This window comes from Halichoerus grypus, chromosome 1 (assembly GCF_964656455.1).
Source record: "Halichoerus grypus chromosome 1, mHalGry1.hap1.1, whole genome shotgun sequence".
Lineage (NCBI taxonomy): Eukaryota > Metazoa > Chordata > Mammalia > Carnivora > Phocidae > Halichoerus > Halichoerus grypus.
The window spans coordinates 159,549,560-159,669,780 of NC_135712.1; the positions used below are offsets into that span (position 1 = coordinate 159,549,560).

Here is a 120,221-nt window from a genome sequence, read left to right on the forward strand (position 1 = left end):
AGAGGGGCCAAGGAAAAGTCTCAGGGTGCAGAGGAAGAGGAGGGAGGGTGGGATGGTTGCCTAGAGAAGCCATTTGTAAACACCTACTTGGGCTCCTGAAATGAGCTGGCTTCCCTGCAGGCTTTATGGAAGCAGATGGCTAGGGCAGAATCTCTAACATGGTGAGCTCTGAACTGTGGTGGGAGGAGGTGAGTGCTCATCTGCCATGGGCCTGCCTCCACCTCTGCTCTCACACCGTTCTGCAGCCTGGCGCGCCCTCCCCTCCGAGCCCATTCACTCACCATCCACCCTGTAATGCCTGCTCAGCTCAGAGGCCCAGTGGGGAACCTTCCCTGCTCTCCCTTCCATCTTGGGGGGGGGGCGGGTTCCGTCTCTTTATCGCTGGCCTCCTGTAGTTCCCTCAATCACTGCACTTCTAATACCGTATTGGAGTTGCTGAATTTCTTAACGTCTTCATCTATAAGATAGGATTAATAACAGTACTTACCTCAAAGGTTTGCTGTGCAGACTAAATGGATAAAAGGCATATAAAGAGTTTAGAAAAGTACTCTAGTTAGTAATGCCTCCTTGTTAGGATAGCTACTAAGTAATTGCTTTTATTGCTAACCACATATCCGTATCCCTGCACAAGTCCGAGTCTTGCTTACGGTGTACGAGAAAGCAAATGTTCATACAACGACAATGATGACCCCAGAAGCAGATGGTCAAGTCTAGTCCAAACTCGCAGGATTCCCGGCCTAGCTACTGGCAGCAGGGGCTGGTGTGCTGGGCGCTGCTCAGGCATCATCTCTATTGATCCCCATGACAACCAAATCGGGGCTGGGCCAGAGGGGAGCGGAGGGATGCTTTGGTGAGGCTGCCTGGAGAGCCCTGGGCTGTGTGCCGGGTCTTGAATGGCCAGAGCTTGGCCTCTTCTGCCCACCTCTAGCCCTGGGCCCCCAGCCCCAGCTAAAAAGGCAGGCAGGAGCCCTGATGTCCTATGTGCAGCCACAAAGACTCATCTTGTGCCTGGCTCTGATGCTCTAAGCGGAGGGGGGACTGAAACCTCCCCGAGGGCTAAGCAGCTGGAACCACGGTGCTGCCAGGCCCCAGTGCCTGGCAAATGGCTCCAGGCCCTCTAATCTCCCACTCCTAGAATCTGGCCATTAACTCCCTCCAGGCACAGAAGGGGGAGCTGCACCCTCCCCGCCTGCCTTTTAGTCCAACACAATTAGGACCCATTATTTCTGTCGTGTTGATTCTTGAAAAATCATTTTAAATTGTCGCCCCTTTTTTATGCTTTGGAAGAGGAAAGAGCCAAAGAAGATGAAAACAGAAAAGCATGCCCGCATCCCCCGCCTGGCTCCTAGTCCCCCCCTCGATCCCCCCATTTCTCCTGACCTGTTCCCTTGGCAACCATCAACTCGCTCCTGCAATATTCAAAGGGAATCTCACAACCGCACATCAAATGGGACACAGGGGGTGTTTTCAGTTGCCTGAGACCCACTGTCGGACAGACACACAGACAGACACCCAGGGAAGACATGGACATAGAGAGACAGAGATGGACAGAGAGGGACAGAAACAGAGAGAGACAAGGAGAAAGACCCAGCACAAAGAGACAAAGACCCCCTGACAGCACGGAAACCAGAGATACCCGAGCTTACAGGCAGAATGAGACAGAGACAGACAGACAGACTCTCAGAGGGACAGAGCGAGAGAAACAGATGTAGGAAGAGATGGGTCCAGAGAGACAGAGAGAAAAGGGGGACCCCTGTGAGATGGGAAGGAGGCAGAAAGGAGACAGAGAGGCAGGGCTGGGTGGGGGCAGGGGTAGAAAGAGAGAGAAAAGAGGGGCCCAGGGACAGAAGGAAAAGAGGGGCCAGGAGGACAGTGGTGGAGGCTGAAGAAGGTGCTGGAAGCGCTAGGTCCTAAGCACAGTGGCCTGCCCCCACCCCATCCCTCACAGCATGTCCACCCTCCTCTCTCCCTCTCCTCTGTTCCTGCTTGTCTCCTGATCGGCCTCCTCACCTCAGCCTCAGCCCCACTGGCTCCCACGCACCCTCTGCCCCTCTCATCTTTGTCAATGCTGCCTCACAACCTGGCCTGGGGCCAGGGATGGGACACACCCCTGTCAGTGTCTTCCCTGCCCCTCCCTGGCTCCGGTACACCTTCCTAAAAGTGACCAGGAGTTTGCTATAGATGCTGATGGTGGAATTCTAGACACTCTGGCAGACCGTAGGGAGGAGGGTCCCAAAAACACCCCTCAAAGCACATGGTGGGGGCCCCTGCAGGCCACACAGGGGGACTCTGAGGAGGGTCCCAGGAATTCTCCCTTAGGGGTAAAGATTGGGGGTAAGCACATGAGCTCCCTCAGCAGTCACCTAGAGGGGGAAGGGGGGAGGGAGGGAGGGAGGGTGTGAGGGAGGATGCCTCGGCCAGCAGCTCTGCCCTTGTGCCCTTTATCCAACACTTGACCCCCTCACCTCTGCTCAGGCCCCTGCTCCCTTCCTCACCTGGCCCAAGACCCCATGGCCCTCAACATGTGGCACGAGCACAGACGCAGGAGGGTTGTCAACCACAAGGCCAGAAGAAGGGACCAGAGAAGTAAGGATGCTGCGGTCAGAAGTCAGGGGGCAGAGCTGGGGTCCCCTCGAAGGGAGCACTACAGACAAATCTAGATCAAACACCAGTTGGCCACTGACCAGTGGACCACTATGGGCCAGTTATTTAACCGAGCCTCAGTTTCCCCATCTATCAAATGGGTAAATGACCCAGAGAGATCACAGAGTGAGGCATCAAGAACATATATGTGTAACGAGCTCTGATTAAAACTAGCACAATAACCATAAGCAATAACCATAAGACAGAAACGTAGCTGGAAACGGCTGGGCTCCACAGGCTCAGAGGCCTACCAGGGCCGGCAGCAGAGGGCATGAGAAGCAAGGTGGGAAGGCGGGGCGGCGGGCCAGGATGGTGGAGGTTAGGGGCCTGTCTACCACATGGCCCAGCACTGCCAACTCTGCCAAGTTTTCAGAAGGAGCCAGAAATAGGGATTTTTTTAATACCAAATCTTTGAGTGTTACATATTGGTCACCAATTCCATCTGTAAAGCATTCTGTGGGGGCCAAATAAAGCCTCCCTGAGCTAAATTGGTGGTGAGCCCTTGCGTTGCCCCACCACACAGTTAACTGCACAACTACTCGGTGCAGGAGCCCAATCCACCCGCAGGGGGCGCTTTGGTTGGGGCTGCTGGTAGCTCCTCCCCAGGGCTGAGGAGAGCAGGCCCAATCTGCAAATGTGCATGCCTTAGGGGCCTGGGGAGGCTGCGCCCAGACCAAACCGCAGGCCCCAGGCCCGGCAGGTCCTGATGGGGCACACAGGGCCCAGGGCCTCAGTGGGGCAGCTGGGAGCTTGCAGCACAGAGAAGGGCAAGCCCTCCCCACAGAGTCACAGAGAGAAGGCCCCAAAGACTGGGGCTCAGGAGGTGGGCTCTGGGAGAGGGAGGGTCAAGATCACAGTTCTCCCGTTGGGCAGGAGGATCTTCACCCTGCAGTACTTGATTCAAGTTCAGCCTCTTGGGGCCTGGCCCTGGAGAGTATGGTTTGGTGGGTCTGGGTGGGCCTGGAATGAGCATTTTAAGAAGCATCGCAGGGGATTCCAATAGATGCACTGGGCTGGGGTGATGTTGGTGTCCTGCCCGCTCTGGGCCAGCCCCATGGCCCTGAGGAGCTGCTGTGTTCCCCCACCAGAGACCTGCCCCCACCACCACCACAGCCGGCCAGCAAGAAGCCCACCACCCCCAGGACCCCCATGCTGCTGAATCTGAAGAGAATGCATCCCCTGTTGCTTGATGACTCACAGGGAGGCCTATGCCTGAACCAGCCCTCATAAAGGTTTCCAGAGATCCCTTCCCTCTGTAGGACCCCCAAAGAGCAAGGGGGGCTTTTCCTGGGGAAGCGGCCAGGGGCTGCACTTGAGGCCAGCTGGGAAGTGTTGGTCTCTTGCTTCTGCATGGTAAATACCAGTAGACTCTAGCAGTGCCTTCTCTGGACCCACCCAGTCCTCGGGGGCGCACTCTCAACACCCACCCAGCCGGTCTCAGAACCCGACGCCATAGCCACAGCTGCTGGGACGCACCCAGTCCCCGCGGAGAGCACGTCACTCCCCGCAGATGGCGGAAGCCGTGGGCAGGTATGAGGGCTGCCCCGCAGCCTTCCTGCAGTTACAGGACAAGCCCCTGTGCCCTCACCGTCAATTCCCCCTTTGCCTACGCGAGTTGGCTTTCTGTCACTTGCAACCAAATATATCACCCAAACCTACTGACTCAGAAGTTTTGTATTTTTAACAAGGTCCCAGGTGATTCACGGGCCGAGCTGTACTTGAGAACCCCTGATGTACAGCACTGCCAATGAGGCTGCCGGTGTTCTGGGGACCGGGCCGGTGCCTCCACGCCAGAATCTGTCCGCTCCAATTCAAACCTGCCCTCCCCTATGCCAACATCTGCACTTCAAACGCCTGTTGTAGAATCCTGCGCGGCGGGGGGGGGGGGGGGGGGCGGGGTCTGGGCCTCGGCGCCCAATCACTGAGCAGCCTGGAACGAGGGAAGCCCCCAGAGGGAGAGCCCCCAGAGGCCTTCTCTGGAGATCATAAAAGATGTTGAATGTGGGGGAAGGTGCTTTCTCTCACAAAGGCTTTACCAGAGGAGAACAAAGGGAGGGAGTCCATGATGAGTTTTATTCACCTGTTCAACAAATCTTTCCGGTGTGCTACCTACCATCTGCCAGACAGTGTGTGAGGCATGGGGGCTCAAAGGTGAGCAAGGCAGGGCTCCCCTGTTCTCCAGAAGACTTCCACTTGGGGGAGAAGTTATGGGTTCATCAGGTCACCACTAAATGAGCAAATGATTCGAGCTGTGCAGGGAAAGAATAGGGTCTTGGCACACATTGTTTCTGAGCCCCAACACATGTTCTCTCCTTTCTCCACTGGGTACATGGCCATCGTGATACGTTCCCCAGCCTCTGCAGCTGTGTGTGGCCACATGATGATGTTCTTACCGGGGGGGTGTGCACAGAAGTGTGTGAATTCCTTAGGATTCTTGTGTCTTGTGGTTGGAGAGATGAACCTCCCTTTGCTCTTTCTCCCTTGTTCTCATTGGAAAGGGGGTGTGTGATGGCCGGTGCTGGAGCAGCCTCCTTGGTCTATGAGGGGTCTGCTATACGTCAAGAACCATGGAACAAGCCAGAAGAAGCCCAATTTCCTGAGAATTGTGGAGCCACCACAGAAGTCCAGAGCTGCTCACCTCTAGGCCTCATTTCTGAGAGAGAAAGAAAGCTTTCTCTTAGGCAGCCACAGCAGCCCCAATACAATGGTGCTCTGAGAAATCATTATAACAGGGGGACTCATTTACATGGGGGAAAGGCCTCTTTGAGGAAATCTCTTTGACCCAAAAGATGGATAAGAGTTGGCTGAGGAGAGCGAAAGGGGAGAAGCTCTCAAGTTGCGAGAAGGGCAGGTACTCAGGAACCCAGTGGAGGTCACAGAGGCTGGCATGGAAAGAAAGGAGAAGGGGTTGGCAGGGGCAGGCCATGTGGAGCCTGTGGGTCCAAGTGAGGGGTCTGGTCTGGGAGCACTGGGAAGGGTTTTCAAGCAGGGAAACAACACAGACAGGTTTTCAATTGTAAACATCCCCTTCCCCTCAAACTGGGATCACCATAGACCACCTCCCCCCACCCAGTTCTGTTCAATACATCAGTGGGCACCATAGTCCCCTTTTACAGATGAAGAATTGGGGAGGTGAAGTAACAGGGCAATTCAGTTCGCATGAGTCACAGCAGGGATTTGAGCCCATATCCACCTGCCTCTCAGACCCTGAGCTTTCCCCTGTATTACGGTCTTAACCACTCCCAGCCCAAACCCTTATCTCCCAGGTGACCAGATTTCTGGTGGGACAGCCGGATCCCCCAGTAGAAGGACAGGCCCCCTCAGTCCTGGCTCCAAGCACAGAGATCACTGATCCCAAGCACACAATGCACACAGACAGGGGGACAGAAGCCCTGGGAGAGGCCAGGCTTGGCCAAGACTATCTGTGCAGACCAAGGGTGGGGACAGGTCATGCTGTTTCTCAGGACAGGCCAGCAGGGGCTAGGGAGTTAGTCTGTAAAATTGTCTCCTTGTTTAAACCCAGATAGCTGGCCCTGGCTTCCCACAGACAAGCATCATCCTTACCCAGACCCCACAGGGTTACCTTAACATCCAGTGTCCCTTCTCCCCTCACTTCCATCATCCCAGAATCATACAGCCAAACTCAGATTTGCAGAAGATGCCATTACCTAGGAGAGAACAAGAGGGGCTGAACTCTCTCTTCGTTGCACACCTAGTAGGGCTCACCAGCATTGCTTACTGAACACCTGTGAATAGGAACCCCTAAGAGAGGAAATGAGGGTTCAGCTGTCCCTCCTTGTCCACTCTCCTGGCAGTAGGGAAAATATATCCACAGCAAATTGTAAACTAGAAAATGTTCTGCTAATATGGAGACTGGATATAATTAGGTATAGCAAGAGTTGGTTCCTTCATGCTTTGAATATAGAAGATGTTCTCTGTCCCCCTCCCACATATCTTATCCGTGACAGAATTCATATCATTATCAAGTCATCCCTTCAATTAGAGTATTGTGCATTTTGAATCTCTTTTGGGAAATGCAAATCCTTGTTAAGAACAATAAAACATTATCTAACTAGTTGTTTACACTTTAGTATAAATAAGTTTTTGCCTACCCTTTCTCTGAAGGGGAGGCTTCAGCAGGAAAGGGAGGTTTATTAGAGAAAAGATGACGAGAAGGGATAATTATGGGACAAAGGACAGATTTGCTGGGATTTCGCTTCCAGAAGGTGTGATTAGCCTGTACACAGCTGAGAGCATTGGCCTCTTAAGGCCTGGGAGTAGAGGAAGACCAAGGAGGCACCCAGAGGAGGAGCTTGGCTGCCTAGTGATGATATAGCCTTTCTTTACTCTCTCTCCCCTCCACTACCTCACAACCTGCAAATACACTCAAGATTCTCCCACCCAGAAAAGTCTCACTACCCCTCTTTCTATGTCCCTGCACATCCAAAAAGACAGAATGAGGGTTTTAGAACCAGATAGTCTTGAGTTCCATGCTTGACTCTGCCATTTCCCCTCAAAATGGCTGCAAAAAGCCAGTTTTATTTATCTCTGTACCTCCAGATTAAAGCCAGAGCTTGGCACAAAAAAGCAGTCTCCAAAAATATTTTTGAGCTGGAATTTCTGAGCCTCAGTATCCTCACTTGCTTTTCACCAAGGAAAAGCACTGTAAAAATTATTTATTTATACTAAAGTGTAAGTGACTGATAAGATTTTGCATTTTAAAGAGGGGCATGCAAATAAGCATCTGAAAGATACACAGCATCATTAGTCAAAAGGACCAATGATAAGCCTTTCTTCACAAGGCAATGATAAGGACTAAATGAGATCATTTACCCATTAATATAGTAAATATATAGTGAGCATTTAATGTGTGCCAGACACTGTTCTAGGCACCGAGGATAAAGCAATGAACAACAAAAAAAGTCCCTGCCTTCATTTAGTCTCTCCTGACATTTAGGGTGGAGGACAGAATAAACTAACAAATAAATAATAGCTCAAAATGTATTATAAAGTCAATTGTGATCAGTCCCTTGAAGAAGATTAAAATGGAGTAAGGGGGGACACCTGGGTGTCTCAGTTGGTTAAGCGCCTGCCTTCAGCTCAGGTCATGATCTCAGGGTTCTGGGATCAAGTCCCGCATCAGGCTCCTTGCTCTGCAGGGAGCCTGCTTCTCCCTCTGCCTGCCGCTCCCACTGCTTATGCTCTCTCTGTCTCTCTTTGACAAATAAATAAAATCTTTTGTTAAAAATGGAGTAAGGGAACGGTGCATGATGGGGGATTATCATTTTAAATAAGGTGGTCTGGAAAGACCTCTCTGAGGAGGTGACATTTGAACAGAGACATGAATGAAAATGAGCTTTGTGAATATCTGGGAAAAGGAGAATCTAAGAGAATAACCTCATTACCTAGGGACAGGCAAAGGTGGCTTGGACAATTACACAGAAATGCTTCCAACATAAAGAACATAATTGGCAACTTGGACCACGTTAAAAAAAAAGACTTTCTGTCCATCAGAAGGCAACATCAAGAGACAGAAAATGCAAGCCACCGAGTAAGAGAGGATATCCACAATATGTACATCTGTCAAATGACCCATATCCAAAATAGAAAAAAAAAAAATTATAAAGCAATAAGCAACAGACACAGCACTCAGTGCAAAAATGGGTAAGACTTGGGACAGAACTTCAAACACAGAATAGCTCAATGGCCAGTAAACACATGAAAAGATGCTTGACTTCATTAATCATCAGAGAAATGCAAGTTAAAACCTCATTGAATTACTACCACAAACCTTTCCTAATGATTATAATGAAAATGACAGAAATACCATGCATTGAAAATATTGACACACCTTTACACTACTGGTGGGGTGGGGGGTAGATTGGCACAACCACTTTGGAACATAGATTTGTAGTTCTTACTAAAGCTGAACACATGCCCACCCTATGACCAAGAAGTTCCATCCCCAGGTCTATTCCTGATTAAAAGGCATCCACATGTTCACCAAAAGAAGTATCAAGAATGTTCACAGCAGTATTATTTGTGAGAACCAACAAGAGACTATCAAATGTCTAGTGATATTAGAATAGGTGAATGTGAAATAGGGAAGGTTAGGGCAAGCAGGAAACCACAGGAAGAATGCACCCTGTGTTCCTCTCTCACCACCTCCCAGCCTTTGAATTTGTTGTTGGGGTGAGCTAGCCCAAGAGTTGGAGAAGCTGATAAACTTGACTGATATATCATCTAATGGGGAGAGGGAAGAGTTATTAAAATCAAAAGTGACTATAGCCACTTCTGCTTTCCAAGCTAGGTGGCACAATCCAAAATAGTGAGGAAATAAATATTTTTTCTGTGCCCTGAAAAGTTCATTAAAGAATGAGGGTCTGGAAAAGGTGGCCCTTGTTTAGCATAACACATAACGGGTCTCTGAATATGCAAATGAGGGCCTCTACTGAGATGAGAGGGAAACCAAATGCACCTGCCTAATTTAGGGAAATGAAGTTGGGGGGGTCTGAGGGAAGGGGTCCCAGAAAAGAAAGATGTGGCCAGTCTATGGGGGAGGGAGAGTGTAGGCACCATTGTGGGGGCCCTCCAAGGGAAGGCCAAAGGCATCTTGAGGACAGAGGGTGTCTCCTGTTTACTTTTGTGTTATTTGCTGGGAGATGCTGTGACATCTCTCTCTTCAATCTTCTTAAATCTTCAGCCAATTTTGTAACACATCCATCTGCCTGGTGTACAGAAAAGAGAATGTGTCATACATCAGAAGCAATAGAAAGCAGAACAGAGACAGCCCATATGGGGGAGAAAGACAATCCAAAAATGGAACCATTTCAGCTGCAACAGAAGTCAGAGCTGAGAGTGAAGTGGGAAAGTGTATACTACCTCCTCCAGAACACTCAGAGAGTCTGGGACGGAACCATGTTACCTAAGCTATTTCAGAACACAAGAATCAAGAGAACTTGCTCAACCTCATTCTGTAATACTTGACAAAACACACACCTGCGACTAACGTTTACTTTATTTTATAAAGTACAAAAATCCTGAATAACATATTAGCAGAATGAATCTAGTAGGCTAAGAAGAGAATTATACACCAATACAATGCAAGAATATAAGAATGCAAGGCTGGTTCAATATTAGTAGATCTATTGGTGTTATTTACAACATTAATAGGCTAAAAGAGAGAAGATTTGGTTATGCCCATGAGTACACTAACCAGGAATTTAATAATTTCAATATCCATTCCTGATTTTTTTAAAAAGCTTTCAATAAACAAAGTATAAAAGGAAATTTTTTTTCCTTTGATAGGGTATTTATCAGAAACCAAATAGCAGCTCTTGGAGCAAGATGGCGGAGGAGTAGGAGACCTGGGTTTTGTCTGGTCTCAGGAATTCAGCTAGATAGGGATCAAACCATTCTGAACACCTACAAACTCAACAGGAGATCGAAGAAAAGAAGAGCAGCAACTCTCTGAACAGAAAAGCGACCACTTTCTGGAAGGTAGGACGTGGGGAGAAGTGAATCCGAGGCGATCTTCGGGAGGATAGATGGCGGGGGAGGGGCCTCTGTCGGCTGCTTCTGGCCACGGAGCACAAAATCGGAACTTTTAGAAGTCTGCTCTGCTGAGGGACGTCACTCCGGTGGCTAAGTGGGGGGTGGAACCCTCGCTGGGACAGTGTGGTCTCAGGACCCTCGGGGTCACAGGAAGACCAGGGGTGCCTGAGTGTGGCAGAGCGCCCAAGTATCAGAGCGGGGAAGCCGGCTACAGAGACAGAGCCGAGGCACGGGCTCTCAGCTCGGGGTTGCCATAAACTGTGATCCGCGGCACAGTCAGGCCACTGCTCCTCCAGCAGAGACCCAACAAGCGGCAGATCCGGGAAGACTCCCCTTCCTCCCCGGGGAGGAGCAGCGTGGGAGCGCACCGCAGGGATCTGCTGGGTTTGGAGACTCCACACAGGGTCGGGTGCCAGAGATAGAAACGCTCGGGCACAGGCCAGGTGAGCACAGAGTGCGGCCAGAGACCAGGAGACGGGAGTGACTTGCAGGGAAAAAGGCTCCTGAGAGTAAACCCCAGCAGATTACTTAGCCCTGACCGGCAAGGGCGGGGCAATTCCACTTCCCACAAAGACATTTGGGAACCACGGCAACAGGCCCCTCCCCCAGAAGATCAGCGAGAACAGCCAGCCAAGACCAGATTTACCCATCGATGAGAACGCCAGAACTCCAGGGCTAGGGGAATACTGCACATAGAGTCCATGGTTTTTTACCATGATTCTTTAGTCTTTCAAAGTTAATTTTTTTTAACTGTTTTTTTTTTTAATTTTTCTTTTTCCCTTTTTCAACCAACATCTTATCAATCCCTTTTTTAAAAAACATTTTTATTTTTCATTTTTAGAGTCATATTCTATCCCTTCATAGTAGTTACCCTTATTTTTGGCATATATATATATAAGTTGTTCTCTCTTTAAAATTTTGAGATAGTTTCTTCTAACAGATCAAAATATACCCTAAATCTCTAGTGTATGGTTTTTTTCTACTCTCCTGCCTGATCACATTCTCTCCCTTTTATTTCTTTTTTTTTTTAAACCTCTTCTTTCTTTTTTCAAACAACTTCTTATCAATTCCTTTTATAAAATTTTTTATAATTTTCATCATTACAGTCATATTCCATCCCTTCATCATATCAACCCTTATTTTTGTACATATATAAGTTTTTCTTTCTTTAAAATTTTGGGAGGCACTTTCTTCTAACAGACCAAAATACACCCAAAATCTAGTGTGGGGCACTGATCTATGCACCAGCCTGATCATATTTGATCATATTCTCGTTTTTTTTTGTTTTGTTCTGTTTTTGTTTTTATCTTTTTCTTTTTCTTTTTTTTTTTTTCTTTTTCTTTTTTCTTTCTTTCCCTTTCTTTTCCCCCGGCTTCAGGTCCTTTCTGATTTGTTTAGAGTATATTTTCTGGGGACGTTTTACCCTGTTAGCATTTTGTTCTCTCATTAATCTATTCTCCTCTGGACAAAATGACAAAACGGAAAAAATCACCTCAAAGAAAAGAACAAGAGGTAGTACCAACTGCCAGGGACCTACTCAATACGGACATTAGTACGATGTCGGATCTAGAGTTCAGAATCATCACTTTAAAGATACTAGCTGGGCTTGAAAAAAACATGGAAATTATTAGAGAAACCTTTCTGGAGAAATAAAAGAACTAAAATCTAACCAAGTCGAAATCAAAGAAGCTATTAATGAGGTGCAACCAAAAATGGGGGCGCTAACCACTAGGATAAATGAGGCAGAAGAGAGAATCAGTGATATAGAAGACCAAATGATGGAAAATAAAGAAGCTGAGACAAAGAGAGATAAACAACTACTGGATCACGAGGGCAGAATTCGAGATATAAGTGATACCATAAGACAAAACAACATTAGAATAATTGGGATCCCAGAAGAAGAAGAAAGAGAGAGGAGGGCAGAAAGTATATTGGAGCAAATGATAGCAGAGAACTTCCCTAATTTGGGGAAGGAAACAGGCATCAAAATCCAGGAAGCACAGAGAACCCCTCTCAAAATCAATAAAAATAGGTCAACACCCCGACATCTAATAGTAAAACTTACGAGTCTCAGAGACAAAGAGAAAATCCTGAAAGCAGCTCGGGAGAAGAGATATGTAACCTACAATGGTAGAAACATTAGATTGGCAACAGACCTATCCACAGAGACCTGGCAGGCCAGAAAGGACTGGCATGATATATTCAGAGCACTAAATGAGAAAAATATGCAGCCAAGAATACTATATCTAGCCAGGCTGTCATTGAAAATAGAAGGAGAGATAAAAAGCTTCCAGGACAAACAAAAACTAAAGGAATTTGCAAACACGAAACCAGCCCTACAAGAAATCTTGAAAGGGGTCCTCTAAGCAAAGAGAGAGCCTAAAAGCAACATAGACCAGAAAGGAACACAGACAATATACAGTAACAGTCACTTTATAGGCAATACAATGGCACTAAATTCATATCTTTCAATAGTTACCCTGAATGTAAATGGGCTAAATGTCCCAACCAAGGACACAGGCTATCAGATTGGATTAAAAAACAAGACCCATCGATATGCTGTCTGCAAGAGACTCATTTTAGACCCAAAGACACGCCCAGATTGAAAGTAAGGGGGTGGAAAACCATTTACCATGCTAATGGACACCAAAAGAAAGCTGGGGTGGCAATCCTTATATCAGACAAAGTAGATTTTAAACCAAAGACTGTAATAAGAGATGAGGAAGGACACTATACCCTACTTAAAGGGTCTATCCAACAAGAAGATCTAACAATTGTAAGTATCTATGCCCCTAACATGGGAGCAGCCACTTATATAAGCCAATTAATAACAAAAGCAAAAAAACACATGGACAACAATATAATAATAGTGGGCGACTTTAACACCCCCCTCACTGAAATGGACAGATCATCTAAGCAAAAGATCAACAAGGAAATAAAGACTTTAAATGACACACTGGACCAAATGGACTTCACAGACATATTCAGAACATTCCATCCCAAAGCAACAGAATATACATTCTTCTCTAGTGCCCATGGAACATCTCCAGAATCGATCACATCCTAGGTCATAAATCAGGTCTCAACCGGTACCAAAAGATTGGGATCATTCCCTGCCTATTTTCAGACCACAGTGCTTTGAAACTAGAACTCAATCACAAGAGGAAAGTCGGAAAGAACTCAAATACATGGAGGCTAAAGAGCATCCTACTAAAGAATGAAGGGGTCAACCAGGAAATTAAAGAAGAATTAAAAAAATTCGTGGAAACCAATGAAAATGAAAGCACAACTGTTCCAAATCTTTGGGATGCAGCAAAGGCAGTCCTAAGAGGAAAGTATATAGCAATACAAGCCTTTCTCAAGGAACAAGAAAGGTCTCAAGTACACAACCTAACCCTACACCTCAAGGAGCTGGAGAAAGAACAGCAAATAAAGCCTAAACCCAGCAGGAGAAGAGAAATAATAAAGATCAGAGCAGAAATCAATGAAATAGAAACCAAAAGAACAGTAGAACAGATCAACGAAACTAGGAGCTGGTTCTTTGAAAGAATTAACAAGATTGATAAACCCCTGGCCAGACTTATCAAAAAGAAAAGAGAAATGACCCAAATCAACAAAATCATGAATGAAAGAGGAGAGATCACAACCAACACCAAAGAAATACAAACAATTATAAGAACATATTATGAGCAACTTTATGCCAGCAAATTAGATAACCTGGAAGAAATGGATGCATTCCTAGAGATGTATCAACTACCAAAACTGAACCAGGAAGAAATAGAAAACCTGAACAGACCCATAACCACTAAGGAAATTGAAGCAGTCATCAAAAATCTCCCAACAAACAAAAGCCCAGGGCCAGATGGCTTCCCAAGGGAATTCTACCAAACATTTCAAGAAGAATTAATACCTATTCTTCTGAAACTGTTCCAAAAAATAGAAATGGAAGGAAAACTTCCAAACTCGTTTTATGAGGCCACCATTACCTTGATCCCAAAACCAGACAAAGACCCCATTAAAAAGGAGAATTACAGACCAATATCCCTGATGAACATGGATGCAAAAATTCTCACTAAAATACTAGCCAATAGGATCCCACAGTACATTAAAAGGATTATTCACCATGACCAAGTGGGATTTATCCCTGGGCTGCAAGGTTGGTTCAACATCCGCAAACCAATCAACGTGATACAATACATTAACAAAAGAAAGAACAAGAATCATATGATCCTCTCAATAGATGCAGAAAAAGCATTTGACAAAGGACAGCATCCTTTCTTGATCAAAACTCTTCAGAGTATAGGCATAGAGGGTACATACCTCAATATCATAAAAGCCATCTATGAAAAACCTACAGCGAATATCATTCTCAATGGGGAAAAACTGAGAGCTTTCCCCCTAAGGTCAGGAACACGGCAGGGATGTCCACTATCACCACTGCTATTCCACATAGTATTAGAAGTCCTCGCCACAGCAATCAGACAACAAAAAGAAATAAAAGGCATCCAAATCGGCAAAGAAGAAGTCAAACTCTCACTCTTTGCAGATGATATGATATTTTATGTGGAAAACCCCAAAGACTCCACCCCAAAACTGCTAGAACTCATACAGGAATTCAGTAAAGTGGCAGGATATAAAATCAATGCACAGAAATCAGTGGCATTCCTATACACCAACAACAAGACAGAAGAAAGAGAAATTAACAGGCACCTGGGTGGCTCAGTTGATTAAGCGACTGCCTTCGGCTCAGGTCATGATCCTGGAGTCCCTGGATCGAGTCCCGCATCGGGCTCCCTGCTCGGCAGGGAGTCTGCTTCTCCCTCTGACCCTCCCCCCTCTCATGTGCTCTCTCTCATTCTCTCTCTCAAATAAATAAATAAAATCTTTAAAAAAAAAAAAAAAAAAGAAAGAGAAATTAAGGAGTCGATCCCATTTACAACTGCACCCAAAACCATAAGATACCTAGGAATAAATCTAACCAAAGAGGCAAAGGATCTGTACTCAGAAAACTATAAAATACTCATGAAAGAAATTGAGGAAGACACAAAGAAATGGAGAAATGTTCCATGCTCATGGATTGGAAGAACAAATATTGTGAAGATGTCAATGCTACCTAGAGCAATCTACATATTCAATGCAATCCCCATCAAAACACCATCCACTTTTTTCAAAGAAATGGAACAAATAATCCTAAAATTTGTATGGAACCAGAAAAGACCCCGCATAGCCAGAGGAATGTTGAAAAAGAAAAGCAAAGCTGGCAGCATCACAATTCCAGACTTCAAGCTCTATTACAAAGCTGTCATCATCAAGACAGTATGGTACTGGCACAAAAACAGACACATCGATCAATGGAACAGAATAGAGAGCCCAGAAATGGACCCTCAACTCTATGGTCAACTAATCTTTGACATAGCAGGAAAGACTGTCCAATGGAAAAAAGACAGTCTCTTCAACAAATGGTGTTGGGAAAATTGGATAGCCACATGCAGAAGAATGAAACTGGACCATTTCCTTACACCACACACAAAAATAGACTCCAAATGGTTGAAAGACCTCAATGTGAGACAGGAGTCCATCAAAATCCTAAAGGAGAACACAGGCAGCAACCTCTTCGACCTCAGCCGCAGCAACTTCTTCCTAGAAACATCGCCAAAGGCAAGGGAAGCAAGGGCAAAAATGAACTATTGGGACTTCATCAAGATAAAAAGCTTTTGCACAGCAAAAGAAACAGTCAACAAAACCAAAAGACAACCGACAGAATGGGAGAAGATATTTGCAAATGACATATCAGATAAAGGGCTAGTATCCAAAATCTATAAAGAACTTATCAAACTCAACACCCAAAGAACAAAGAATCCAATCAAGAAATGGGCAGAAGACATGAACAGACATTTTTCCAAAGAAGACATCCAAATGGCTAACAGACACATGAAAAAGTGCTCAACATCGCTCGGCATCAGGGAAATCCAAATCAAAACCTCAATGAGATACCACCTCACACCAGTCAGAATGGCTAAAATTAATAAGTCAGGAAACGACAGATATTGGTGGGGATGTGGAGAAAGGGGACCCCTCCTACACTGTTGGTGGGAATGCAAGCTGGTGCAGCCACTCTGGAAAACAGTATGGAGGTTCCTCAAAAAGTTGAAAATAGAGCTACCATATGATCCAGCAATTGCACTACTGGGTATTTACCCCAAAGATACAAATGTAGGGATCCGAAGGGGTACGTGCACCCCGATGTTTATAGCAGCAATGTCCACAATAGCCAAACTGTGGAAAGAGCCAAGATGTCCATCAACAGATGAATGGCTAAAGAAGATGTGAGATATATATATAATGGAATATTATGCAGCCATCAAAAGGAATGAGATCTTGCCATTTGCAATGACGTGGATGGAACTGGAGGTTGTTATGCTGAGCGAAATAAGTCAATCAGAGAAAGACATGTATCATATGACCTCACTGATATGAGGAATTCTTAATCTCAGGAAACAAACTGAGGGTAGCTGGAGTGGAGGGTGTGGTGGGAGGGATTGGGTGGCTGGGTGATAGACACTGGGGAGAGTATGTGCTATGGTGAGCACTGTGAATTGTGCAAGACTGTTGAATCACAGATCTGTACCTCTGAAACCAATAATGCAATATATGTTAAGGAAAAAAAAAGAAGAAGATAGCAGGAGGGGAAGAATGAAGGGGGGGAAATCGGAGGGGGAGATGAACCATGAGAGACGATGGACTTTGAAAAACAAACTGGGGTTGCTAGAGGGGAGCGGGGTGGGAGGATGGGTTAGCCTGGTGATGGGTATTAAAGAGGGCACGTTCTGCATGGAGCACTGGGTGTTATGCACAAACAATGAATCATGGAACACTACATCAAAAACTAGTGATGTAATGTATGGTGATTAACATAACAATAAAAAAAAAGAAACCAAATAGCAAGGATCAGATTTCATGGTGAAAGACAAAGAGTGTTCTATTGGGGAAGTTCTTCAGGGAAGACTTCTCTTGCTCTCCAGGGTACAGCTAAGTCTGGTTTCTTTGGTATACACTTTCACTCCTCTCCTATTTCTCTTTAAAACCTTCTGATGCACTTGGTCACATCTATGTTTCCAGGGCCCAGAGCAGTTTCTGCCACACAGCAAATGTTGAATAAATAATGAGTGAATGAAAAACAGAAATCAAAGATGCCCACTATTAACATTATTATTCAACATTATCCTGGGGATTATTAGACACAGTAAAAAATAGGAAAAAGACATGAGGTATAAATATTGGAAAGAAAAAGAGAAAGCTACAAGTCTTTGCATCTGATATAAAATTTTTCTTGAAACATTTCAAGAAAAGAATTCAGAATATATTCAGATGATGAGGTGTAAAACTACTATACAATGAGAGATGGTCCATGATGATGGAATAAGGAGACCCTCAATTCACCTCCTTCCATGGACACACCAAATCAGCAGCCACAGATAGCAAAATTGCAGCTGAAAAATAAACTAAAAACTAGCTGAATAGCTCCCTCCACAACAAGGAATAAAAGGACCACATGCAGATGGGTAGGAGATATAGAGACATAGTCTCACCAAAAACCCCACCTCAGTATAGCAACACATAGAAGAAGGGATCTCATAGATCCAGAATTTCCCCCTAAGGAGTGAGGGGTTTGTACCCCAGATGGGGCATCCCAACGCTTGGGACCTGCACCACAGAGATGAGACTCCAAAAATGTCTGGCTTTGGAAGCCAATAAGGCATACATCCAGGGACCCTGGGGAGCCATGGGGACCTGAGATACTCTTTTTGAGGAGTTTGTATATGAACTCCCTTGCCCTGGAACCCATTGTAAAAGCAGCAGTTTGAAAGGTGACTGGGTTGGGTCCCTGGGTGGCTCAGCAGTCAAGCATCTGCCTTCAGCTCAGGTCATGATCCCAGGGTCCTGGGATGAAGCCCCGCATCAGCTCCCTGCTCAGCAGGAAGCCTGCTTCTCCCTCTCCCTCTGCTGCTCCCCCTGCTTGTGCTCTCTCTCTGTCCAATAAATAAATAAAATCTTTAAAAAAATTTTTTAAAAAAAGAAAGAAAAGAAAGGTGACTGGGTTATATGTGAGAGAGATTCATATGCTAAAATTAAAGTGTCTGCTGGAAGGGCAGGGGCCAGTAGGGACTTTCTTCAGGGATGGAGGCACTGGTGAGCTGCATTTTTACACTTTCCATCTACCTTGGTAACAGAGGTGGGTGCACATGGACACAGCCTCACTAAGCCATGGGCATGTCCTTCCACCTGCACTCTTCCCCTGCTGTCCTAAAGTTGTGGACATGCCCTATGCTTAACACACTCCTGCAGACTGGCTATAGCCAGTGGATGTGTGTAGTCCACTTTTGATCACCTGGCTCTGGTGGCCAAAGGGGCTTACATTCCTGGGCCCCATGGGGCTATAACAATCAGACAGTTCTGAGCAGGTTACCACACCATGGCTACTACACAGACAGGAAACTCAAACACACCCCAGTTTGCTGTGACAAAGGCCCTTTCCTGGTCCCAGAGTTTCAACATGAAAGACAGGCTTCAGTTTTGCCACATATCTAGAGACTACAGAGGCACTCTCGGGGACATATGCTGAGAGACACCATCTTTGTGCCCTCCCTTGGCCTCGCCACAGCTCACTGGTGTGTCCCAGAAAGGGGCTTATACACTTGATTGAATCCTTAATTCTTACAACTGTCTCCTAGGGGAAATGTCCAGATCTCCTGGTCTGGAGGTCAGCAGGCCTCAACTGTGGCCTCATAGGGTTATATATATCTGCATACTTTAAAAGCTGCTGCTGGAGAACCTGGCTTGCAATCAGCCTGAAACCAGGTGCCGAATGAGATCATCCTTTGGGAACACTGACATGTCTTGGCACACCCTCAACAAGAATAAATCAGAGACCTATCAAGAATAAATCAGGCTCCTTAGACAATCACAGAGGCTTGAGAGACAACCAAGAGCTGAGCAAGTTTGAACAATGAGATTCATCTCCTACACAAGGCCATTTCTTCAGGACTGGGAAATATAGCTCTTTCACATAATACATGGAAAAAACACAGCGTATCAAGCATAATGAGGAAACAGAGGAATATGCTACAAATGAAAGAACAAAATAAAACCTCAGAAAAAGACCTTAATAAATGGAGATAAGTAGTGTACTTGATAAAAAGTTTGAAGTAATGGTCATAAAGATGTTTACCAAACTCTGGAAAAGAATAGATCAACACAGTAGAATTTCAATAGAGATTAAAAATATATAAGCAAGTACCAAACACAAGTCACAGAGCTGAAGAATACAATAACTGAATTTAAAAATACACTAAAGAGGTTCAGTAGCAGATTAGATGAGGCAGAATGAATCAGTAACCTGGAAGACAGGCCAGTGGAACTCACCCAAACAGAACAGCAAAAAGAAAAAATAAATAAAAAGTGAAAATAGCTTAAGAGACCTATGGACATTAAGCATACTAACACTCACATTATAGGGTTCCCAGAAGGAGAAGAGAGAGAGAAGGAGGCAGAAAACTTCCCAAGCCTAGAGAAGGAAACAGACATCCAGGTCTAGGAAACACAGAGTTCCAAATAAGATGAACCCAGAGAGACCCACACCAAGACACATTATAATTAAAATGTCAAAAGTTAAAGATAAAGGGAGAATCTTAACGGGGCAAGAGAAAAACAACTTGTTGAGTACAAGGGAAACCCCATAAGGCTATGTGCTGACTTTTCAGCAGAAACGTTGCAGATCAGAAGAGAGTGGCATGATATATTTAAAGTGCTGAAAGGGAAAACCTTCTGACCCAAAATACTCTTTCTAGCAAGGCTGTCATTCAGAATTGAAGGAGAGATTGTCTGCTTTCCCAGAGAAGCAAAAGCTAAAGGAGTTCATTGCTACTAAACTGCCTTATAAGAAATGTTAAAGGGACTTCTTTAAGCTGAAAAAAAAGGGTACGAACTAATAACAAGAAAACATATGAAAGTAAAAATCTCACTGCTAAAGGTAAATGTATAGTAAAAGTAGTGGATTAACCATTTATAAAGCTAGTATGGCAGTTAAAAGACAAAGGTAGTAAAATTAACTATAACTACAATAATTAGTTAAGGGATACACAAGATAAAAAGATGTAATATATGACATCAAAAATGGAAAATGTATGAGGGGAGGAGTAAAAATGTACAAGTTTTAGAATGCCATCAAATTTAAGTTATCGGGTGCCTGGGTGGCTCAGTCAGTTAAGCGTCTGACTTTGGCTAAGGTCATGATCTCAGGGTCCTGAGATCAAGCCCTGCACCAGGCTCTATGTTCAGCAGGGAGCCTGCTTCTCCTTCTCCCTCTGCCTTTCCCCCTCCTTGTGCTCTCTCTGTCAAATAAATATATAAAATCTTTTTTAAAAATTTAAGTTGTTATCAACCTAAAATAAATCGTTATATATATAGGTCATTATATGTGAACCTCATAGTAACCACAAAGCAAAACCCTGGAGTAGATACACAAAGGATAATAAGAATGGAATCTAAACAAAACACTAAAGAAAATCATTAACCCACAAAGGAAGAGAGCAAGAGAAGAAATACAAAGGACCATAAGAAACAGCTGTGAACAATTATATACCAACAAACTGGGCAACCTAGAAGAAATGGATAAATTTCTAAAGACTGAATCATGAAGAAATAGAAAATCTGAGTAGACCATCTACTAGTAAGAAGATTAAATCAGTAATCAAAAACCTTACAACAAACAAAAGTCCAAGACCAGATGGTTTCACTGGTGAATTCCACCAAACATTCAAAGAATATTTAACATATGTCCTCCTCAAACTCTTCCAAAAAATTGAAGAGGAGGGAACATTTGCAAACTCATTTTACAAGGCCAGCATTACCCTGATACCCAAACCAGACAAAAACACCACAAGAAAGAAAACTACAGGCCAATATCCCTGATGAACATAGATGCAAAATCCTCAACAAAGTATTAGCAAACCAATTTAACAAAACATTAAAAAGATCATATACCATGATCAAGTGGGATTTTCTCCAGGGAAGCAAGGATGGTTCAACATCCATGAATCTAACAATATGATACACCACATTAACAAAATGAAGAGTAAAAATTGTATGATCATCTCAATCGATACAGAAAAATCATTTGACAAAATTCAACATTCATTTATGATAAAAACTCTCAACAACGTGGGTATAGTGGGAACATACCTCAACATTATAAAGGCCAATATGACAAACCCACACCTAACATCGTACTCAACTGTGAAGAGAGGAAAAGCTTTTCCCTTAAGATCAGGAATAAGACAAGGATGTCCACTCTCACCACTATTATTCAACCTAGTACTGAAAGTCCTAGCCACAGCAATTATGCAAAAAAAGAAATAAAAGGCATCTAAGTTGGAAAGGAAGAAGTAAAACTGTCACTATTTGCAGTTGACATGATACTATATAGAGAAAGCCCTAAAGAGTCCACCAAAAAACAAAACAAAACCCTGTTAAAACTAATAAATGAGTTCATGAGACTTGCAGGATGCAAAGTCAATATACAGAAATCTGTTGTGTTTCTATACACTAATAATGAAATATCAAAAAGATAAATTAAGAAAAAAAAATCCCTCTTACAGTTGCAGCAAAAAGAATAGAATACTTTGGAATAAATTTACCAAGGGGGTAGAAGTCCTGTACACTGAAAACTGTATGACACGGATGAAATAATTTGAAGAAGACACAAACAAAAGGGAAGATATTTCATGCTCAAGGATTAAGAGAATCAATATTGTTAACATTCCCATACTACCCAAAGCTATAGATTTACAAATTCAATGAAATCCCTATTGAAATTCCAATGGCATTTTTCACAGAAGTAGAACAAATAATTCTAAGATTTGTAAGGGCTCACAAAAGACACCAAATAGCCAAAGCAATCTTGAGAAAGAACAAAGCTGAAGGTATCACACTCCCTGATTTCAACCTATACTACAAAGTTATAGTAATCAAACGAGTATGGTACTGGCATAAAAGCAGACACAGATCAATGGAACAAAATAATGAGCCCAGAAATAAACCCACTCATATATGGTCAACTAATTTATGACTATGGAGCCAAGAATAGACAGTGGAGCAAGACAGTCTCTTTCAATAAATGGTGTTGGAAAAACTGGACAGCCACATGCAAAGAAATAAAACTAGACCACTATTTTATGCCATACACAAAAACTACCTCAAAATAGATTCAAGACTTGAATGTAAGACCTGAAATCATAAGATTCCTAGAAGAGAAAACACAGGTGGTAAACTCCTTGACATTGGTCTTGGCATTGAATTTTTGGATCTAACTCCAAAAGTAAAGACAACAAAAGCAAAAATAAACAAATGGGACTACATTAAACTAAAAATTCTATACAGCATTTGTTGAAAACATCAACAAAATGAAAAGGCAACCAACTAAGTGGGAGAAAATATTTGCAAATCATATACCTGGTAAGGGGTTAATATTCAAAATATATAAGGAACTCAAACAACTCAAGAGCAAAAAAAATAAACAATCTGATTTTAAAATGGGCAGAGGATCTAGATAGACATTTTTCCAAAGAAGACATATAGATGGCCAATAGGCACACAAAAAGATGTTCAACATCACTAATTTTCAGAGAAATGCAAATCAAAACCACAGTGAGATATCACCTCACACCTGTTAGAATGGCTACCATCATCAAAAAGACAAGCAATAACAAGTGTTGGAGAGAGTTGAGGAAAGGGAACCCTCATGCACTGTTGGTGGGATAGCAAATTGGTGCAATCACTGTGGCAAACAGTATGGAGGTTCCTCAAAATTAAAAATAGGTGTACTAAATGATCCAGCTATTCCACTTCTGGGCATTTCTCTATAGAAAACAAAAACACTAAGTGTCCACCAATGGATGAATGGATAAAGAAAATGTGGTGCTGATGTATAATGGAATATCAGTCATAAAAAAGAAGGAAATCCATGCCATTTGTGACATGGATGGACCTTAAGGGCAACATGCTAAGCGAAATAAGTTAGACAGAGAAAGGCAAATACTATGATTTCTTTCATATATGGAATCTAAAAAAAATGAACAAACAAAACTCATAGATACAGAGAACAGATTGGTGGTTATCAGAAGGAAAGGGAGTGGAGAATGGGCAAAAAGAGTGAAACAGATCGGTTATATGGCGATAGATGGTAACTAAACTGATTGTGGTTATCACTTTGTAGTGTATACAAATATCACATTATTATGTTGTGTACCTGAAACAAATAAAATGTTACATACCAATTTTTCCTCAATAAAAAGAGAGAGAGAGAGAGAGAGATCTTTAGCGTTCCTTGGAATACACTTTGAGAACTGCTGCTATAGATTATTGCTATTTAACTTTTATCATTTTTCTTTATGATCAACAGGTATTGATCATTATGAAATGCATATTCGGAGTCTATTAAAATAAACATGTAATTTTTTTCCTGTACTGATACAGTGAATTACAAAGATAAATTTTTCTGATGTTTCTAAATCCTCATGATTAAAAAAAATTACAACATGACTTTCAAAGATCCTATATAAGTCAGGATGATACTGGTCACAAGGGTTACCCAACTCAGAATGGTTTTTTTCTCACTAACTAGACAGGCTGTATATGGTTTTATCTTTAGCACAGCTACCTCCAGGGCCCCCAATGATACCAAAACATCTTTTCATTTTTCTGTCCATCTGCATCTGTCCCTGTCTGGCTCCATTCTCCAGACAGGAGTTTTATAAGTATCAGGAAAAATGGCCACTGGCAGTGCCAGACACACAATCCTGGCAAAAAAAGTGCTTCTCTCTCACCTTGTTCACATATTATTTCTAGAGAGAATTGTTGGTGGCCCATGTTGGGTTGCATTCCAAATGCTGGATGAGTCGTAGGTTGCCATTAGCAGTACAGCCAGGGTCACGTGACTGTCCCAGTAACTGTGTGTGTGGCACTGGGGGGAGGAGGTGGACCTTAACTGGCAAGTTCATGAGAACCACACGGAATGGGGGAAGAACTCCCAAGGCAGGAGGTGCTATTACCACCAAGAAAAGAGAGGCAATAAGCATTCTGGAAAGGATGGGAAAACAGAGCTGCAGTAGCCCACTACAATCCACCCCTTGGCTGCTCAGAAGAGAAATGCATGTTTCTCACCATGCATAAAATCTTAAACTGTCCCTTGCTTAAATTATGCTCTCCTCCCACCTAATTCCAAAGTACAGTCCTCTCCCCAGTAGGAGACAACCCAAAGTCACATCTAGGTATTGCCTGCTGCTCCAAATCCCAGATCTCCCAGCGATACGGATGTGTAACCATGAATTGAACCTTCCCAACACATCCTGTCTAGAAGGCTTATTAATGCATTCAGAAAAGGAAAATATCCAGCAACCTTTCCTTCCTTCTTGCCATCTCTTCAGTGCTGCCACGAGCGTATTCTTCAGTTCAGTCTTCCTGTTCATGAAGTGACCTTCGGACGTGTCCACTCACCATTCAGCCTATCTACTGAACTTTAAACCCAATGATTATATTTCCAAGATCTATAACTGGCTCTTTTTCATATCATTATGATTCTATCCTGATCCTTTGGAAGATAGTAATTCCATTTTTCTAAGCTCTTCTCTTTGCCCTGTTAACTGCGTCCCCTTGAGTGTTTGTTCTCCAGCTGTTGAATGCCTTGCTCTCTGTTATGATGAAAGCTTCCCTCATGGCCTTGGTGATTCTTGGATGGATGCTCACATTTGGATGCAAGATGCCTGATTTGCCCAGCTGGTAGATGATGCTTCTGTGGCAAAGGGGTGCAGGGCTGGTGACCTACTGGGTTTCCCAAGGGCTTGTCCCCCATTTCTCTTGCACACCCATCATCTGGGTGCTCTCAAATGGCCATTCTGCTTCTCCAACCTGAGATGAACTTCCATGCCCGCCCCCCCCCCCTTTTTGACCTGTGTTAGGGCAAGAAGAGCTTCTACCAATCACTCAGATCCTGGTTCTGCAACCAGGCACCTCAAGAATGTTATCAGGCCCCCCAACTCCTATGTCCATCACCCTTGGGGTTAGGAGACCCCAGGACACTTGCACCTCAGGTAGCCCACGTTAAGGGTCCTTCATCAATCCAATCCTCTCTGCATTTCATTTCTAGGAACTCCCCAAAATCTCTGCTCCATTTATGACACTTTTTGTCATTGTTTTCTAGAGCTGTTCTAGATTCATGAGAGAGAAAAAAAGACAGAGAATGAGAGACACAAAGAGAAAGATATGTTCTGTCATTTTCAGGGATTTGAAGCAGGAAGAGGAGAGGGGGGAGTGTGTGCTTAACCCGCCATCTGTAGCTTTTCCTCTTTTATCCCCCTATTAAAAATACGTTATAACAGCAGATAATAAAGGATATGTATAGAATAAGATTAAAATAGAAATAGAAAGTCAGGACTGACAAAAGGAACAGGGGCACATATTTCAACCCTGAAGGTTACAGAGTTGCAGCCTAGTGGCCAGAGTAAAAAGCGAAACTAGACCGTGAATTCCTGGAGGGCAAAGAGGGTGTTTCAGCCACGGCGGTATTTTCAGCACTGGGCCCAAACCCAACCCAGGCTGTTCTTCAATAAACAGTTGGTGAATGAATGCACTTATTCATTTGGTTCTTTATTAAACAACACAGTCTTTGCTGTCTGGAAAGAAGGCATAAAATCTCATTGGCAATAATATTATTTTTCCTGTCAGTAAATTAAAAGCTATTTCTCATGTGTATCCCAGAACCGATAGCGCCTTTGACGCTGTTTTATGGAAAGCATGAAGTTTCATGTGATCGGTTTTCAGATGACCTTTGGCAAAGCCTGAGCCTAACCTTCAGACAAACCCCGGGGAAGGCAATTCTTGACCCTACTGTCCTGGGTCCTGGAGCCCCAGGACTGTCCTCCCTAGTCTAGTCTGGGCAGGGGAGTGGGGCTGGGAGCAGATTGTCCTGGCCACACCTCTCCACCCTGGGCTCTGATGAAGGGTGATTCTCTCACGCTGCCCTTTTCATGACCTGAGGTGTTCCATTTCATGACCCACCTGCCCGACTCCCGGAAACAGCACAAATGTTTGGGAGGCCAAGCCTGCATCGTCCTGCCTCCTGGGTCCCCGGCATGACCCCTTGGTCTTGATAAGTGCTGAGCTGGATCTAGTCGAAAGAAAGCCCCTTCTAGCTGCTGCTTTGAGCCCTGGTTGGGAGTCTAGGGCCCTGAGTCCAAGTCCTGGGCCCTGTATGAGCTCTCATGCATTCATTCTTTACTCATTTCTCATTCATGCACTTAAGAAGGTTGGTGCAGCCCCTCCTGGTGCAGCCTGAGCTGGGCATGGGACACACAAAGACCAGTGAGACACTCTCTACTCTCAAGACCCACAGTCTGACAAAGGAGGTGACTCACATCTAAGGCTCCTTGCCTGTGAAGGAGGGTTATAATGCCTGTTTTCTGGAACTGTCAGAGAGGTTAAAGCTATAAATACTCTACAGCACATCTCATGCACAGAATCATGATGGTGGTAGTGGTGGTGGTGGTGGTGGTGGTGGTGGTGGTGGTGGGTCCAGGAGGCACCCAGCCTTCAGCCCCTAAGTCTCCATGAGGGCAGTGATTGGATCCTGTTCCCCACTCCCCTCAGCCTCCCCAGACCAAGGAGGAGGGAGTGAATTGAGAAAGCAGATTCCAGCCCCAGCAGGGGGATTCCCGGGAGTTTTGCTTTATAAGATAAATGCTCTTTATTAGCCTGCAGTTAAGTTGTCTCTTTGTCTGAAGATTAAGTAGAAGTTTCCTCCCTTAGTGAGGGGAGGTGGAGAAAAGAAGGATGCTAATTAGTTGATTCCCCTTCAGGCCAAGGGTCCATTTTATACCCTGCCTACCAGAGCCAGGCTGTGGGGCTTTGCTGGAGGCAGTCCCACACAGTGGGAAGCCCTTGGGGCAGGCCCAGGTGGGCTTCTCAGCTCTGTCTCTTGCTCTGGACCTGACTTGGTCTCAATTTCCCCATCTGTAAAATGGATATCAAGGTTTCTGTGCCTTGGGTATGTCAGATGTGCAAATCACAAGCCGCCCGCCCCCCCACCGACAGCCCCCAAATGAACGTGTCTACTCACTGTCCTCTGCTCGTCTCCAGGAGAGGCTTCATGGGGCCACGTCACCCAGACCTGCTGAACTGACCAGTTGCAGAGACAAGGAGCTGGTGGAGAAGGCTGGTCGGGTGCTCAGGGAGTTAGCACGCCTTCCACAGGCAAATCCTGGGAGGATCTGTAGCAATAGTTTCTCGCTACCTATGTATTCGTGTTACCTGAGGAGCTTACAGGAAATGGCCAATTAAAAAAACAGATTATAGAGAGAGAGACTCCATACATATATATGTAGAAACCTCTATATAGAGAACATCTATATATATACATACTTGTGTGTGTGTATATATATATATACACATTATACTGTTTTAATTTGAAGCATTAGGGAAAAAATGCCCAAAGATTCATTTAAAAGCTTGCAGAGCCACGTAAATGGCAACATGGAAATGATCCGAACCTCCATCAACACATGAGTGGGTAAATACAAGGCAGGATATCCATGCAGTAGAATATTATTCAGCCATAAAGAGAAATGAGGCACTGTTGCACGCTACATGGATGAACCTTGAAAACGGCATGGTTGGTGAAGGAAGCCCATCACGGGGCCCCGCAAATTGCATGAAATGGACTCCATTTATAGGAAATGTCCAGAATGGCAAATCCATGGAGACAGAAAGCAGACTGGTGGTTGCCAGGGGCTGGGAGGAAAAGGGGGTGGGGTGCGGAATGACTGCTCAGAGGCCCAGGGTTCCTTTTGCAGGGGTGACCGAACATTCTGGGATTAGATATTGGCAGTAGTTGCAAAAAGCCACTGAATTACATGCTTTAAAATGTGGATTTTATGGTATGTGAGTTCTATATCAATGAAGGTGTTATAAATGTGCCTGTGAGGCAGGAGCCCAATATCGTCGGGTTGTCCTCAAATTGGTAAAAGATTCACGTGGAGGATCTTTTCTCTGTAGGAGCTGACTTTGTCTCTGACAGAAATTTCTCCTCTGTACTATGGAAATAGAGCACCAAGACTATTTAACTCGTTAAATATCCAGCAGCATATTAATAAATCTGTCACTATATTTCTCAGTGTACAAAAAAAAAAACAAAGGTGGCCTGGGGCAGCCCCACATAGGCTGTCAAGAGTCCTGACTGCTTGAGTGTCTTATCCATTCAGCTGATATTCCAGACTCCTGTCTGTGCCTCCTCTGTTCAGGATTCCTGCCCCTTGAGTGCCAAGGCATGGGGGGTCCTCCGAAGTGTCTGGCCCTGCATCATCACTGGCTCACTGTGGCGTCTACCAGGCTGTCTCCAGGCCCTGGTCCCAGGGGACCCTGTGTCCTCCTCACCCCACCTCCTGGATCCAGCCCCTCTCCCCACGCCAAGGGAAGGTGGAAAGAACTTGCTGCCTTTAGCTGCCTTGAGTCTGCCATGGAAGGAGGCTGGGCTAGGCTCTTTGAGCGCCAGCCTTCTGGACCTCTCAGCAAAGATCCAGACATGTGGGTGAGGCTGTTGTAGGTGACCCAACCCCAGTTGAGCCAGCAAAGACCAGAAGAAACATCCAGGCAAGCCACAGAACAATGAGAAATAATAAATTGTACTGACTTAAGCCACTGAGTTTGGGGATGGTTTGTTATGTAACAAAAGCTAACTGATACACTCATTTCTATGTCTTCTGCAGCCTGGGAACTGTCCCCGCTAGGGAGACAGAAACTATCTGGCTCACCCTTCACACTTTCAAATCTACCCTGAAGCTCTGAGGCCCTCGAGGCTTCCGACAGGTGGCATACAGGCTCTTGCAAATGGAAAGCATTGGCTTCTGAAATGAAAAAACCAAGAGTGTAACTCTTGTTCACCTGCTGTAACTTCCCTCCATGTGACATGATGCCTCATGGTCCACTTTTAATAGGGGAAGAGCTACAGGTGAAAGAGGAATTAGGATGAACCAAAAAATAATCGTTAACATGTCAAAATATGATGTCATCACATATTTATTGAGTGTCTACTGGAGTCAACACCTTGCTAGGTACTAAGGACACAATGATGAGCAAAACAGACCCAAACCCAGGTCTCATAGATCTTACAGGCTGGCCTGGGACCCTGATATCAATCAAATCATCACACAAATGATGACCCATTCATTCACTCATGTGACGAGTATTTATGTCACATGTGTCAGTAACTCGAGGAGGCGTGGAGCACACAGTAGTGAACACACCGAGTTTTGTCTGTCCCTGGAAGTCAGGGGCAGGGAGTGGGGAGCGGGGGCGGGGGGCGCGGGGGGTGTGGTGACAGCCGAGGCCCAAAGCTGATCCCATGTGTGGCTGAGAAGTCTTCTCTGAGTGGGTCTGGTTGAAACTCAAACCCAAAGGATAAGACACAATTAAATGGGCATGGACACAGGGGTGGGGCTTGAGGGATGGCAGGGAGAACATTCTAGACAGAGGGCACAGGAAGTGCACGGTCCCAGCTGTGGCCAGGAGGAGCTGAGAAAAAGCCAGTGTCAGGAGACACAGAATGTGGGGGGAGCCCTGGTGGGGGGCTAGGGTGCCAGACTAACTTGAATGGTATCTTTAGACCCCAAAAGTCTCCGAAGGGGGACTGGCCCAGGTGGTCATTGCCCATCCCACTGGGCACCACCTGGCCCAGATGTTGAAGGCACCCTGTCAGCAACCTCACCTCCCACCTCTGAGACCCACCCTGCTCCAGGGCCTCCTGTCCTGTGGCCCCGCCCTTGCTGAGAGAGTCATCCTAAAAAGGCATCTCAGACTCCACCCCTCCAGAAGCTTTCCCTAAATTTCACCCCCCACACACAGGGTTGTGACACCCCCGGGACAGGGATTGCACACTCATGTGTCTGGCTTGGGATCCACACTGGTCACAGCGGTAGCTCCAGGATGCCACATAGAGATGTGGGACTGGAGTGGGGGGGGGCTTTGAGGAGCGATGGCAGTTCTGGGTCTAAAGCAGTTCTGGGTCCAGGCACTGTTTGGCGCCAGGCAGTGGGGGACCAGCCAGTGCCGCACGCTGTCTTCGGGTGATCGGTGGGGCACACAGGCGTGCATGCCAGGACCCCTGCTAAGGCTGTTATGAGGAAAGACCACAAGGATGCTCATCCAGAATGCAGCTGGGACATGGTAAGTGCTCGGGGAGTGTGTGATGCTATTTCTGTGATTATTGTCTCAGTGTGAATGGTGACTCAGAGCCCCAGGGTCACGTCCGGGGTCTCCTGGGTGTTGGACAGTCAGCAAACATGCAGGCGCTAGAGGATGTCACTCTCTGCCACAGACAAGGGCCCCAGGGGCCTGGAGAGACAGTGTGCCCAAGGCGCGCTGGAGCTGAGCCAGGCCAGCGGTAAAGGGAGGAGACCCAGCCCCGGGTTCATCCGCACCAGCCCAGGGAGGTCTAGACCAGACCTGGGGCAGGGACCAAATCCAGGCACAGTGGATTTGGAAGCAGGCCGAGGTCTGGGGTGAGAGAACCACGTTGTGGGCCCCATGGGCGAGGCCATGAGGAAGACCCACGGGAGAGCGCATGCCGCTCCCAGCACAGGCGGGGGCTCCACAACAGGGCGGCCACTTCCTGCAGAGCAGGACTCAGACACAGGCAGCAAAAGGCTTTCAGAATTGGGGAGCTTCACAGAAACTGGATCTTATTTAGTCATTTATTTAACAAATAGTTACTAAGCTCCCACCATGTGACAAGCGCTGTGTCCTACTTACAGGTCAAGGTGCTTAACCCCTATGGTGGACACAGGAAGGTACCCCCAGACCCCTTCCTTGAAGGATGTGCTGCCCCAGCTTCTGGGGACTGTCAGCGGGTGCCCTCAGTATCATCCCTTGCTGTGGATGCCACCCCCACAGCCCTGCCCTCCCCAGGCCCATGTCCCGTCACTGACCCACATGGGCCGCTCCAGGTCCCAAGGGGTCACCCCAGCTGTCCTCCCCCTCTGCCCACTCCTGCTTCCTCCCTTCCTGCCACAGGCCTGGCTGGGGCCCTCCTGAGGAGACTGCTGCGTGTTCCATGGAGGCACCCATCCAGCCGGACGCCCACGGGGCTGACAATTAGGGGACAAGGCCAACGAAACACCAAGTGAAGGACACCTTCCTGCACTGAGGGCTGTGGGGGACAGGACCGGGGTGTCGGGGCCCAAAAACTAGGTGATGTGTGAAAGGCAGCCCAGGGTGGGCAGAGGACGCTCCCTGGAGAAAACGGGTAAATGGACACCCAGAGGCTCTAGAACAGATAGCCCTCCTACTATGACAGCCTGGGAGAACATGAGGAGAGAGCGCTGCAAAGGCCGAGGCCCGAAGCTGCAAGAACTGAAGGTCGGCCAGGGTGCCTGGATGGCACCTGGACGGTACCTGAAAAGTACCTGAGGGGTATCTGGAGGCTTCCCTGAAGACTTATCTGCAGGGTACCCGGAGGGTACCTGAAAGGGTATCTGGAAGGTACTTGGAAGGTTATCTAGAAGGGTACCCAGAGGGTGCCGGGAGGATGATCTGGAAAGTTACCTGGAAGGTATCTAGAGGGTAATCTGGAGGGTGTCTGGAGGGCAATCTGGAAAGTACCTGGAGGGTTATCTGGAGGGTACTGGAGGTTTCTCTGGAAAGGGAGTGTGGAGGGAGTGTGGAGGGAGCTGGCTGGCCGGGAGGGCTAGGCGACCCCTGAGGGAGAGAGCCTCTGCCGCAGCCACGCCTGTGGGAGGAGCAGAGAAGAGCCCGTGGGGCTGGGCCACCCTCCCTACCCTCCAGCTGCCTCGATTCTGCTGAGGGAGCGGAGGCTGGGCTCCTGGGCGGGGGCCGCCAAGGACAGCAACTGCTCTAAAATCACCCAGTCAGCCATTTCACCCACGGAAGCCTCCGCTTCGGGCCTTTGCATGCAAAGCGATGCGCAGCCGGCTTCCTGCAGCGGAGGCTCAATCTGCTGGCCGGGCTGCGGGGCTGGGACAATTAATTAAAGATCCCAGGGAGCGGCCGGCTCTCATTAAATCCCGCGTGGGGGGTGGAGTGCCAGGTGAGAACACCTCCAACGCTGCTGCACTTTCTCCGGAGCCAAGCATTCTCTCATCTATTATCTGCATCGATCCTGACCAGGCTCTGAGAGGGGGGGATTATCTCGGTTTTGCAAGTGCAGAAGCAGAGACTCGGGTTAGGTGGTGTCTTAGGGTCTCCGGGCTCCCCAGCCTGGGGGCTGAGATCCACAGGACAGGACCAAGTCGTCCCTGCTGCCTCGGTGGGGGCTTACGCAGCTCTCTCTGGGTCTCCTGGGGCAGGAACAGGGACAGTGGGGTGATGCCGAGGGGACCCACGCCCGCTCTGCTCCCCAGGGCTGCAGACAACCAGCCTGCCCACCTCCCGACTCCCATGCCCGGATTTGGTCCCTGGCCAGGGTCAGGCAGGACCAGGAGAGTTCTTGCAGGCACTGTTGACCTGATGGGTCAAAGATGCCATGGGCTACGATTACCCTTTACCAACATGGAATTTGTGCTTTCCTCGGGGAAAAACAGGAAAAACAGAATTCCTCAGGGAAAAACAGAGCATGCCAGGGACTGACTCTGAGCCTGGTGATGCTGGGGACCCAGAGACAGGGTCCCTCCCTCCCATCTGTGCATAGGGGCCCTACAAGACCTCCTGTCCCCGCAAGGGACTGCGACTGGGTTTCCTGCAGCTGTGTTAACCAACACACATGGCAGAAGTAATACTATGCGACCTCCAAGGCAAAATCATGAAAGATGCTGTGGCTTCTTCTGCCCTTCTCCCTTGGAGCCCTGAGCCCCCAGATGGGCCGGCAGGTTCCCGGAGGCCACCATGCTGAGAGGAAGCCCAACCAGCCCAGGTACAAAGACACACGGAGAGACACAGCCAGTCCCCAGTAGCTCCGGCCTCCCCTACCTCCACCTCAGCTCCTGCCTCTCCGTCTGACAGTAACCGTGGCAGACGGTCGAGCCCAGAACTGCCCAAATGGGCACTTCCCGTGAGAGATGAAAAAATGATTGTTGTAGTCTTAAGCCACTAATTTTGGAGGTGTTTTGTCACCCAGCAATAGTAACCAGAATACCACCATTGAAAGAGGGACAAACAGACAAGGAAAATGTGATTCCACAGTGAAACAGGAACAGGTACTGTCCGGCAGGAGCCACGGGACAGCCGAGAGAGGGAGGTCCGGGGAGGCTCTCGGGGTTCCTGCCAGGGGCTCCCAGGCAAAGACGCAGGCCGTGCAAAGGCCCAGACGCAGGAAGGGCCTGACTTGCTCTATTTCCAGCAAGTGGCTAGCGTCCCAGGAGTGAATCTGGCACAGAGATTCAAGCGTAGGCCCGTGGCACATGGCAATGAGGAGACTGGAAGAGTCTCGAACTCAGAATGAGGTCGCGCCCACATTTTAGAAAGAACATTCTGACCTGTGTGTGAAGGATGGAGAGGAGGAAGCTGAAGGTGTTAGGGCAATCTTTCTCCGGGGAGGTCTTCGGTAACTTCTGACACTATGTTGGCATGATCTTGTTTGGGGTGATAACTGAAAACAGCGTGGAGGAAGCCATGTGTAAGCAAAGCCATGGCAGGTGGAGCCTCTGCATGGCCAGCCCCAGGCTCCTGCCTCCAATGCGGTAACCTGGCATCTCTCTACCCGTTACAGGGAGAACATCAGAGGCGACACTGAGGAGGGGGCTGAAAGCGAGGCATGGGCTGAGACCCAAGTCGAAAAGGCCCTCTGAGGGCACCCCCATGTCTGCCCAGGCTGCCCACACAACCTGAGGCAGGCGTCCCCATCCCCTGGTGCACTGAGACGGCCCCTGGCCCCTGAGGGGCAGTGAGAGCAATGGTGGCTGGGGTCGCCAGGGAGACGGCCATGCCTGGCCACTGTGACATCTGCATCCTTTGTCACTCTTCCTGCAGGGGTCCGGATGGGAACCCCCCCACAGCTCTGTTACCTTCAGAGGCAGGCACGTGATCCTGGCCTGGCCAATCAGGGATTCATTTAGAGATACTGACCTAAGCTGGGCCCATAAGAATCTGCTCTGGGGGTGGCCAACCCAGGGAAACGGACATGAGCTGATGATGGACATTTCCCCCTGCTTTGGGGAATTGATATGGACTGACGTTTGTGTCCCCTTCCAGATTCTTATGTTGAAATCCTCACCCCCAATGAGACGGTATTAGGTGGGCTTTTGGGAAGTCATGAAGGGATCGGTGCTCTTCTAAGGACACAGAGCTTGCTTCTCCCTGTGCTCTCTGCCATGTGAGGACCCAAGGAGCAGACAGGCTATTAGCAAACCAGGAAACAGACTCTCACCAGACACCAGATCTGCCAGCATCCTGATCTCGGACTTCCCAGCCTCTGGAACTGTGACAAATAAACATTTGTTGTTTAAGCACACCCCCGGCCCCGTCTACAGTATTTTTGTTATAGCACCCAAACGAAGAAATATTTTCCTGAGCAACGCAGAAGAAAGCAGAGAAACAGAGAAAAGAGAGAGAGAGTTGATGACATCATTGGTGCACCTGGATCCAGCCATGCCTGAAGTCTACATTGGACTTCTCAGTTTTATGAACCAATAAATTCCTTTCCTTGCTTAAGCCACTCTGTGTGAGTTTCTATTACTTGCAAACAAAAAGGAGAAAAGAGCGATTACACCTGTAATGAGATGGAAAATCTTCTCATCCCCAGAATTCCTCTTGGGGATGGCACTGTCTTTATTTGGAAGAAATATTTTTAAAAGCATTGACGCTTGAAGGTAAGAATCCAAGGGACCTGATTGTGGGGAAAATGCCTTATGGGAGAAAAGGGAGAGATGTTGTGACTTCACCAAGGGAGAGCATGCCTTGATAGGGACCCCTTCCGGGGCCTACCCCCACCTCACCCACCCAGGGGGCAAATGCTAGTCTGAACATGCAGTAGACTGTGTTAAGGTAGAGGGGACCCCGCGATGCACCCTGATGGCAAGGCTACAGGGGAACCCGGGCACTCGGTGGATGAGGTGGGGCAAGAAGGGCATCCTTTGCCAGGCCTCCCATGCTGCAGAAGCCAGACTGTGAGCACAGCGTTGTCAGATGCCCTTGCAGCTGGGCTTCTGGGTGTGATTTGTGTTTCGGCCGCTCATCCACACTGTGTGAGATTCGGAACGCAGAAGAGAGGCAGAGAGGCCCTGCCAGCTCTGCTGCAGCCCAAAACCCAGTGTCACTGTGCCTCCCCAGTGAACACAGGGCCTCTCCTGCGTCCCGTGTCTACACAGGTGCATGTGGGCACTGGCTCTGTGGGTTCGGAGAGGCAGCATGCGGGGCTTCCAGGAGCTGCTGCGGGCTGGGGAGCCAGTCTCCAGAGATAGCCATATGCCCCCTCCTTCCAGGCGATGGCAGGAACAACAGGGCTTCTGTGAGGGCAGTTCTGCTATGAATACAAGGCTCATTCCGGGAGGTCCGGTGGAGAGCCCCTCCTCCTGCCCCTGCCCGCAAGGTTACTGTCCCTTCCTCCCCTGTAGGAAATCCCTTCTGCTTAGACGGGGAAGACTTGCAACCCTGACAGATGAGGGGTGAGGACCAGACCACCAGCTATCCTGCAGGGCCCAAACCTTTAATAAAACCCACAAGTAGGTGGTTTTAACACAAATAAGCACTTACTATGCTCCGGGTGCAGAGTTAAGAGTTTTACATATTTGGAACAGTCCTATGAGCTAGGCAGTTTGTATACCCATTTGCAGACAAGGTAACTGAGGCACAAGGAGGTCGAATAACAGGTCATAGGGGGCTGGAGGGGCAGGATTTGAGTCCAGTGAGGGAGGTGTCCTGGAGCAAAAGAGACCCAGCCCTTGAGGGGTGGGGGCACAGAGCCACACACTAGGAACCAAGACTGGACTGTCATGAAGTAAGGGATGGAAGTTTGAGTCAAGTTTAACCAGATGGCTGAGGGGTGCAGACAAGGATTGGGGCGGGGGTAATGGGGGAAGCGGGCAGCTGACATCTGATTACACAGCCTTGACTGAGCTAAGTCTTTGAGTAAACTCCCCTGGGGTGGGAATGGGTGGGGGCACATGGGGATTTCTCGTTTTCCCAAATCTAGAGAAATATGTGGACTATGTGGTAACTCCCCCCGCCAAAATCCCAACCCACACATATACATACACGCACACCTCCAATTCCTAAGCAAAAACTTTTTTCCCCAAGCTAAATACAACACTGGGACAGGCACGGTAATAATCTGCTAGAGACTATAACCTGGTGTAGACTTTTTGGAAAGTAACTTGGCAATATGTAGCAATGGCCTGGCAATAGGCATAACTGCGGAGCCTGCAATGTCCTTTCTAGGGTCTGTCATAAGGAAATCACCTGAAATATGGGAGCTCTAGGCACCAAGATGCCCATGACAGAAACACTGAAAACAGTGGGAAACTGGAAACAATCCCAATGCTCGGTGATGATCGTGAAACAAACTAATGGCACATCTGTGTGATGGAATATTGTGTCGTCATTAAAAAAAGAGGATTAGAAAGAGTTTTTAACCGTGTGAAAAAATGTCAGGAAAAAAGACAGGTTCCAAAGTTGAGGTCATTTGTAGGGTGTTCTCAACCACTGGGGAAAGTGTGCCTGGAACAAAGGCTGGGAGGAAATAGACAAAATCATTCATAGAAATTGACTCACGGTCCGAAGAGACTTACTTATTTACTTCTGCTTTTTGTACTTTTTGGTGATTTCCAGGTTTTGTACAATGACCAGTCATTGTAAAAACTAAAGGGAGGAAGAGCTTTCGTCATCAGAAGCTCCTGAGTTTCTCCTCTCGGCCCCCAGGGGAGGTGAGACAGCAGGAGGCTCACCTCCAGGAGCCTCCTGGATGGGGCGCTCAGCATGCCACTTCCACACAGCTCCACAGAGCAACAAGACAAACAGGCTGGGACTAACAGGGACGAGGCAAACTTCTAACTTGGACCCCAAAATTCAACTGTATACATATAGGATGGGGAAGGTCCAGCCTGAAAACAAAAAGTCACATAAAAATAGTTTAGGGACTTTCAGCAGCCACAGGCTGACGATGAAAATCAACACTGAGATAGACTTGCCTTGGCATCTGAGGTCACATCAAAAGAAGCATACTGACCAGAAAGAGGAAGGTGGCGATTAAAAGCAGGCCACATCTGGGATTTGGATTACAACTTTCTGCCCCCCAGGGCATGCTGTCAGCCCATCCCCTCCCCATCCTGGAGACAAAAGCCAGGTTTGGGGGGGGGGTCTGGGAGGTTCCTTTCTTGCCCCTCTCTATCTGGTTGGTGGTATCAAGGAAGTAGAAGGGGTAAAAAGAGGCTAAGAGAAGAGCTGGCCAGAAGCCAGAAAACTTGTTTCCCCACCACATCAACTGTGTAATTGGGCTAATTCTGCAGCATTTGTGCTTCTGGGCCTTTGTTTCCCTTTGTCTGTGTCGCTCCTGATTGGAACATTTGCTGTTGCTTTTGTGCGTTCCTAAACCCAGTCCCCTCTGATGATGTACATGAGTGTGTTTCTGATGGATGTTTTCCAGAGCCCTTTGTTGCCTCAATTAAGGGATAATGAACAAGAATTGTTTCTATTTGTAAAACAGCCCAGCCATTTCCCACTTCCCAATTGGTGGGACAATGTGTCTTAATTAAGCACAAAGACTTGTCACTTCATCTACTGTCAAGATCCCCAGAGAGGCGGTGATGGAGGAGCCGGGAAGGGATGGGAGGCCTGGGAAGCCTTGGGTGGGCCTGGCGGAGCCCGGAGAGCGCAGTGGGCAGCTCCCAGGTGGCCAGGGCTGTATGGCATCTGCCGAATCTGGTTACCAGTCCCTAGAGAAGGTGGGGCGGGCTGTCCTGGCCTGGGTACCAGAGCCCTGGCCTTGCACGCAGGGCAGGGCGTTCTCCCTTCTGCTGTATGTGGTGCTTGTCACTAAGAGCATGGTCTGGGGACACAGCTTGCCTGGGTTTGGTCCCGGCTCCACACTCACTAGCCATGTATCCCCAGGCAAAGGGCACAACTCACCTAAAAGACGAGAACCAGCAAAATGATTGCAGCCCCTACCTCCCACGGAGAACGAGCAGCCCGAAGGCGCTAACACACAGAAGGCGCTTACAACGGCCCTGGGAGCAAGGAAAGCCCCAGATAAATGTGGATCAATGTGAGCAATGGCGTTTTTTTCTGAAAATAGTACCCCCCTTTCCTCTGGGACCCCTCCCTGCTCCCCGGGTTCAGGAGAACAGAGTGCTGCTGTGAGCTGTTGCCGCCCCTCGTCCTTCGGAAGAGCTGGGGGCAGGCCGGGCCTGGAAGAGCGCTGGTAGGAGCCCGGGACGTACCTCTTGAAGTGAGCTGCGCTAGAGGCACAAGTGACCTGTGGCCGAGCAGAAGGCAGGGACAGGTTGTCAGAAGTGCCAGCCCATTGAAAGGGCCGTGGGCCAGACACTGGCCTGTTAGCTGGGGGAGGGTGGGCCGGTGTGTGAGGGCATCCTTGGAGAGCCTGGCATGGAAGAAGGCGCAAGAGCTCAGGACAGTGGCCTTTCTCCTTGTGTGGAAGAACTTTAGTAGGTCGGCAGCTGACAGGGCCATCCTGTGCCCTGCTGGAACCCACATCTCCCCAAATCCGTCCTGCTCCAGGGAAGTCAGTTTCCCAGAGCTGAGCTGCAGCCCGGTCGCACCCTCCCAGCCCATTGTTGAGGGTCAGGAGTCAGTGCTTTCGGACCCCAGGGCCCCAACCCCCTCAGGCTCCAGAAAGACTCCTGTGATTCCCCAACCAGCTCCCAGTACATCAAAAGACCCAATCATCTGTGGAGAATAAGACCATAGTAGGTCATGTTGCTTTGGGTGGAAACTCCCTCCTCCTGAGGGGTCTCACTGGGCGTGGGGGGCTCACACTGGTCAGCTGTGTGTATTGATGATTGGCTACATGGCTCTAGGGTTAATACAAACCCGTCAATAAAAGGTGCTTACTTCCTACCAAGCCCCGAGCTGAGCTTTTTAAGTATGCCCCCTCACTGAACCCCCACCACAGGCCCTCGAGGAGGTCATTATCACTATCATTCTCATTTTAAAAATAGGACCATCGCAGCTCAGAGGAAGCCGCCCAGGGTCACCGGGAATCTGTAGAGACAGGATCCGAACCCAGGTCTGTCCAACTTCACCACCAGCGGCTGAACCACGGTGCGGTGCTATCCCTGCTAAAAAGCTCCTGCTCTTCACGCCACAGTCGCAGCGAGGCCCACCTCCTCTCTGCCGGATGAGCTGGGGCGAGAGTTGTCTATTGGGGATAAGCCCCTATGACAAGAAGGCGAAGGGAGCAGGATGGGGCAGCCAAGGTGCAGGGCAAAATCCAGAAACTCAGCCAACTCAGGGGGTAGGTCTGGAGCAAATACCGCCCATCAGAGTGTCCCCCATCCGTGGGAACGGTGGGGCCTTTATCCTCTGTGTCCAGCAGGAAGGGCATAGCCTCAGGTGCTGACCCTCTGCAGCTGAGGCTGGCGCGGAGGGCTGACAGCTGGAGGTCCTCCGGTGATTGCTCCCCTGCAGCTGGGGTGCACCTCCCGGGCTGCCACACGGTGTCCAGGCCCAGTGAAAAGCCTTGGATGGCTCCCCACCAGGGCAGGATCCAGCCAAGCATCTATGCCAGGCCCTCATGGTCCATGGCATCTGGCCTCTCCTGTTGGAAGCCTTCCCCTGCGCCCTCTGCTCTTCTGACAGCACTCCACCCCTGCACAGTCTCCTCTCCTGTCGGTTAATTCCTCCTTACCGGCAGGCCACCAGGGATTGGGGCTGACCACCAGCCCTGCTAGGTGATGGGGTCCACCTCCGTGCCTCATCCACCTCTATCCCCTATCCAGAGAGAGACGAAGTCTGACCCATCACTGTGGCCCCCGTGCCTAGCCCAGAGCCAGGCTCAGAGCAGCAGGGACCCGCCAGCCGGGAAAGATGACTGGAGCACTGGGGGGGGCCCAAGTCCCAGTGGCCCTGAGGGCTGAGCGCTTCAGGAGATGAGAAAGTTGCTGGCAGTGAGCAGTGGGCACCACCTAAGGAGGCAGCACTGCCTGGCCCCAGCCAACTCCAGCCGGCTGGGCGGGTGGGCAGAGCATGGCCCAAACACCCCCTTTTCAAGAGAATTCCGAAAGCTAGATTTCTAATTCAAAGACCTCAATGTTCTCAAATTTTGGCATCTGCTTTCAAATCAACAGAAACACGGGGTTGAATGGCCTCAACCAAGCCTGCCGGCTGGCTCCCTCAAACCCCAACTGGTTTGGGGACGAGCCTGAGGGGTGGGGCGCACAGGTCATGCACCTGTAAGGACCCTGGACTTCATTCTGAGTGAGGTGGGCCCCATGGGGAGGTTCTGCATAGGGGAGAGGCCTGCTTTGCTTACTCTATAGTGGCCCTGGCTGCACTGCTGAGAGCAGCTGGGGTGGGGGTGGGGGGCCTCTAACAATCATCCAGAGGGAAGAGGAGGTTGGCCATGAACTCCGAGGTTCTGGCCTCAGCAACTGGAACATGGCATGGCAGTCCACTGTGACCAGAGGGGTGGGAGGGAAAAGGAGAACAAGCATGTGCAGTGGTGGGTGTGGAGCCTGGGTGAGCCCCGGGAGCTGTCCAGCACGCAGCGGAGGGGGGGTCTCCCCTACCCTCTCCCTACACCTCATCGGATTAACTGTCCGCATATTTCGCCTGGGGTGGGATCTGCCCAGGACCCACATGCTCCTATCACTCGTGTGACAGGTGCAGAGGGCCCCAGGGTTGCCATGGCGACAGAGACAATGCGCTGGAGAGCTCCCTGCAGTCAGCGGCGCCCCTCCCCCACTGAGGGTTGGTCAGGCAGGGGCACAGCCCCTTATTGAGCCCAGCCCCAGGGTCCCCAGGACACAGTGACTGCTGCAGGCTTTACAAAGCCCGTTGTGCTGGTGACTGGCCAATGGGTCTCTTTTTCAGCAGGGGTAGTGGCAATTTGCAGCAATCCTCTGCCTGGGGCTTCTGGACCCTTGCTCACTGAGTGACCCAAGGACCAAATTAACTGAATGACACCTAGGAAACTCACTTAACCCCTCTGGCCAGCTCACCTGGAAAAGGTGGAGGCAGCCTCATTGGCATGATTACTCTCCCCACAGTCTCTCTTGAAGCTTAAAGGAAAGTGGGGGTCCCCTCTTCCCACAACCCCACCAGTTCCTCTGTCCTCCTCCCTCCTCTCCCCTCTCTGCCTGGCAACCCCAACCCCTCCTGACATTCTCTTCAGACAACCTGTCCCAGTGGTCACTGTCCCTTCACTTCGGGGACAATTGTCTCCCCACCTTGACAGACACTTTCCATGCCTGTAAAAGGTGGCGTTGGAACATTCCCAGCCAAGGACTGGAAAAAAGAAAGCTGACTTCCCGGAAAAAAAGCAGCCACCCCAGCTGCCTCCCTCCAGCATCCACAGCTCATTTATCTTGCTCTCCCCTTCCTTTGTCTGTCCTCCCTCCCTGCCTCACCCCCTTCCCCTCTGCTTCCTACAAAGTAGGGCAGGCCCTGTAGCTGGCTGCCTATGTCAGGTGGAGCCTGACCTTCTCTGCCGCTCCTCAGAGGATGCAGCCACACGGTCTGTCACCAATTTGAGGGAAGGAAGGTAGAGCAAGGCAGAGCTGGGACATCTCACAAAGGATCCTGTCTCATTCAGTGTCTACAATATTATGTCCATGAAGGTATATTATTCCCATTTAAGACATGGAAACAACTGAGGCTCCCAGAGATACCGGACCACCTTTGTGACGGTCAAGGCCACACAGCTAAGGACTGAGGGAACCAAGTGTGTGTGGAAAGGGGTGGTGTCCTCTTGGCCCCATTGTGGGGTTTCTCCCTTCAACTCCTAAACTTTGCAAGCCGCTCATCTTCCTCCTGTTCATCTGTGTCTACAATGTAACTCAGAGGTTAGAGCACAGAGCTAACAGGGCCAAGGGTGTGGCCTCAATTAAGCACGGGAGACCACTGAGCTCTGACCCCAAGCTGAGCCAGACTATGCCCATCCGTGAGGATGTTGGATACCATGTCTGAGGTTTGTCTTTTTGCACTCGGATCCCTTCCCTTCCCTGGCCCTGGCATCACAAGGCACTCCATTTCCCAGGCCCCCTTGCCCTCAGTTTCCCAGTGGCGTCATCCAATGGGAGGCACTGATGAAAGATGGAAGGCAGGAGAACAGCCTGAGTATTTCTGCCCTCTCAGTGGGCGGTGGGCAGGATCTCTGGTCCACTAAAACTCAACCCCCTCTAAGGCCCCAGCTGCTGCTAGGAAGCCCCCACCATGGCTCCAGATCCTGCCAGGCCTGGCTTCTAGGCTGTGGTGACATTACCTTCTCTCTTGGGGATGGTAGTCACTAATCTCTGGCTTTATTTGATTTGCCAGCCATTGTTTGGCTTCTTAGGGATTCTATCATTTCTCTAATGAATTCCCCGTATTAAATTCTCTTTGTTTATAAGACCTAGGGTGGCTTCTGTTTGGGGGCAGGGATCTTACTGGCACAGTTCTAGACACTCCCCACTGGAGAAGAAACAGGGAGCCGGCCTTCGCCATCGGAGGGAGGGGCATGGAGCAGAAGGCATGTCTCTGACCCACAGTATTACGATGAGGTGGCCACGGCCCACTCTGGGCTGACATCCTCCTGCATAGAGGACAACCGCAAGCATCTTGGCACCTGCCTTTGTGGGCTCTTGTCCAGGTAAAGTTGAGGTAAGTAGTTGGTGGGTGCTCAGAATAAACACAAGGTGCTCTCGGCTGCCCAAGCTCCCATGCTATCATCCTCACTGCTCTCAGCCCAGGCTGCTGGTACAGAAGTAGAACCACAGCAGGGACCACACGCCTCTACAGCCTTACCCTGGGCAGATCCACCTAGACTCCTGAGCAAGTTCAGCAGGGTTCTGGCCGTTCCTGGGGAAAGATGACAGCTGGCAGAGGAGCGAGTTCCAGAGAGAGCTCTGGGAATACAGCAAAGTGTAGATGGAGCTCCGGAGACCTTGCTCATTTTGTCCCCTTGAAATGACAATGGTGCCTCCCTGGGGAGCACGCTGCCTGCACAGTGCAGCGACAGAAGGAACGCTGTTCCGGAATCAGAGGGTGGGGGATTGCAAAGACCTGGAAGAGGCTGCCGGCACGGCACCCCAGGCACGCAAGCCTATGATGGCAGGGCATCTGGAGCACGGGGCCCCCTACCTATCAGTTACCCCATGCAACCCTGAGCGGCTCTGATGTCCGAGCATGGAATAATGTCCCTGAGGAAGAGGTACAAGGGGAAACATAGGCAAATGGAAATAAAATGCCACTTTATTGTTAGAACTCTGGCAGCCCTGGCTAAATGTGGTCCAAAGGGCATTTCTCCCTACCTGCTGCCTAGACACTAACCAGCTGGCTTCCTCAGGGGCCATGTACATGCAGCTACCCTTCCTTGGTAGCTGGCCCAACCACTCACATGGCCACGGTGTCTGATGAGCACAGGGCCCAAGTCACCCTCATCCAAAGCCTTCCCCAGGATACTCATGCTGGAGCCGGCCCCTTCAGAGATAAGGGATTCCAGCCTCTGTCTCTTGTGTGTCCATTTCCCCAAAGATGCAAACAACTCCCAAGGCTCCCAGCCCCAACCCCATATGCAAGAACATTTGGGATCAATCTAGTACTACCTGTAACACTTCCAGATCAAAAGCAATGCTATGACTCTGGGAAGGGGCCGGGAGAGAGAAAATTAGAGAAAGAAGATAGCTTCAAGGTGTTATTTTCACCAGGAAACCATCAATCATAGACCATGATCCAACCGGAAAAGCCCTTTCCTCATATACATTACAGTCTTCAGGCCAAAGCAGCAGAAACAGATATGACAAAAGGAACATAACAGAAGGATCTAGGGCAGCTGGACAGCCAGGCTTCAGGAAGGCCAGGAGCCACAGAAGAGTGGAGTCCGAGGCTATAAGAACGGGCAGGCAGCCTTTAGCATATGCTCCCAGGGAAGCATCCACGTCACTGGCTCTCACATGTATCAGTATGAAAAACAGAAACCACTCCAGGTCTACTGAAGAAAGGCATTTAGTACAGGGGGTTGGTTATGTAGCTGATGGCGCACGGACAAGCCAAACAACCTGCCACTCCTAAGAGTAGAGAGGTGACAAAAGAAGGGGCTGGTGCTGGCTTGGAGTCTGGGGCTGCCCAGGGAGCTAGAACCCCAGCAATAGCAGGAGACAAGAGTCTCCACCTGGAATCTAGGGCCACCATGGGAGGCACTACAGCAAGGGGGAGATTCTGCCTTTCCTCGTCTTTGCTAATCTATGTATGCTTCCCACTGGTGGAATCTACTGGAAGTCAGAGAGCAAGAAAGCCTGGGAAGGCATCCGTCCCGTGGAGAGCAGAGTGGGCGACTAATGCCAACCCAGCATTAGTGCCAACCCAGCACCTGATGCTCTAAAATCCTGGGGGGAAGGAAGGTATGACTGGCTTGTCTTGAATCTTGTGTCCACCCTATGGACAGAGGAGCATGATGCTAATGGAGAGACCCACCACGGCTGACTTCATGGGGGGAGGGTGCTTCCCCAAAGGGAAATCAAGAACTTTTCCCAAAATAGGGAAAAGCAACGCAAAGCAGGCAAAAAGCACAGGCTTCCCCTAAATCCATGAAGAAGTTACCTGTGAAGTCCCCTGTCTCACAGGTATAAGCTTTGCCTGTGTGCACTCCTTTGTCAAAGAAGCAAGGGGCTTCCTAAGCTTCCTTCTCTCCTTAGCACCCACCCTGCCTATCTAAAGCTCTTTGGTGCCTTCTCGAGGCAATGTTGTGTGGCACTTTCAGAAAGACTCAAGAGAACTGTCTGGTTTAAATCCCAGCTTGGCCGCTGAGCAAGAAACTTCGTGCCCCTGTGCTTTGCTTTCCCCCTCCCCATGAAATGGGCATTAAAAATGTTTGCCCTTCCTTCCAAATAGTTCAGTGCAGAAAAGGGGAGAAAGAGTAACTTCACAGTGGAGACACCCGACAAGCCTGACCTCAGCCAGGTGCTCAAGGTCAACACCCACAGTGATACATCATGTTGACAGCGTGCTCCTGTGATCTGATATGATGAGAATGACCCTGTACCTCTGGGGTCTTCCTCCCCAAACCTATAACCCCAGTATTGTCATGAGGAAAGACGTCAGACAAATCTCAGTTGAGGAGGGCGCCTGGGTGGCTCAGTTGGTTAAGCGACTGCCTTCGGCTCAGGTCATGATCCCAAGGTCCGGGGATCGAGTCCCGCATCGGGCTCCCTGCTCAGCAGGGAGTCTGCTTCTCCCTCTGACCCTCCCCCCTCTCATGCTTTCTCTATCTCATTCTCTCTCAAATAAATAAATAAAATCTTAAAAAAAAAAAAAAATCTCAGTTGAGGAGAATTCTACAAGATACCTGACCAGCGCTTCCCCAAACTGATAAGGTCATCAAAAACAGGGGAAGTGAGGGAGATTGTCAGAGCCACGAGGAGCTTAAGGAGACATGATGGACACATGTAAAGTGGTGTCTGTCGTGAATGGGGTCCCAGGACAAAACAAGGACATCAGGTAAAAACTAAGGAGACCTGAATCCTCTGTGGACATTCATTAATGATAGCATATGAGCGCTGGTTCATTCGCTGTGACAGCGTACCTCACTGGTGTGTAGGTAACAACGGAGGAAACGGGGTGAGGGCATACAGAACTCTCTACGCTCTCTGCAACCTTTCTGTCAATTCAAAGCTATTCTCAAATAAACAGGTTATTCAGCTTATGACATTCCTGCATCTGCAGCTGGGTGACAAGCTGGATGAGGGGAGCCATCCATAACCCAGCCCTTTAGTCCGGAAGTGGCCTGTGCCTTGCCCCTCCTTGGAAGCAGGAGCCCTTCCAGTCTAACGGCACTGGCCAGGCAGTCCCCATCTTCTGCTGCCCCAATCTCCCATTCCTCTCTCCACTTGTCAACAGCCCCAGAGGAATTCAAAGCATCTTTATTCTGGGCCATGGGGCTGCTGGCTTCCCTGCCCACAGTCAGGATGGCCAGGGGCCTGTGAGTTCTGGGGTCCATCCTCCACTGCCGACCCTACCCCACTTGAAGAATCACCCTCTCTGCGTCCCTCTGACCTGTGCCCCAAGGCCCTCCCCATGAGGCGTTCCCCCACATCCAACATCGAGGCTGAGCCTGAAGCTGACTGCCGTGGTCCTGCCCGACTCCCCATTACAGGCTTCACGTGCCCTGACTTCACACATCTCCTCAGCTTCGTGTCACCTCGGAGCACAGACCATGCCTGCTCCCCGCTGGAGTCGCCTTGTCACCTTGAGATTCCCACCTTAATGCCCACATGTGACTCTGCCGATGGTCTGGGATCCCCCCCACCCCTCCAACCCACATTTGTCTGAACGCCCATCAGTTCTTGAGTGTCACCAAGGGGGTGTCCTCCCTGGCTTCCGGGCTGAGATGCTGGGGCCACTGTGGGATTCTGGCACCTCTGTGGGACTCATTCTTGTCACCTTCTGGAATCACACCCTCTCCTCCCCTACACAGTATCCTTTGGCCCGGTCACCCTCCACCAGGGAGAATAGTAGCTAACACCTACTGACAGTTGATCTGTGCCAAAGCCTATGTGTGTGGATTAATCCTCACATGAGCATCTGGGGTACGTACAGATGGCACCCCCTTTCTTATGGATGAGGAAACAGAGGCATGGAGAGGCTAGTACGTGGCAGAGACAAGAGTTGAACTCAAACACTCTGCCTTGTGCTTCCAACGTTAACCCCTGTACTGTAAAACCAAAAGTATAAATCCAAATAGTCCGGAACATTCCAAGGTAGCCTGAGTCAATTGCTGTCATGGTGAGGTGGGGGGAAGAGGGTGGTGACAGAGAAGGAACTGCCCACCCCCAGCCCAGCACACACAGTAGTCTTTGCCAGCGGGCACGACAAGCCGGTGTGGGAGGCGTGTTCTGACCCCATCTATCACCTCCCTGGGGGCCAGGAGTGATGGACTGATGGGAGGTGACAGACAGTCACAATGCCATTACCTCAACTGAGGTACATCTAACTGAAACATGAAACTGCAAGCGAGCATAAATTCTAGGCAGAGAGCAACTCCGCACAGGAATTTTGCAAGCATTACATGTTCTCTTTCCCTGTTGCAATCTGTATAGTTTATCTTCCGAATAACAGGGCTCATGACTGAAGAACAAGTCTCACTGGTTGTTGCTCCAAAAGGGGAAAAAAAATGCCATTCTTTACATGGCAGATATCCGGCTTTTAGACCCGTACAGGGGATCTGAGCAGGGCTCTGTGGAGCTGTCCCTGTCTTCCCCTGGATTAACTGCTGCTTTCTCCTCTTCTTTTCCCTTTCACACGTCCACACTGAGACCTGATTTTAACCCCTGTCCATTCTTACTTGGGTTTCTTTTTTATAAAATTATTTTATTTCTTTTTTTAATCACTTTTTTTTTCATCATGACAAGTGCATTCCTTAGACCTCATCACCTATCTCACCCATCCCCCTACGCCCCTCCCCTCTGGTAACCATCAGTTTGTTCTCTGTAGTTAAGAGTCTGTTTCCTGGTTTGCCTCTCTCACTGTTTTTCCCCTTTGCTCGTTTGTTTTGTTTCTTAAATTCCACATATGAGTGAAATCATATGGTATTTGTCTTTTTCTGCCTGACTTCTTTTGCTTAGCATAATGCCCTCTAGCTCCAACCACATCATTGCAAATGGCAAGATTTCATTCTTTTTGATGGCTGAGTAATATTCCCCATCATATATATATATATATATATACCACCTCTTCTTTATCCATTCATCAGTCGATGGACATTTGGGCTCTTTCCATAATTTGGCTATCATTGATAATTCTGTTATAAACATAGAGATGCATACCTTTGATTTACTTTTGTATTTTTGGGTAAATACCCAGTAGTGCCATTACTGAATCACAGGGTAGCTCTATTTTTAATTTTTTGAGGAACTTCCATACTGTTTTCCACAGTGGTTGCACCACTTTGCATTCCCTCCAACAGTGCACAAAGTTCCTCTTTCTCCACATCCTCGCCAACACCTGTTGTTTCATTCTTACTTGTGTTTCTGATGTCTCTTTTCCAAAGTTCAGAGCAGTCATCCTCATCCTTTGTTCACCTGCCATATTCTTAATGTTCTTGCTCTCTCCCCAGGGCTTTCCCACTAGATTGAAGCAAAAATGATTATCCAAATGAGAATACTCCAGGTCCTGGCCTTCATTGGTCTAAGCAGCAAATTTTTAGCAAGTGTCTGTTATATTCCAGGCACCATTCTAGGCATGGGGCATGAAACAGTGAAAAAGAAAAAGTCTCTATCCTCAAGTGTTGGTATGTATTCATTTAATGGCTCTTGGATTCAAGAAAGAAAATCCCAAACACTCAAAGCCTTAAACAATAAGGCTTTTAATTTACTGTTTCCTTCCAAAGCAAGAATTCTAGTGGTAGGAGAGGGTCCAAGACCAGCTAGTTCAGTGGCCTGGTGATGGAAGGGACCCAGGTTATTTCCATCTCTCCACACTCCCATTGTCAGTGGGTTGGCTTTGCTCCTCAAAATAGCTCTCCTCATGACCACAAAATGGCTGCCACAGTTCGAGGCATCATAGCCAGATACAAAACTGTTCGGAAGAAACGGGAGTTTCTTCCTTCTGACTCCTTTTAAGAACAGTAAAACATCCATGCATGATTAAAAACTTAACCTGATAAAGGGCATCGATGAAAAACCTCCAGCTAACCTCATACAAATTGGTGAAAGACTGAATGCTTTCCCCTAAGATCAAGAAAAAACAAGGATGTCTACCCTCAGTGCTTCTATTCAACATTGTCCTGGAGATCCTAGCCAATGCAATAAAGCAAGAAACACAAATAAAAGGCATACAAATTGAAAAAATACAGATGATATAATTATTGATGTAGAACATCCTAAAGAATCTAAAAAGGAGTTGACAGAACTAATGAGTGACCTTGACAATAGTATAGGACCCAAGGCCAATACACAAATATCAATTATATTTTTATATACTAGAAATGAACAATTGAAATTGATATTAAGAAGTACCACTTACGGTCGCCTGGGTGGCTCAGTTGGTTAAGCGACTGCCTTCGGCTCAGGTCATGATCCCAAGGTCCGGGGATCGAGTCCCGCATCGGGCTCCCTGCTCAGCGGGGAGTCTGCTTCTCCCTCTGACCCTCCCCCATCTCATGCTCTCTCTATCTCATTCTCTCTCTCAAATAAATAAATAAAATAAAATTAAAAAAAAGAAGTACCACTTACAATAACATCAAAAATTATGAAATACTTATATATAAATCATAAATCTTATAAAATATGTTCAAAATTTCCCTGCTAAAAACTAATAACACTGATAAAAGGAATCAAAGACTGAGGGATGCCTAGGTGGCTGAGTCAGTTAAGCATCTGCCTTCAGCTCAGGTCATAATCCCAGGGTCCTGGGATTGAGTCCCATATTGGGCTCCCTGCCCAGCAGGGAGTCTGCTTCTCCCTCTCCCTCTCTGCTCTCTCTCTCCCTCTATGCTCTCTCGCTCTCACTCTCTCTCAAGTAAATAAATAAAATCTTTAAAAAAAATCAAAGACTGAAAAAAATGGAAAGATATGCCATATTCCTGGATTGGAAGATTCAAGATGTTAATTCTCCCTCAACTCATCCATATATACAATGCAGTTCCAATCAAAATCCCAGAGGGATTGTTGTAGAAACTGGCAATCTGATTCTACACTTGATATGAGAAGGCAAAGAAACTAGAATAATTGAGAAAATTTTTTGAAGAGGAACATAGTTGGAGGATTTGCACTACTTGATTTCAGGAATTATTATAAAGGCACCATCATCGAGAAGTGAGGTATCAGAGAAAGGATAGACACATAGATCAATGGATCAGAACAGAGTCTAGAAATAGACCCACACATTTATGATCAATTGATTTTTGACAGTTTCCAAGTCCATCCAATGGAGGAAGGATAGTCTTTTCAGCAGATGGGGCTGAAACAATTATATATCATATGAAAGAAGAAGGAGGAGGAGGAGAAGGAGAAGAAGGAGGAGGGGGTGGAGGGAGGAGAGGAAATAGAAGAAGAAGAGGAGGAGGAAGAAGAGGAAGAAGAAGGGGGATGGGGGAAGAAAAAAATTACAACTTCAATCCATATCTTGAACCATATGAAAAAATAACTTACAATGGAACAGAGACCTAAATGAAAACCTAAAACAATAAAACTTCTAAAAGAAAACATAAGAAGAATCTTTGTGACCTAAGTTGAGCAAAGAGTCCTTAGATTCAATACCAAAATCACAATTCATTTCATGAAAGATAAAAAGGGTGGATTGGATTTGCTCACAATAAGAACTTCTGCTCTTTCACAGACACTGTTAAGAGCAGCAAGGACTCAAAGAATATATGTGCAAATCATGTGTCTGATAAAGAGCCCGTGTCCAGACTATATAAAAAACTCTCAAAACTCAATAAAAGGAAAAAATAATCTAATTTGAAAATGCACACAAGATTTGAACAGACACTTCAATGAAAAAGACATGCAGATGGTAAATAACACCTGAAAAGATGCTCAGGATCTTTTGTCATTAAGGAGATATAAGTTAAAACCACAATGAGATAACACTACACATCTATTTCTATTTTTTAAAAACTTACAACAAGTGTCCATGAGGATGTGGAACTAAACCCCCATACCTCACCGGAGGCGTGCAAAGTAGGACAGCTACTTCAGAAAAGGGTTTGGCAGCTTCTCGTAAAGCTAAACATACGTCTACCATATGCCCCAGTAATCCCACTCCTAGGTATTGACCTAAGTTAGCAGAAACGTGTCCACACAAACTCTACAGGAATGTTTATGGAAGCTTTGTTCCTAATGACCAAAACCTGGAGACGACCCAAATATCCCTCAACCGGGAAATAAATAAACCAACTCGGGTACATCTGTGCAATGGTGCGCCATTCTGCCATAAAAAGAAAGGTGTATATAATGACATGGATGAATCTCAAATTCCAGTCAAAGAAACCAGATTCACAAAGCTGCATACTGTGTGATTCCATTTCTGCAGCTTTTAGAGAAGGCAAAAGCTATAGGGACAGAACTCAGCTCAGTGGTTGCCAGGAGCAGGATGAGGGGGGCAGCTACAGAGGACACAGGGGAGTCTGGGGGTGATGCATTGTTTTACAGTTTGATTGTAGTGGTGGTTCCATGGCTGTATGCATGTGTCAAAACCCACCGAACTGTCCACTAAAAGGAGTGAGTTTTGCTTTGTGTACGTTATACCTTAACAAAAAAAAGAAAAAATAAGAGCAATACAACCTTTCCCAGAAACAACCTCACACCTCGGGCTGGACCTGGGCCTCCTGTGGTTTCAAAAGCAATCAGGGGTGAGAGGAACAGAGTCATGGCAATTGGTTTAGACCCATCAGCAGCTGCGGGACTGGGAGCACCCAGAGGGTGGGCAACAGAGCCAAACCTGGGTCTTGTTAGGAAGAAAGGAGGTAGGAGACACTAGTGTTAGGTGGGCTGCTACTTGGGAAGAGACAGACCCCAAATGGACAGGTAAAGGGAAATGCTCAGGGTGGGGTGTGCACTGCACAAGGAAAGAGAGCGGGACTGGCCAGGGGGCCTCTCTGTAGAGGTGACCTTGGAGCCCAGACCCAAATGAGGGGACAAGTCCTAGGGCATGAAGAGCAGAAGGTGAATGCCCCAGGCAGAGGGAAGAGCATGGCAAAGGCTGGGAGTCAAGGGCAAGGCCCCTCTCCTATGGAGGAAGAGAGGGGGCAAAGGGGCAAGTGCCTAAGACACAGGAAGAAGCAAGCAGCGGGCAAGGTCGGGGGCCTGGCTTTGCCCCGAGTGCCACAAAAACCACACAAAGCCTTTGAGCAGTGGGATGACATGATCCCCATTATATTTTAAGAGGATCACAGCTGTTGGGAAATGGACTGGAATTGCAAAAAATGCAACGGGGGACTGCATTCTCCCGGTGAGAGACAGCGTGAAGAGAAAGACCCCAGAGGCAGCAGGCTAGGTCACGGGCTGGGGGGCTGGCTGGATGGATGTGGGAGAGGGTGGGGGGCAAGGAGGCATCCAGGGTGACCCTAGGGCTCTGATCTGGGAACCTGGTGGCATCGCTCAGATGAGGTGGGGCCAGGGCTGCACATCAGGTCTGCTCAGGTGTCCCGGAGACACCCACCTGGGGGGTCTCAGGCAGTTTGTGCCTCCGTGAGGCAGGAAACGTGACACCTAACTCATGGGCAAATGGCGAAAACAATCTCTGGACAATGCAATTGCGCAAGCGAGCAGCGTCACTAACCTCCCTTCACGGCCACCTGCTTCGTGCCCGCGGCTTTGCGGAATAGCCTGCCTGGTCTCCCTGCAAGGTCATCATTGCATTTTAGAGATGCTGAAACTGAGGCTCAGGAAAGTCGCGTCATGTGGCCAAGGTCACCCAGTGGGTAAGCGGTGGAGCCTGCCCCAGAACGGAACTCATCTCTGGCTACCCGAAAAGTTGGGCCCTTCCCACCTTGCCTCCCCAGTGCAAAGGGTTCTTTTTTTTTTTTTTTTTCAGTCTGTACGAGTTATGCTGGAGACACGGGCTCCCCAGCACCTCTGCAAATGGTCAGCCAGGCAGCCGGCTCCTGTTCTGGCCTGGGGGTCCAATCTGAGAGAGGAGGCAGCCCAGCCTTACCCTCCAGCCAGAAGCAGCAGGAACATCTCTGTAGCCGGACGCAGTATTTTCAGGCGGCAGAATTAATAGGGCAATTCCCCATGCAGAACTTAGCTGGCTCCTGTGCTAAATTAGCATAGATAAATATTTTTGAGAGAGGAGGGAGAGTAATGCATTTTGCAATAAAGCCAGAGCACAGCCCTCCGCAGCCGTTCTGTGAATCTGGACAAAATGAATTTGCACCTGGAGTAATTGAAGGCACCATGGTCCTCTGGGGCTGGGAACAGGCCCAGCCAAGCAGATAAATTCCCTCCACTCGGCAGAGCTAAAGGTTGTCAAGAGGCTGATCCCTATGGTGGGTTGGGGGTGGGGGTGGGGAGAGGCACCAGGGCCTGGAAGAGGGATAAAGAATAAAGAGAAAGATGCCTCCCTAAGAGGGCCACCTCCCATATCACACCTGCCCAGCCTTGGGGGCTCCCACCTCCCTTCTCTCTAGATGAACACGAAGCACCCAGGTGGTACAGTGTGGATGGGCCATGCCCCAACTAGCTGCCGGGAGGGTCTGGCATCCGTACCCTACTCCCAGCCCTGTGGACACTGTGAAGCTCTTGGACGTCCTCAGTGAATGGCCCAGGAGCCCCAGTTAAGGATCTGGGCCTCCCAGCAAACCCACATCTTCACAAGTCTGGTGAGATCAGCTTCCTAAAGCACTCTCCCACCTGAACCCTCTTCTCCAGCCCCACTGCCTCCCCTCTTTCAGCCCCACCCTCCGTCATGTGAATTGCCATGAAGATCGCCTCACCCAGCAGCGGCCCCAAGGTGGGGGCTTGGGGGTCAGAGTTGGTCTCCAGTTGTACACACCAGGATAGCTATATACCGGTTGTTTAAAACATAGGGGCGCCTGCGTGGCTCAGTCGTTAAGCGTCTGCCTTAGGCTCAGGTCATGATCCCAGGGTCCTGGGATCGAGCCCCACATCGGGCTCCCTGCTTGGCGGGAAGCCTGCTTCTCCCTCTCCCGCTCCCCCTGCTTGCGTTCGCTCTCTCGCTGTGTCTCTCTCTGTCAAATAAATAAATAAAAATCTTTAAAAAAAAAAAATACAATACAACACAGAAACACTTCAGAGCTGGTTAGCAAATGACCCCTGTTTGTACCCCCTGATCACCCAGCTGCCCGTGAAGCCTGGGACCCCTGGTCTCTCCAGGAGGCACCAGTACATTGATGTCTGGCCCAAAGGCCCTGCTCCAGCATAGGGCCCACAACCACTTCCGATCCACTGTGACCCTGCCGCACCAGTTATAAATGCTTTTAACATCTCCCCTGGAGGGGAACTCACCTCTCCATAATCCCCATCAATGCCCCCACTGCCCCAGGTAGATACCCCAGCTAAAGTAGAAGAGAGGGGTTACCCTCAAATGCCAAGAGCGCCGGGCTGCCCCCTCCATGTCCCGACCCTCACTGCTTTCCCCACACCGGCTGAGGGGAGAATTCCCTAAACCTGGCCACGCACTGCCCACCTGGCTCTGCTCCCCAGCATTCAAGGTCCTCACCGTCTGGCCCCACTGACCTCTCCTGGTACTCCCCTAAGACTAGCTGGACCACAAGCAGAACTCAGGATTCAGGTCCTGCCTGGGAAACAGGTAAGGGGAGTTGGCCATGCGCCCGCTCAGTGCCGGCATCACGCCCTGGGTCTGCCTCACAGTGCAGGGGACGTGGCTGGAGCCATGCTGCTGAGGCCCGGGGCTGCACCTGCCGTCTGATTCCAGTGCCCAGGGGATGGGCGGGTGACCAGCCGAGCTTCCACCTGCCTTTGCCTGAACAGGTTAGGCCAGACCTGCCCAGCAGGGCCTGGGAAGTGGGTGCCCTGCTCAGGCTGCCCCACTCCACTCTCTTGCCCATCCTTTCCCAGAGCTTGAGGCTCTTCTCATGTCTAAGACCTCAGGCCGTGTTTGTGTCAAAAGTCTTGGCAAACGCTTTTTCTCTAGTGTCAACTTGTTTCCATGTCAGTGGCTCTCAGTAGGGGAGGAAATGTATCAGAATTCCTTGAGATGCTTTTTTCCAACTACACATTCCAGGCCACTTCCGTGGGATCCGGCGAAGTACTCCGTAGGGGAAATGCCAGAATGCCCCGGGCGGAGAAGTGGGAAGAGGATGACAGCCAGTGTGAAAGCTGTAAGCACCCTGAGATTCTGATAGCACCCCGCCACCGCTACCGGACAAGGGCAGGGACGGGAGTGGGGCTCCTCTTCCCTCTGCCTCTGTGTGTCACCAACCATCCAACAGGGCACCGGCCTGGATGGCCGCCTCACCTAGGGGGACCCTAGGCTCACACGTAGCTCCGGGGTGCAGTCAGCGGCACCAGGACAGAGGGCTGGCGCATGGCCAGAGACTCAGCCACCTTAAGCAAAAAACCCAGGAGGGTTCTGCAGGAGGCTGTGGCTGTAGCCCCCCCTCGGGGCATGCTGCCTGCCCAGTACATCTCTACCTGCTTACTGACTTTGGTTATAAACACCTCCATAGTGCCAGGCATGGTTCTAAACACCTGACATATATTAACTCTTTTAATCTTCCTAAGAACACTATTTCTAAAGTAGGCGCTATTATTTTCCCCATTTAACAGATGGGGAAGCCGAGACACCACAGAAAGTTTAAGCGGCTTTGCACAGCCACATAGCTCCTAAGTGGCAGAGCCAGCATCCACACGCAGGCCGTCCCACCTGGCTCTGGCAGAGCCCTCATTGCCCACGCTCCCGTGAGCCCCTGGGAGAGGCCCCGGAGCAGGTGGGAGCGGAGGGCAGGCTTTGATGGCTCCTAGTGAAGCACAGGACAGTAAAACTCCCTGTCCCTCACGTCGAAGAGGAACAGCAATGAGTGAACCGGACCCAGGCTCCCAATGTATAGGTGCTTCCTGCAAATTAGCTGAACGTTAAGGAAAAACCCGTGTCTTAGCCAGGACATAGCTCATTAATGCACATTTATACAAGTCATGACAATTTCTTCAAACACAGTCTTAAAATGCCTTCTCTGCAGAAGCTGGTCACAGAGATCACCAAAAATAGCAACCAGCACAAGGCAGTAGCTTTCAGTAATTGCAGCTGACAACCTGGGGTTTATTTTTCTCCCTGAACAAACCTGGGTGCTCACAGTGGTCTCTCAGGGGATCAGAGCCTTGAGTTGAAGTTCGAGATGTGAAAGGGCATTGCTTTTGTACACGCCTCCCCCCACTGCACCTGTTTCTTGTGGCCTGGCCCCGGTGTCTGTGTGGTCTGTTCCCAAAACTTGATGTGCACCACAGCTCTGCCAGAGTCGAAGTCTCTCCAAGCCTCAGTTTCACCATCTGCACAATGGGGTTCATGTCCTCCTTTCCAGTTGCTGTGAAGTCAGAGGTGATGGGTGTAATGCACACGACACACAGCAGGAGCGTAAAAGTGGTACCTACTCTTATTATTCCAAATTGTGGGCAGAAAAGGGTGCTGTGTGCCAGGGGCTCTGGGAAAGAGATCAGGCTAGGCGAGGTAGGAGATGATGAGATTATGAGCATGGTTAAAGGTGAGGGCCGACAGTGCCCCCGCCCCTGACCAGGCATGGCACAAGGGCTCCCTTGACCTCGGAGGGGGTGTCCTGGAGTGGTAAGGAAGTTACCCTGAGCAGAGAAAGACCACCTGCCCCTGGCTGCTGCCAGGAACCCCAGCAGGGGCAGATCTGTGGCACAGTGGATGCAGGCTGGGGCTGAGGAGTCACTAGGGACAAGATCCAGCCAGTCCACCGGAGCGAGGGGCTCCTGGAGGAGGAGGCTGCGGGGGCGGTGCCTCTGCAGGCTCAAGACTAAGCGTGGAACACAGGTAGGCAGGACCCACAGTGCATTCGGAAATCACAGCATCAGAGGTTCCTTCACCCTCCACCCTCCACCCTCCACCCATGCACACCTCGTAGGAACTAAGACGCAGAGGAGGCATGGGTGCTGGAACCCCAGTGAGCTGGCAGCACTCCGGGCCAGCCATGAGGCTGGCTATGGGGCCTTCTCTGGTGCCCTGAGAGTCCGGGGAGCGGCCAACAGTCCCTTCTCACTGGAGGCTGGGTTTCCTAGGAAACGGGCCAAGTGCATCCTGCCACAGGCAGCCCCTCCCCCACACACCTCCTTCTGCGGTGTGAGCAATGAGCGCTGCTTTGCTCCTCCAGAAGTGGGGGCAGGAGGCCCGGTGAGCTCAGCCCAGACCCCAGGCTGCCGCCACTGCTGGCTGAGTACCCCCGGGGAGTGAGGATCCGGGGACCCTAAAGGCGCCCAACTTACTCAAAGGCACAGCCCCTCAGCCTGCCTCGATGAAGCAGCAGAATGCAGTTAATTTGGGGTCTCAAAATCTCCACGATAGAAAGACTTTTTTAAAACGTAGCTAAAACGTGTTTTTTAGCAACAGGGAGAGTGCTGAATACCAACAGCTAAGGCCCCTGGAGCCCTTCCTGAGCCAGGCTCCTGGCTGCAGGCTGCGGGGCCTCCATGTGACCACCCTTGCACCCACCCCACGCCCCATGGGCAAGGACCTGTGCCCAGAGACGGGGAGGAGTTTCCCAAGCCCTGAAACTGGCAGGTGACAAAGCTGGAATTTCAAGTCACTGCTTTAGTCTTTCTGGAAGACGCTATCATCCGTGAGCCGTAGCAACAGACATTCATCTCTTTCTCCCTTCCTCTCTCCGTACCTCACCCCCACCTCCTTTCTACTTTTGAGTATTTTCCAATGTTCTGTAGTGAGGAGGTCAGTTTTTTAATAGAATCAAGAAAGAATAAACCTGGCTGTTTTCCTGAGAGGAGCCCCCATCAGCACCCCTCCTTCAGCGGTTGGAAACTGGGATCACTCTCGTCTACCGCTCAGCCAAACGCAGAAGCCACAGCTTCCTAGTCGTTCATCAGCTCTTGGTGGAAGCAAATGACACACAGGATTTTTGAGTTGCTTTGTCCTGACTATTTCAATGAAACTGTGGCTCTGAGTTCCCCAGCCTGGACCTAAAACTGGCCCCTGCCCCGTTGACATGACAGTCTAGAAGAGTTGAGGAAGGAAACGTCCTTCAACCAGAGGGCCACTGCCAGTGCTCCTGTCCTTTTGGCTTGTGCTCTAGGACTCGGCTGCCACTTGAAAGAAACCTTTCCAGATCCCCCCTAACATTTCCTGAGCCCCTACTCTGCGACAGGACTCCTACCAGGTGCGAGGGACTCTGAGATAATACAGACTTCCCCCTTCCTTAAAGAGCGCAATGCCTAGAGAAGAAAATGGACAAGTGTTCAACTAAACACCATTCGGCATGCAAATGCTCGGACAGCAAGGACTGGGGAAGTCATTGAGGGCTTCCTGGAGGAGGCAAAACCTCAGCTGCCTCCTGAAGGAGCAGTAGCTGGCCAGATGCCTGGCCCCAGCCTCACCACGCTCCACCCCATCACCCGCTGCCCCTTCCCCCTCACCATACTCACACAGGCTGTGCGTCCCTAAAACTCAGGACTTCTGCCCACGCTGTCCCTTTTGCCTGGAGCAGTCCTGCGTCCCCACTGTCCCTGAAGAACCAGTTCTTACTCACACTTTAGCTCTCTCCTCTGGAGATCTTCCCTCACCACAAGCCAGGCCAGGGCCCCTGCTGGATGCTCTCCCAGCAATTTCCTTCTTCCTAGAACTTTCCAGAGTTTATAATCCTATAATTGTGTGACCATCCAATTCATGTCTCTCTCCTCCACACCAGCCCGTAAGTGCAAGGAATGCAGGGACAGGTGTCTGGGGCTCCTGGGTGGGCACCCAGGGCCTAGAGCAGAGTGCTAGCACACCGTACATGCTCAGCAAACGTTTGCTGAAGGTAGGAAGGAGGGAGGTAGACAGGAAGGAAGGCAGGAAGGGCGAGGAGGAGGGGAGAGAGAGTAACTCCAGGAGAGAATAAGGGTGAGGGGGCCTGCATGTCTGGGGAACATGCACCAGACTGGGGCATGTGGGGGTTGGCGAAGTCAGTCCATAGGGAGCTTCCTGTGCTGGGCTAGCCGGAAAGTCATGGGTGGACTTGGGACCAGTGAGAGGCATATTAGCTCTTTGTTTCAGCGTGTTGGGGCTGGTGCCCTGTGCAGAGAGTGGCCTTGAGGGCTCTGGGCAGCCAGGACAAAGGGCCCCCATGTCTGCCCTTCTTCCTCTGGTCACATCCCTTCCCTGCCTCAAGGAAAACGATCTCCACTGCCTGCAGCCCCGGGAAAGCTGCGCGTGCGTGCAAACACACACACACAGATGCACACACATGCATGCACACATGCACACGCCCCAGCCCTGGCAGAGGCGTGCCACCCAGGACTGGCCAACTTTGGACCGCTACCCCCTGGAAACAGACTGGTCCCAGCAGAGCAAGCTGGGGGCACAGGACCCATCAGGTCGCTCAGAGCCCTCCCTGGGACTGACCTACAAATGCTGAGGCAGAGAAGTTTTCTTTCTGCTAAACTGGCAGGAAGTAAATCTGGAACAGCCAACAGCCACATCTCTCCCTCCGTAGAGAGCCGCAGAAGGAAGCTGACAGCTAGAGGGAGATAAAGCTAGACACACAGAAGGGGAGCTGATGTTATCACCTGAGCCCTGGATCCCGCTGTGCCTGAAGGACTTCCCTTGGCCTTGCCAGGCTCTGCCACTTACAACCAAAAGAGGCTTCATTAACACAGACACTGCTGCCTGGAAAGGGGGGATGTCATGAGAGACAGACCCCACGATGCGGAGCTGGCTGAGTCACGAGGTAAGGAGGCCATGCAGTGCCCCAGCCCCTGACCTGTCATGCATCAAACGGCAAGCAGTGCCATCAGGGGCTGCGTCTTGGGACCCGGGCTGCATGCTTCCACGCTGAGGGGTGGGGGCGCTGGGGGAGAAAACGCTGAGTGTTGGCCACTCCTGCCCCCTTCAGTTCAGCACGCTGGGGGAAGCAGGCTGACCCACTTGACCTCCAGAAGGAAGAGGCTGCAGCTTTGTTTAGAGACACCCTTTCTGAGTGCCGTGAGAAGCTTGAAACCTTCTCAACATCCCTGGAAGGAGGTGCTATTATAGTCTCCATTTAACAGATGAGGAAACAGTCTCAGACAGGTGCAGACATCAGAACCACGGGGAGCCTTGGCGGTGTCAAGGTTTGGAGGGGCTCACAGAACAGATGGGGTCAAATGCAGACTCCAGAGAGCCCGGTCCTGCCAAGGGGGTCGGAGCCCACAGGAGGCCTGGAGAAGCAGAGCTGCGGCTGAGGCAGGGAGGCACTCCTGAGGCCAGAGGCGGGGACGGGAGGGGCGGGGGTATCGTGGCTACCTGGGCTCCTGCCCCAGCTGCTGGGGAGGGGACTTCGGAATCTCAGCTGCAGAGGACTTGCAAACTCAGGGACTGGGTCCTGGGGCACACAGGTGGCAGCTCCAGGCCTTTGCTGAGCAGGTAGGCAGGCAGGGCCCACTCCAGGCCACTCCCTGAACGTTAGCCAGCCTTGCTGCCTGCTCGGGGCCAGGGCCGCGCAGCTAGGGTGGGGACAGCATGGGGTGGGGCTGCTGGGGACACCAGGCAGGCTCCGGCAGCTTTTGCAGCTGCAACGACCCGCATTACCCCGCAGTGCCCTGTCCCTTCTCTGTCACTGCAGCTGCCACTGCCTCTGTCACCGGAGGGGGGAGGGGAAGCCAGGAGGAGAAATAACAAACAGACCCAGTTTCCCCAAATCAACCTGTCACCACAAAGGGAGGGAAATTAAGAGGCCTGGCCAAAGCTGACCTTCTGTTTACATTTTCCTTGGAAACGAAGAAATAATTGCTGTTGCTGTAAGGAGCCGTCTTCAGATGGCCCCCCTCTCTCCTCCCCCCTCCCCCCTGTCCTATTCAAGCGCAGCCAGGGATGACACTGGAATCTTGAATCAAACTAAGTGGTTACTATGGTGTCAGCCTGAAATTATGAATCTCCAAGCCGGCCAGCACAGAGGCGCAGAGCCAGGGGTATACAATTAAAGCAGAGAGACCGAGGAAAGAGAAGGCACATTGTATTTCAATAGCAGCAAAATTGCACTTCCGAGCACGCGAATTAAAAAAAAAAAAAAGATGTGCTTAGAAATGCAGTTAGAAGCATGATCAAGGCCAGAAACGGTCCTGATTCTGCCATCCACTCATCACCTCCCCCTCCCCCCCCCGTCCCCTCTTGCCCCTCTGGCTGCGGAGAGTCATGCACCGCAGCCCTGCCGCACACTCCTGTCCTGACCCAGGGAAACCCTTCCCCACAACCCAGTGTGGGGGCCTGGGCTTCCAAGCTCAGGCACCGGACCTGGCATACATCTCTTGGGCACCATCCTCAACATCTCTTTCTCTCAGCCCCACATGGAACCATTTACAAATGCTGTGAGCCCTACCTTTAGACATCTGGGGTGAGACCCCCCCTCCCACCACTACAACTACCTCCGTGGCCCCAGCTCCTCATCTGGACAATGGCACCACAAAGAAAAAGCCAGACCCCTCGGGTGGCTTCCCATGCTTGCTCAGGTCTGACCTCATTCCTCTCTGATTCATCTCCCCCTACTTCCCCCTGGGCCGGCCTTCACTGCAGCCACCCTGGTCTTCTGGCTGTTCCCTGAATTTGACAGGCACGCTCTTGCCTCAGGGCCTTTGCACTGGCTGTTCCCTCTGCTAAGAGAGCATCCCCAGATCTCTGTGATGGCAGGGATCTGTCTGCTTTGCACGCTGCTGTAATCTTCATGCCTGGAACGGCACGGGTCTGCGGGGTGCTCAGGGAGGGCAGGGTGCTCAGGAACCATTCCCCATCTTCTGGGCCCCATTTTTCCCACCTTTACCATGAGGGTCTGGACCACATTAGAAGGACAAACTAGAGGCCCACACAAGCAAATTCCAGTCTGGAAGTCGGTTTTGTTCAGTATACACTGTGTTGGAATGCAACACATGTAAACTTGAATTGTAAACTTGAATTCATTAACAACATATAAAAATTGGGAGATTGAACATACCACCATAGAAGCTATCCCCCTTTAAAGGTTCGGTAGAACTTTCCCATCAAACTGTCTGGATCTGATGCCTCCTCTTTACCTCCTCCTCCTCCCTCTTCTCCCCCTCCACCCCCTCCTCCTCCTGGTTTGCATTAGGCTAGATTTAATTTCTTTTTTTGGATAAATCTTTTTTTTTTCCTTTCCTCTTCTTGAATCAATTTTGGTATATCGGTCAAAGTGCCTGGTTGTAGACCACAACTGGTTAAGTAAGGCAGAAAACTCATATACTACAGGGTTTAGACAATTTCCTGAATTTCTGGGAGGATGAGAGACACAGACAAGAGAAGAAATTCCCACCCCCTCCAAGAGACTGTCTTAGCAGAAACCCCACTGCCTCCGCCACCCGCCACCAGCCACCACCTCTGCCACAGCTTCCGCAGTGGGACCCAATGCCTTTGCCACAAGAGCTGGTCTCTGCACAAGCAGCCCCACCCCCACCCCCACCCCCCCCACCCCCTCCACCCACTGCTCCTCACTTTCACCTCTGGAGTCCTGCTTTGGTGCATCCCCTTGTCTGGGTCCAGGTCCCATGCTCAAGTCCAGCTGCAAGGGCACATGGGAAATGTAGTTTCTGGAGTGGAGAGAGGCAGTTCAGAGGGAACTGGGGTGGATGTCAGGTTAGCCAGGTTGCAACATCTGCGACTTGGTATATATATGTTTTTTCCCTAAAAATTGTGCATTTTACTTTAGATTGTCAAATGAATTGGTATAAAATTTGCATTTTCCTATAATCTCATGTATCTGTGTATCTGTCACACCCTTCTTCATTTTTATGGTTACTGATGTGTTTTCTTGATCAGGCTTGCTAGATTTGTCTAGTTTCTCAATTTTTTCAAAGAATTATTTTTCGTTTTTATAGCTCAAGTCTACTGTTGTTTTATTCTATTTCATTAATTTCTGCTCCTGTTCTTCATTAATTTCTTCGGCCTGCTTTCTTCAAATTTATTTTGATGTTCATTTCCTAGCTTATTGAAGTAAACACTTAGTTCCCTTGTCTTTTCAATCTTTCTTCTAATGACTACATTTAAGCTATTTATTTTCCTCTATGTACACAGGTCTGGGGCAGTATCCTGTGGGTTTTTATATGTAGTGCCTTTATTAAAATAGTTGGTAATTCAGTTTTGATTTATTATTTAATTCATGTTACTTAGATTTGTTTTTAAATTTCCAAGCAGATAGATTTGGGGATAATAGCCTCTTGTTCAGTTCATTTTATCTGAACTGTGGTTGGACAAAGTGGCTGGCATGATCTGTTTAATTTTTTTTTATTAATTTGGTTTTAAAAAGCAAAGGTGATGTGAAAATATACTCTGCCTGTAAAAGAGTCAGACAGCACAGATGTTTATAGAATCAAACATGAAAATAATCATTAATCATTTAATCATTGTCATTCTCTCCAACTTCATTTTCCTCCTTGAGCTAATCTCTGTGGATAGTTTGGGGGGTATTTTTCATGGTTTTACACATACATATGTATTCATATACTCGTCCCTAGAGTTTAAAAAATTATTTTTCCTTTAAAGTGTGTCTTGGAGAATTCTCAGCTAATGCTTAGTTACTTCCAGGCATTTTTGCTTCCAAATAAATGCACTTTTGTGTTCAAATAAGTGTTTGCTTTAATTCGACAACAGCCCACAAATTTTGATATCGTGCTCTCATTGCTGTTCACTTTTAAGCAACTTTTCTTTTGATTTACCTTTTGACTCAAGAGTTGTTTATGAAAGGGAGTTTTAAATTTTTTCCAATTGTACACGTAGTTTTGAGAAGGCAGAGGAAGATGGAAAACGTTCTACCTATTTCCGAGAGAACTAAGAAAAGATAGTTTAAAAATGGAAATATGTAAACCCGTTTCACACATTAAAAATTCTGCAAAAGCCTAAATAAAATTTTAATGGATTACAGCCACAACATAATCAAAAGATGAACAGATCATGATCAATCCAGGGGTTGAGGGATAGCTCAACAACAAGAATGTAATATTATCCACCATATTAACAGATGAAAACAGAAACTCATGTGACCAGTTACATGGATACCCCCAAAGAAGCATTTGATAAAATTTGACATTCATTTCTGACTTATAAAACCATTAGCAAGCTAGATACAGAAGGGAAATTCCCTGATTTAATGAAGACTGCGTATTATAAACTTTGAGCAAACCTGATACCTAAAGTGGATCTTGAGAAGCATTCCTGTCAGGGTCCAGAACAAAACAAGGATGCCACTTCCATCCAACTACTCAACCAGCCGCAGAGATCCCAGGAAGCGCAGCACAAGATAGTGTACCCAGGCTTGACCCCCTAGGGTCTGGGCTAGCCCTAGAGGCTTGCAGGAGGCTGGGGTTGGGGGGGTGGACCAGCAAAACTAATGTTCTGGAATCCCGAAGGCTGGGTCCTAAGGCTCTGCAATAAGAACAAGAAAAAGGGGTCTCTGGAAGGAAAAAAAAATTAAACTGTCATTATCTGCAAATGATACGGTTGCCCAATGGATAAAAGAGTAAAGCAAGTGCTCAGACTCAATAGCCATGACCAATTAGAAAATATTTGGGCAAAAATCGTATCCCATTCACAAAAGAAACAAAAACTAAAAAGTCATTAGTAATAAATGTAACACGATCCATATGAAAGAAATAATCAAACTTTACATAAAGGAAAACTTGAGTAGAAAGACATACTAGGTTCTTGGACACAAAGAGATCAATTCTCCCCCCAAAGAGTCTACAAATTCAGTGCAAACAAGATACCCAGCACAGATTGCTGGCTCCCCGCCCAACACCCAACACCGGTGACGCCACAGAGGAGGAAGGGAGGGTGACGGATCCGAGAAGCTAGCAGAAAACTGTGAGACAGAAGGCATTTGAGTGCCGGTGTGTGTGTGGGAGTGTGCGTGTGAGTGTGTGGAGTGTGAAAGTGTGTGTGATCTGTGTGTGCATGTGAGAGTCTGTGCGTGAATGATTGTGTGAGAGTCTGTGTGTGTATGACTGCGTGTGTGACACTCTGTGTGTGTGAATGTGTGTGTGACAGTCTGTGTGTGAGTGTGTGGTGTGTGTGCGTCTGTGTGCGTGAGTGGTTGTGACAGTCTGTGTGTATGAATGATTGTGTGTGTGACAGTGAGTGTGTGGTGTGTGTGAGTCTGTGTGTGAGTGTGTGACTGTGTGTGTGTGAGTGGTGCGTGTAGGGAGGGGGAAGGATGACTCTCCGGAGTGGAAAAGACAGGTATTGTGGCAGTGGCTGAGGACAGGAAATGCTTTTGTACTGGCTGTTTTCTCTCTCTGTCTCTGGGGACCTTTGAAAACTCACCCCCTCTCTGAGGAAGGAAAGGCCAGCATCACCATCCGGGGAAACAGCAGTGAAGCCGCTCTCCCTCCTGGCTGCAGTGTGGGGCAGATGACAAAAGGAGGGCTCAGTCCCGGACATCCCCCTGCCCCTCCCCCTTCGCGCCTCAGGACAAGGTCTTTATAATAGAAGGGTTTATTTTTTATTTTTATTTTTTTTTAAAGATTTTATTTATGTATTTGACAGAGAGAGACACAGCGAGAGAGGGAACACAAGCAGGGGGAGTGGGAGAGGGAGAAGCAGGCTTCCCGCTGAGCAGGGAGCCTGATGCAGGGCTCAGTCCCAGGACCCTGGGATCATGACCTGAGCTGAAAGCAGACGCCCAATGACTGAGCCACCCAAGAGCCCCTAATAGAAGGGTTTCAATGGTTGGTTCTTAGTTGCACTTGTTCTGGGTATCTAATGCTGGGTAACAAACCACCGAGAGCTCAGAGCCTTAAAGTAAAGATTTACTCGTGCACTCACTGGGCTCCGCTGGGTAGCCATCGCCGTCCCCATGGGGGGGGTTCACATGCAGCTGCCCACCGGTGGTGGCTCCGGCCACAGAAGCCTGAGCCGGACACCCAAAGTGACTGTGGGCTGGCAGGTCAGCTGGGAGGCCGGTCCAGTGCCTGCAGGTGCCTCCTCTCCGTGGGGCTTGGCTTCTCCCTTCAGGACAGCGAGGGCCAGAGAGGGATGGAGCGCTAGAATTCCAAAAGCCTCAGGGATGCTTGAAGTTTTCTCACGATGTGGCCCAGACTGTCATTCCTGCCCTATCTTATGAACCACGAGGAGTGAGAGCAGGCAAGTACAGCGAGGAAGGATCTTTGTTTACCTTTGCTCATCTCCCCAAGTCTTCCGGCTCCCAGGATGCTGCCTTTGTCCCCTCTGGAGTTCCTAGTTCCCATCAGAAGGTGAAGCTACTTTGATAATGTGCAATGAATAAAAACGCTCCTAAGTCAGAGTCTAAATGTGTCAGGGGTAAGCACTAGAAAATTAAAATGGAATGCCCAACTTTCTCACCAGCAGTGGAAGATAAGATCTGTCTGTGGAAATATGGCAAAATTTGTAAAAATAAAGTATGATAAATAGGAAACAAAAAAGAATTCAGGAGAAATAGATGCTGATAGAACAGGGATTAAACTAAGTATAAGTGGGATAACTGCACCAAACAGAAGGCAGGAAGTCTTAGAGGAATTTTTTAAAAAGAATCTAGTAATATGATTCTGGCAGAGACACACTTAAAGAGATGAAAATAAAAGAAATAGCGGGAAAAAAGAAACAGGCAAATAAGGAAGAAAAGAGAACCAGCACAGCAACGTTAGCCTCAGAAGGAGAAAACAACAGGATTCAAGGCCAAAACTTCATAAGGGACAAAAAGAGACATTTTATTTTATTAAAAAGGACAATGGATTGGACTCTATAATAATAACAGTGAGCATGTGTTCACCTAAAATATAACCTCAAAATATATAACAACTGAAAGAACTATGGAGAAAACAGATTACACCAAAACTGTGGTTGACAATTTTCACACATCTCTCACAAGAACAAACAGATCAGCCAAACAACAAACAGAAGCAGAGATATTCCAACAAAGAGAAAATGTGTTATTTTTGAGGGCACATGGAACTGTCACAAAATCAACCATGTAGTAAAGCACAAATGGAGCCTCTCTAAATTAAAAAAGAAATCAATATCATATGAATCCATTCTCTAACCATAATGTGATAAAATGAAATCAGGAACAAAGGGAGAACTTTTTAAAATTCCTCACATACCTGAAAAGGGGAGAAAATTGCAAATAAATAAAATACAGAACAACAACAAAAAAAGAAAATAATCACAGACACAAGAAAAAATGTTCCAAGTAAATGAATATTACAAACAACCGTATGTCTAATATATTTGAGAACCGGGACAGAACAGATAAATGTCTGGCAAAGCATAAAATGCCAAAATTGGAGCAAGAAGAAATAGAAGGCTTGAATAGATCAATAACCATTAAAGAAGCCCAAATAGTCTCAAATACCCACTTTCGCAAAAACCTCAGGACCAAACTCATTTTACAAGTGAGTTCAACCAAACTTTCAAGGAACAGATCTCAGTAAGAAGCAAGTTGTTCCAGAAACTAAGGAAAGAGAGAAAGCTGCCCTGGTCATTTTACAAAGAATGATAATGGCTCCAAAACTGGGGGACGACAAGACAAGGAAAGAAAATCTCAGAGCCGTGCCACTTACAAATATAGCTGCAGAGATTTGAAATCTGACACCTGCTAATCAAACCCAACAGTGTATTTTCAAATGTAATCCATCTTACCATTCCATTTATATGAAGTTTTAAAGCGGACAACACTAATCAGTGGTGTCAGAAATCAGGATGTGGTCACCCTTGCCGGATGAGGACCAGGAGGGGACAGATGATCATTGTTCTGTTTCTGCTCCCATGATTGGCTCACTTATTCTTTCTCTCTTCTGTATGCAAGTTACATTTCAAGGAACAATTCTCTTTTATTTTTTTAAAGATTTATTTATTTGTTTGTTTGTTTATTTATTTATTTATTTTAGAAAGAGAGAGAGCGTGTGGGGGGAGGGGCAGAGAGGGAGAGAGAATCTCGAGCGGACTCCCCACTGAGCGCAGAGCCTGCCACAGCGCTCGATCTCATGACCCTGAAATCACAACCTGAGCCGAAATCAAGATGGATGCTTAAGCGACTGAGCCATCCAGGAGCCCCTGAACTATTCTTTTTTTTTAAAAAAAGTAACATACCTAGCAGGATTTATACAAGGAAGGGAAGGATGGTTTAAAATTAGAATATCTAGAGGCGCCTGGTGGTGCAATTGGTTAAGCGTCCAATTCTTGGTTTTGGCTAGGGTTATGATCTCAGGGCCTTGATCTCAGGATTGTGAGGTCAAGCCCTGCATGGACCTCCACGCTCAACTCAGCTTAGAGTCTGCTTAAGACACTCCGGCCCTTCCCCCCACGCTCTCTCTCTCTAAAATAAATAGATAAATCTTTTTAAAACAAAAATAAAATAAAATATAAAATAAAATAAGAATATCTATCAATGAACTCCACCCATTTATGGCCTAAGGGGAAAATCACAGAATTATCTCGACAGACACAGAAATGGCATTTATTAATGTCCAATACCTATTTATGCATTACAAGAACTCCAAGAAGTAGGGTCATACACAGGAACTTCCTCAGCCTGGTAAAGGCTGTGCACCCAGACCCCCAGGCCACCATCCTCTGGACACAAACATGGTAGATATATTCTCTTTAAGATGAGAAAACAGTCATGGATGCCTGTCTGAGCACTTTGTTCAACTTCGCCCAAGCACTGCTGAAGACAGTAGTGGGGGAAATGGGCTCGTTACATGTGGCAAAATAAAATTGAATCTCTACCTTGGGCTATATACTAAAGAGAACTTCATATTCGAAGTATATATTGATTGTTTACTAAGGTGAACTTGAACACGAATGCTAAAACTGTCAAGCTAATAGAAAAAGCAATGCAAGAGAATGTATTTGTGACCTAAGGATGAAGGAAGACTTCTTAAACAAGATAGAAAAGTATAAATCAAAAGTAGAAAAAAAGATGCATTCAACTATATCAAAATGAAGCATTTTTGTTCCATAAGGACACGTAGGCCAAGATACAGCCAAGAGATAGATTGAGGAATATCTAAAACCCAGGAATATGCAAGGAACTCCTTCAAACTAACAACAAGGTAATCAACCGAATAGCAAAAGGATAAGGGATATGATGAGGCAGCTCCTAGCAGGGGAAACCCAAATAGTTCTTAAGTGCACAGAGAGACGCTTAACTTCACTCGTAATCAGAGCATGCACGTTCCAACAATTACCCCATCACAGAGGCAAAAATTAGGAAGTCAGAAAATATCCTGCATTGGCAAAGATACAGAGAATCAGGAAGACTCACGCATTGGGTGGGAGTAAAAACGGGTGCAGCCATTCTGAAGAGCAATCAGACAGCGTTTACTGAAAATTAAGTGATATAGTCAGTAAAGCTTTTCCCGATTACAGGCCCTCGAAAAACGTGAGCAGATACCCACAGGAGGACACGTACCAGGAGGTTCATCTGAGTATCACTTATGGAATTAGAGGGCTGGAGGCATCCTCGGTACCCACCACTAGGAGACTGTTTAAGAAAACTGTGCTAGGGGTGCCTGGGTGGCTCAGTTGGTTAAGCGTCTGCTTTGGGCTCAGCTTATCATTCCAGGGTCCTGGGATCCAGCCCCGCAGCCGGCTCCCTGCTCAGCGGGGAGCCTGCCCCTCCCCCCATCATGCATGCCATCTCTCTCTTAAATAAATAAAATCTTTTTTAAAAAAAAGGAAAAAAGAAAAAGAAAACGGTTCTCTGCTGCCAAAGAAATACTATGCACCTGCTAGAAGCAATGGGTTTGATATACAGCCAGCCAGCCACGTGGACATATTTTAAAACATCATGATGATTGGAAAAAAATGTATAGTATTTTGACACAAAACAATACTGAATATTTTACAAGGATTAAGAACTATCCAAAGACACTGAGCAAACAAATTAGTAGGTGCCTACGTAGGCGATGGGATCAAGAAAGAAAGGGAAAAATAATTACTATAAAATAAGAAAAAGACAGTGCATGGAGGAATGATAGTAGATGGTGAGGTGAGGGATTAATAATTAACTCAATGTCTTACCCCTGCCTGGCGTTCAATAACTAAGTACAGTCATTAATAAATTAATTCAATGTAACAGCAAGCAAAAACCCAACAGAATTTTTCTGAAGAGCTGAATAAATGGGAATCTTGAACACCACAAATTGGCATTCTACCTCACGGCACACACAACAATAAATGTCAGATAGATCAAAATTCCAGACATAAAGAATCTATAAAAGCATGAGGAAAAATTGTGGCACACATTGTCTGAACTTGGGACTTTCTAAGCAAAACCAAAGACGGGGGACTGTAAAGGAAGCCCTTTCGAGAACATACGACGACGTGGGAAAAGACACCATCAACAGATTTCAAACACAAATGTCAGGCTGGGAGACAACACTTACATTTATTACAGGAAAAGCACTAATATCCACAAGAGATAAAGAGCTCCTAACATAATAAGCAAAACACAAACAGCCCAGAAGAAACAATGGCTAAGAATATAAACAGGAAATTCACACACAGAGAAAAACAAACACCCCATAAACATGTGAAAAGATGCTCAATCTCACTAATCAGAAAACTACAAATTAAATCAAAAAAATTGGATTCTAGGTTTTGCCCATTGGATTGGTAAAAATTATAAGAATTGATTAGTTCTCATTTTGGAAAAGCTGGGATAAAATGAGCACTTCCATTTGCTCTGGGGAATATTGACTATATTTTCTTTGAAACTTTTTATCTTCTTTTTTTGCAACTGTTCACATGTATTACATTTGCAATTAATTTTTAAACAAAATGATGAATATATATTTTCTTCCATTTGCAAAGATAATGCATGCTCATTTTAGAAAACTCAGGTAATTTGGGAAGATACTCTGCAAGCAAAGGTCACACCACCCAGAGCAATCAATCACCACTATTTTCTGAGTGTGTCCTCCAGATTTCTCCCTTCGGGTACATGCACACACGGATGTACAGGGGACATGTGCGTGCGTGTGCGCAGTGTGTTCACATGCCCATGTGTGAGTGTTCCATTTCTTCTCACTGTTGGGGTCTCTGGGCAGCTGGACCGCCTCCCTCAGCCTTGGGTCTGGGCTCAGTGCCAAAGCTCCAGGATGCGGTGACTCCCAGCCTCGTGGGCGGAGGAGCCGGGGGCCCAAAGGCAGCTGGGAGAATCAGCTACCAAGGGCCCCAGAACATGAGCTAATGGGCTGCATAAAAAGGAGGCCAGAGGTGTGTGCCAGAGCCCTCCCATGCGCGAGCACACACACTGGTGAGAAGTCAGCAGTGAAAATACTGGGAGGGACTGGGCCATCTCAGAAAGACAGGTCAGAGCCAGGGGGCTGAGTACGGCAGGAAGCTGGATCTGAGAGAGCTGACTGGAAGGTTCTTCTTAATTGTGTTCCACCTCTTAGTAGCTGGAGTTAAAGTTGAAAAGAATGTGTTTAAGCTCCGCAAAATGGCTTATACAAAAAGGAGAGGAGAGGAAGAAGGAGAGGGGGAGGAGGTGGGTGGTGGGGAAAGAAATAGTGCAATACTTTACAGGAATAAATAACTCAAAATGTCAAGGGTAGCCCTGACATGGCTTTCAGGCATGGCTGAATCTCGGGGCTCCGGGATACTATGCTGTGCATTTCATTTCCTCTCTTCTCCCCACTCATTCCTCCATCTCTTGGCTCTCTCTTCCCCAGTGTTGGCTTCACTCTCCATATGGTAGCCTCTGCCAGTTCCAGACTCAACTAGGAAGAGAGCAATTTTTTTCCCGAACTCTTGGAACCAGAGTCTCAAGATTAAACCTCAGGGCAGGCGCAGGTCACCTGGCAGAGGATGACGTGCTCTGAAGGGTCAGGACTGGGTCAGCTCAACCGGAATTGCATTGAGCAGGGAGGGGTGGTTCCCTAAAGGAAAATCACAGTGCTGGGGTGCCTGGGTGGCTCAGTCGTTAAGCGTCTGCCTTCAGCTCAGGTCATGATTCCAGGGTGCTGGGATCGAGCCCCGCATCCAGCTCCCTGCTCACCGGGAAGCCTGCTTCTCCCTCTCCCACTCCCCCTGCTTGTGTTCCCTCTCTCGCTGTGTCTCTCTCTGTCAAATAAATAAATAAAAAATCTTAAAAAAAAAAAAAAAGGAAAATCACAATGCCATTAGCAGAAGACAAGAGTGGATGCTAGGTGGCCCAAAACTGCAGATGTCACCACCATGACCTTGGAGGTCAGGCATTCCTGACCCCACACTTAGCAGTTATGTACCCTGAACAAACCTCTTCATTTTCTGATACAGTTTTTACAGGGATTTAAATCTCCATTTTGTGTTTTTAAATTAAACAAAATGTGGAAAGTCCCAAGCACAGTGCCCAGCACATAGTGGGTCCTCGATTCTGTGTGTTTCCTCCCGCTTCTCACTGGACACCTACCCCTCTTCTGACCTCTTTCCCCTGCCCTCAGAGGGGAAGCAGAGGCAGAGTCCTGGGGGAGGGCAGCACTTCCCAGTGGCCTTGCCTCAGGGGAATAAAACTCCATGATCAAGGGACATGCTCAGAAAATGGAAATATCTGGCCAAGCCTTCAGAGATTTAATTAAAATTAATACTATGCCTTATCGAAGCAGAAAGCTCAACGCTGCACATGTAGAAGAATCTATTTAACCAATTAGCTGAGTCGAACATGACCGTCCAGCCTTCAACAAGTCCCTCTGCACTCCCTCTTGGCCCAGAGTTGCTGCTAATGCCCTGTGCATTAGACAAGTGGCCCAGCTAAACGGGTGATCAATAATGGGACAAGAAGGAGTTTCAGGTGAGGCTTGGGAGGAGAGGGTAGGCTTGCCCTGCTCATCCTAGACCACCTTAGTACAAAGGCACTGTGAGTGTGGCTGGAAGATCCTAGACTGGTTCTACCCCTCAGCAGCTGTGTGACCTCGGGCAGGTTAATGCACCTCTCTGGTCTGGAAGTTTCACTTCACATACCTACAGTGAAGGTTAGACATAAAAGGCAGACAGTGGACACAACAAATTGGTTTCCCATGGGCTGAATCGAGCTAATTTTTCTTATTTGCAATTTCCGCCTGAATTCACTCATAATGTTTTGAAAATACTCACATTTCCCACCAATCAAAATGGCAAAAATCCTAAAGTTTAATAATACACTCTGTTCGCAAAGCTGTGGGGAAACAGGTACTCTCATACATTGCCAGTGGTAATGTAAATTCATACAATCCAAATGAAAAGAAATCGGACAAAAATTGAAAAGTTACACAACTAAAACCTTTGACCTTTGATATAATGGTTCCACTTGAAGGAATTTATCCTAGAGATGATATACTTGCCCATGAACAAAATAAGATGTGCAGTGACAGTCAATGTTATACTATTTGTAACAGTGAAAGACTGTAAACGGCCAATGCCTTCATCAATAGAGGATGGGTTCAGGGTTGCCAGACAAAATGCAGGATGCTTCTTTAAATTGGAATTTCAGATAAACAATAAATGCCCTTTTGGTATACATATGCAGACAGTATGTCCTGTAATATCATTTGCTAAATACAGCAACCCCAGATAGGTCAAATCAGCATTTTTTAACCTCAGCACTATTAACACTTAGAGCAATATAATTTTTTTTTAATGAAGTGTCGTTGACGTACAACATTATACTAGTTTCAGGTGTACAACATAGTGATCCAATGTTTATATACATTACAAAGTGATCACCAGTATAAATCTAGCTACCAACTGTCACCAAAGTTGTTGCAATATTATCAACCATATTCTCTATGCTGTACATTACATCCTGTGACTTATTTCTTTTATAACTGGAAGTGTTTACCTTTTAATCCTCTTCCCCTGTTTTGTCCATCCCCACCCCCCTCCCCTCTGGTGACCACGAGATTGTTCTCTGTCTCTATGAATCTGGTCCTGTTTGGTTTTGTTTGTTCATCTGTTTTGTTTTTTTAGATTCCACATGTAAGGGAAATCATATGGTATTTGCTTTTCTCCGTCTGGCTTATTTCACTTAGCGTGATAACCCTCTAGGTCATCCATGTTGTTTGAAATAGTTGACATTTTTACTATAATGTGTCTTAGTCTGGGTCTCTTTGGGTACATCTTATTAGGGACTCTCCTTGCTTCCTCAACTTGGATGTCTGTTTTCTTCACCAGATGAGGGAAGTTTTCAGCCATTATTTCTTCAAATAGGTTTTCTGCTCCTTTCTCTCCTTTCTCCTTCTGGAACTCCTATAATGAATGCAAATGTGAGTACATTTGATGTTGGCCCAAAGGTTCCTCAAACTAGCCTCATTTTTTATTTTTTATTTTTTTTAATTAAAATATAATGTGTTATTTGTTTCAGGGGTACAGGTCTGTGATTCATCAGTCTTACACAATTCATAGCGCTCACCACAACACATACCCTCCCCAGTGTCCATCACTCAGCCACCCCATTTCTCCCACCCCCCACCACTCCAGCAACCCTCAGTTTGTTTCCTGAGATTAAGAGTTTCTTATGGTTTGTCTCCCTCTCTGGTTTCATCTTGTTTCATTTTTTCCTCCCTTCCCCTATGATCCTCTGTCTTGTTTCTCAAATTCTTCATATCAGTGAGATAATTGTCTTTCTCTGATTGACTTATTTCAGTTAGCATAATACCCTCTAGTTCCATCCACGTCATTGCAAATGGCACGATTTCTTTTTTTTTTTTTTTGATTAGCCTCATTTTTTAAATTATTTTTTCTTTTTGTAGTTCCAATTATGTGAGTTCCTCTACACTGTCCTCCAGATCACTGATCATTCTTCTGCATCATCTAATCTGCTGTTTATTCCCTTTCGTGTATTTTTTAACTTATTGAGTTCTTAAGCTCTGGTTGTTTTTTACATTTTCTATTTCTTTGTTGAAATTTTCACTGGGTTCATCCATTCTTCTTCTGAGTCTGGTGATATCTTTATGACCATCACTTTAAACTCTTTTTCAGGTACATTGTTTATCTCCATTTCATTTAGTTCTTTTTCTGAGGTTTTGTCTTGTTCTTTCGTTTGGAATATAGTCCTCTGTGTCCTCATTTTGCCTAACTCTCTGTGTTCGTTTCTATGGATTAGGTAGATCAGTTACGTCTTCTGGTCTTAAAGGGGTGTCTTTGTGTAAAAGAGGTCCTATGGGGCCCAGTAGGGCAACCCCCTTGGTCACCTGAGCTAGGTGTCTCAGGGGTGCCCCCTGTGAGGGCTACATGAACGCTCCTGTTGTGGGTGGGCCACAGTTGGTGTGGACTCATGGTGAGCAGGGCAGTCCCGGGCCCATCCGGTTCAGAAGCCCAGCCGTGACTGCTGCAGGCGCTGTAGTGTGTGGGGCTGGCCCTGCCGGGTAGGAACTACTTGGGCAGGGCAAGTCCACACGGAAATATCACGGCGAGGCAAGTGGTGATAGTGTGGTAGATGCAGAGTGTCAGAGATGGTGCCAGGCCAGCTAAATAGGAGATTGAAAAAACTTGTGCCCACCAGTTCTTGCAGCCCTGGTGAACATTCCAGAAGATCTCTGCCCCTCATGCACACACCCTAAAATCAGTCAATGAATCTCCTTCCCATGTAACCCAGGTGCTTTTCTACCTAAGCTGCCTCTGTGCTGGGTCTTGGAGTGTGTGAGAGTGTGAGATCCCTTAAGAGTGGGGTCTCACTTTCCTACCACCCCCCAGCTCTCCTAGACATAAGTTCTACTAGTTTTCCAAGCCAGACATTATGGGGGCTCATCTTGCCAGTGCAGCTCCCCCGGACTGGGGAGACTGATGTGGGGCTTGGATACCTTGTTCCTCAGGGAGAGCCTCTACAGTTGTGATATCCCTCCTACTTGTGGGCACCACACTGGGGGTGTGGGTCCTGAGTAGATCATATTTCTGCCCCTCCTACCTGGTTCCATGTGACTTTTCTTTATATCCTTAGTTGTGAAAAATCTGTTCTACTAGTCTTCATTTTGTTCTCATAGTTTTTCCATATGTAGTTGTAGTTTTGGTGTGTCTGTGAGAGGCGAGCTCAGCAGCTTCTTACTCTACCATCGATCCTGCTGACCATACCTGGACACGGTAATTCTTTGTGGTGGGGGCTGTTCTTGCATTGTAGGATGTTGAGCAGCATCCCTGACTTCTAACCTCTAGATGACAGTAACACATGCACACAAACACACCCACAACACATACACCCACTCATATGCAAACACACACGTATACCCATACACATGCACACACGCGCCCATATGCACAAACCCGTAGGCACACACGCAAGTAGACATATACACATGCAAACACACATACATGCGCACATGCACACACATATACACATGCATCTGTGCACACACGTGCTCGCACACACACATACTCTATTGGTGACAATTAAAACTGTCTCCAGACATTGTCAGGACAAACTGACCCCTAGATGAGAGCCACTGGGCTGCATAAACTATGGCACTTCCATCCGCACAGTAGATACTCTGCAGGTGTTGGGGGGAAAGGCAAGCAGCAGCTCTCTGTGGACCAACAGGACAAGGTCTCCGGGCTATTCCTCGGTGAAGTAAGCACAGGGCAACACATGTGTGCCACATTCTATGTAATACAAGAGGACCAGGAACTCATATTTATACCTGTTCGTTTGCACTAACAACACTCCGAAAGGAGACAGAGAAACTAATGACCAAGGTGCCCTGGGCTGGGGCAGTGAAGAGGCCGACACTGGGCACACGGGGCAGGAGGGAGGGAGACTGTCCCCCATGAGCGGATGTGCAAGTCAAACATTTAGGAGTAAAATCGATTTTGTTGTCAATGTTCAGAAAATAGAAGATGTCACATTAAACATTCAGACTTCTCAGTTTTCTTGAAAAATCCAAGTCTGAAACACCGGGATGGGGCTCTTGCCTGGAACCAGTTAGCAGGAGCTTAGAGGCAGCAGCCCCTGTAGATGGGGCACCATGTCCCCCTCGCCAGTACCTGCCTGGCCCCGCAGTAGCTAATTTAAGGGGCCCCAGAAAGAGAATGCGCTCTCCGGCACCATCCCAACTAGGGGCCACAATGTCACTCCTCTCTGCCCCTCCCTGGGGCCTTTGCCCACCGCCTCCACTCCAGGCCCTCCTGCTGAAGGCTCTGGCTGGCCCCAGCCTGTAGACTTCCTCTCCACCCAGACCCTCTTTCCACCCGGTGACTCAGTGGCCATGTGGACAGCCCATCATTTGGCACTCTGGCTTCCCTCTCAGCCACCAGCCCCTCGCCACACCCTTACAGTCAGCGCCACTAAACCTGGGGTCCAAATCCCAGTTCTTTTTGACTGCTGTCTTCACAGCTTTGCCACACCTGTTCCTCCAACCTTTTCAGAAATGCCCCACCAACAGGGAGCTGTGAACTGGGGAGCCCGAGGGCTTAGGCTGTGGAGTTGGGCTCACATCCCACCTCTGCCACTGACTGGCTGTGACCTTTCTGTGCCTCAGTTTCCTTATCTGCAAAATGGGCCTAATGATGACTTCTCTTCATTCATTCAACAAATACTTACTGAGTGCCTACTGGGTACCAGCCCCAGGTCTAGGAACAGGGCATAGAGCCATGTAAAAAGAGGCCAAAATCTCTGCCCTCACAGAGGGAGAAATAATAAAACATAAGAATTAAAATGCGTAGTGTGACAACGGTGATTGCCAAGCACACCCAGCAAGGCCTGACCGGGTCACCCGGTAAACACACCAGGCCAGTTTTAGATTCAGACAGTCTGTGACCTACATACAGCAAAAGGAAGAGGCACTGAAGGTGCCAGGTCCCCAGGGCCTTGCCCTGCACGGAAACCATGACACCCAAACCAGAGGGCCTGATGGCCGCAGTGTGAGATGTGGGGCATCCCTCTCTGAGGAGCCAGATCTTGACCGCAACTGAGGGCTTTTCCATTCTGCAGCTCTGTTCTGATGGGGCCCCACGCATCGTGGGAACCGGGAGGCGATACAAAGCTCCCAGGGGAGAGAGCCTCATCCTCCTGTGTTCCAGGAGGACCACAGGCCATCGTTCTAGGGTGCGGTTCAAGCCCGCACCTGGGTGGCCTCTGCAGATAGGCGCCAATGGTAGAGCCATGCTGAGGTGATGCAGGAGAGGGCTGTCAGTTTATATAGGATGGTCAGCAAAGGCCTGACTGAAAGGGTAACATTTGAGTAGAGGCCCACATAGCAGAAGAAGCAAATTATGCAGATGTCTAGAGGAAAAGGGTCCCAGGCAGATGCAAAGGCCCTGAGGTAGGAGGAAGACTGGCACGTCTGTGGAAAAGAAAGAAACCACAGTGGCTGGGGTAGGGTCAAGAGGGAGAGATGGGGAGAGCATGCTGAGCAATATCAGGGGCCCAAGCCTGCTGGGCCTTGGGGCCAGTGTCAGGAGTCAGGACCAGCTTTTACCCCAAATGAGGTGAGATTCATGGTGGAGTTTGGAGCAGAGGAAGGAGGGGCGGGGCACAGACCTAGGGGAGAGGACACCCCTCAGCAGGCTGTTGTGACAGTCCAGGCAAGATGCAATGTCACCTGGTCCCGAGTGGCGGTCCAGAAGTGGTCCGATTCTGCCAGTATGTTGAAGGTGGAGGCAACAGGCTTGGGTGTGGGAATGTGAGAGAAAGACGGGAACCAAGAAGGACACCCAGCTTCCCGCCCAGGCCTCTGTGGATGGGGATCGCTGCAGAAGGAGCAGTGGGGGAGAGCCTGCAGCTGGGTTTGGCGCCTGTTGAGTCTGAGGCTCCCAACAGAACTCTGAGTGGAGCTGTGTGATAAGCAGGAGGCAGGGCCACTCAAAAGAGAGCCTGCGGGCTCAGCTCCTAGCAGGGGCCAGCACACGGCCAGCACTCAGCCGAGGTGAGACGTTCTGTTACTGATTCCACCTTCTTACCTGTTAGTGCTGTCTTCACTCTCCTCTCTTCCCTGCTTACATTCTAGAATTCATGGTTTCAACCCCTCTCTTGCCCCTGCCCCATCATCCAGCTCTTGCACCCCCTCTCTGGCAGTCTAGTCACCCTTGACTCACCTGTCTGCCTGCCTTCCCCGTGCCTGTGTCCAGGCCACTGGAAATTATTGGAAACATCAGACACCCACAGACAGGTGCCACAATGGGTGCCCTGGGAAATAGTAGGCTCTCCCTCGCCACCCATACCCAAACACCCACAGGGTCCTGGCCTCCTTGACATGTCTCTGATCCATTGCTCCCTTCCATCCCCACTGCCTCCCCTGTGGTGGGCTGGATAATGGCCCCAGAGATATCCATGTCCTAATCTCTAGAACCTGGGAATATCACCTGAAACTGCAGGTGTGATTAAGTTAAGGATCTGAAGGTGGGAGTATATCCTGGACCACCCAGGTGCATCCGGTGTCATCATAGGGTCTTTATATAAACAGTGAGGCATGAGGGTCAGAGTCAGAGAGGTGATGAAATGACAGAAGCAGAGGCTGGAGCTTCCAAAATGAAGGAAGAGGCCACACACCAAGACAATGCAAGGAGCTGTGGGAGCTGGAACAGGCAAAGAAACCGATTCTTCCCTAGAGTCTCCAGTGAGACCCATTTCAAACCCCTGACCTCCAGAATTGGGAGATAATAAATTTGTGCCGTTTCAGCCCACCGAGTTTGTGATGATTTGTTTTAGCAACAAAAAGAAACTAACACATCCTGCCTGACCCAGTTCTCTCGGCTGATCTGCCACACCAGCCTGCGAGAAGCTGCTTTGGTTGGTACACTGCTGCCAGAGGGTCTTTCAGAAGCCCAGACCGGGCGCTGGGTGGCTCCGTCAGTCAAGCGTCCAACTCCTGGTTTTGGCTCAGCTCGTGATCTCAAGGTCATGAGATCCAGCCCCACGGCGGGCTCCACGCTCAGTGGGGAGTCTGCTTAAGACTCTCTCTCCCTCTGCCCCGCCCCTCCTCTCTCTCACAAATAAATAAATAAATAAATAAATAAATAAATAAATAAATCTATCTTTAAAAAAAAAAAGCCCAGACTGATCACATCAACACTCTGCTTCTGATCAATGGCCCCATGACCTTCAAGCTTCAGTTCTGCAATATGGCATTTAGGACTTTGTGACCTGGCACCTGCTATCCTCTCAGTCCATTGCTTGTCACTAGTCGTGTATTAAGGAGGACCCTTGCGATGGCAAAGGACATAACGCCATTTCACATGGGCTTAAATAAAAAGAAACTCTGCTGGCTCATGCGCCAGGGAAGTTGTGGGACTTCAGGCACATCTGGATCAAGGAGCACTGCCAGGAATCCATCTCTTACCACTTTTGAGCTACACCTTCTTGCATTGGCTCCATTTTCAGGCAGGCTCTCCCCTTGTGTGGCAAACGCAGGCCCCAGCAGATTCAAACTTGCATTCTACCAGCTTAGCCACCCCCAGTGGAAGGAGTCTTTTTCACCATGGCGCTAGCAAAAAATCTCAGCTCCGAAATGCATTGACTATAATTGGCTCTCCTTTAGCCATGTGCCCACCTCCCAACCAAACACTATAGCTAGGGAGAAGCAGGTCTCTCACTGGCTAGGACGGAGTCATATGCCCATACATGGACCCTGGGGGTAGAGTAAGAGAAGAGCAGGCTCCAAAAGGAAAGCCGGAATAGATGCCGAGGGGGCAGGAATGACAAGTGACCACACATTGTCACACTTCCTAACTAATATACCACATAGCCTCCTTCCACCCTGTCATCTTTCTGCCTCAAATGTCCATTGCCTCCCCTCCCCACGTGGCATGCCTCCTCCACGAAGCCCCTCTGGCCCTCAGACGTGGTGAGCCACCTCTTTGGGGGTCCCGCAGCCCTGGGCTTTTCCCCATCTCTCCAGCGCACGCTGACACCGCGTGGTAGTGGTTAACTCCAGCTGGTCTGTCTGCCCCCCAACAGCAAATCTGACAGTTACTAACACTGACCAGCACTACCCAGAGAGCTTATTTAACTCATTCACCACCCCTAAGAGGAATCCCTAGCTCAGGGCTAGAGACCAAGTCACAGACAAGATGTTCAAGTGAACCCAGCCTACCAGGTATAGGCTTATGCTCTCCACCTTTATGCTGCGGCCCTCTCTATAGACCACAGGGGAACAGAAAGTGGGTTTGGTGCGCCTCTGGGTCCCCAGTGTGAGCTCTGAATGCCACTCTTCCATTGAATGCCAAAGACCACAGGTTCAAGGGTCTGGGGGCTCTGACTCTTTGAACCACTGAGCACAGCTCATAATATTCCCTCAGTCAATTTCCTCATCTGTAAAATGGGAGAACAATAGTACCTACCTTGTAGGGTTGAAGCAACGATGGAAGGAGATAATACTTTAGCACTTAGCACAAAGTCTGGCATGTAGCAGAGCTTCCAAAATGTTAGCCTGGTGATGTCAAAGACAATGTTACAAGCAATTTGATCCTCTGATAGACTGTGGGAAAGGAGGGCTCCTCTTCCTCCCCCCATATCACACACAGCCAGAGAAAGTGGTAGTCAAGGGGACTCGAGCCTTTTCTAGTTCTGTTTAAAACCCTTGCCACATTCTCCGGGAGCCGAGGTTTTGATACCTGGCTCTTCTCAGAAGACAGTGCCCCAAGAGCAGGAGAAGCTGGTCCAGGCTGTGGTTACCATGGAAACCATTGAATGTAAATTTCATTTTCTGCCTTGGCCAGCTAAGCTATCGATTCGGCAAGAGGGAGAGAAATTGGGAGCAGGTTCCTTCCCAAAGTGAAACACAAAGTGCAGACCCAAAGTGAAAATGGAAGGAAGCATGATCAGGTGGAGCGAAACCTATCTGGAGAAAAGATGGAGCAGGGGTAGGCGGCGCTCACCTACCAGCGGGGTGGCAGAGGCGATGGAGGGGCTCTCCGCTCCCATTAACCCAATGTCTCATGTAAGCAACACTCGAGGCATCAGACCCCAGCTCCCAAGACAAGCTCTAGGCTACCAGCTGTGTGATCTGGGGCAAGTGGATGAACTTCTCTGAGCCTGTTTCTTCATGTGTAAAAAAAAAAGTTGACAAAAACTGCAGCCCAATAGACTTGCCTTGGGGACATCATCACCCCTGCATCCCACAACCTCTTCTGGCCTGCTCTCTCCCTTTCTAGCCTGAAATCCCTCCCATTGTTGTCACCAATGACTTTGGCACCCAAGGAGAAGAATGTTTTCCCCAGAAGTTCCTGTGGGAATGTTTGAGTTTGCCCATGAAAGAAGGGAAGAGGAAGACTCTGAGGAGGACATGGGACAGGTAAGTTTTTGATGGAGCCATCTGGAGTGGAAATCTGGAACCAAGAGTGCTGTAGGAGAAACAGACCATAGAAGGGTCAGGGTTAGGGGACCGACTCGCCAACCCAGACAAACCCCGGTGTGCGTCCTTCGCTGGTGCCTGGAGCAGCTTCTCCCTCCCCCGCAGTGGGTGCTGGTGCCTGTCTGCTCCTGGTTCTCTTCAAGGCTAACTACCAGGGCTCCTGGGCCACAGCGGGGAGGGTGCTGCCTTATCAAGTCCTGGGGCTGTCAATACTGCTCCCTGGGGGTGATCCAGGGCAGCCCAGGCCCCCGACATGCCAAGGGTGCCCTGTCACACACAGTCCTGGCGGCTGCACCCGCAGAAACACTAATTGGGAAGTGAGACAAGCAGAGTGCCTTTAATGAGCTACCTTGTTGTAACTCTAACTGGTTGGCGTTATTTACAGAGATTCTGCTAATGAGGTGCCTGTCAGAGGGGGAGCCCTCGATGGGGGCAGGGGAGGGAAGGCGGCCCAGCTTGAGGGAAGAGGCAAGACTCAAAGGGAAGAGGGAATGAAGCTCACCTTTGCTGAGCTACTGGGCCAGAGACCCTTTTTCCAGGTGATCTCACACATCGCCAGCGACCCGGGAGGTAGGCGTGAGGTGCGCAGGGAAAGGAACATGCCAAAGCCACACATGGAATCCAGTCCAGGCTGCTCCTCAACCAGCCAACCCCTCAGGGACCTGTCGCAGGCAGAAGGCAGGTCCACCCAGAACCACCCCGAGGTGCCAAGAGGAGCATAAGGTCCGTGGGAAGGAGGCCACGCCCACGCGGCGCCCCAAGTGCGTCTGGACTTACGAGATCCGCTCAAGAGGGTTGTCCCCCCTCTTCCCGTCCCCCTCCCCTCACCTCTTCTACTCCAGAGTTCACACACCTTGTTCCCTGGGGGGCGATTCCCCGTGGGCCCGGGTTCTCCCAGCCACCCCTCAGGGCCCTCCTTCCCTAAGGCCAGGTGGCCCTGAGTCTCCACCCAGCAGGAGAAGGAGTTTGCTCTGCCTGTTCCACACTCTCGCAGCCCATCTACCATAGATGGAGGAATGGATTTGACGGCAGTTTAACTGGGCTCAGGCTGGGTCAGGGTTAGGGGCGGGGCTCAACCTCGGTCGGAGGCGGGGCTCCGGTTGGGCTAGGGGGGTGGCTCAGGCTGCGTCAAGGGGCGGGACTCAACCTGGATCCAGAAGATTGTCAGTCTGGGGTTCAGAGTACCATCTGTGGCTGAAATTAGGAGAAATAAGGACTCTGACCATCGGTCTTCGTTTTTCCACTGTGAATGGGATTGATAAAATCTGCCCTTCTGGAACGTCGTGGGACCCTGAAAGGAGTCATGAAATCGCTTTGCCAACTGTAAGGTGCCCAAAACCGGCCTTGTTATCATTTTGATTAGCAGTGAGCATCCGGGTGCTGACGCTGAAACCAAGCTCTCCACCCTGATAGGGACACTTCGCTGGCTTATCCTCTCATCCCACTGGGCCTGAGCTCCCCTATCCCCTTCTCTATTCTCATTGTTGCATCCCCTCTCTTCTCCTACTACCTGTCAAGATTGGCATCTCTTTAATTATAACGTCTGTGTGTTTCTTTAGGAGCCATGTAATTCCTCCTGACAGCCACCTATTTAAAATGAAAGTCAAACACTCAGAATTTTGTTTAAGAGTTGAGTCTTGGGGAGAAAATGCATTAATTGCTAAACGTTGCTAATTTCACTCTGATGTGGTAACAAAAAGAATGAATATATACCTATATATATACACACACACATACACACACACACACACACACACACACACACAAGAGGACCAATGAAACCAGCATAAGGGCAGGGATGGTGTCAGAAAGTCAGAGCCAGAGGCTCATCTCAGAGCTTGTGCGGCCAGACCCCTTCCTCATTTCACGGATGAGGACACTGAAGCCCAGAGAGGTTAAGTGACTCCCGCTGAAGGTTGCCCAAGCCTCGGAGGCAGATCCAAGGCTGACTGACGCCTGCAGGCTCCAGTGGCCTCCATGCAGCAGCTGGTTGATCCGGGGGAAACAAAAGCGGTGCATTCCTTCCACATATCAGCACTCAGGCCATCTGGGGTGCTGCCCGCCCTGCAGGGCTGCTGTGTTTGCAAGCGCTGCCTACCAGGGGTCCTTGTGCTGGACAAGGGGCCTGCAGAGACCCTCCTCTGAGGCTGGAGATCTGTGCCTCGGTAACCAGGACAGTGGGCACAGACCCACTGAGCAGCCATCTGCGGCAGCTGAGCTGTGAGACACGGGTGCCAAGGGCCTTTGCCGGCAACCAAGACTGCCGTCCATAGGCCAGAGGTGGGGAGGGTGCCCGGTTGGGCAGGCAGGGCGGCTTGCATGGGCTCCAGCCCTGGCCTAACGTGCCTCCGCAGCCTCTTGATGAAGAAGGGCTGCTTGGAGGGAAGCCACGGGGCAATGTGTGGGTGCCACTGTACATGGACGGAGCATTATTTATGAACGCAGACAGCTATCAGTTCAAATTCCTTCTTTGCTGGGCAAACTCGGTGAGCTGTTTCAACCTCTCAGTGTTTCTGATCCTGCATCTGGCCAGTGTGATTCACAGTATTGATCAAGCAGAGTTGGTTTGGGGGGCTGATGCGCGAACGTGTGCCTGCCATGTCCCAGCCCAAGGCAGCTCTCTACACCAAAAAGGCAGCAGAGGCTTAGACCAGCAAGCACAAAACAGGGGCTCAAGGGCCTTGCTCAGCCACATACATGTTTGCAGACCTTCACATGCTGTTTTTCAAATGTAATTTGAAGGCACTCTGGACAAGGCCTGAGCCCCCGTGGGTCCCGTACCCACTGCTCCACGCATGCTCACAGCCAGCTGCTTCATTCGTGTGCATCTCTTGACTTGGCAGCCCTGGAGGGATTCTTTCCTGCTAGCTCAAAAAGATGAGAGTCTTGCCCACATCCTCTCCCGCTCCCAGGCAAAACCCTATGTCTTCTCCATCCCAGCTCTGACGACATGGCCAGACCACATCCAGTTTCCCGCTCAGCTGGGAGCACCTAGAGGTCAGGGGCCATGTTATATCTCTACATGAGCAGAGGTCGGCTCTGGGTAGTTACAATCATTCAACAAACAGGACTTGAGTCTAGGCTCTAGGGACATAGCTGTGAACAATCTTGACAAGGGCCAAGCCTTCCCAGAGCTGATGTTCTAGTGGGAGAGATGAACAATTAACACTTAAGATGAAGAGGGGAAAACAAGGTGATGTGCCAGACCAGCAAGTGAGTGAGTGAATGAGTAAGAATGGAAATTTCGGTTCAACCACACAGGAATCTTCCAAATAGGAAGAAAAGTGAACAAGGCTCAGTGAAGAACTGAATCTTCAAGTTTAATGGTTCAATGAACTCTTTTTATCCAGAATTTGGCCCCCGTGCCCACCTCCACTGCTACCTCCCTGGACCAAGCCCTCCTCCTCTCTTGCCTGCATTACTGCTAACAGCCTCGTGACTGCTATCCCCAATTCTGCCATTGACCCCTCTGTAGTCAACTGCCAACGCAGTAGCCACAATGATCCTTTTAGAATGTAAGTCAGAGCACCATTCATCTATGAAAAACCCTACTAGTCCTCATGTCATTCTGAATGAAAGCCAAGGTCGTCCTATGTCTTACTTAGAAGGCCTCATATGATCTGACCCCCATCGCCTCCTCCTCTTCCCTTCCTCGCTCTGCTCCAGTGCCAGTGGTCTCCTTGCTGTTCCCGGAAATGCCAGAAACACTTCTGCCTCAGGACCTTTGCACATGTGATATCTCTGCCTGGAATGCTTTCCCCTCAGATACTCACACAGCTCCTGCCTTCGAGGGAAGTGTTTGCTCAAGTGTCCTTCCAAGGGTTTGCTCAAGTGTCATCTCCTCAGTGAGGCCTGCCCTTACCGCTATCTGAAATGCCAGCACCCCCTGCCACTTTCTACTCTCCCCCTGCTTTAGACTTCCTTCTTAGTGGCTATCACCTTCCAATCTTTTATATATTTGACTATCTTATCTTGTTTATCTTTTGGCGTTCCCACTAGACCAGGGAATTCTATCTGATTCGTTCATCCTCACATCTAACACAGTGCCTGGCCCACAGAAACTCCATAGAGCAATGCTGGAAACATAACTGATCTTAATGATGAGACAGACAACAAAGGGGCCCAGGCAGGGAGGAAGCTGCCCCAACCCAGCAAGAGCTGTGCGCCAAGCTGGGACTAGAACCCCCTGGGGGCCAGAGGAACTGCTGTGTCTCAACTTCTCCTTCCTCCTCTCCAACCGAGGGTCAGGAGCTGGGTTTCTCCATGCATGGGGACTGACTCAGCAAGGAGGAGGTGGCCACCAGGGAGGAGGCTCACCAAGTGCAGGCATGAGGGCATCCTCCTGGGGAAAGGAAGCCGACACCTGCCCTGTCTGCCAGGCCACAGAGCTCCCAGGCCCAGCTTCCTGGCACTTCCTCCTTTTGAAGCAGCAACCCCGGCTGAGATGGGGGAGGGGCAGTTTAGTAGTTCTACTCTCACCCCCTGCTGCTGGACCCCTGCTGACCAACACTGCAGCCTACACTCCCCATCTCTGTCGCCTGAATCAAGTCCACAGGCCCAGTCTGTTACCTTGAGATCCTTCCTTGGCTGCTCGTTGCCCTCTGGATCAGGTCCCAAGTCCTTAGCCTTCAGAGCCTCTGCACCTGTCCCTCACCGTCTCTAGGGTCTCAGTACTCCTGGGTAAGCCTAGAGCTCGGCCCACATCTTGCGGGGCCTGAGAGGAAGCCTGTGACTCCCTGCCCCTGAGCCCACACACATGCTGTGCCCCAGCCAGAATGCCACGCCCATCCCAGGGAAGCCCACACAACAACATTGGTAGCAATAATCCTAGCTCGACCAGACAGTGCTGAGCCTGACAGCTCGGGTTCAAGTCCCAGCTCTGCCATCTCCTAGCTGACAACCTTGGGGAAGTCACCTGACCTCCCTGTGCTCAGTCTCCCCATCTGTAAAATGAGTATACTATCACTCCCTTTTTCTAAGGATGGTCAGGAGACAAAATGAGCGTGTGCCTGGCCCGACTAGTGCCGGGTCATAATAAGCAACCAAATGCTAGAAGACATAAGTAAGGGAAGGAAGGGGAGGGATCACCACTGGGTACAGTTATGCCCCTGTGTGCTGAGTGCTCCACACACACCATCCCATTCTGACCCACTCAGCAGCCCAGTGAAGAGGATACTACTAGTGCTCCCAGTTTCCAGGTAAGGAAACAGAGGTACAAGGCTGCACTTGGGGTCTTCTCAGCTCTCTGCTGAGAAGGGCGGCCTCAGAGGAAGAAAAATTATCTAAAAGCAGTTACCTTTTCAATGTGCCAACTGCCAAGTTTCTGCCAGACGCTTTAGCTGCAGGACCTCAGATCCTCAAGGTAACCATCTGATCATTTATAGATGAGGTCATCGAGGCCACAGAGACTTGCCTGAGCTCGCCCAGCTAGGAATGGTCAGGTCTGCTGGCTCCAGATCCCGAGGTCTTTCTGCAATAATGTCCCAGCCACAGAGCTGCACACCATGCTTGGCTCTCCCTTCCAGGGAGGACCTGTCCAGAGGGAAGCAGTGAGTCAACAGCCTCTAGCCTCTTTGCCTTCAGAACCCACCAAGGCAGTAGGACGACGCCACATTCTTCACAAGCCAGAAACTGAGTGCGGCGGTGGTACGAGGGCCTGGCCGTTTCTGCTCCACAGCTCTGGGCTGGCAAGACTTTCCCAGAGCTGTGCCATAGGCTGAGGCCTCAGTCCTTCCTTCACTCCCTCCTTTCAGAAGGATCAGCCCTGCACTGAGGTCAGGAGCCCTTCCTTCCTTGACTCTTCACAGGCATACATCCCTCGCAATTCTCGTCTTGGCAACTGGTTTCCAGGGACCCCAGGTGACCGCATGCATCATCTTTCATCCCAACTGCCAGGAAGACTTCTCAGGTATGGAGTCCTGCAGGGCCCTGCAGGTGTGGGCGGCAACGCAGGGCTTCTATGACCTCCAGGAGTGGAGGGCTCCCCTGAGGGCTGGGGTCTGGAGCCCTCTGGCCATTAATACAGCAGCCTTTCCCCCTTCCTCAGGGGCGGGCGACAGACTGAGAACCAGACAGAGCTGGTGTCCTTGTACCAGCGCCTGAACTGTCTGGGCCTCAGTGCCCCCATCTGTAAAACAGGCCCGCTGATGCCTCTGCCGCCACATCGTCTTGAGAACTGCGGAAAGCACCTGCTTTTCAGAGGTGGTAACCAGGAGTGTGGGATTTTAGGTCCATTTCATTAGAAGCTAGATGATCTGAATTGGGAAAAGTCACAGAGCCCTACACTTTTATTATTCAGGTGGAGAACTGGGGACAGAAAGGGGGAAGGAGGCAGGAAGGAGCCTCGAGGCCCTAGCAGAGGTGGACTCGTGTCCCTTGGCCCCGCCCCAGAGTCCTGAATGACTTCCATTGCCAAGCAGCACCACCTTTGCCTTCAGCTACGGGCAACCGGAAATGTGTGTGTTAGAACTAGTCAAAGGGTGCCCCGGGTGTGCCCAAGCCCCCTGCTCTCACCCTGTCCCTGGGCAACCCTGGGGACTTGGTTGGGGGAGAGGGAAACCCAAGTAAGCCTTGGTGCTTTCATGAAGATGGTGGATAGCCAGAGGGCTGTTCAGAGGCTTTGTTTCCAGGAGATGCCCACCACAGAGGCAGTGGGAGGAGGAGGCTGAGGCTGTGCCCACCTCCACTGCTAAGGAGATCTCTGGGCCACCCCTCTAGAAGCTAGAACAACCAGAGACACAAAGCTAGGAATACCTCCCGAGACCTCTGGGACACAAAGACAAAGACACGGGATCACCCCTGTCTGAGTTAAAGACGAAGACAACAGACATGAGGTAGGTAGAGTGACTTGGAGACAGCACAAGACACAGAGAGACCCAGGGTGGAGAGGATGAGGTACAAAACAGATGGAGCGGCAGAGACTGAGAGACGCAGAGAAATGGGGGAAGGGGATGAAAGGAATGGCAGAGAGAGAGGAGACAGGGAGAAAGCCGGTGCCAGGGGCGGGGGCGCGGCAGGGGCGGGCGCGGGCCGGCTCAGGGGGCGGGGCTGCGCACACCTGCGCTCGGGCTGGTGGCCCAGGTCAGAGCCCCCGGCCGCCTGCCCGCCGCTCCCCCAGCCTTTGTCCTGTGGCTGGAGCGCGTTCCCGTGGGCCGGGAGCGCCCCCTGCCGTCCATAGAGGGTCGGACGGCAGAGAGCACTCAAACCTGGCGCCCAGAGCCCCGCCGCCCTGGGCGTCCACTCGCTGTGCACGAGGGGAACAGGCCCAGCGAGAGGACAGGAGGGAACCTCAGCCGGCCGGCGCCTCTATTAGGACCGAACTCTAAGCCTCTGGTTTGGTGCTTCTTGCGCTGATGCCTGCCGGCTCTCGCAGGGGACAGTCTGAGTCCTAGAGGTGCTGCAGAGTGAGGTCCCCCCACCCCAGGAGGACGCCCACAGCCCTGCCTCCACCATCCACGCCCCCTCTCCTGTGCAAAACTCAGCTGGCCACGCGGAAGGCAAGCAACACAATCGGTAAGCAGAGCCGCCAGGCACTGCGTTGGCTTGTGGCCTTGGCGAGGGGACACGGCTTTTGCCCAGCGAACCCCTCCGGGGAAGAGCCCACCACACCCAGCTTTGCCCAGTTTTCAGATTTTTCCCAAAAAAGCCAGAAAATTTGGACTTTTATGGGAATGCACACAATTCAATAGCTTTTCAAAACAGGGTAAGGGAAAAAAATGCATTTGGCCCACAGGCCACCCACAGGCATCGGCAGTGAGGAGCGTCCTAAACTGCTCTTTCCCAGACTTCAGCCGCCCCTCTGACTCGGGCCTTCTGTGGCTGTGTCCTTAAGAGTTTTCTTCACTTAAATACATTTATGGAAAAAGGAAACTCTATATCTCTATTATAATTAGAAACCCAGTATCCTGCTTGCCATAAAAGCCAGGTAACCTTAGAAGGGAAAATAGGACCATTAAAACTAAAAGTTTGGTCCGGTTCCTCTCACATTACCACATTGGGTGGACAGCCTCACCTGCGAACTGCTGATGTCATGAACCACAGGACCTCAGGGTCGGTGGCGATGGGCCCAAAAAAGGGATCTTTCGGGACCCTCGCAGTGGCCTCTGGGAGTCTGGGAACCGAGAGAGGCTCTTCCATCTGTGTCACTGTCACTGTCACTCTCAGAGCCACCAAAGTGGAAGGCGGGGGAGGGGCGCTGCCCTCAGAGATTAAAGCACAGAAGGCAGCAGGGCTTGCCCGAAAGGAAGTAGGGAGACAGCTCAGAGACAGTGCCTGAGACTTGGATCAAACTAGAGCCTTCTCAGTGATTCCCACCGTGGAGGCTGATGACCTTGTTCCTTCCTAGCAAGGAAGGAGCCTGATCCTTCCTGTAAGGCTCAGCAGTGAAGCTCCCATCATTTGGGAAATGCCAGTCAGGGCATAGCAGGAAGCAGAGGGAAGAGGGGAGCTAGGGCCCATCCTGTAGGAGGAGAAGCAAATGGATGGTGTGTGGACCAGGAGGGAGGATCTCCAGCAAAGTGGCTTCTTTACACAAGTCATTCCTCTGCTTCAAACCTTCCAGGAGCACCCCAACTCTGGGACCAAGACCAAACTCTGCGTGCTTAGGAAGCCCCACAGTAACTGTCCACTCACTGGCCCTGGGACCTCCGTGCTCCCCACCCCCCAACCCCAGCCCCGCTGGCCTGCTCTCCTGGTGAACAGGCTGCAGATGGATCTCGAGAATGTGAGTAGGAGTTAGCCGTGTGAATCAGACTGGGCGAAGGGAACAGGCTGCACCGAGGCGTGGAGGTGTGAAACAGCATGTCGTGTTCCGGGACTTGGTGAAGCCCGAGGACTGGGGCAGAGACCGGGAGGTGGATGAGACAGTGGGTGCGAGGGGCAGGCACGCAGTGGCACCCTGGTACGGCCACGGAATATTAGACAACCTATACAAAATTTAATTAACTCTCCACCAATAGACGTAAAGGGATTTCTATACAGTATTGTTGAATGAGAAAAGCAATTTGAAGATAAGTATGTATAATACGATCCCATTTTTATAAGACAATGGCCAAAATACTCTGTGAGCACACACAGACAGCTGTGTATGTCTGTATAGGATTTTATTAACACAGAAGAAAAATCCAGAAGGCTACATACTGGGCTGTTAACATGGGTTTTCTTCTGGAAAACCTTTTGTGGGGGAAGGAGAACCAAGAAAAAAAGGATATAAAAAATCCAGACTGCCTTTCAGAAGATGTATGACCGCAGTTATGATGCATGTCCCGTCATCCACCCATCACCAAAGCTGGACTTGTGGGGGTGGCCTCAGCCCGTCCCTGCTCTTCACCCCACATGTCTACTCCTGTCTGGATGACAGGGACATCTTCCCACCTGCCCTCCAGGTCCCCTGAAACACACACACTATGTTTAATTTTGGGTTCTCCCACCCAGCCCGTTCTCCACACAGCTAACCCTCTCATGGTCCCAATTGCTCTGAGAGCGAAGCCCAGCCCCCAGAATGGCTCCCAAGCTCCTACTCAGCTGGCCTTGTCACCGCTGCAGACTCAAATCTCATTGCTCCCCTGTCCACTGCCAAGTAGCCCATGCTCCCAACCACTGTATTTCTCTCACCTCACCTTTACACCATTCAGCACAAACTTTGTTGCTATTTGCTATATTCCAGTCACAGTTCTGAGCACTCAGCATTTATTAAAAGCATTTAATCCTCACAACAGCCCTGTAAAAGCGTGTAATATTTTTGGTTGTATTATATTTTGTAGGATGGAAAGCTGAAACACAAAAATGTAAGTAATTTGCCTAAGGTCGCACAACTAGTTAGTGGTGAAAGTGGTCCTGTAGCCAAGGCTCCTGAACCACTGCACCCTCTCCTTATGCCTTTGAACACGCTGTTCCCTCTGTATGGAACTCTCTTTAGTTTCTGTCTTCACTTGGCTAAATCCTGATCACCACTAGATCTCAACTGACATATTGCTTCCTCCAGGAAGACTTCTCAGACCCCCCAAATCTGGGCTAGACATTCTTTTGATGTTCTTTCCCATAGCCCAGTCATTCCTCAATCATAGCACATCTCATGCTCTTTTTTTTTTTTTTTTAAGATTTTATTTATTTATCCATGAGAGAGAGAAGCAGAGGGAGAAGCAGGCTCCCAAGGAGCAGGGAGCCCGATGCGGGACTCGATCCCAGGACCCTGGGATCATGATCTGAGCCGAAGGCAGACGCTTAACCATCTGAGCCACCCAGGCGCCCCACATCTCATGCTCTTCTAGGGTTGCTGAACATCATTACCAGCCTATGAGCTCCTTGCAGGTGGGGGCCTTAGTTTACTCTTTTGAAGATGGGTCCCAAGTACCTAGCACAAACAAAGCTTGTGTTAGGAGCTCAGTCAATGTGTGCTGGATAAACGAGTGACTATTAGTACTTCACATAGGCTAGGATTTGCTTGCTCCACATATTGGGACGGGGGGCGGCGGCCTGAGGGGAGTCTTGTTTGAGCCCCTTTCAGCACCACAGAGAGCTCCTCGGCCAGCCTCCTGCGGCTTGGCCAAGGGTCTCTGGGTTTGCTTCTTTGTTCTCTGGTGGCTCTGAGCTCTGTCCTGGCCAGGACTCTCAAGGCATGAAAACTTAGCTGGTTTGTCTGAGTGGGGAATACCTCAGGGCAGAGGGGGAAGAAGAGGAATCTGAGGGCTAGAATAAGCCAGTCCCTTGGGCAGAGCTGCATCCCCACCCCAGGGTCCTCCCATCAATCACACCCCACCTCATATACACTTTTTAGCCAGCACAAAGTTTTAAAAAGTAGTTAGAGAGCCTGTTGGAAGCGGTGCCAAATCTATGTGTGTTCTGGAAGTATTGAACTAGAAAGAAATGAAAACATCAAAATACTCTTTGTACCAGGCTCAAATTGAGCCCTGCTTCATTCAGTCCATGTCTCGGCCTGACTAGAATGATGAAGCGATGGAGGGGAGAGTGGGTTGAAAAGGAACAAGGCTCAGCGGGGAGCCTCAGACTGCCATTCTCGGACCACGGGCTGGCGAGCTCAGAAGGAGTCCCTGCTCCGGAGGAGAGCAGAGGAACAAGATTGACAGGTGAGGAGATAGAGGGGGAGGGGGCAGCCGCTGGAAGAGGCTGAGACACAAAGCCAGGCTGGCAGACTGGGGAGAGCCTGGCAGAGGAGTAGACAGACCAGCCAGGGCCATCAGTGCTCCAAGAAGGATGTGCAAGAGCTCACCAGGCAGGCACAGGGCCCCAAGGCAGAAAGGGCAGTGTGTGTGAAGGAAGAGATGTGAACCGCATATTGGCAGGAGCCAGAGGACAACACCAGTCAGAAACACAGCCAGACAAAACCTCCGAGGTTTTTGAGTGTCACTTACAGCCTGCTTGGAGGATCCCCAGCCTTGGGAAAGAACCTGGTCTTAGATGACCAACAGGCTTTTGTCACTCCTTGTTCAAAAGCACATTTTGGGACCAAATCTGGTGGCTGGAGTTGCCCAGTTGTGCACCAGGCTATCACAAGGTGAGGTCCCCACCACCAGAGACATTCATTGTGTGTGTGTGTGTGAGTGTGTGTGTGTGTGTGAGTGTGTGTATGTGTGTGTGTGTGTGTGTGTGTGTGTGAGTGTGTATGTGTGTGGAGGGGTGCCAAAGGATGAAGAGAAACCAGGTTCTTGGAGTCCACTCCACAGCCGGGCTTTGCTAGCCCTGGTCCCGCGTAGCTTGAGGCAGCCACTCCTCCATGGCCAAGGATTTGGGAAATGGGGGTGCCCCAGCTGGTCTCAGCTGAGACGGAGAGGAAATGAGTCATATCTCAAGGCCATGGAGAGAGGAGATGTCTGGCTCATTTTGTTTTTACACAGCATTGGCCGAGCACTTTCTCTGTGTGCCCGTTACGCACGTCAGTGGCCTGAATGCTCTCAACAGCCATCAGAGGTGGGTGCAGCTGTAATACAGCTCTTTGCCCCAGAGCTCAGAGAGGCAAAGCAAGTTGCCCAAGGCCACCAGCAAATTAGCAAGGGAGCTGGGACTGTTACAGAATGTGCCAGACACAGGCAAATGGATCAGAGTGCATCTGCCCTGCTCTCTACCCACATTCCAGACTCTCCTCTGTTCTTCCCCTTCTCCAGCTCCTTGCCTTCGAGGACTGGCTTCCTGCTTGAGAGAGAGCTGCGACCACTGTGAATCAAGCACTGCCGACCTTCTCAGTGGGGCTGGGTTCTGGGCATTTGGGGTCTTGGCCGTAGGTTCTGCTGGGAAATGGGAGAATCCTGTCCCTCTTGGTCCGAATGAGCCAGACATCCATTGGGAGAAAGTGACAGGCTGGCTCCAGGCATAAGCCCACCTCCAGCATTTCTAGCCTCAAATCCTCTTCTTGCCCCATTTGTCACCTCGCTCTGGGTACCACCCCTCCTGGCCCTGACCTGCCCTGGACACACTTCTCTGCCTCTCGCTGAGCATTTCAGGGATCTAGCCTCTGGCCCCACACATCATCATCTTAGAAGCAAACCCTTCCTCGGACCCACTCCATACCAGATGTTCTTGCAAGACCCTCATGTCTATTTGTTTATTTAATACTGACAACTACCCCATATTACAGATGAGAAAACTGAGGCGGAAAGCAGACACCGTACTTGTGAGTGGCTAGACCCAGGCAGCGTGACCCCAAGCTCTGTGCTCTTAACACCCTGCTGTCTCTTGGTGACAGGTGAGCCTGTGATTCTGGATGCTCAAGGTACCCTTCCACCTGGAGGGCTCGGGGCTGTGAACGGGGTTTCCCCTCTCCTGCACGGAGCCTGTCCTTGGGCGGTCGGGAAGGAAGATGCAGGGAGCCTCCAGCCGTGCGCTGGAGAACTGCGTGCTCTGGCACCGACGCTGGCTGGGCAGCAGGCAGGCTTACACAATGAAAGCTAATTCCTCAGTTGTAATGACTGGAAGAACTGCTGGCTTCTGACTCCTCGCATAATTACCATGAGACCTCCGTAGAGTAATTCACCAGATAATTACATGGTAGCGGGTGGGGGGTGGGATTCTTCTCTGGAAGGTAAAGAGGTAGCATTTAATTTCGAGGGGGATGCCTAATCCTATAATTACTCAGTAAAGTCCCGTATTCCCGCCAACTTGATTCCCTAGGGCCAGCCTGACCTGCAGAACCAAATCAAGCAGGAGCTCTTGCCCAAGATGGAAATTCGAGGCAGGGACAGGGGGTTGATGGGGTTTCCCAGAGCATCTTTACATGTGAATTGTCCTTGGAGCCTCGAAATACAACAGGAGAAATAGGCAGGGCAGGAAATAGAAAGTGCTTTAATATGCTGAAGATGAAACAGACACAAAGGGAGAAATCTTCCCTATCCCCAGGCAAATCAGCTCTTCAGTGTGGTCATCCAGGCTGGGGTTCAAACTCAGGGCATCCCAACCTCTCTGAGACCAACTTCTTTATCAGTCAAAGGGGGCTGAGCCACACTGCATCGGTGTGCGTTACCACAAATAGTACTGCCTAACAAATACTCCAAAACACAGAGGCTTTTAAAAAGCCACCATTTATTGCTCATGCTTTGGCAGTAAGCCGGTAGCTTGGCTAAAGCTGTGACTCACTCACATGCCTGGTGACATGGCTGTCAGCTGGGGCAACAGGTGACTGGACCACATGCCTCTGGTCCTCCAGCAGGGGAGCCTGGGCTTGGTCACGTGGCAGCTGGACAGCTCCAAGAGCCACAGTGGAAATGTACAGGGCCTCTTGAGACCCAGGCTGGGAATGAGAACACCGTCACTTCTGGCCACATTCTACCAGCCAAAGCAGGTCCCAGGACAGCCCAGAGTCCAGGGTGGAGAAATGGACTGCACCCCTTGATGGGAGGGCCTGCATCGCATCGGCAAAGGGCATGAATACAGGGAGGGATGAGAGATTGGACCCACCTTGGTAATCAATCTACCACGGCCTGCCTTACGGCGTTATTGCAAGATTTGTGAGATGGAGCTCATGAGGTTCCTTGCACACGTAAGTGTTCGGTAAAGTGGAGGTCTGCTTATTATTGCGAATAATAATAGAAGGAGGCTAGTGTCAGGGAAGGGGATGGACTCCTGGTGCCGAACATCCAAGCCGCTGGCCTTCCCCTGCACAGAGACGACGGTGCAGTGGAAACGCCTAGCACAGACGGGGATGTGAGTCCCTGTCCTGCCTACCTCTTGCTGTGTGACCTGGGCAACTCACTCCCCACTCAATGCATGGGTGTCTGTGGCACCAAGTGGGGTGACCCCACTCCACAGGAGCAGCATGAGGGTCAGAGGGACACACTGCATGCCACGACAAAGCTGGCCCCCAGCCCCCTGGCTGCTTTTCTCTCTCTCTCTCTCTTTTTTTAAAAGATTTATTTATTTGAGAGAGAGAAAGAAAGAGAGCATGCACTCGGGCAAGCAGGGTGGCGGGGAAGAGGGAGAGGAAGAGAGAATCCCAAGTGGATTCCCCGATGAGCACAGAGCCGGGTGCGGGGCTCGCTCTCACAACCCTGAGATCATGACCTGAGTCAAAACCAAGACTTGGATGCTTAACCAACTGAGTCACCCAGGCACTGCTCTGTCTTTTCAAATCTAAGCCCCACTGCCCAGAGGGTTTTGTATAGCTGTATTTCCTGCTGCTTCCATTACAAGAAGAGCAACTGATTTCCTTTCTTTTTCCAAATATTACAGTATTCTATAATACAGGAATGCTTTTTCAAACTGGGTATTTCTTCACAGAGATTCTGGTGCATTCCCTGCTCCACCAGGCCATCTTGCCCCCGACCCATACCCCCAGGCAGGACCATGCCCTCATACCCTTCTCCAGTGGTCACGACAATTTCTTTCCATAAATTCAGTTGTCATTACACAAGTAATTGTACTCTCCTTTTGAACACTGCAGAGAAAGGGGCGCCTGAGTGGCTCAGTCAGTTAAGCATCTGCCTTTGGCTCAGGTCATGATCTTGGAGTCCCGGGATTGAGCCCCGCATCGAGCCCCGCATCAGGCTCCTTGCTCAGTGGGGAGTCTGCTTCTCCCTCTGCCCCTGTTCATGCCCTCTCTCTCTTTCTCATTCTCTCTCTCTCTCAAATAAATAAAATATTTTTTTAAATGAACACTGCCGAGAAGGTAGAGTCCTGCATGCCCACCATCCCCCATTGCAAATCCTTCCCCCAGGCCCCACCACAGATGTCATCTTCACCTCCCCCAGACCACCACAAATGCCGGCACATTTCACATCTTTCCAGACCTCTTCCTCTTAATTAACATATACATTAATTTAATCAGTTCCCATTAATTTACATGTAATATATATGTTCCCAGAGAAGTAAGACATCTAGTGGGAAGTATATATTAATTTGCAACATTCTTTTTCACCTAAACTGTAAATATCTATCTCTATGGATGCATATAGATCTGGTTCACTCTGTTTAAATGTTGTATAGTATTCTGTAGTATGAATGGACCATATTTTATCCATCCATTCCCTAGTTGATAATAAAATACTCACCACAGCAGTCTCCTAAACAAGTGTTTAGAATAGGGATTAACTCACTTAATCCCTCACATGAACCAACCATGAGATAGACATTACCATTATTTCCATTTTGCAGTTTTGAAGAAACCATGGCACAGAGAGGGTAGGTGACCTAGGTAAGGTCACAGCAAATAAGGGGCAAGGCCAGGACTTGAGCCTATGTAGTCTTGCTCCAAAGTTCCTGCTCTCAACCACAGTGCTATGCTGCCTCTCACAGCATCTGTGTATGGAGTGTTCTGGATTTTGTTGGTTTTTTTTGGGGGGGTGGTTTAGGTTTTTTGCCTTTGCAAAAGTAGCCCAGCCATCTTAATCCACTCCAAGTTCTTTTCTTAGAATCAGGATTTTCCCTTTGTTGCCCATATCTTTGAACTTGAGGCCACTTTGCCATCAGAAGCCCCTCCCCGCACTTTATCTGCCCCCAACCAACTGCTCAGCCTTTCCCATATACCTGGGGACCCTTAATGGATCATCCCCGGGTGTCTTCAGAGACGCTGCGGACAGTCAGAAACCTTGGCTCCCTGCTCTGACCGGTCCCCAAGCCTGTGTGGGCTGTGGGCCTTTCCTTCCTGCCTCACCCTGTGCACCCAACAGAATTCGGAGTCATCCCTAAGGCATGTGGAGGATTAGCTCTCGAGAGGGGGCTTCACTGGTGAAGGGAGAGTATCTCTGCCCCGCATTCAGGGATCAGCCTGGGGCTCAGTCAGGGCAGCGTTGAGTAACAGAAGAGGGACAGCCCTTTCCAAACATTGGCATCCCTGAGACTAGAAACGCTAAAGTGGCCTCTGGGTCACTAAGTGCATCTCCCTGAAGGGCCAAAAGTGTGTGCCAAGACAGGATGGCAGAAGGCAAGGAGGCACATTCTGGAAATTCTAAGTGATTCAGTATCGGGGACATAAAGCAGGGAGAAAGAGGAGCTTGGAAAGAGTGGGTGGTCAGAGGCGAAATCAGGGAGGCCAGCATGCCAGGCTCAATTCCATAAGCCTCTCCGAAAGGTCAGAGCAAGGAGCTGGAGGGGCAGGAAAGGGGAGGTGTGGCCGGAAGGGACATGGCTTGGAGGTGCAGAGGAGCAGAACTGAACGGGTGCCAGGGAGTTTGCCAGACCTGAGAGAGGGAACAAGGCAGAAGCGTGCAGGTCAGTGGGAGCCAAGGCGTAGGGTCTGAGAGCCATATGCAGTAATAGCACAGGCTCCGTCCTGCATTCTCCAGGAGCTACGGAGGTGCGGGCCCAGGGCCATGAGCTGAGGGAGCTGGACTCAGGGAGGATTTCTCCAGATGAGGAAGGGGGTGGAGGCAGCTATCTCTGAGGAGTGTCTCCACCTGAGGGGGCTGGGGCAGAGCTCCGTTCCAGGGGGCCACAGGGAAAAGAGCCTTCCAGCACTTCTGCAGAGACAGGTGCATGGTACAGGGTGGATGTCCTCTGCCCCCGTTTCCTCGGCTCTAATCCTCTTGACTTTTCCTTGAGTCTAGTGGTTTGTGGGGCTCTTCCAGGAGTGTGGTGGAATTGCTTTGATGCCAGTGGGCATCAACTCCAGGGGCCCCTGCAGGCCCCAGCTCTCCCCAAGAGTCACCCCCGTCCTCCCAGATGGTTCTGTGGTCATCAGAGAGGGCAGCACCCTTTAGTGGCACCACACCTACCAAACAAGGGGGTGAGGCCCCAGCACACGGCAGGTGCTTAGCAATTACTTCCAAAGTGCCATTCCATCACACAGACTGCATGCAGAGTTCTGGGGTGTCTGAGCTCAGCCCCAGCCGGGCTGGACAAGAATGATCAGGTCCCCTGGAAGACCAAGGTTAGCATTCTGTTAAGCCAACATCCCACGGCCATTGCAATGTCAGCTGCCTTCATGAAGACACGGACCAGGTCTCTCTTGGGTGGGGCCGATCCTGAGACAAGGGTCAAGTTCACGTCCTTTATTTAGGAAGTGGATCTAGGTAGCACCAGTAGGGAAATGGGGCTGAGACAAGGAAGGGAAGGAGACCAATGCTATGCAGCCTCAAACCAGTCACCTAAGCTCTCTGATCTTTCTCAGTAGAACTGGGTACAGTAATATCTCTCTTAGAGGATTTGGAGGAGGTTAAAGGGAAGTGATGACAAAAACAGGATAGGTCATTACGTTGCAGTGCTGGGGACCCTCTAAGCATCAAGCACTGGCCCAGAGCAAAGGATAGACCTACACCCCATGTATGCAGGGCTGCAGGTTGCTGTCCCTTGCCAGGCCTGGGGCTGGATTCTGCCCTCTGGGCTCCATGCTGGTCCAAGGACATGATCTTCCATTGGGACTCCAGGACCCCTTGAAACCCCCAGTGGATACCAGGGGAGAGGAGGGCTTTTCATTCTGAACACTGCTGGCCTTTTTGGACTCCACATGGGTGAAGGTCAGCAATCCACACCACCCCAATCCAGGAGTACTCCAAGGTTGAGTGGGCACAGCCATGAAGCCATCTGGGCTTTGGCACAGGCCCATCCTAGGCAAGGGGCTTAGAATCCCAGGGTCCATCTAATACTCCAGTCAATCAGAGAATGACTCCTCATTTGCTTCCCCACCAGTTGCCCTGTGACCTTAGCAACTTCCTTAGCCCTTCTGTGCCTCCTTTGCAGCATCTGTAAAATGGGGCTAACAACAGTACCTACCTTCTGGCTTGTTGGCGGGGGAGGACTGCTCATCCATGCAAAGGGTCCAGGCATATAGTAAGTGCTCAGAAAATGCTGGCTGATAGTGCTAGGCTGGAAGAATGGTCAGCATCCCAGATGTCAGGGCCACTGAGGGGCAGGAGCTTAAAGTCAGGTGGGGATAGATAATATCCCCATGGCTGACTTCATCAGAGACACTAGGGAGCCCCCTCCCATACCCATGACACTCCAAGCAAACTGAAGGTTAGGGTGCAGCTAACAGAGCCTGCCCCAGGGGCACAGCTGATGAGCGGCTGACAGGTGAGCTGAGGAAGGAGGATGGGAGTGTTCTGAGCCCCAAGCAGGCCTAGGCTCTGAGATATGCATATGACCCAAACTTGGTTAGCTTTGTCCTGTGTCTGGAATGTCTAGTCCCTTACACAGGTGACTTCATTAGTCCCCACAAGGTTCTATCAGGTAGAGCCCAGAATCAGTCCATCTTTCAGATAAAGAAACTGAGGCACAGAGAGATTAGGTGCTCACCCAGGGGGCAGAGCCATGGTTCTTCCCAGCAAGCCTGCCTGAGTCTGTGCTCCTCTTACCCACTGTTTTGGAAAGGTGGTGGTGGGGGGGAGGCATTTTCCAGAAGCTCTCCCCTCCACTGCCTCAACCCAGGATCCTGCATCTCCTCCCTAGTCCCTCCCTTAGGCTCCACCTCTTCCCTGCACCGACCCCCCAAGGCTCCATCTCCTCCCTGCACCCACCCAGGCTCCATCTCCTGCCTGGTCCCCTCCCCCAGGGTCCCTTTCCTCCCCTGTGTCCCCCAAAGCACCATCTCACCCCCAGGCTCCATCTGCAGCCCCTTTTCTCTGGAGTACCCCATATTCTCGGCATCTTTCCCTGACATGCACTCCCCCTGCAGCCAACTCTCCCTGACTAAGCTGGGTCTCCGAGTTTGGGCGTTGGCCTTGGGGGTCCCTGACCCAAAGGGATGAAGAGAGACATCCGGAGTGCTGTCTACCTCCCTTTTCTCCCGGGACCTGCTGGGACCAGAGCCCACTTAGCCTGCTGTGCTGCAAACCTGGGCTCTGCACCCCTGCCCGCCTGCTGCAGGCAGGCCTGGCCGCCCTCGTGCAGAAGAGGGGTAGGAAGGAGAGCTGCTTGCCTCCAGGCCCACAGCTTCCACATCACACCCGTCCTCATTAAGAAGCGCTGCGTGTGCCAGGGTGACATCTTTATTCGTGCGCCCGGAGACTTCAAAGCCTTCAGGAGATCTCCTCGGTGGATTAGACATGAAAAATGTCGGAGATGAGATGGAGCAAAGAAGCAGACGGCCGCTCCAGGCGTTAATTAAGCAGGGGGTGGGGGCCCACAGGACAGGACTCGTAACCAGGGCTCCTCCACCTCCAGCCCAGGGTAGGCAGACTCGTCTAGGGCAGGGAGCTCCAGCCTGCTGCAGGCTCTCTAAGGCCATGATCCCAGCTGCCCGTAGGCCAGGCCCCTCCCCATGGGAGAATTCGCTCTACAGCATCTGTGACCAAGCAGCTCCCCTGCTGGCCCACAAATGTGGATTGAGTCTTGCCTGGGCAGGTCCAGGAGGAAGGGGGCCCAGGCCCCTCCCAAAGAGTTCACAGTCTTGGGAGGCAGGAAGGAGCAGTCCCAAGTCCCTGCGGTAAGTTCTCCAGGACAGGTGGGTTCAGGAGGCCGTGGGAGCTGGGATTCCAGGCAGAAGGGACAGCACATGAAAGCAATTCTCTCACTGGAGGGTAACCAGCGGGATCCAAACTGAGATGGACCAGGACAAGCAGGCCATGGGTCGTCTTCAGTAAGGGGCAGTGTGGTCACAGTTAGGGTCTTGAGGATGCTGTGATGTCCTGGCTAGGAGCTGGGTTTGGGGCAGGGGTCCAAAGGCTGGAAAGCAGTCGGGACATGGCCATGGTCCTGGTGGAAGACATGGACCTGAAGCAAGAAGCAGCCACAGACATACAGAGGAGACAGAGGGGTGGGAATCGCCAGGTGAGGGGACCTGACTGATATCCAGATTCCTGCCCCTGGGACCAGGCAGAAGCTGGGCCATCCCCCTGGTGAGGACATGGAGAAAGGACAGGTGTGGGGAGGATGCTGAGCCTGGTCTGGGGCCTGCTGGCTTTAAGGTGCTCCAGGATACCTGGTGAGATGGTCAGAGGTCGGGGAGCTTTGGGACCAGAGCTCAGGGGAGGCACGGGAAAGCGTGGACGGCCCATCAGCCACACACACAAGATGTATGGGCCGTGGGGCAGGGCAGGCTCTCTAGATGTCCTGTGTCCAAGGAGACTGTGTCAGCCCTGCTGGGCCAAGGCCTCCATTGGTGCCAGGGAAGAGGTGAGCAGCCAAGCCTGGGGGGCAGAGGGCACGGTCTGATCACGCAGAGGAACAAAGCGAGGGGCCTGAAAAAGGACTGCCATCCGGCCGAGGTGCCACAGGGGACCCGAGTTCTGGCAGAGCAAGGGCACCATCTGCTTTAAAGGCAGAGGCGCAGACAACGCTCCCCGCCGCCACCATGGACCTTACCCAGTGCCCGGGAAAGGTAGATGCTCGGACCAGGAAGTAGGATTCTGGCTGCCCCCATGGGTGCTTCCCAAAACATTTCCAAGGCGGATGGGAAGAGGAAACCTCCAGCTCAGAGGGCCACTGAGAAACAAATTTCTTTGAGCTTTCTGGTCCTTGCTAGAGGAGGGGGGAGAAAAGTTTCATAAATTAGCTTTCTCTCCCCCACTAGGGTGGGAAGGGGAAAATGGAACTATTGATTGGCCCATTTGGAGTGTCAACTTTGATTTGGTGTGTGTCACCTGGGTGATCAATTGGAAAAAGCCGCGAGCTCTGATCAAGAGGTGGCTTCAGCGTCTCCTGGCAGGGGACGCAGAGTCTGTGCCCGTGGTGGGAATGGGCACTGCTGCTCCTGGCTGAGTGGCAGCCACTCAAGGACAGGCTGGCAAAATGTTTGGCTGTGCTCCTGCCCCACCTAAAACTCTCCCCTGCTTCCCCCTCCCACCCCCGAAGGACAGGGAATTGAAGGCAAACAACTCTGCTCTGCCAGGCAAGGGGCAGCTCTCTCTAACCCTGGGGGATCCCTGCCCTGCTGACGCCTGGTAAAGCCCCACACTGCTGCTGTCACCCTCTGTCTGAGCCCTCTGAGAGCAGGGCTTGTGCTGGGGCAGCTGTGGTTCTGCTGGCATCCATTCCCTCATTCTAGAAATGGGACCTCAGCCTGCCCGGGTTAAATCTGGTCTCAGGTGAGCTAATGGACGGGGGCTCTAGGTTGACCAGATGGCCCAGGCCTGGCCAATGAGAGTGCTGTATGTCCCTGGTCACTGCGATTGGGTCAAGGAGTGATCATGTGACCCAGACAGAGCCATTCAGAGACAGAGCGTATCCGACTAAGATTTTGCCACACTTTGGGGAAAGAGGAGGTCCTTCCTTTTCACTGGGGGTCCCTAAGCTGGTAGGACATGACAAGGAGATCGTCGGTGTTTGAAGCAGGTTGGGTTCCCCAGGAAGTTGACTCTCAGAGTTCAGTGAAGGGGACGTTCATTAAAGAGAGTCCTGGGGATCAGGCCCTCAGAAGGCTGGTGAAGACAGCGCGGTGAGCAGAGGGAGAAGCAACAGGCCTGGCCACCCCACGGGGACCCCTGGAGCTCAAGTGGTCTCTTCAGGGTTGTCCTGAGTTGGGCTGAGATAGCCAAGCCTTTTCTTCTCCCCATCTATCAGCCACTGGGTCTGGGCCACCAAGGGAAAGTATGTGACCTTAGGCAACACAGTTCTTGGCACGCAGAGCAAGAGTTGAGAACTGTCTGCTTGACTGCCCTTCCAGGAGATGAAGGGGCAATGAGTCCTTCATCAAAGGGGGATCTGTGCAGTGCCTACAGGGTCTATCAGGGTGGCCATCTTTGTTACCACCAGGGAATGAATGAATGAATGAATGAATGAAAGAAATCCAGGGCAAAGCAGAGGTAAGAAATGGAGCCATGTTGAGATCCAAAGACCTTGTTTGAACCCCTAGTTGCTGCACTGCCTGATCCATCTGAACTTTTTGCTTAAGCCAGTTTGAGTTGGGATTCTGTCCCTGGCCAATGAGAGGGGTGGGCACTCAAACCAAGCTTAGCCTAACTAGGTCATTTTAGGGCTTAGCGTAAGAAGGACTTGTGATGACAAGGACTGGAGAGCAATGAGGGATCCAGGGGGTCAGGAAGGAGAACACTGGAGCTTAGGTCAGAGGCAGCACTGGTCATGGTCAGGGCATGCGAAACAGGCCAGGGTGGGGGTGGGGGAGGGTAGGCACACCAAGAAAGGAAGCAGGGAGCACAGAGCTGGAGGGATGTCTGCACATACACACCACACCTTCCATCCCCAGCCTCCCAATGCCCAGTGATGCAACACTGAGTGACGTGGACCCTGGCCAATGACAGCCCCCACGTTCCCCTGGCCACAGTGCTTGCTTCAGGGGGTAGGAGGGTCATCCTAACAGGACCAATCAGAGTCCAGGCACATCAGACCCAAGAATTCTGCCGGAGTTGAGATCTCTGGCCAGGACCCAAGGTCCACTTTCCCCCCCACCCCACCCCCACCACCTCCTCTGTGTGTCCCCCTCCTTCAACCCAATTACAAGCGGGCTTCTTGTGGAAGCCCCAGTCTTGTGCCCTCTGGGTTAGACCTTTTGGGCTAGGAGAACCTCCTGGGGGCAGAGCCTGGTCTCCAGCCATCTCCAATTGCTCTTTCACTCCACCTTCTCAACAGGCTTGGCACACCTGAATGTGCATTTGCTTAGGAGTGTCAGAGAGAGGTGTGAGCTCAGCAGGAGCGGGGAGAGGAAAGGGGAAGTTCCATAGCAGGCACACATAAAGGAAAACAAAGTTCAGCTCAAACTGATGATCATGTCCTCAAGGCTCTGTATAGGATGCCCAGCAACGTGGCTCAGAATTAAGGGAGAGAGCAAAGAGACAGGGAAGGAGGGAAGGAGGGGGGGCGGCTGCGTTAGTCTTTCCTGAGCGGCCCTCTGTATGCCAGGCTTACCACTGTGTTACCTCCGATGCCCACCCAGCAGCCCTCATGGTGGATTTTGTTCTTTCCCTTTCAGGAAATGGCTTGTCAAAGACCTCATGGCAACTTCATGGCTATTTCCTTCACAGTACGGAGTTATGGAGCGGGGGCAGTATTTGGAGTAAAGTCGTAACAGAAGACAGAGAAATAAATCTGCAAGAATGATTAAGTGATTCCCAGAATGAGTCTCCACAATTACAGATTATCCCAGCTGGAAAGACTCCGGAGTCACAGACTCGACCTCCCATTTCACAGAAAGGTAACTGAGCTCCTAAGTGGGCCCCAAGTCCTCAAATAAATGACGGGACCAAGCTTAAAACCCAGGTCTCCAGCCTAGCCGGAGGCTCTGATCAACACCCCCCACCCCCCCACGCCTTGAGCTTCAGTTCCCCCTTCCAGAGAGCCCGGCATCCCCCCCTGTGTCGGTGAGGGGGGGGAGAAAGGTCTGCAGAAGGCCCTTCTGACTGAGCTCTGATCTGCCTTCCTTTTGTTCAACCCATCGTCTTTTGTAATTAGAAAATAAATTACTTTTCTGAAAGAAACATGCCTGGTTCTAGCTACGTGGATAAGGGGGATAAGAAGGATGGAGCGGTCCTAGGCCTGACAGGTGGAGAACCAGCGTCCTATCAGCCAGGCCAGGCAGCTGGGGCCTACAGACAGACCAGAGACAGCAGGGGTGTGTGGGTCGGGGGAGACGACACGGCACGGCAGGGAGGGGACGCAGAGAGGGGCGGGACAGCAGGACAACAGCTTGGCTAATGCAGACCCTTTGTGTTTGCACACAGTCCAGCAGCCAAGAAAGCAGAACCCAAGCATCTTTGAAAGAGGACCCCCAGGATCAGCCCTCCAAAGGGAGAATGGGTCTCAAAGTGGCCCTCACTGTGCCCTCCCCTTTATGTGTGTGAATTGATAGCATCCATCCAGATGTGGTTATCTGGCTGGAGTCTGCAAGGCTAAGGCTTCCACAGAGGCCCAGCTGGTCTGTGGCTCCCACCCTGGCCCCCCACTTCTCTCCCTTCATGTACTCTACCCTCCCCCACCCCACTCCCGGCTGCCAGCTACTCAGCCCATCTGCACTCCCACCACAGGGCCTTTGCCCTGCCACTGTCTGCACAGAGACATCGTTATCCCCATGGCCTCCTCCTGGAGATCTCTGCCCATCAGGTCATTGGCAACCACTCCACCCCACCCCGCCTGGATTCTCTTTTCCCTCCCCTGCTGTGGTTTCCTCCGGAGCACATATGACCCTCTAACACACTACCAAACTCCTATCTCGTGTATTGTCTACCTCCCCGCCTGGGACACAGACTCTCAGCCCTGACAACAGACCTGGCGGGGGCGGGCCCTTGACGCAGATGTGGTAGTGTGAGGAGTCCAGGCCCACCGGTACCCTGGCTGTGCGAAGGCCACAGACAGCCCCGGAGAGGGGCTAGCCTTGTCGGTGTTTGCTGGAGCTTACTTCCCTGTGTCATGCCCATCTCCTTCAGCGCTTGTCGGAAGTCCCCAGCACATGGGGCTATGAAGCAAAGCACAGACAGGACCCAGTGCTCCTCAGAGGGTACCATGATGGAGACAGATGAAACCCAGGAGAGATTCCCCGGGGGAAGGAACCTTAGAGGTCAAGAGCCAGGCAGTAAGAGCCAGCCTCAGTCCCTACATGGGGAGTCTCCTCCATGCCAGCTGCAGAGGCCTGAACTGTGTCTGAATTAAGGAAACCATCTTCAACATTGTTGGCACCCTTCCCTGCTGGCACACCATCTCCCAGGGGATCCCCAGGCTCCCGCCTGTGGTGGTCTACAGAGAATGTCCCTTGGCTGATGAACACCACCTGGTGGAGACGCCTGGGAGGTTACACGTGCCACTTTGCCACACCCCCAAGAGAGTGGGCAGCCACGTCTGGTGGAGGGGAGCACAAAAGCCCAGCCCCCTCCCCTCAAGGTAGGACAACTCTGGTGAGATTTATTCTTCAGAGCTCTTCCCTGCTCCAACCCCAGGGGAGGAAATAGAGGTTTTCAACCATATTAGAAGATGGTCATTATCACTTATAATAATATACACACACATGCAATAAGCTGCCATTTTCATCTATTAGATTGGTGAATACCAAAAAGTTTGATAATACACTGATGAGGATGCAGGCAAACAGACATGCCACCCTCCATGCAGGGCATCTTGGCAATGTCTGCCCACACTATAGACGCACATGCCCTGTATCCAGCATCCGCCTGTGAGAAGCCCGCCTGCGGTGGTACAAGGACTTGAACTCGGAGATGTGTGTACATAGGTGGCAGGGCAGCAGAGGACAGAGAAGCCATCTCAGTGCCCATCCAAAGGGACTGGCCACGTGAGTTGCAGTGGAGCCCTCCACAGCCATTTTAAAAAGAGGGAAGCAGATCTATATGTGTGAATACAGAATAACCTGGCAAGAAGACTATTAAAATAAAAAAGCACGAGGCAGAACGCTCTGTATGCCATGCTACTGTTGGCAGGGGGGAAATAGGTCTGTGTGTCTGTGTAAAATATCTCCAGAAAGATGCTCATAAAACTGATGAGTCGCTGCCTCTGAGAACAGGAACTAGCTGTCAAGGCTGGAAGACAGTTAGCACTATATTTTGACTCTCATTTATATGACCTTTCCAAGAAAAAAAGTTTAACGGTGTAAAATAGTAACAGATGTTTGAGACCCAGGAGAGGAGAGCACAGCAGCAGGAAGCAGCAAGGAGGGCCCTGGGCCTGATTCAGCAGGAGGACGGGCAGTGGTACCATGCTGCCCCCAGGTGCCTGGGAAGAGGGGGGATGGGGAGCGGCTCCTACCAGCTGGAACTGAGCCCAGTTAGGGGTGGGCATCTGGGACCAGCCCTCAAGAGGGTCCCCACCAGAGGGAAGCAGATGCAGGTGCCAAGGGATGACCTGGAAGGATCCACAGGGGGTGGGGTGGAGACGGGAGCCCAAGGATTGGATTGCACCCCAAGGACCCCAAGCTATAGCCCCTGCCACACACACACATCTTCTACTTAAAGCACGTCAAGGGCTTCCCGTCACTCTTAGAGTAAAGATGAAAACCCTTCCCATAGTCTGCAGGGCCCTGTGTGGTCGGCCTGGCCCCTCCTATGGCCACAGCGCCACCCCCAGCCCCCACCTCCCTGTGGATATGCCCCAGGTTCACCTGCCTGGAACCCACCAAGTCCCTCCCACCCCAGGCTCTCACACAGGCTGTCGCCTCTCCCCGGGAGGCTTTTCTTCACCCACCGTCTCCGCTGGCACCACCCCACCTGGTTAACTCCTGTTCATCTTCCATGGGAGCTTGGCCATCACTGCCTCAGGAAGTGGCCTCCCTCGCGAGCACATGCACTCACCTCGGACACACTTGCCGGTGCCTCTGATGGTCATTTGTCCAAGCCTCGAACCCATGTCTGCCTCCCCACACATGACTCTTTGCTCCAGAAAGGCCGGGAGCCCCTGCTTTTATTCTATCTTATTCTATTCTATTCTGTTCTATTCTATTCTATTCTATTCTATTCTATTCTATCCTATTCTATCCTATCCTATCCTATCTTATCCTATCCTATCTTACTCTATTCTAACACACTTAGAAGCACAAGCCACAAGAGTGCAGCTCACTGAATGTCTACAGTGCACACACCCGTGTGAACATGACCACACTCCAGCAACTTCTCACGTCACCCACCCCCCCGGGGTGACCACCATCCCGACTTCCACCAACTTAGATTCATGCTGCCAGCTTTTAAACTTTCTACACGTTTAGTCACACAGCAGCTGCTCCGTGCGAGCTCGGATCCGGGCGGCCTGCTCCCGGCACCGGGTGCGAGTCCACCGGAGGGACATCCGGAAGTTGATCTGCGGCCGAAGGGCCCGTGAGCTGCTTCCGGTCCAGGGTCGTTACGGATTACCCTGCCATGCACGTTCAAGTACAAGTCTTCTGATAAGCGTGTGCAGACGCTTCTGTTGCGTGTAGACTCAGGCGTGCCATTGCCAGGTGGTGAGATAAAAGTGTGCTCCACTTTAGTAAACAGCGACTGCCACACGGGTTCCCGTGTGGCTGCACGGAGTCACACTCCCGCCGGCCCGGGCCAGGGGGCTCCACGTTCTCGGCCACACTGTCCCCTTGGGGTCTGTCCTCTTCGCCGTAGCCGTTCGGATGAGTGGTCGTGGCCACTCTGGATCACATCAGTTTGTACTCACCCTTTATCTCCATGCCTGACACCATGGGCAGACATTTAATAAGTATTTGTCAAAGCAAGGAGAGAGGGAAGCAAGGAGGGAAGGAGACAGAACAGGAGAGAGGGAAGGTGGGAGACAGGGAGGGAAGGGAAGGAGGGGCTGTCTCTTAAATTGGTTTGCTTCTGCCTCTGAACAGCCAAGCCAGCAGGCTCCCCGGATCCAGCAAGAATGCCCTCAGCCCTGGGGACAACTCCTCAAGCAAAGATCAGAAGTCCAGAACAACATAGGCACTTTGATCTGTCTCTTGCTAAGACGGAAAAATTCCTGGAGGGTTGGCAGGAGGTGGACACCCCTGGACCAGCACAACCTCCCCGGGAAGGAGGGAAGTCAGGAAGATGAAGAGAAATGGTCCAGGTGGCACCTCTCAGGCCAGGAACAGAAAGCAGAGAGAATCAAAGACGCCTCCAGAACAACCCTGGTCGGGGAGGGGGCGGTGCCAGGAGCCTCTGGAGGAGGCCAGGCGGGAGGACGCAGGTCAGCGGGCTGAACCTTTCCTTTGTTTATGGGGCGCACAGCAAAATCGGAGAGAGGGATGGCAGAAGGGAAGGATATGATTCAGGCTTCCACATCAAGTGCAGAAAGGGAGCGGGGAAGGTAAGGTCAAGGAAGAGCCACACGGGTCTATGACTCCTGCATGCATGCGTGTGTGTGGGAGGGGGTGCATGTGCATGCGTGTGTTTAATTTAAATTTAAACAAAAGAAAGCAAAGCTGGCCCTAGTAATATCCACGAAACAAACATACAGAGTATTGTTCAGAGGCTGACTGTCTGACGGCATTAACGAGGTCAGGACTCACTTCTGGAGCCCTGGCCAACCGCTTTCCACGGGCTTATCCACTTCCTCCTCACAGCTCCGTGCAGTGGACACTACTCCACCCCACTCCCGAGACGAGAAAACAGAGGCACACCGGGGAGCCACAGAAGCAGCATGGGGTGACCCCCGAGTTTCAGCCGCCGGAGTCCGCGCTCCTGGAGAATCAGGAGAAGATGCAATTAATCATGACTTTTCCTTTTCCTCACACTTTTATATGCAAAATAGCTACGAAACACACCTTACGTGTGAGATATCAAAGGAGATAGAGAAATTCAATTGTGGTGGGACATTTTAACTAATACTCCTTTATGAAATATTAAGGAAACAAAAAATGAGCAAGGAGGATCTGAGCTCTGTAATTAAGAGGACAGAATTAATACATAAACATCGATCATTATGCCCAACAGGGAACGTGCCATGCGAGTGAGTTCCGTGAAACAGCTCTAAAAGCTGATCTTTTGGTCAGTCACGGTGCAAATGTCAAAAAAGATGTTTGAACAGATCTTTTAGAGCTGACAGTCTTGACCACAATAAAATAAAGCTGGCAATAAATTCTTTCTAAATATAGAAAGAAAATTGGAGATTTAAAACTCCTCTCCTAAATAACATGTAGGTCAAGGAGGAAATCAAGCACACAACAGACTACCTGGAAAACAATGAAAACAGAGCCCCACATATCAAAACCTCTGGGACAGTCCTCGCCGGCCTCAGAGGCTTCTCCGTGACTTTAAATGCTTTTATTGTCAAAAACCCACTCACACACACAAAGAGAACATGAACAGATGAGGCTTTCAACCTCAGATTTTTAAGAAAAGAACAAACCCAAAGGAAAAATGGGAGAAAGGAAATAATAAAGATAAAAGCAAATAAATAAATTAGGGAACATAAAAGCATGAAAATAATAAATAAATAACAGGCCTGGTCCTTTTGAAAAGAAACTAATAAAATAGAAAAAAAAAAACCTCCTATAAATCGAATCAAGGAAAACTCTGTAAATGTGAAGGTCTTCCCACTTCAAATTCAGGGCTCTTTAATTTTTTAAAGACACGCAGGCTATTATAATAAGAAAAAAAAGAAAGAAAGAAACAATCTCCACTAAGGTCGCGGGGAGGGGTAGCTGCAGAGACTCACAACAGATGTTCCTCTACGGTAGAACCTTTGGGATTGGGGACACAAAGCTCCCCAGTCTTGGTCGAAGAGCATCCTCATCTCAGGAGACATTTTTGAGGGCTCTGCAGGGGACCGTCCTTCCAGAGGTCCTGAGTGCGTGGAATGAGTGAGGCCCAGTGGCCTCTGCGTCCATTTTACAGATGTGAATCAGACAGGCAAAGTGACATCCAAAGGGACCCCCTAGCACTGGCCGTCTCTGGGCCCCCTAGAAGAGCCTCTCACCACCATCCTCTATTTCTCTGTTCTTTATTTTCCTTTCTGATGAATTTCTTTCCTGGGTTCTTTTCCTCTTTCTAAGCAAGGAGGCAGAGGTCTCGACAGATCCAAGCAGACCACCGGCAACTGTAATCACCAACAAACTAGTTCAAGGTCCATGGTCTCCTGGAGTCGCTGAGGTCCCTCTCCAAGGGCAGCTACCTTCCCCAACACACACACATCCTCAGCCCTCCTCACAAGGAAATACAATTGTTTGTTTTACCATCCCTTTGATACAAAGATACTAGGTGGGTTCACAGTTCACATTGCCACACTGATCACTTAAAGTAACTATAGTGTAGAGTTTATTTTAATGGCCAAAGTCATTTTAAAATGATCCCACAAACCATTTTCAACCAACAGTCTCATTAATGTAACATCTTTACTTAACAGAGGCCATTTGGGCTGGGGACGGGGGGCGGGGTGTTAATGAGATGCTGATATAACTTAGGAGAATGTAGCTCAACCTGGTTCAAGCAAAACAAAACAAAACCAAAAACAACCAGACTGACTCTCTTGGCTCGGGGCCTGGCTGGACCCAGAGGATGCAACAAGGCTGTCACAGGCCCCTCTAGCTCCCAAGGGTCTGCATTCTAGGAGTGCAGGCAGCCAGGGGGCCCCCCCAGGACTTCCAGCAGAGGCCGGGGGACACTCAGGTCGACTTTGTTCTCCAAAGGAAAACAGGGAGCCAGTGCCACCCTACGACAGGTTGTCTGCAAATCTGGAGATTCATGCAGGTGTCCAGTTTCTCCAAACCCGTTCCCAAAGATGCAGGCTAAAGGGTTTGGGGTGTCATGATGTCTGTCACTCACGTTCAGAGAGTTCAGCAAAGAGAAAACGCATCAAGGGAGGAGGACAGGTGGAGCAGCCGGCCCGAAGCCATAGCAACAACCCCAGGCTATTCAGATTTCTTTCAATCAGTCTCAGTATTTCCGCTGCGTTTCCATAAGGAAGGGGACAGAGAAGGGGCGCCTGGGTGGCTCCGTCGGCTAAGTATCTGACTCTCGGTTTCCACTCTGGCCATGATCTCAAGGTTGTGAGATTGAGCCCCACACTGGGCTCCGTGATCCTCAGGGAGTCCGCTTAGGAGTATCTCTCTCTTCCTCTCCCTCTGCCCCTCCCCACTGCCCCCTACCCCTGCCACAAAAAATAAAATAAAATAAAATAAGGAAGAAAGGTGGCAGGGCAGTTGCCAGCTCAATAATTTTCAAATAACAGGGGAATAACGCAGATTTTGCCGATGAATGTGGAGTTTAGGTGCATGAACCTGAGGGCCCCTTCTGCAGGTGTGGTGAGCCAGTGGCCCGTGAGTGAGCCCCCTGCACAGTCCCACACAAGGGTCTTGGCAGACAGAGGGGGCCCCGCATGCCGGGGCCCTGGGCTTCTCCCGGAGCTGGGAGCTTTTTGCCGGCTTTCTGGTCTGCCTACAAGGGACAAGGCGCCACAGCTGTCCTGCTCCAGGCCCTGCCTCTCCCACCCTCCACAGCCTGCCAGACAAGAGGGGGCTTTCTCCCCTGGGGTTTTACATCCAACCCAGGAAGCAGGAAGGAAAAGGGCTCTTCACAATGAGACAGGCCCTTTCTCCTCACAGCAGAATGTGGGTGTGGAGGAGACTTCTATTGTCCAGGGGGAGACAGATGGCGAGGCGGGAGCCATGTGAATGACATACGAAGTGATGGGCTTCAACCTGATCCATAAACACTCCGATTTTTATCAAGGCTTCTTTTGAGAAAGGAGAACAATGCATCAGAAGGAAGCAGCCTGCAGACTGTGGATCCGATAACGCCAGGCACCACTCCCAGCTGGGCCAAGTCTTTGTTTCATGATCTCGGACATCAATTCCACTTCCTCGTTGCCTCAGTTTGCTCATCTGTGAAATGGGGATAGTACCTGCCAACAGGGTTGTGATGATTAAGCAAGTCTCCAAGGGTTCACAAGTTAGGGACTGAATTACAGACCACAGCTCAACTAACCATGTCACCAATGGGAGCTGAGGGCTGACGGCTTCCCATTCTGGCCCCCAGCCCCTAACCTACCACACAATTCCATACTCCCTCAGAGACTACTCCCCACAACCTCACGGCTGGAACACAGGATGTGTTTGTTGAACTCTTTGGGGTTCCTGGGAAGAGACATATCCAGAAGACCATGAGGGAGAGAGCTCAATGCAGTGTCCCATGGAGCCCCCTGTGTCCCAGGCTCCCAATCCCAGGTTCCGACCTCACGGAGAACATGACCCAGACTAATACCATGTCAGATGCATCCACGGCTTTGGAAGCCCCAGGTTGTGCTGATGAGGGCAAGCTAAGACTACCTGTCACAGGAAAATCTGTGCATGCGTGTGAGCACACACACACACACACACACACAGAGGAAATATACACAACGGTAAACTGAACTCTCAGAAACACGCTAATCACTCATATCCATCAAGTATTTACCATCTGCGGAGCTCCTTCATGTCCATCCCTCACCTGAGTCTCATATCACTCTGGCAGTCTCCCCACTTGATGCTGAGAAGTGGGTCTTAGCGTTGGCTCCCCATTGTCACTAGAAGTCACAGATGACTCCTGATCTCTCCCCCACCATGCCTTTCTATCAGGGGGCATTTAACTGCTTCAGAAACACCCTCCCCTGTCCCAGCCCTGGGGACTCATGTGATCACAAATCCTACAGTGGTTTTTATCTGGCTGCTCTGCGTGTGTCTCCCCGCTGAGCAGCCATGGGCAAGGCGTGTGTCCCCGCCTGCAGGGCTGGAGGCTCCAGAAGGGGGGCAGTGGCCCAGGGGCTGCTGGAGTCCTGCTGCAGGAGTCAGCAAATGAGGGCCTACAAGCCAAATGCCACCTGCCACCTATTTTTGTACAGCCCTTGAGCTAAGAATGGTTTTTACATTTATAAGTAGTTGGACAAAAAAAATTTTAAGGGGGATGCTCCTGGGTGGCTCAGTCAGTTGAGTGTCCGGCTCTTGGTTTCAGCTCAGGTCGTCATCCCAGGGTCCTGGGATCGAGCCCCAGGTCAGGATCCATGCTCAGTCTGCTTGTCCCTCTCCCTCCACCTCTGCTCCTCCCACCGTGTGCTCTCTCACTCTCTCTCTCAAAGAAATAAATAAGATCTTTTAAAAAATGTTTTAAGGATGATATTTTGTGGCGTGAGCAAATTTTATGAAATCCAAATTTCAGTGTCCATAAATAAAGTTTTATTGGAACCCAGCCACCCTTGCTCGTTTAGGTATGGCCTGTGGCGGCTTCCACACTACCACAGCAGAGCCCAGCGGCAGCAACAGGGGCCATGTGGCCCGCAACGCCAAAAGTATTTCCTACCTGTCCCGTGGCCGAACAGTTTTGCTGACCCTGCAGTCTCACCCCGTGCCTCTCCCCTCCCTATATCACCTGGAGGCAGAGTGTCGTTTTCCACCCACTCAGTGCTGGGCTTGGCCAAATGTGTGTGAGCAGATGTGAACGTGAGCAGAAGCCCTAACCATGCGTGTCTGGCTGGCTTAGCTCTCTTGTGCACAAGGAGATCGAGCCTGGGGAAGCCGCCTCTCAGAGGAGCTACTCAGAGGAGCTGATGTGGCCCCAGCTTCCCCAGCTAAACCCCTACTGTCAACCAAACCCCTGGAAGCCTGGGTGAAAAATAAGGGTTTACTGTCAGAGACCACTGAGTTTGGGGTGGTTTGTTAAACAGCATCATTGTGGCCGTAGCTGATTGGGACAATCTGTAACAAGAATGAATCATAAAAAGAACTAGTTGTAACGCTGGTTCATTTTTGAAAGACTTCTGCATTCATTTTATCATGGAATCCCCATTTTCTGGGTAATGATAATACGAGAGAGCTGATAATGGCATGGCCCAACCCCTGGGCCTTTGCACTGGCAGTTCCCTGTGTCCCTGCTCTTTCCTGGGGACCCACAAGAGCACTCCCTGTCCTCCTGGGGTCTTCGCTCAAACGTTGGTTCTCAGGGAGGCCCTCCCAGTCACTCCGTGTAAACTGAACCCCCACCCTGACAGCGCTTCCTGCTACCATTCTCTGCTTCTCTTAGCCTCCCAGGACTTGTCAACTTCTAATAGGATTTATTTTCCTATTTACTTCATTTCTTTCCTCTCTTCCCCCTCTAGGATGACAGGGCAGAGGTGAGGGCAAGGATATTTATTTTGTTCACTGCTAACCCACGACCCTGATTCTGTTTCTCCTCTCCTTAGGCCCCTCAATCCTTTCCTGGCACACTTGGGGCACACGGCCCTCCCTGGTCTGTCCTACCCTCACCCTGTGACCTCTCAGACCTCCTCTTCCCCTCACTCACTCTGCTTCTGCCACCCCAGTCTCTTCAGTGTTCCTCAAACAAGCCAGGCACACTCTGCCTCAGGGCCTTTGCACTGGCTGTTGCCTCTACCCAGAACACCTTTCCCCCAGATGGGCACATGGCTGCTTTACCACCTTCTCTGGGAGGCCTTCTCTGAATGCCTTCATTTAAACTGTAACCTAGTAGGTACTCAATAAAAATTCATTGAATAAATGCAAGGGAGGGAAGGAGATCTGAAGGGAAGGATCGGGACCCAGGAATACTGAAGATCTGTTAGTCTGCTATGAAGAAAACAAACACTCAGGAGATGGACTTTAGGAAAGGTAAGGCCTGAGGCATCTCCATCCTTCCAATCTAACAATTTACATTCCCAGGTGGCCTTATCTCCCCACCACAAACATCCTGAGGCCTCCCCTGCCAGCTCAACTGCCTGGGGGCTTGGTTGCTCTACAGCAAAAAGTAGGAAGCTCTTTGGGTTTTGCACGTGGGGCGAGTGGCTGAGTGGTCACACACTGTGCTCAACCCCATGCTGTGACTGTGCTGGCGGAGACGGCAGGCCCAGGCCTGCCCCGGACCCAGCGCTAAGTGGGAGGACTCAGGAACCAGAGACAGGGAAGGGCCTTCTGGAGCAGGCAGCTGTGAAGGAGGCGGCGGGTGAGCAGGGCCTCCCCCACAGCCTGTGACGTGTGGTCCTGAGCGCCCCGGCCCATCCCTGTGAGAAGAGTTAGTGCTAGGAGGAACAAGGGCCCCAACCTACCTTGCAAGCCTCTGTTTTCTCCTCTGTAAGATGGGCATAACAGAGGATTCCATGGGAGTATGGCCTCGCCATCGCTCAGCAAATGCTAGCTTGTCTCCAGGCATGGCTCTAAGTTCTCCCTACGCACACCCTCACCATCCCCCCCAGGAACTGTGATGGAGGCAGATTCAGTGCCCTCCTCAGATGGGGAAACTGAGGCCTTGCCCCTGGCCTCGGGGTGAGGATCCGTTTCACCCTCCTGTCTTCTCCACTCGACTCCAGACAGCCTCGCCTCTCTAAGTCAAGCATACAGAACAGAAGTGCTCACTACAGGCTGTAAAACATTCTGCCCCGAGATGGGTGAAGGCAGAAGGAGGAGTATGACCCCAATAACAGATGGGAGGCCAGCAGGGGCATCTGCATTTGCTGAGGACTGCTCCTGGGGCAGCGCCCCGCTCAGACAGCAGCCCTGGACACCTGGATCCCCGAGAAGACAAAGCAGGCACGGTCTCCCCTGGTCACCTGAGAGTCTCATTAGGTGAGTTACACAATCCCCCTGAGCCCCATCAAGAGGGATTGGCCAACTGCCCAGCAAACCTACATCCCTCTCCTCCTGGCCCTGAGGAGTAGCTAGCTGCTGTGTTCCAGCCTCCTTTGCTCATGGGTGCAGCTAGCGAACATGTGTGGGTGCAGGCGACACCCATCCCACCCAGTTCAGGACCCTGAGGCCTCCTGTGCAACCCTCCACACGTTTCCTGCCCATGTCTGCCCATCCGATGTTGACACCCGGGGTGGCTGAGGAGCCATGCATTGAAAGTGGTCGAGCTTCCATCCGCTTAGGTCCCTGAGTGACTGTATGGAACAGGCACGCGTTACCCCATCACTGCCACCCATTGAACTTGATGAGAATGAGAAATAAGCTTCTATTGTTTTCAGCCACTGAGATTTGTTCTTATCTGCTACGGCAAACTAGGATCACCGTGACATACCTACATTCTGCATCTTTCAAATGGGGTAATACATATGTTCAAAAGTCGTTGAGTGGGTTAAATTAAATGTGATAACATGCCAGCATGCAGGGAATACTCAGTAGACATTTGATTTAATGTTTGATGAATGTCTGAATGAGTCCATGGGGTGGTTTGGCTGGCGCATTAATCAGGAAGGCTTTGGTCTATAAATGGCAGGAGGCTGGGTGAACAGTTGCTGAAACCATACGGACGTTGATTGTTGACTTAGCGAGTCATCTGGAAGTTCTGGAGCAGTTCTGGAGCTCCTCCCTTGGCCCAGCCATGTCAGGCCCTTCCCGCCCTTCCGCTCCGCCATTCTCAGTGTGGTGGCTCTTCATTCTCAGCCTTGCCATTGCGTGGTCCCTGCAGCTCCAGGAGTCCCACGCCCACGCCGTGTTCCAACTGAGGAAGCAAGAGGCAGGGGCAACATGCTCTCTCCTTGAGAGGCTCTAGCTTTTGCTCTGGGAAGCAGACCTTTCCCCAGAAGGCCCCAGGAGGTGTGCCCTTTCTTCCCATTGGTCAGGCGTGGGTCACGTGGCCATCTTACCTGCCGGGGAGCCAGCAAGGCGGGGGGGGGGGGCTACCGGTGAGCCACTGAAGTATCTGCCAGGGACGAGAAGAACGTGAAACGTGGGTCAGAAGCCAGAGAGTGGTCGCACACATGAGATACAGAAAACTTAGCCGCCGTGATCAGGAAGAGCAGCAGCTTTGGGGGAAAGGAGGGCCCGGGAAAGACAGGGGCAGGCGGGGGGAGCCGGGCAAGAGCTCAAAGCCCACATGCACAGCCAGACCCAGAGCAGCGGCGGCAGGAGCTGCGGGGGGACCCAGCGGGCCCTCGCCCTGCACCCCCAGAGCGGCACTCGACTATCTTTGGGCGTTAGTCTGAATTCTTTCCATTGTAAACAACAGATGCCCACTGGACCTGGTCTGAGGCTTCAGGACGACTGGCTGTCTCAGCCACCAAAGAATGCACCGGAAGACCAGACTGAGCTGCATCCCAGATTCAGGGCGTCCTCAGGGCTCCGTCGGTCTCTCTCTGCCCCTGTTTTCTGTTTTCCTCCAAGTTGCTCCTACCTGGAAAGCCTTTCCCCTGGGCAATGTGGCGAAGGTGACTTCCAGCAGCTCCAAGTTACCTTCCTCGGCTTAGAGGCCCCAGTGGCAAAAGAGGACTTCTGCTTCCCTGTGATTTCAGCAGACATCCTGAGGTTCGCTCCGGGTGACCCATGTGGTCACACAAGCAGCTCTGGGGTGTGGGAGTCCTCAGTGCACAGCTGAGTAATAATCGTCCAGTCGTTGGAGCCTGGAGCCTGATGGGCACTGGGATGGCAGAGCGGGGGGACAAAGGCCGGCCATGGTGAAGGGCGGGCTGGTGCCGGTGGGCAATCGCCTAGACTCAGGACAGAGGCATAGGCTACAGGCCGGCAGAACCCACGTGGGAGGCTAACTTTCATGCCCCGTCCCCCAACCTGCCTGGGAGTCCCTCCTGCTATGGATGACCACAGCCAGCCAGCCTTGCCCGGTCGCCTGCAGAGAGGGAAGCCCACTGTCTCCTCCCTGCCTTCACGGCAGCACTGACATGAGTTGTTATTTGCATACCCTCTCTGGCACTGGTGGGCCCCACTCCCAGCCTAGACTCTCCCCAGAGCTCCAGACTTACCTACCTGCCTCCTCAGCACCTGCACTCACATATCCAAGACAAATCTCAGACAATGTGGGGGACACTCAACCCCGATACCCCGACCCCAGTCAACTCCTCCAGCCATCTGTCATTTCAGTGGACAGCAGCTCCATCCTCCTGCTGAGGCCAAAAGTCGGGGACGTATCCTTTCCTCTCTCTCACACCCACATCTGACCTTGAGGGGATCTTGTTGGCACAGCTCTAAAAATCTGTCCAGAACCCAGCCAGAATTTTCACCTTCTACTGCTACCACCCTAGCCCAAGTCATCCGGCTCTTGCCTGGATGATTAGAGCAGCCCCCTCTCTGCCCGCCCTGCAAACCACAGCCAGAGTGAGCCTTTAACGTGTACATCAGATAACATCTCTGCTCAGCCCTCCCCAGTGTTCCTCCACCTCATGCCTAAACCGCAGAGGACTTTCAGTGGCTGACAGGGCACTACGCTCTGAACCCCCACCATAACCTCATCCCCCACCACTTTCCCTGTCACTCCATTTCAACACACTGACCTCTATGCTTTTCCTCAAATATGCCAAGAATATGGCTGCCTCAGGACCTTTGCACCATCTACTTGATTGCTCTCC

The 120,221-nt window shown here is 50.0% G+C and overlaps 2 long non-coding RNA genes across 2 annotated transcripts; both read left to right on the forward strand.

Moving 5' to 3' along the window:
- The first annotated feature begins 59,370 nt into the window (after positions 1-59,370).
- Positions 59,371-105,925, forward strand: LOC144380014 (uncharacterized). The gene is made up of 3 exons (XR_013443680.1): positions 59,371-59,716; positions 82,027-82,166; positions 105,472-105,925. It is a non-coding gene; the product is annotated as an uncharacterized LOC144380014 (long non-coding RNA).
- LOC144380011 (uncharacterized) lies at positions 88,282-91,939 on the forward strand. The gene is made up of 3 exons (XR_013443676.1): positions 88,282-89,059; positions 89,599-89,738; positions 90,787-91,939. It is a non-coding gene; the product is annotated as an uncharacterized LOC144380011 (long non-coding RNA).
- Positions 105,926-120,221: the final 14,296 nt, after the last annotated feature.